The following is a 144179-nucleotide window of genomic DNA, read 5'->3' on the forward strand; positions in this document are numbered from 1 at the left end:
GCTTAGAGGGAACATTGGTGTGGGGGATATTTTCTTGGCACACTTTGGGCCCCTTAGTACCAACTGAGCATCGTTTAAACGCCACAGGGTAAAAGTAAAAAGTGCAAAAGTTAAAAGTGCAATGTGGTTAAGATTTAGCAGAAAGCTAAAGTGAACATGAATGTCTTTAGCCTTGATTTAAAAGTTGGGGCAAGTCTTAAGTCTTCAGGAAGTTTATTCCAGCTATTTGTTGCATAGTAACTAAATCCTGCTTTCCCATGTTTTGTATTTACTCTGGGAACCATTAACAGATTGGTCTCAGGTGATCTTAGTGGTCTAGAAGGCTTGTGTAGCGGAAGCATTTCAGTGATATACTTTGGCCCTAAGCCATGTAGTGATTTATAGGTGAGCAGCAGTGTTTTGAAATCAATTCTCTGACATACGGGGAGCCAATGTAAGGATTTAAGAATTGGTGTAATGTGTGCACATTTTTTGGTCTTGGTAAGAACTCTAGCAGCAGCATTCTGAACAAGCTGTAGCTGCCTAAGAGGTTTTTTTCGGAAGACCTGCAAGGAGACCATTACAATAATTTAGCCTATTCGTAAAAAAGGCATGTACAAGTTTTACACAAGTCTTGTGTGGACATGAGTCCTCTTTGTCTTGCTATGTTTTTAAGGTGATAGTAGGCCGATTTTGTTACTGATTTGATGTGGCTGTCGAAATGTAGATCCGAATCCATAATAACCCAGAGATTTCTGGCTTGGTTTTGGTTTTCAAGGACAGAGAGTGAAGGTGTTGGGGAACTTTCAGCCTTTCTTTTTTCGCGCCGAAAACAATTATCTCGGTTTTGTCCTTATTTAATTGAAGGAAATGTTGGCACATCCAGTCTTTGACTTGCTCAATGCACTGGCACAGCAGATGTATGGGGCGATAGTCGTTCGGTGATAGCGCTATATAGATTTGAGTGTCGTCGGCATAGCAATGGTAGTCAATATTATTATTTTGCATGATTAGCCCTAGTGGGAGCATGTCGAGGTTGAATAAAGACAGCCCTAGGATTGAACCTTGGGGGACGTTGGTTCCGATACATAGTTGCTGTGGGGGGACATGCAGCGTTCGGCCTGTAGAGGGAGCTACAGGACCGTGGCCAGGGTTATGTCGGCGAGGCTTCGTTGCACACCTGTTGCAAATAAGCCTCGTTGACTAGTGCTTAAGTAGTGTGTGCCTCTGCTTTTTCAGAAGAAGGGCTGGAAAGCGGGGACTGGAAAGTCCCAACGAACATTGAAATAAACATTCTGAATAAACGGGAGATTTCCCTATTACCGACACCGACTCCACCTCTGTGTTTAGGACTTGTTTACATTGGCGCCCAACCTGGGACACAGAGGAAATGGAGACACTAAGTGCGGCCATTGCCGGGGTGACGAGGATCCTCGAACAGCAGGCCCACCTGCAGCAGGAGCACCAGGCCGCGGTGGAGGAGATGGCGACGGCGAGGGCTGAGGACCATACCCTCCTCCGGGAGCTCGTCGGGGCCATAGAGGCGGGGCCGGCGCCCGGGTCGGCACAAGGTCCCCCCAAGGTCCACCTCCAGAAAATGGGGGACCTGGCCGACCCGGAGGCGTTCCTCGCGGTGTTCGAAGGGACGACGAGGATCTCGGGGTGGCCGGACGGCGAGTGGGCGTACCATCTGCTGCCCCTCCTGTCACCGGGTTTTCCCCGTTTGAATTACTCTACGGGCGTAAGCCCCGGGGTGTCCTAGACCTTCTTAAAGAAAATTGGGAGGAAGTGAGATTCAATACGTCCTGGACTTGCGCACAAAGCTCCACGCCCTAGGGGTCATCTCACGCGAGCATTTGCTGCAAGCCCAGGAGCGTCAAAAGCGCCTATACGACAGGGGAACTACCCTACGAGAATTTGCACCGGGAGACAAGGTGCTCGTACTGTTACCCACCTCCAGCACGAAATTACTCGCGAAGTGGCAAGGGCCGTTTGTGGTCACACGTCGCATGGGGGACGTGGATTATGAGGTAGTACGCTCGGACCGGGGGGATAGCTTGCAGGTGTATCACGTCAATCTCCTAAAAAAATGGAACGACGTGGTCACTGTTGCTCTGGCTACAATAATTCCAGAGAGAGAGGAGTTCGGTCCGGAAGTCCCAAAATCGAAAGTTAGCACTCCGGTCGGTATTGATAACCATCTCTCTGCTAGCCAGGCCACGGACGTTGCAGATTTGCAAGCTAAGTTCGCCGACGTGTTCTCTCCCCTGCCCGGTCGGACTACGCTCATCGACCACCATATAGAAACGCAGCCGGGTTTAACGGTGCGCACGCGTCCCTATAGGTTGCCGGTGCACAAACGAGACATTGTGTGCAGGCAGTTGGAAGCCATGCTGGAGCTGGGTGTGGTCGAGGAGTCCCGCAGTGACTGGTGTAGCCCCATCGTGCTTGTCAACAAGCCGGATGGGGCTATACGGTTCTGTGTGGATTATAGACGGTGTGGCGCCCGCCCCGTGCCTAAGCCCATGCGCGAGTGTGGGACGGTGGTAAGTGGAGTGTATATCTCGCCTCGCTTTGTCTCTGCTGTTTCTGCTGTCCCTCTCTTGCCCCGTGTTGTCTTTGGCAGGACCATGTATGGAGTTCCTGCGCCCCAAGGGGCCACAGCTGCAACCCGTGGAGAGAATCACCGTATGCCCATACATGGAGTTCCTGCCCATCAAGGCACAGGTGAAGGGCATCAGCAGGAGCAGCAGAGACGGTACAAAAGGAGCCCACGGAGCACCCAGTGGGGAGGAGTTGCTAAGGCGAACCACGGAGTAGGGGATGAGAGCGAGAGCGAGAGCGAGAGTAAGCCAAGTCACCGTCGACCTGTGTACGATCCCTGACCCTAGGAGAGCCCCCTTTGAAGCCCGACCCCGAAACCGTCCGAGAGCCCGCTACGTTGCCAACCTTCGCTTGTCTGACTACCCCGCTGCCGCCCCGACCTGGAACGTAAGAGGACCACCCACCGTGTACCGAAACCCCCTGCTATCTTCCCGACGACGGATCTCCTGCGGGGCCCGTGCACGACACGATGCCTTCTCAACCCCACCCTCTCTCTATCATTTCCCTCTCCCCGCTAATCGAATAAATATTTTTGACTGTAATTCTGGTGTGGATCTCTCTGCTTACACTGTGTTTGGGTCCGTGACGCGCCCGCACACCCCGGCGGCCGTCACAGTTGGTGGAGAATGCGGGCATAGCGAGGGACCCAAACGCAGTGAACCGCAGAGACACCAGGGGGCCAAGCACTGGGAAACCAGTCCAGACCCCGCCATGGCCACTGGTACGGATTTCCAGGCGCTGATAGCGCAGCTCGTGGACCTCAATGTCAAGCAGCAAGCCCGCCATGAGGAGCTCGTCGCCGGCCTGCTGGCCCAGGGCCAGCACAAGTCCGCCACTCCGGCCCAATCCCTGGTCAAACAAACGGGGGACGACGACGTGGAGGCGTACCTCCAGATGTTCGAGAGGACAGCACAGAGGGAAGGCTGGGCCCCCGATCAATGGACAGGCCTGGTGGCGCCATTTCTGTCGGGCATGGCCCAAAGTTGCTATCAGGACCTCTGCGCGGGCGGGCTTGTGCCATACCCAACCTTGAAGACGGAGATCGTCAAGCGGCTCGGCCACACCCTTTTGACCCGGGCCCAACAGCTCCACGAGTGGACCTTCGACCCGGCCGCTTCCCCCCGGGCCCAGATGCACGAACTGACTCGGGTGGCCAACAAGTGGTTGGTATCTGACCCCCCTTCCCTGGGGCCGGTGGAGAGGGTGGTCATGGACCGATATATGAGGGCGCTGCCCCACGAGGCCCGGAGGTATGCGTGCCAGAACAACCCCCAGAGCGCCGAGCAGCTGGTATCCCTGGTGGAAGACTACCAGGCCGCCCAGGGCGTGATGAGGGTGGCCCGGACACCGAAAAGAATCCCGCCCCTGTTACCGACGAGTCGCCCGGAGGCGACGGCCGACCGGAGACGCTGTTTCTCCTGTGGTGAGGGGGGTCATCTGTCCTGGGCCTGCCCCCACGCCCAGGAGGCGTCCATGCCCTCTGCGAGCGACCCCGGAAGTCCCTGCGGGCTCCTGACGGCCTGTTGGGCTCAGCCGACGGGAACACCCCCGATCACCCCGGTGCGCATCAATGGGCAGGACGCCACGGCGCTCCTGGACTCGGGTAGCGCGGTGACGCTCGCCCGGCCCCAGTACACCCAACGGCCCTACCTACCCGAAACCCTCGCCGTAACCTGCATCCATGGGGAGACCAGGCATTACCCCACTGCACACGTCCGGCTCCAAACCACCCGGGGCGTCTTCCAGGGGACGGTCGGAGTCGTCCCGGAGCTGCCCGTGGAGGTGCTGATCGGGAGGGACACTCCCCTATTCCAGGAACTGTGGAGCCACATGACCCGAGAAGACCCGGCCCGGGGGGCCCACCGAGGGAAAAGAACCCCACGACCGCCCAAACTGTGCGCCGTGAACGAGGAGGGAGCGGACCCCATCTCCGAGGGCGCCGGCAGCGCCGCCGCAGAACGGGCCTTCGCTGAGACCCAAGCCGTCGTCACGGACAGCGACTCACCCTCCCCTGACGATGGCGCCGACTTAATGGGGATGTTCCTGGAGGATTCCGACGCCGCCCCACTGCCCGCCCGCCTGAAGGGGAGGTTCGGGACAGCTCAGATGGAGGACCGCAACCTAGCCAGCGTGCTGCAGCAGGTGAGCGTGGTTGATGGGCAGCGGATGGACGGGGTAAGGGACTTGCCAAACCCACATTTTGCCATTAAGAACAGTCTAATGTATCGGATGAACATGACTAACGGGGCCAGACAGGAACAGCTAGTGGTGCCCAAAGCCTATATTCCCTCAGTTCTCCAGATGGCCCACACCCACCTCCTGGGAGCGCACCTGGGGGTAGCGAAAACCCTGGATCGGATTCAGGCACGGTTCTACTGGCCCGGAGTAAAGAAAGCGGTGGAGACTCACTGTCGGCAGTGCCCCGAGTGCCAAATGGTGGCGCCCCGTCCCCATGTACGAAGCCCCTTAATCCCCCTCCCGATTATCTCTGTTCCTTTCAGCCGCATTGCGATGGACCTGGTCGGGCCCCTCCCCAAGAGCAGCAGTGGGTACCAGTACATCTTGGTGATAGTGGACTACGCAACCAGGTACCCCGAGGCCATTCCCCTCCGCACCATGGCCACCAAGGGTATCGCCAAGGAGCTGGTGGTAATGTTCACGCGGGTCGGCATCCCCGACGAGATCTTAACTGACCAGGGCACCCCCTTTATGTCAAAGATTATGAAGGATGTGTGTCGACTCCTGCGCATAAAGCAAATTCGCACGTCAGTATACCACCCCCAAACAGACGGCTTAGTGGAAAGGTTCAATCAGACACTAAAACAGATGTTAAAAAAGGTGATGGAGTTGGATGGGAGGAATTGGGACCAGCTCCTCCCCTTACTGATGTTTTCCATACGGGAGGTGCCCCAGGCTTCCACCGGGTTTTCACCCTTCGAGCTGCTGTACGGGAGACGGCCCCGAGGACTGCTAGACCTGGCTAAGGAGGCCTGGGAGCGCCAGCCATCCCCCCACCGCACGATGGTCGAGCACGTGGAAGAGCTCCGGGAACGGATGGCCACCCTGTGGCCCCTGGTAAGGGAACACATGGAGGCGGCCCAGACCGCACAGGCCCGAACCTACAACAGGGGGACGCAGCCGAGGGAGTTTGTGACGGGAGACAAGGTCCTTGTCCTGGTACCTACCTCCGAGTGCAAGTTCCTGGCAAAGTGGAACGGGCCGTACGAGGTGATGGAGAAGGTAGGACCAGTCAACTACCGGGTAAGACAGCCGGGAAGGCGGCAGCCCACCAAGATTTATCATGTGAATTTATTAAAGAAATGGGTGGCCCCCGCCGCCATGCTGTCTGTGTCAAACCCCCTCTCCACACAGAAACCCAAGTCGGAGGACGTGCCATTCGGGGAGCAGCTGACCGAACGACAACGACACGACCTGACCGAGGTGGTCGCCAGGCACCGCGACGTCTTCTCCTCCACCGTCGGGCGCACCACCCTGATCACCCACCCCATCATCACAACCCCAGGGAAAACGGTAAAACTGAGGCCCTACCGTATCCCCGAGGCCCGAAGGACGGCCATAAACCAGGAGGTGCAGGCGATGCTGGAGGCTGGCATCATAGAGCGGTCGCGGAGCGCCTGGAGCAGCCCCATCGTGCTGGTGCCCAAGCCCGACGGGAGCATTCGCTTCTGTAATGACTTTCGCCAGCTCAACGCGGTCTCGCAGTTTGATGCCTACCCAATGCCACGGGTCGACGAGCTGATCGAGAGGCTGGGCAGGGCCCGGTACATCACCACCCTGGACCTCACTAAAGGGTATTGGCAGGTGCCCCTCGCACCTGAGGCAAGAGAGAAAACGGCGTTTTCCACCCCGGACGGACTATTTCAGTTCGTACAGCTCCCGTTCGGGCTTCACGGGGCGCCGGCCACATTCCAGAGGCTCATGGATCACGTGCTCCGTCCCCACCGCGAATATGCGGCCGCCTACATAGACGACATCATCATCCACGGAGAGGAGTGGGGGGCCCACCTGAAACAGATGGAGGCTGTGCTGCAAGCCCTACGAGAGGCGGGGCTCACCGCAAACCCAGCCAAGTGTCGGCTCGGCCTCCAAGAAGCAAACTACCTGGGGTTCACGATCGGGAGAGGGTGTGTCAAGCCCCAGGTAGGGAAAGTCGAGGCGATCCGCGGGTGGCCCCGCCCCCAGACAAAGAAACAGGTACGGGTTTTCGTAGGGCTTGCCAGCTATTATCGGCGCTTTGTTCCCCACTTCTCTTCCCTGGCAGGACCCCTCACCGACCTCACCCGCGCGCGCATGCCGGATCGGGTCAAATGGACGCTGGAGGCGGAACAGGCGTTCGCAGGGTTGAAGGAGGCACTCTGCACGGACCCAGTGTTGGTGACCCCGGACTTCCAACAACCGCTAGTGGTACAGACGGACGCATCGGAGACCGGGGTGGGTGCCGTCCTTTCCCAGCTACGAGAAGGCGAGGAACATCCCATCATGTATATCAGCCGTAAATTGTTCCCAAGAGAGAAAAACTACTCAACTATAGAGAAAGAATGCCTGGCCATTAAATGGGCTCTGGAGTCCCTCCGGTATTACCTACTGGGGCGGCAGTTCACCCTGGTCACCGATCACGCACCACTGGTCTGGATGGCGAGGAACAAAGACAGCAACGCCCGGGTCACCCGCTGGTTCCTCTCCCTTCAACCCTTCTCCTTCGACGTGGTCCACCGAGCCGGGGCCGCGCATGGGAACGCCGACGCTCTCTCACGGCGGGACGCACTAGGAGGCTGGGCCGCCCCTCCCGCGAGGTCGGAGCTCAGGAGGGGGATATGTGGCGCCCGGCCCGTGCCTAAGCCCATGCGCGAGTGTGGGACGGTGGTAAGTGGAGTGTTTATCTCGCCTCGCTTTGTCTCTGCTGTTTCTGCTGTCCCTCTCTTGCCCCGTGTTGTCTTTGGCAGGACCATGTATGGAGTTCCTGCGCCCCAAGGGGCCACAGCTGCAACCCGTGGAGAGAATCACCGTATGCCCATACATGGAGTTCCTGCCCATCAAGGCACAGGTGAAGGGCATCAGCAGGAGCAGCAGAGACGGTACAAAAGGAGCCCACGGAGCACCCAGTGGGGAGGAGTTGCTAAGGCGAACCACGGAGTAGGGGATGAGAGCGAGAGCGAGAGTAAGCCAAGTCACCGTCGACCTGTGTACGATCCCTGACCCTAGGAGAGCCCCCTTTGAAGCCCGACCCCGAAACCGTCCGAGAGCCCGCTACGTTGCCAACCTTCGCTTGTCTGACTACCCCGCTGCCGCCCCGACCTGGAACGTAAGAGGACCACCCACCGTGTACCGAAACCCCCTGCTATCTTCCCGACGACGGATCTCCTGCGGGGCCCGTGCACGACACGATGCCTTCTCAACCCCACCCTCTCTCTATCATTTCCCTCTCCCCGCTAATCGAATAAATATTTTTGACTGTAATTCTGGTGTGGATCTCTCTGCTTACACTGTGTTTGGGTCCGTGACGCGCCCGCACACCCCGGCGGCCGTCACAACGGGTTAATGCGGTCTCCAAGTTCGATGCTTATCCGATGCCCCGGGTTGACGAGCTCTTGGACCGGCTTGGTACGGCCAAGTATTTCACGACATTGGATTGCACGAAGGGATACTGGCAGATTCCACTCTCGCCAGTTCACAGTGCTCCCTTTCGGGTTGTTCGGAGCCCCAGCCACTTTTCAGTGCCTCATGGACCGTATTCTGCGGCCGCACTCTGGCTATGCTGCGGCCTACCTGGATGACATTGTCATTCACAGTGACACCTGGGCGCAGCATGTGCAGAGTGTGGCTGCTGTTCTGCGGTCCCTGAGGCAGGCGGGGCTGACGGCCAACCCGAAAAAGTGCGTGATCGGGCGGAGGGAGATCCGGTATCTGGGGTACCACTTGGGTCGGGGGGAGGTGCGGCCGCAGATTGAAAAGACTGCGGCCATCGCCGCCTCTCCGCGGCCCAAGACGAAGAAGGAGGTGAGGGCCTTCCTGGGGCTGGCTGGCTATTACCGGCAGTTCGTGCCGGGGCTTTCAGAGCTGGCCAGTCCCTTGACAGACCTCACCCGGAAGGGTGCCCCGGATCCGGTCCAATGGTCGGGCCAGTGCCAGGGGTCGTTCGAGGCCCTTAAGGGAGCTCTTTGTGGAGAAACGGTCCTGTATGCGCCTGATTTTAACCTCCCTTTCTCCCTACAGACGGACGCGTCGGATAGAGGCCTGGGAGCAGTGCTGACCCAGCGGGTGGAGGGGGCTGACCGGCCGGTGCTGTACCTGAGCCGCAAGCTTTCGGAGAGGGAGGGCCGGTACAGCACGGTGGAGAAGGAGTGTCTGGCCATCAAGTGGGCGGTCGGCGCCCTCCGCTACTACCTGCTGGGTCGCGCTTTCACCCTCTACTCCGACCATGCTCCCCTCCAGTGGCTCCACTCGTGCACAGACCGGGGGCGCAGATGGTCGTGGCAGACCTCCTCTCCCGTGCAGGGGGGGGGGAGTAGGTTGTCGGCCGTCGTGTCCCCGGCCTGTGTCGGGCGGTGGGGGTATGTGGGGGGACATGCAGCGTTCGGCCTGTAGAGGGAGCTACAGGACCGTGGCCAGGGTTATGTCGGCGAGGCTTCGTTGCACACCTGTTGCAAATAAGCCTCGTTGACTAGTGCTTAAGTAGTGTGTGCCTCTGCTTTTTCAGAGGAAGGGCTGGAAAGCGGGGACTGAAAAGTCCCAACGAACATTTGAAAACAAACATTCTGAATAAACGGGAGATTACCCTATTTACCGACACCGCCTCTGTGTTTAGGACTTGTTTACAGGCATCGTGGCACGGAAAATAGCCCTTCCGCTCTCTCCGTCCCATAGACTAACTGTGGCCTCGCCTCGTGACCTGTATACACCTGCTAATATTAGAAGACCTATGTAGGCCTGCAGGTCAGTCGCATTCATCCCCTTCCATCCGTCTCCGTATTTTCTAACCCCCTCCAAATTTGTCATCTCAAGAATTATTTTTTCAATTGCTGGTGTGATGAACAGGTGGAATGTCGAGGCGATATCGTGTACATGGGAAACAGCATATGCTGTAGGCCCTGGGGTGATCTCTATGACATTATCTTCTGCTATTCTACCACGTTTGTCATATGACACTGAGGACCATTTGACTTTTTTACATCAAAGTCTTTCTTTGGACTTGAGGCATCTCTTCTTCTTGCTCATCTTCCTCTTCTTCACAGGATGTATCATGCTCTGGGTTGTATTCTTCTAGATCTTGTTCTTCTGACACATCCTCAGCTTCCTCTTCTGAATCAGAGTAGTCGTGCTGGGCATTTGAGAGGCTCTGTGCAGCAGTGAAATGCTGCGCACTCATACTCATGGCTTCGCTTCCTCTGACAAGACCAATGTGAGGTGGCATGTCAAGAAGACACTATTACTGCCAACATGTCCGGAGATGTACAGAATAAGATATTACTTTTCTTACAGCTTAGATGGGTTATTGAATAAAGGCAATGTTTCAATTCTGTAATATTCGACTCCGGGGGAAATCTCGTCAACTTTCAAGTAGAGTAATATGATAGAGGCAATTATTAGAGGGGATTATTTTCACTGCTGTCAAAGGAAACTCACCCTCGCCATCAATGTAGGAAAATCTCATCAACCTTCAAACATTCCGTAATACCATAGGGGTGTGAAATTGCCCCACTTTCGGTTTGGCCCAGAATACTGTGAGTGCCTCTAAAAAATAGAAACTCCATTTCACCACAGTGTGGGTAATTCTGACACGTTGACAGGCCGTGAGATCTACCAATAAAACCCAGCCAACACTATGATGGACATCATGACTGGAAGACAGTGGGAGGGGTAAAAGCCCATCCAACACGGTGGGGGTCAGAATGACCCGAAGACAGCTGGAGGGTTAAGACAGATGTCATTTACAACTTTAATAAGAGCAGTCTCGGTGCTGTGAAGAGGTCGAAATCCTGACTGGAAGTTGTCATAGCAGCCAGTTGAGGTCAGGAAATGATTAAGTTGCTGGAGGACAACTTTCTCAATGATTTTATGTATGAAGGGTAGATTTGATATCGGTCTGTAGTTGTTAATGATAGAGTTATCTAGGCTCCGCTTTTTTAAAAGGGGTTTAATAACTGCAGTTTTCAAGGCTTTTGGAAACTTGCCTGATTGGAGAGAGCTGTTAACTATTTGCAGTATGTCTATTGCTAGGCAGTCAAAAACATTCTAGGATAACATGGATGTGCAGCCGACAAATCTGCAGCAACGATGCTATCATGTCAATATGTAAATCTCTGAGGAATGTTTCCAGCACCTTGTTGAATCTATGCCACAAAGAATTAAGGCAGTTCTGAATGCAAAAGGGGGTCCAACCCGGTACTAGCAAGGTGTACCTAATAAAGTGGCCGGTGAGTGTATTTGATAATCCAAATTCCTGCCTTTGTCAAAGGAATCTTTATTCCTACCTTTTGTAAATAATAATTTAAAGGTAAAATCACATAGCAAGCCTTGGTGTAAAAGGGTGTTGGTTAGGTAACTGTATTTGCACACATTCACATTGGCGTTATCTTGTAAAAGGATGCATTTGTTTCCCCATTGACCTTCACTACAAATAGCTTACCAAAATGCATGTCCCCAGTACCCAGGATATGGTTCGAAATAGGAACGTTTTTGGTAGCTTTTGATCCTATTAGCTGATTATGTCCTTGTGGGGGGACATGCAGCGTTCGGCCTGTAGAGGGAGCTACAGGACCGTGGCCAGGGTTACGGAAGCGAGGCTTTGTTGCGCACCTGTTGCGAATGAAGCCTCGTTAACTAAATGGTTTAAGATGTGTGTGCTTCTGCTTTCAGTAGGTGGGCTTGGAACGATGAGGAGGAAGAAGAGAAGGCTGAAAAGCTAAGGAATACGACTGAAAAGTCGACCAGGACGAATGAACATTATAAATAAACGGGATATTCCCTATCATAACACTGCGTCCGCCTCTGTGTGCAATGGATCCCGTTACAGTCCTCTAAGCCATCCAGTTGTTTACTTGACCCTATTCCTACTAGGCTAGTTAAATAACTTTTACCGGTCCTAGGGGCTTGTATGCTAGATATTGTTAATCGTTCTCTCTCCTCAGGCTGTATGCCTAGTTCTCTTAAGGTGATATAATTAAGCCTCTATTGAAGAAGCCAAACCTAGATCCACAAACTATTAAAAACTATAGGCCTACATCTTACTTGCCGTTTCTCTCGAAAATACTTGAGAAAGCAGTAGCCCAGCAGCTCACTATGTTTCTTAAACAGAATAACATATATGAGACCCTGCAGTCAGGTTTTAGGCCCCAACATAGCACTGAGATAGCTTTAGTCAAAGTAGTTAATTACCTATTGCTGGCTTTAGACCAGAGCTCTGTGTCTGTCCTTGTATTTCTTGATTTAAGTGCAGCTTTTGATACTGTTGATCATATTGTCCTTTTAGAACGATTAGAAAATCTTGTTGGTTTGCGTGGTTTAGCGTAAGAATGGCTTAGGTCCTACCTAACTGATAGATACCAGTTTGTTCGACTAGATGAGAAGATCCAAGGTCCAGTTTGGTGTCCCACAAGGCTCAGTACTAGGCCCTTTACTCTGTATATGTTACCCATAGGCAATATTATTCGTAAGCATGGTGTACATTTTCACTGTTATGCAGATGACACTCAACTCTGGACGCTTTAGAAATTTGCGTTTCGGACATAAAAAAGTGGATGGTGGGCAACTTCCTACTCCTCAACTCTGAGATGCTCATCCTTGGCCCGAAGAAACAGAGAAACCTACTATCCGATCTGACGCTCAGTCTCAACGGCTGCACGATCACTCCTAAGCAGGCAGTAAAAAACATTGGTGTTACTATTAACCCTGATCTTTCATTTGATACACGTCAAAAATGTCGTTCTTTCATCTCCGTAACATATCTAAGATTAGACATTTTCTATCATTTAGTGATGCAGGAAAGTTGATTCACGTGTTTGTATCCTCGTAACTTGATTACTGCAATGCGTATTATCTGGCTGCCCAAATTCCTCGCTGAAAAATCTCCAACTAGAACAAAATACAGCTGCTAGAATCCTTACTAGAACCAGAAAGTATGATCACATCACTCCAGTACTTGTGTCTTTGCACTGGCTTCCGATTAAAGCATGAGCAGACTTAAAAATTATATTATTAGCCTATAAAGCGTGACATGGACTCGCTCCCTCGTATCTCGCCAACCTCCTTCAGCCGTATAAACCTTTACATGCGCTTCGTTCACAAGACACAGGGAGATTAGCCGTTCCCAGAATATCTAACACTACGGCAGGAGGCAGAGCATTTTGCTACAGAGTACCCCATCTCTGGAATAATTTTCCGATTCATGTTAGGGAGTCAGATTCAGTCTCAATTTTCAAATCTAGGCTCAAGACTCATCTCTTTAGTCAGTGTTACAACCAGTCTTAGCCGGCGATAAACCATCCTTGCTGTCTCTGCCTGGCTTGCTCAATCCCACTCTCTCCCTCACCCTAACCTGGGTTTGTATCCTGTTTCCCATCCTAACCCTTCTCTTGACCCTCTGACCTGGCGGGCTGCCCGTGACAGAGTGGATGCGGTGTAAGCAGGTGCTGGCCTTGGCATCACTAAATGATAGAAAATGTCTAATCTTATCGGGCCAAGGATGAGCATCTCAGAGTTGAGGAGTAGGAAGTTGCCCACCATCCACTTTTTTATGTCCGAAACGCAAGTTTCTAAAGCGTCCAGAGTTGAGTGTCATCTGCATAACAGTGAAAATGTACACCATGCTTACGAATAATATTGCCTGTGGGTAACATATACAGAGTAAAGGGCCTAGTACTGAGCCTTGTGGGAAAAAAAGGCAACAGTTCTGAAAATTTATAAAAAATGAAAAACAAGAATAACAGGGTTGGAAAAGTCATCAGTCCCCTGATTTAATACTTTGTAGAGCCACCTTTTGCTGCAATTACAGCCATCAATCTGTTTGGATATGTCTCTACTAGCTTTGCACACCTAGATTGGAGAATATTTGCCCATTCTTCCTTGCAGAATTGTTCGAGTTCAGTCAAATTCCGTAGTGAGCGGTGATGGACTACTCTCTTCAAGTCCATCCACAGATTTTCTATCGGATTTAAGTCAGGGCTCTGACTTGGCCACTCAAGGACATTCACCTTTCTATCCTTAAGCCACTGCGTTGTTCTTTTGGCGGTATGTTTAGGATCGTTGTCATGTTGGAAGGTGAATGACCTGCCCATCTTCAGCTGTCTAGCAGAGGGACGCAGGTTGTCCTCAAGAATTTGGGTGTACTTGGCAGCATCCATTTTCCCTTCAATCCTGACCAATTGCCCAGTCCCCGCTGAAGAGAAACATCCCCACAACATAATGTTGCCACCACCATGCTTCACAGTAGGTATGGTGTGTTTTGGGTGGTGTGCTGTGTTTGGTTTTCGCCAAACATAGCGCTTGGAGTTCAGTCCAAAAAGTTCAATCTTAGTCTCGTCTGACCATAAAAGCTTTTTCCACATGGCAACAAAATCTTCCAGGTGTGTTTTTGCATAGCACAAACGAGACTGAGCGTGGCACTTTTTCAGAAAAGGCTTCTTTCTTGCTACCCTGCCATACAGGCCAGCTTTGTGTAAAGCTTGTGAGATTGTTGTCACATGCACAGACAGACCAGTCCCAGCCATAAAGACTTGTAAGTCCTTCAAAGTTGCCTTTGGCCTCTTGGTAGCTTCTCTGATCAATGTCCTCCTGGCTCGGTCATCCAGTTTGGACGGACGGCCTGATCTAGGCAAGGTGTTGGTGGTGCCATACGTCTTCCACTTCTTAATGATGCTCTGAACGGTACTCAGAGGGATAGCTAAAGCCTTCGAAATCTTTTTGGAGCCTTCACCTAACTTGTGCCTTCCTACAACTTTATCCCGGAGGCCTTTTGAAAGTACTTTTCCAACCATGGTGAATTCTTTGCAGAACCATGCACTTCTAGTAGTGGAATCCTCAAGAAACAGCTGGTTTTATTCTGAAGTAATCAAAACCACTACAATTGATGTCATCATTTTTTCGGCACCCCTGGAGCAATTCGGGGTTAAGTGCCTTGCTCAAGGGCACAACGGCAGGGACCTGGATATGATGCCAGTAACCCTCCAGTCACCAGCTCACATCCAGATCCCTTCTGGAGCGGGGATCGAACCAGCAACCTTCCGATTGCTGGCTTCCTCTCTAACCTCCAGGCTACCTACCGCCCTCCTCCAGGCTACCTACCGCCCTTAGGGGCTGATCACTTAACCAAACCAGGTATTTCACAAATTAATTTTTAATAATTGTCCAGAATTTTTAAAATGTGTATTTTCACTTTGATGATGAGGGTTATAATGTGTACATACAGCTCAAAAAAGTTAGATTTGATTTATTTTAATTTCCAGGGTGTAATGTGAAGATTTCACAAGGTATGATGACTTTCTATAGGCACTGTATGTATATACTGTATATTGCAACACAGAAGGGAGACGATTGGGGCACTCACAATAAACAAGACTATGTTATGCTATATCTGATGGGAGGCTGCTCGATTACAGTCAAACAGAGCCGTTTGCTCCCTTGAGCTCAACTCTGAATTGCGTGACGTGAAAAATGGGGGCGGAGTTCCATTACCTAAATCCCAACATTTTGATAAGCCGTGCCCAGTTCGATTGCAATTGTCACAGCGGGTTACTTTACATTGACGATATACCCCATGTCTGAAATTGTCACGCCTGAGGTTGCTGTCTGGTGACCCTGGCGCCCCCCTCTGGCTATTCGGGTCAGTGCCTCCCAATCTACCCTGAATCGTCACACCTGTGTGTTCTGGAACTGGCCCGACCATTGGACCGGATCCGGGGCACCTTTCCGTGTGAGGTCCGTCAAGGGACTGGCCAGCTCGGAAAAACCCGGCACGAACTGCCGGTAATAGCCAGCCAGCCCCAGGAACGCCCTCACCTCCTTCTTAGTCCTGGGCCGCGGAGAGACGGCGATGGCCGCAGTCTTTTCAATCTGCGGCCGCACCTCCCCTCGACCCAAGTGGTACCCCAGATACCGGATCTCCCTCCGCCCGATCACACACTTTTTCGGGTTGGCCGTCAGCCCCGCCTGCCTCAGGGACCGCAGAACAGCAGCCACACTCTGCACATGCTGCGCCCAGGTGTCACTGTGAACGACAATGTCATCCAGGTAGGCAGCAGCATAGGCAGAGTGCGGCCGCAGAATGCGGTCCATGAGGCGCTGAAAAGTGGCTGGGGCTCCGAACAACCCGAAAGGGAGCACCGTGAACTGGTATAACCCGAGCGGAATGGAGAATGCAGTCTTTTCCCGGGATACCGGCGAGAGTGGAATCTGCCAGTATCCCTTCGTGCAATCCAATGTCGTGAAAAATTTGGCCGTGCCAAGCCGGTTCAAGAGCTCGTCAACCCGGGGCATCGGGTAGGCATCGAATTTGGAGACCGCATTAACCCTCCTATAATCCACACAGAACCGTAAAGACCCATCCGGCTTGTTGACAAGCACGATGGGGCTACACCAGTCACTGCGGGACTCCTCGACCACACCCAGCTCCAGCATGACTCGTTTGTGTACCGGTAACCTATAGGGACGCATGCGCACCGTTAAACCCAGCTGCGTTTCTATATGGTGGTCGATAAGCGTAGTCCAACCGGGCAGGGGAGAGAACACGTCGGCGAACCTAGCTTGCAAATCTGCAACGTCCGTGGCCTGGCTAGCAGAGAGATGGTTATCAATACCGACCGGAGTGCTAACTTTTGATTTTGGGACTTCCGGTCCGAACTCATCTCTCTCTGGAATTATTGTAGCCAGAGCAACAGTGACCACGTCGTTCCATTTATTAAGGAGATTTACGTGATACACCTGCAAGCTATCCCCCCGGTCCGAGCGTACTACCTCATAATCCACGTCCCCCGTGCGACGTGTGACCACAAACGGCCCTTGCCACTTCACGAGTAATTTTGTGCTGGAGGTGGGTAACAGTACGAGCACCCTGTCTCCCGGTGTAAATTCTCGCAGGTTAGTTCCCCTGTCGTATAGGCGCTTTTGACGCTCCTGGGCTTGCTGCAAATGCTCGCGTGAGATAACCCCTAGGGCGTGGAGCTTTGTGCGCAAGTCCAGGACGTATTTAATCTCACTTTTACTGTCGCTAGACTCTGCCTCCCAATTTTCTTTAAGAAGGTCTAGGACACCCCGGGGCTTACACCCGTAGAGTAATTCAAACGGGGAAAACCCGGTGGAAGTTTGGGAGACTTCCCGTACCGCAAACAAAAGGGGATTTAGCCATTTTGCCAATTCCGACTATCCTCGTGTACAAACTTCTGGATCATTCATTTCAAGGTCCGATTGAACCGCTCACAAAGGCCATTCGTGGCCGGGTGGTACACACTGGTTCGAATCGCCTTGATGTTCAACAACCCGTATAGTTCCCTGAGAGTGCGTGACATAAAATTGGTGCCCTGGTCGGTGAGAATCTCTTTCAGGATTCCCACGCGGGAGATCACTTGAAACAATGCCTGCGCTACACTCCTGGCAAAAATATTGCGCAGCGGAAATCGATACCCCTGTGTACACCGATCAAATGGCCCGATAATGTCCATGGCAATGCGGTCGAATGGGTTCTCGACCAATGGTAAGGGCCGCAACGGGGCCCTGGGAATGGCTGGGGGATTTACCAATTGACATTCGCGACAGGAAGCGCACCACCTACGCACCTCTGCCCGAATTCCCGGCCAATAAAATCGAGCCATTATACGGTTTAGTGTTTTATCATAACCTAAATGGCCCGCCATGGGGTTGAAATTAGCCGCCTGGAAGACCATTTCCCGGCGGCTACGGGGAACCAACAACTGGGTTACTTCCTCCTGACTATGTGAGTCATGACTTACTCTGTATAACCTGTTGCTGATAATCGCAAAATAGGGGGGGGCGCGCACTGTGTCTGGCCGTACCAAAGTACCATCAATTGCTATCACTTGGTCATAGGCCGATCGTAGGGTCTCGTCATGAGACTGCTCGAGGGGGAAGTCACCTAGCAGCGGATAGTTCGGCGGGGAAATCTCAGGTTGAGACCCCCCCGCCGGCTCTGGCTCCTCGGCAGTGTCGCGAGGCGCCGCCTCAGCACAGAGCACATTACACGCCTCACACCTCCCTCTCTGTTGTGCACGCACCCCGGTAGCCCGCTTTACTGCTTCAGGAAACCCCTCCCAATCTACACCTAGAATCAGGGGGTGCGTGAGGCGCGGGCTAACCGCCGCCTGTACACTCAGTTTTTTTCCCTCATAATGAATTTGGATGGCGACCACAGGGTATTCGTGGATGTCCCCATGCACACACTTCACCAACACCCTCGATGCCTTTAACAATGCCCCCGGTCGAACCAGGCGCTCCTGGATCATGGACTGCATGCAGCCCGAATCCAAAAACGCCTGGTGGGTATCATGTTGTATTTTTACCGGAACACGATACGCCGCTCCTGGTCCGGGGGGAGGGCCCGTTATGTTGCCGATGCGGACGACCTGCCCCACCTCCATCACTGGGCAATCCGCCTGGACGTGGCCCGGCCGCCCGCAGCGCCAACACACCCCCCCTGCCGCTCAGGGTGCTTCTTGTGGGGCCAGGGCTGGTTCTTGACGTGTCTGCCCCTGCCATCTCGTCCTCGGGGCGGGCGTCGGCCCCTCCTCGTCCGGCGCCACGGCACCTTCCGGGCGCCCGCCCCCTGGCGCGGGGCCGGGGTTGGTCGCCGGGGCTCCCGCGGCGGGAGGGAGAGATGGTCCTCCGCGGCCGCGAGATCCTGGGGCCGGTGGTACTGGACCCAGGCGGCGGTTCGGGCCGGGATCCCCGTGAGGAACTGTTCCATCATGACCCGGTCCCCGACCTCCTCCGCCGAGCTGTTCCTCGGGTCCAGCCACCGCCACGCTCTGTCCCGCAGCCGCTGGGCGTAAGCAAAGGGCCGGCTCCCCTCCTCCATCGTCAGGGCCTGCCGTTCTTCCGGCGTGAGGCCCAGGCGGTCTCGAATTGCCCAGGCTAGTGAGGGATAATCCCGTTGGGCGGCCGCTGGCAGGCTATGGGCAGCGAGCTGCGCCTCCCCTGACAGGAGGGGCAGCAGATGGTATGCCCACTCGCCGTCCGGCCACCCCGAGATCCTCGCCGTTCCCTCGAACACCGCCAGGAACGCCTCCGGGTCGTCCAGGTCCCCCATTTTCTGGATGTGGACCTTGGGGGGACCTTGTGCCGACCCGGGCGCCGGCCCCGCCTTGATGGCCCCGACGAGCTCCCTGAGGAGGGCACGGTCCTCCGCCCCCGCCGTCGCCATCTCTCCCATCGCGGACTGCTGCTCCTGCTGGAGGTGGGCCTGCTGCTCCAATATGAGGGCCATCCTTCCGATGGCCGTGCTTAACGCCTCCATCTCTGTGTCCCAGGTTGGGCGCCAATGTAACAATGTTCCTTGATACACAGAGGCAGACGCAGTGTTGGGATGAGGGAATCGTCGTTTTATTGTGCATTTGTCATCAACTTTTCAGTCTTGGCTTTCCAGCCTTCCTCCCTCGAAAGCAGAGGCACACACATCTTAAACCATTTTCGTTAACGAGGCTTCATTCGCACCAGGTGCGCAACAAAGCCTCGCTTCCGTAACCCTGGCCACGGTCCTGTAGCTCCCTCTACAGGCCGAACGCTGCATGTCCCCCCACACCAATATTGGACAGAGAGTGAGAGGGGTGAGAACTAGAGGAGGACGAGGAGGAGAAGGAAGAGGTGAAGTAGGAGAGGAAGGGGAGTCAGGAACACAATAACTGATGAAATCAGAGCGACTGTGGTTGACCATGTTGTCAACCATGGGATGAGCATGAGGGAGGCTGGGCAACGGGTTCAACCAAATCTGAGCCGCTACACTGTTGCAGGTATCATCCAGATATTTCGAAATGAGAACCGGTAAGTAACTGTAGTCTTACTGGTACAGTAATATGTACTGTACTTTCATAATGAGAAGGATCTATCACTAAAACCATTCAAATGTTTTTACAGAACTGCAAGAAAACCAGTATCTGGTGGAAGAGGTCGACTGTTCACCCCAGAGCAGGAGACCCACATTGTAAATATGGTCATTGCAAATAACTGCATTAGACTCAGAGAACTGCAGGACCACATAATGGCAGATAACACCATATTCCAAAACATCAACAGAGTGAGTCTCTCTGCATTGTCTCGTCTACTGAAACGCAATAGAATTAGAATGATGAAGCAAGCTGTACAGAGTCCCTTTCGAAAAAAACTCAGACCATGTAACAAATGAGATATGAATATGTGCAAGTCAGCAATACTATCTTATCATTGGTACTGGATCTGGAAGTGTATGGTGCTACATCATTGTGGGGGGACATGCAGCGTTCGGCCTGTAGAGGGAGCTACAGGACCGTGGCCAGGATGACGTCAGCGAGGCTCCATTGCACACCTATTGCAAATGAAGCCTCGTTGACTAGATGGTTTAAGATGTGTGTGCCTCTGCGTTCGGGAGGAAGGAGTGTTTTACTGAAATATTACTGACTTTATGAATAAACGGGACCTTTCCCTCATCGACACGCTGCGTCTGCCTCTCTGTGTACACGGACATTGTTACATTGGCGCCCAACCTGGAACACAGAGATGGAGGCGTTAAGCACGGCCATCGGAAAGATGGCCCTCATACTGGAACAGCAGTCCCACCTCCAGCATGAGCAGCAGTCCGCGATGGGAGAGATGGCGACGGCGAGGGCTGAGGACCATGCCCTCCTCAGGGAGCTCGTCGGGGCCATCAAAGCGGGACCGACGCCCGGGTCGCCACAAGGTCCCCCCAAGGTACACCTCCAGAAGATGGGGGACCTGGACGATCCGGAGGCGTTCCTGGCGGTGTTCGAGGGGACGGCGAGGATCTCGGGGTGGCCGGACGGCGAGTGGGCGTACCATCTGCTGCCCCTCCTGTCGGGCGAGGCGCAGCTCGCTGCCCACAGCCTGCCAGCGGCCGCCCAGCGGGACTACCCGTCCCTGGCCCGGGCAATTCGAGACCGCCTGGGCCTCACGCCGGAGGAACACCGTCGCCGGTTCCGGGCCCTGACGATGGAGGAGGGGAGCCGGCCCTTTGCCTACGCCCAGCGGCTGCGGGACAGCGCGCGGTGGTGGCTGGACCCAGAGAACAGCTCGGCGGAAAAGGTCGGGGACCGGGTGGTGTTGGAGCACTTCCTCACGGGGCTCCCGGCCCGGACCGCCGCCTGGGTCCAGTACCACCGTCCCCAGGATCTTGCGGCCGCCGTTACCTTGGCGGAGGACCATCTCTCCCTCCCACCGCAGGAGCCCCGGCGACCAACCCCGGAAGGTGCCGTGCTGCCGGAGGAGGAGAGGCCGGCGCCCGCCCCGAGGACGAGATGGCAGGGGCAGGCATGTCGAGAACCAGCCCTGGCCCCACAGGAAGCACCCCGAGCGACAGGGGGGGTGTGTTGGCGATGCGGACGGCCGGGCCATGTAAGGTCGGAGTGCCCAGTGAAGGAGGTGGGGCAGGTCGTCCGCATCGGCGACATACCGGGCCCTCCCCCCGGACCAGGAGCGGCGTATCGTGTTCCGGTAAGGATACAACATGATACGCACCAGGCGTTCTTGGATTCGGGCTGCACGCAGTCCATGATCCAGGAGCGCCTGGTTCGACCGGGGGCATTGTTAAAGGCATCGAGGGTGTTGGTGAAGTGTGTGCATGGGGACATTCACGAATATCCTGTGGTCGCGATCGAAATTCATTTTGAAGGGAAAAAGCATAGTGTACAGGCGGCGGTTAGCCGGCGCCTCACGCATCCCCTTATTCTAGGTGTAGATTGGGAGGGGTTTCCTCAAGCGGTAAAGCGGGCTACCGGGGTGCGTGCACGACAGAGAGGGAGGTGTGAGGCGTGTAATGTGCTCTGTGCTGAGGCGGCGCCGGCGGGGGGGTCTCAACCCGAGATTCCCCCGCCGAACTATCCGTTGCTAGGTGACTTCCCCCTCGAGCAGTCTCGTGACGAGACCCTACGATCGGCCTATGACCAAGTGATAGCGATTGATGGTACTTTGGTACGGCCACACGCAGTACGCGCCCACCCCTATTTCGCGATTATCAGCGACAGGTTGTACCGAGTAAGTCGTGACTCACATAGCCAGGAGGAAGTAACCCAGTTGTTGGTTCCCCGTAGCCGCCGGGAAATGGTCTTCCAGGCGGCTCATTTCAACCCCATGGCGGGCCATTTAGGGTATGATAAGACACTAAACCGTATAATGGCTCGATTTTATTGGCCGGGAATTCGGGCAGAGGTGCGTAGGTGGTGCGCTTCTTGTCGCGAATGTCAGTTGGTAAATCCCCCGGCCATTCCACGGGCCCCCTTGCGGCCCTTACCATTGGTCGAGAACCCATTCGACCGCATTGCGATGGATATTAACGGGCCATTTGATCGGTGTACACAGGGATATCGATTTGTGTTGGTCTTGATAGATTACGCAACCCGATACCCCGAGGCAATACCGCTGCGCAATATCTCTGCCAGGAGTGTAGCGCAGGCATTGTTTCAAGTAATCTCCCGCGTGGGAATCCCGAAAGAGATTCTCACCGATCAGGGCACTAATTTTATGTCACGCACCCTCAAGGAACTGTATGGCTTGTTGAACATCAAGGCGATTCGAACCAGTGTTTACCACCCGGCCACTGATGGCCTTTGTGAGCAGTTCAATCGGACCTTGAAGTCAATGATCCGGAAGTTTGTACACGAGGATAGTCGGAATTGGCATAAATGGCTAGATCCCCTGTTGTTTGCGGTACGGGAAGTCCCCCAAGCTTCCACCGGGGTTTTCCCCGTTTGAATTACTCTACGGGCGTAAGCCCCGGGGTGTCCTAGACCTTCTTAAAGAAAATTGGGGGGAAGGGTAATCTGGGGTAAAAATAAGATTCAATACGTCCTGGACTTGCGCACAAAGCTCCACACCCTAGGGGTTATCTCACGCGAGCATTTGCTGCAAGCCCAGGAGCGTCAAAAGCGACTGTACGACAGGGGAACTAACCTGCGAGAATTTACACCGGGAGATAAGGTGCTCGTACTGTTACCCACCTCCAGCACGAAATTACTAGCGAAGTGGCAAGGGCCGTTTGTGGTCACACGTCGCATGGGGGACGTGGATTACGAGGTAGTACGCTCGGACCGGGGGGATAGCTTGCAGGTGTATCACGTAAATCTCCTAAAAAAATGGAACGACGTGGTCACTGTTGCTCTGGCTACAATAATTCCAGAGAGAGATGAGTTCGGTCCGGAAGTCCCAAAATCAAAAGTTAGCACTTCGGTCGGTATTGATAACCATCTCTCTGCTAGCCAGGCCACGGACGTTGCAGATTTGCAAGCTAAGTTCGCGGACGTGTTCTCTCCACTGCCCGGTCGGACTACGCTTATCGACCACCACATAGAAACGCAGCCGGGTTTAACGGTGCGCACGCGTCCCTATAGGTTGCCGGTACACAAACGAGACATTGTGTGCAGGGAATTGGAAGCCATGCTGGAGCTGGGTGTGGTCGAGGAGTCCCGCAGTGACTGGTGTAGCCCCATCGTGCTTCTCAACAAGCTGGATGGGGCTATACGGTTCTGTGTGGATTATAGACGGGTTAATGCGGTCTCCAAGTTCGATGCCTACCCGATGCCCCGGGTTGACGAGCTCTTGGACCGGCTTGGCACGGCCAAGTTTTTCACGACGTTGGATTGCACGAAGGGATACTGGCAGATTCCACTCTCGCCGGTATCCCGGGAGAAAACTGCATTCTCCACTCCGCTCGGGCTATTCCAGTTCACGGTGCTCCCTTTCAGGTTGTTCGGAGCCCCAGCCACTTTTCAGCGCCTCATGGACCGCATTCTGCGGCCGCACTCTGCCTATGCTGCGGCCTACCTGGATGACATTGTCATTCACAGTGACACCTGGGCGCAGCATGTGCAGAGTGTGGCTGCTGTTCTGCGGTCCCTGAGGCAGGCGGGGCTGACGGCCAACCCGAAGAAGTGCGTGATCGGGCGGAGGGAGATCCGGTATCTGGGGTACCACTTGGGTCGGGGGGAGGTGCGGCCGCAGATTGAAAAGACTGCGGCCATCGCCGCCTCTCCGCGGCCCAAGACGAAGAAGGAGGTGAGGGCCTTCCTGGGGCTGGCTGGCTATTACCGGCAGTTCGTGCCGGGGTTTTCAGAGCTGGCCAGTCCCTTGACGGACCTCACCCGGAAGGGTGCCCCGGATCCGGTCCAATGGTCGGGCCAGTGCCAGGGGTCGTTCGAGGCCCTTAAGGGAGCTCTTTGTGGAGAAACGGTCCTGTATGCGCCTGATTTTAACCTCCCTTTCTCCCTACAGACGGACGCGTTGGATAGAGGCCTGGGAGCAGTGCTGACCCAGCGGGTGGAGGGGGCTGACCGGCCGGTGCTGTACCTGAGCCGCAAACTATCGGAGAGGGAGGGCCGGTACAGCACGGTGGAGAAGGAGTGCCTGGCCATCAAGTGGGCGGTCGGCGCCCTCCGCTACTATCTGCTGGGTCGCGCTTTCACCCTCTACTCCGACCATGCTCCCCTCCAGTGGCTCCACCGCATGAAGGATGTGAACGCGAGGATCACCCGGTGGTATCTCGCGTTGCAGCCCTTCAACTTTTCGGTCGTGCACAGACCGGGGGCGCAGATGGTCGTGGCAGACTTCCTCTCCCGTGCAGGGGGGGGGAGTAGGTTGTCGGCCGTCGTGTCCCCGGCCTGTGTCGGGCGGTGGGGGTATGTGGGGGGACATGCAGCGTTCGGCCTGTAGAGGGAGCTACAGGACCGTGGCCAGGGTGACGTCAGCGAGGCTCCGTTGCACATCTGTTGCAAATAAATCCTCGTTGACTAGATGGTTTAAGATGTGTGTGCCTCGGCGTTCGAAGGAGGAAGAGGGCGACTGGAAAGTCGCCGAGTGTTTACTGAACGATTACTGACTTTATGAATAAACGGGACCTTTCCCTCACCAACACGCTGCGTCTGCCTCTCTGTGTACACGGACATTGTTACAATCATATTGACTGATCCCTGTCTTTTCGTACTGTGCATTGTTTTGTCTTGTACTGTGCATTGTTTTGTCTTGTCTCATTCAGAGAGTCATGGAGTTAGAAGCAGATGCACTGCATCATGAGCTAATATATGTGGACGACGCAGGTTTCAACCTTGCAAAAACAAGGGGCCGCGGCAGAAATATAATCGGACACCATGCCATCATCAACATCCCGGGACAACGTGGTGGCAACATAACAATGTGTGCGGCAATTCGTCAAAACGGCGTCCTTCACCATCATGCAATCCTAGGCCCATACAACACTGCATTTCCATTTCTGGACACCCTCCACAACAGACTAATTCCTAATGACCAGGGGCCAGAGCAGCCCAGGTACGTTATAATCTGGGACAATTTTAGTTTCCACCGGGTTGCTTTGGACCGCAATTGGTTCACAGGTCACCGACTTTTCATCGCACTCAATCTCCTCCCGTACTCTCCGTTCTTGAATCCTATTGAAGAATTCTTCTCTGCATGGCGTTGGAAGGTGTATGATCGCCAGCCCCACCAACGCATAGCCCTTCTACAGGCAATGGAGGCTTGTGGAGACATCGATCAGGGGTCATGCCAGGCCTGGATACGGCACTCCAGGCGATACTTTCCATGCTGCCTAGCTCAAGACAACATCACGTGATGTGGATGAAGTCTTTTGGCCAGACCCACAAAGAAGGCGAGATTTAACCAAATTTTTTCTGTTCTTTTTTTTTTCTAGCACTAATGTTTTTGTTTTCTTCTACTGTGCTTTTGTTGTTTGAGTGTTAGAATATTTTACGAAAAAAAACGTTTTCCCCTGTTATGGAAAATACATTGATAGAACTGTTTAAAGAACATACACTTTCATATGACTGATACAACTTGTGTGAATACTGTGATTACATTTTCTCCCTGTATTACCACATCTCTAAAGTTCTATAGCCATTGTTCTGAGAAACGCTGTATGAATACCATATGGATAGCAGTGGTTTCGGAGGGAGTGGTGGGGGAGAGCGAGAATAAGACACATCTTGCCGACAGGAAGGTGGATAGGTGTGAAATGTTGAACGCTGGTTGATCAATAAGAAAGTCTCACCATTGTAGGTATTGAACCATAAGGCATTTGCGTCATCTCTTGCCAGATCTAAGAAAATCAAATACATTTGTACATTGTAAAAAAAGATCTGAAGAGCATCTCTGAGGAGTCAGACTAAACACACTTCAGTTCAGACATCAAACATTACACCTTGTGGTGTGTGTGTTTGTGATTCTCCCATAAGCCCCGGGGCACTCCGTAGAAACAGCTGCCTGGCTCACACTCCCCTCCTTTTAGTGTAAACATTCACCGCCCTCACACACTTGAGGCACTTATGTCAGCGGTTGGGAAAATAAACCACTAATCAGCCATTGCGAGGCAGGCACACACCATACACACATGCGCGCGCACACAGGCGTGACAGGGTGCCCTGTGAGCCCAGCTACGACACCAAGACAAAGGAAACCAGGCTCTGGGAGGGTGTGGTAGAGTAACATAAATCAAGACAGACATCTATCCTCATTTCTCACAGTGATCTGCAGGGATGTTGTGTGGTTTGACACTAACGGTCGAAACGCCTAAGCTCACTAGAACTTTTATTCAGTTGTCAGTCTGCTGAGTCACTTAAGCCTGTCATAAGGAGAGGGAGGGAGAGTGCTTTGTAGGTAGAGGAGGCTTCAAGCTCATGCTGGAAGCCAGCGAGGCAGCCAGTTTGTCCTAAATGAGAGAAGGACCCGATTTGTCTGTTTGCTCATTGGAACAGAAAAGATTAGAGAGATGAGATAAGGCAGGGGTGTCAAACTCATTTTCACCCCGGGCCACATCAGCATCATGGTTGCCCTCAAAGGGCCGGTTGTAACTGTAAGACTGTATACATGTTACTTCTCCTTAACATATTGTAACAAATAACTGTCTGCATTTGATTATTATTTATTCAAGTGTAGAAATATTGTACATGCATTTTCAAGATTCAAGATTCAAGATTCTTTATTTGTCACGTGCATACAAGTATACAGTGAAATGCAAAAGTGACAGTGCCACAGAGTAGTGCACAATACAATAAGTTTTAAAATACAATAAAATAAAAATAGAAGTACTAAAAAATATACAGTATGGACAGTATAAACAATATGAACAGTATAACCAGTAAGCATATAAGTAAGCAATATAAATAGCAGATGGATGATTATGTGTGTGCATATGTGTTAAGATGACAGTGCATGTGTGAGTGACTTGAGGGGGGCACTGGTGGGGTCATCGTTGACGATTCTGATGGCGTGGGGGAAGAAACTCAGCCTTAGCCTCTCTGTTCTTGCTGCATGACAGCGGAGGCGTTTTCCTGACCGCAGCGGCTGGAACAGTCCATGTTTCGGGTGGTGAGGGTCCTTCATAATCCTGTAGGCTCTGGTCCTACACCTCCTGGTGTACAGGACAAGGAGAGGGGGGGTTGGAGCTCCCATGGTTTTTTCTGCGAGGCGTACCACCCTTTGCAGAGCTCGCCTGTCCTGGGCCGTGCTGTTACCGTACCAGACGGTGATGTTGCCAGCCAGGATGCTCTCCACAGCTCCAGAGTAGAAGGACTGAAGGATCCTCCGGGAGACTCTGAATTTCCTCAGTTGCCTGAGATGGAACAGGCGCTGCCTTGCCTTTCCCACCAGTGTGCTGATGTGGGTAGTCCAGGTCAGGTCTTCTGAGATGTGGACTCCCAGGTATTTAAAACTGCTCACCCTGTCCACAGCAGTCCCTCCGATGTCCAGCGGTGTGTAGGCCCTTAGTTTTTGTGCTCTCCCGAAGTCCACAATCAGCTCTTTTGTCTTGGAGACATTCAGGATGAGACTGTTCTCCTGACACCAGAGTGACAGGTCCGCCACCTCGTCCAGGTAGCCTTTCTCATTGTTATCTGAGATCAGCCCCACCACGACCGTGTCGTCCGCAAACTTGATGATGGAGTTTTCGCTGGACTTAGCCACACAGTCGTGGGTGTACAGGGAGTAGAGGAGGGGACTAAGGACACAGCCCTGGGGGGACCCTGTGCTCAGTGTGAGTGAGCTGGAGGTGTGTCTACCCACCCTGACCACCTGTGGCCTGGCCGTCAGAAAGTCCAGGATCCAGGCACACAGGGGAATGTGTGTCCTAGACCAATCATCTTATCAGCCAGTCTGGTGGGGACTATGGTATTGAACGTTGAGCTATAGTCTATAAACAGCATTCTCACATAGCCCCCCTTCTGCCTGTCAAGGTGAGAGAGAGTGGTGTGGAGGACCTGGGAAACTGCATCGTCTGTAGATCTGTTTGGTCTATATGCGAACTGCAGTGGGTCCAGGGTCGGAGGGAGGGAGGAGCAGATGTAATCCTTAATCAGCCTCTCGAAGCACTTCATGACCACTGAGGTTAGAGCCACGGGTCTGTAGTCATTCAAGCAGGCTGGGGAGGTGATCTTGGGCACAGGGACGATAGACGATCTTTTAAAACAGGTGGGAACTACTGAATTAGCCAGTGATAGGTTGAATATAGTGGTGAACACAGGAGCTAGCTGGTTAGCACAGGTCTTAAGTACTCTCCCAGGTATGCCATCTGGGCCAGCAGCTTTCCTTGTATTCACCTTCAGCAGAGCCCTCCTCACATCGTGTTCCGTCACGGAGAGTGCTTGCTCTGCCCCAGCGTGTGAACTCCCATCAGCCGCGCTAGCCAGCACTCTGACGTTGTTGTTGTTAGCCGGCGCGCTAGCGGTGGTGTTGCTAGCCTCAAACCGTGCATAAAAAGAGTTCAGGTCTTCGGCTAGGGAGGCATCTGCACTTCCGGTTGAGGAGGGTGTGTGCCGGTAATCCGTAATAGATCGTAGTCCTCGCCATAGTCCCCTGGTGTCGTTGCTCTCCATCTGCGCCTGCATTCTGTCTGCGTATCTCCTCTTGGCGGCTTTCACCGCCCTCCGCAGTTTGTAGGACTCCGCTTTATACTCATCCATGCTGCCGGATGCCAGCCCGGAGTTGTAAGCGGCGGTGCGAGCCCTCAGAGCGGCACGGATGGAGCTGTTGACCCAGGGTTTCTGGTTGGGGTAGATCTTTACCGTTGTCGTTGGTACGATGTTATCGGCTAATGTAGAGATGAAGTCCAAGACGGTCTCTGTAAACTCGCTGACATCGCTGGAACTTGATTGAAACATATCCCAGTCGACGTCACTCAGCGCATCTTGTAGCGCGGCCTCTGATTGGTCGGACCACCGCTTTCCCTCCCTTTTCACGACCGCTACCTGTTGGATCCTCTGTTTGTAAACAGGCATCAACAGAATGGCGCAGTGATCTGATTTCCCAAAGGGAGGGTGGGAAACAGCTTTGTCCCCATTCTTAAACTGAGTATAACACTGGTCCAAAGTTCTATCTCCCCTGGTGGCACACTTGATGTGTTGACGGAAGTTAGGCATAACTTTTTTAAGGTTAGCCCGATTGAAATCACCTGTTACTATCATCGCCGCCTCAGGGTGGTTACTCTGATGCCGGCACAGCGTATCATGTAGGGTCGATAGCGCTGCCTCGGTGTTGGCCTGTGGTGGAATGTAGACGGCTTTAATGATGATTGAGCTGAACTCCCGGGGAAGGTAGAATGGGCGGCATGAGATGGTCAGATGCTCCAGGTCAGCCGAGCAGGACTGAGAAAGCGTCGTTACGTTGTTAGGGTTACACCAGTTGCTGTTGGTCATGAAACAAACTCCACCACCCTTGGATTTGCCGGACTCCTCCGTTCTATCCGCCCGGAAAACAGAGAAGGACTCGGAAGGGCAGATGACTCGGTCCGGTACCAACGAGGTAAGCCATGTCTCTGTTAGACAAAGGATGTTACAGTCTCTTACGTCTCGCTGGAAAGTAATCCTCGCCCTTAGATCATCCATCTTGTTCTCCAGAGACTGGACATTAGCAAGAAGTATGCTAGGCAGAGGTGGACGGTGGGCCTGAGCTCTCAGCCGGTTCCGAATGCCTGCCCGCTTTCCCCGGTGTTTCCTCCTCTTTTTTGGCGCACTCCCATTGTTGTTATCGTGGGGGGTCCTTCTGATCTCCGCCGGCCACGCCGTGTCGATAGAATAATTATCCAAAATACTTGGTCTTAAGTTGTAGTTTAACTGTAGAAGTGTGTCCTTGTCGTAGGATATCAGTGCCAGTGAGTTTCTCACAATGAGAAAATTTAGAAAACACATAAAAGCTAAAAAAACGCACATCCTCTGCGGAGCTCTCACAACGGCGACCGGCATCGGCGGCGCCATTTTCATTTACATAAATGTAAAAATATATGTAAGCACATCGCACTGTTATTATAACATAAATCCCTTTAATTTATCAGGTTAAGAAACCCACATTACTCCATCAATCAAAGATCAAACTTTTCAAGTGAATAACAAAGACAAATATGATTAAACAAGTTATTACAAATCAACTTTTTTTGTCACAGTTGAGAAGGGCAGAAGTATGGTAGAACAAATAATTGTGAGCTGCTAAAACATGTGGGACATGTGTGGCATTTAACAAAAACAAATAGCTGCAGACAGCCTTACAGAGGGCATACATCCAACTAATGAGAGATGGTTTTGATTACAGCAAACATTTGACTGCATGAACACATACACCTGTAAACACACTGAATACATTGCTACACATACAACGTAGTATATGTAATTAACTTAAAATAACAATAAGGGTTGTCTCAGTTCACAACTATATTGGTGAAGGGTGAAGTTGATGAGGTGATGCTCCTTGGCCTTGAACACAGCAAGTAGATCCTTCCTCACCTTGGGCACCATATCACACACCATCCTCATCCATTGATCATGTTCTGAAAATAACAACAAACACAAAATAAATGCAAGCACAACCATTCAATTGCACACATATTACACTTAAGTTATTTTTGGTTGAAATACATTTTATTACATTTTTAATTCAGGTTTTTAAAAATGCTTACGTATTTGTTTTCTGGCTGGATGTCTGACACCGTTTTCCCATGGTCAGTCTGTCAATGTCTGGCTTTAGGTCTTGTGCTGTAGCACTCCGCAAAACAGCGTGGAGGTTGTCATCGGTGATCTGTGCTTGGTCTTGTTTAGATTCATTATTGAAAACATCTGTTCGCACAGGTAGGTGCTCCCAAACATGGATAGAACACGGGCAGCATGAAGTCGGAGCTGTGGCATCGAAGCAGGGGGCAGTTGACGGTAAAAGTCCTCAATTGCAGCATCCTGGAACTTTGCTCTCAGGCCACTATCGCTTTGAAGTCCTATTAACTCCATCTGAAGGAGATGGGGCGCACTTTCGACGTCGGTGGTGAAAGGATGGGCAAAGATGGCAAAGCCTGAGTGCTGTGTTCTAAAGTCAGAGAAGCGCCGATCAAATTCATTAATTAACCGGTTCACTTTGGTAGCCAACCGAGCGCATGAAAAAGCACCAGGGAATGAGGCTGAGATGCTCTGACAGACAGGAAAGTGGGCAAGATTGTCCTGTTCCAGTTGGGACTTCCACAGGTGCAGTTTACGCTGGAAAGCTGTGATCATGTCGGACATCTGCGTGATGACTTGTTTGCGTCCCTGCAGCCTCTGATTCAGGTGGGAGAGATGCTCCGTTATGTCACACAACATGGCAAAATCACACATCCAGTTTGGATCTGACAGTTCAGGCAAGGGTTTTCCTTTGCTTTGCAAGAAAAAAGCAATTTCTTCCCTAAGCTCAAAAAATCGTTTGAGGACCGCGCTCCTACTCAGCCACCTTACTTCTGTATGGTACGGCACATCTCCATGCTCTGAGCCCACCTCCTTCAAAAACAGCTGGAACTGGCGGTGATTCAGGCCACGCGCCCGAATGAAGTTCACTGTTTTCATGACCGTGATCATTATATCATCCAGTCCCAGAACCTTTCCACACAGAGCTTCTTGGTGGATAATGCAATGATAAGTTATCAGAGGTGTGTGGCAGTTACTTTTTTGCATTTTCTCCTTCACTAGTCCAACAAAGCCTGCTTTTTCTCCACACATTGCAGGTGCGCCATCGGTAGTTAGCCCCACCAACTTTTCCCAGGGTAATTTCGTTTTACTTACGGACCTCTCCACCGCGTCAAAAATGTTCCTACACGTCGTCGTACCATGAATGGCAGCTCCATCCAAGAGCTCCTCACTGACAGTGAAGTCTGCCTTCACGCCTCTTATAAAAACGGACAGTTGCGCTGTGTCTGTATTGTCCGTGCTTTCATCAACAGCTAATGAAAAAGCCAGGTAACTGCGTGTCTCTTCGGCCAGCTGTGTTGTCAGATTTCCTGCTAGTTCCTTAACTCGGTCTGCGATGGTGTTTCTTGACAAACTGACATTTCTAAAAGTCTGTATCTGGTCGGGGCACACCTGCTCACATACCTTTAGCATGCACCGCTTCAAAAATGCTCCCTCCGAAAAACACTTGGAAGCTCGGGCGATTTCTTCAGCCACAATAAAGCCAGCTTTCACTGCTGCATCACTCTTGGCTGTAGCTTTTGTGAACAAATTCTGCTGCGATTGCAGTCTGCCTTTTAATTCTTGGATCATTTTATGTTTTTCTTGGAGGCTTAATTTTGCATACTTAGCTCCGTGTTTCGTGTCAAAATGCCGACGTAAATTGTACTCCTTCATCACCGACACTGCCTCGTAACACAGAAGACATATCGGTTTTTCTCCTTGAAGCAAAAACATGTATTCGCCTTCCCTCTGCATAGACTTTTCTCTTCTTGGACATTTTGGGATTATTTGTAGATCTTTTTCATATCCATCACCGGTTTAGTCAAACGCCGATATGCGATCTAGCGGCAGGATCCCGTCATTTCGCGGGTCACAAATTTGACATGCATTGTGGGAGATGTAGTTTATGGTCACTGTACGCTGTAAAGCAGACAGAAGATCTTGCGTTACTATAATGTTTTTCCTCATGGTCAAAGGTTGTCCTATCAGAATTGCTTCTGCTCACTCAATAACCTTTACACCTTTTACTGTTTCAATGTTTTGGTTGGTATTACCTTTTTCAAGCTATTTCATGTGTGTGTGTGTTATTCTGTCTGTAATGTCTGTGACCCATTGACCCCACCAGATGCAAAAAAAACCATTGAATTAAAGCTGAGAATCTCTACTTTGACCCCATAGTAATTTTTTGATTTCAAATCCAAACTGTTGGAATATAGAGCTAAAAGAAGACAAAATGCTTCCTCTATCAAATACTGTATGATTACATTACAGACAGAATAACACACACACACACAATATCTTGAAAAAGGTAATTCTGACCAAAACATTGACACAGTAAAAGGTGTAAAGGGTTATATGGCTCATATGATTCATTCTAACAAGACAATTCTTGCACTAATCAGCACAAACTCAACAATTCGTTCTTTCAAGCGTGAGTCGCGTGGCACAACTCGTATATTATCGAAATCAGAGGGCGCGAATTTCGTCCTACATGCTTCCGCGCTGGCCAGGCTTCTTTTTGGCCCAAATGTCAACATTCAGAATGCGTCTTTGAAAAAACCCGAAAGGGCTCTACTTACAAAAAAAATAGAATTTTAACAATATGAACAATATGGGATGCTGTTTTGCTACTGTGTCTTGCAGCTGTATTGTTTTTTTTAAGTGTCCCCCTGAAAAAAGTATAAATAATCTAAAAGCTTTGTTTATCTGGTTACATTCCTGAATTTCCCCTAGGGATAAATAAAGTTTCTATCTATCTATCAATGAATATTCCTCTACTGCAGCGAACAAGGTGGCATTTCGGCTTTAGAAAGATGGAGAGAGAGAGATGGGGAGAGAGCAATTAGAGGTTGTCGGCGGAGGTTTATAAACAGGCTTTGGTAAATACAGACCACCAGACAATGTTTGGTCAAGCCAATAGCCTACTATTGTGTGAAATGTGACCATGAGATGTTTCCCTTATGTCCAAAGTGCTTAAAAAATCGATTCTTTATCAAGCATCTCAAGAAAAACAAAAAGCATCTGTCTCCCGGCAAAAGTTGAGTTTCAGTTTAAAAATATAAAATTCACAAACAGAACTCAAAGCCCTTTACAGGGCTCCGGTACCAACCCTCTAGTAACAGGTTTGGACCTCGGGGTCCGGTGTAGGTCGGTGGTGGTTAGATTCACTCCGCTGTTAACAGCCTAAAAATCCCATAGTTCCTCCATAGAAGCTTCCTTCATTCAAATGCACTGAAAAGTCACCCCTATAAAACCGTGCACAGAAGCGGGCGACCTCTATGGTTGTACGGCTGCTCTAACCTCAATGAGTGCCAGTTGGTGTGGTTGCGGATACAAGATTTATCGGTATGGAAAATATACCCAATGGAGGTAAAAATAATGGGCCAGATATAACCTTTCAGATCCTATGATATCACATGCACAGTAGCCTATAACCTTTTACATTACCAGGAGAAGAAATGTGACTTATACTGAGTTCTACAATTTAAAGTAAAAATAATAAACCATTAAATTTCATGACACTGTTGCTTTGAATGCAGGATATGATATTTAATTAATGTTCAAAGCATTACAGCATAGCTAAAATATCATAAAATGGGGTTACAGACAGAGTGGCTAAAATGTTAACATGATAACATTTAAAACGATAAAAATTTGAAAATAACAAAACCTATCAGTATGCCTTACTATTGGTCAGTGAAGATTTGGAGAGGCTCCGGTTCCAAACCCCGTCGAGTTAGGTCCGTTTCCTCTATCCGCCGTGTTTGTGGTAAGCTCGAGTTTCCTCTACCCAGCCAAGAGGCTCTGACTCCCCACGGGGGGCCTCTGCCTTGCCCCTGACGAGTAAAATCTAGAAAAACTACTAAAATTATTTTTCTTTGGAATTGATTGAAGAATCCTGAATTCTGGACGAACCTGAAATCTGGATGATCCGGAACTCTGGATGATCCTGAAATCTAGATGATCCTGAAATCCTGTGTCCAAGTATTATCCGTGAATCTGATGAAAACTCCTATAATAATACTATATCTAAAGGTGCTCCTCTGAAAACGCTAAAAATTAGAAAAGAACAAAACTTATAATAATTGCTCCTCGGTGTGAAAACCTATAATAAATGCTCCTTGGTGTGAAAACCTATAATAAATGCTCCTCGGTGTTACTCGCTGCCACAGCCCCAACAGCTAAGGGTCCGGCCCCGTGCTGAGAGAGGAACTGTGGAGTTTTCAGTGTGTGGTCTAGTCACTAAAATGATCTCCAAATACTCCAAAACTTGTCTCCAAAAGTTGTTCAGCGGTTGCAATTCGTAAGCCAGAATATGATCAGAGTATGAGCTCCGGGCTTGGTCTCCAACACACTCAATCCTGCGCCGATGCCTCAGGTACATACGCTCCGCAGCGGGGTGCGACCAGCGAAATGCCCCAAAAAGCATGTTTTATACCCTGGCTAAGGTACCTCCCTATCTTGTGTGTTTTGTCTATGTCTGAACATTGTGTGTCTATGTCTGAACATTGTGTCTAAGTTTCCATTGTGTGTGTCTATGTTCTGCAGAGCAGGCCTGCAAAGTATTTTTTTCAGAGAATATAAAAATAAAAAAGAGGAAGAGGGTATTGCAATAACACCAGATTTCGCAACACTAAGACTAGGACATTTTCTCTGTCCCTCACTGGCATGGCTTTCAGGCCCTATCACTAACACACTCTCCTACCGTATAACAATATAGTAATCAATCATTTTAAAAGCCTTAAAACCAGCAAATCACTCTATTCTCTATATCATTAGCATCACACATCTCTTAACATGTTCACACTTGATTTCGGACGCCATGGTACTTTTCCTGTTGGGGACTTTCCACCACCTGACCTACCCCTTCGACGGGCCTCACTTCATATTTCCTTTCCTACAGTGGTCACACTTTGCACCCATGACTTCAACTTTTCAATGATATATTGCCTTACTTCAGCGATTAATTCTGAGCAAGACCACACAGTAAAACATGGTTATTTCTAGTACTTTCTTTGTTAGCGGGCCTACTCTTACAACGAGGCCTAAGCAGATATAGTGACACGGGGTCATACACTCACGTTCTAGTTATATCTAAGCAGTTTAAGCAGTTTACATACATTTGAATCAACTCATCACTTCTAGGTAATTTATGCAGTTACACTACTTATAAATCATTTTATCATCTATAAGCAGTTATGCAGTTGCACCTATTTGAGGGATAAATCAAAGATAAAATGTGTTTCAGGAACATCCGCAGCCGCGGTGTCCCTCGTCAGGTTGGGCCCCCAGCTGCTAAGCTTTTTCTCTTTCTCGCAGTGTCGTGGTGATTCACCAAGGTTGCTCTCAAACCTCGGGCCAATCCTGCTGTGCTTAACTGGGTAACGTTGGGAATGGTGTTTAGGCCGGGGAAAGGCCATACTAGACTCGCCCTCGGCGACACATGTCATTGATATTATTTGGGTGGTGTTGTTTAAACACCTTTAGAACACTTTCTCTGTGCTAAGTGCTGTGTAGTAAACAAATTATTTCCCAGTGTCTCCAAAATGTCCAGACTCATATGGGGACTCAAGTAAACATTTCAGTCGTATATTTTAATGTTTATCATTTATAGCTGGCATTTTAATTATACATTTTCAGTTATGACACAAAAATAAAAAGGCACCTGCACACATTCACATAGTGATGATAATCATTTGGAAACATACCCAATGCTTTGATGACAAATCCTTTGGGTGATCTTAGCACTCTGCGCATCCACGCCTCCCTCAACACCTCCAAATTGTTCGCGTTCCCTTGGACGAACAGGAACACATCAGGGCTCTCAAGTTTTGAACTGAGTTCAGAGTGAGATTTTGTCGTCGGCGGGGGTGGGGGTTTGGTTGGGGTGGGGACGGGGGTCTGATCTGAAAAATGACACATAAATTCATACAAATAAAAATATTTATTTAATTCAGCATTTCTTAGTGCAGGTGTTGTTCATTGTAGGTGTTGGTGGCATGTTTTGAGGCCTTCAGCACGGGGGTTGGTGGCTCCCATTTGAAACACTGTGGTTCCAGGCCAGCCATTTTAACTGTCATGATGGATGACAGAGTTCCATCGAGTGCCAAGCTGTTCCTGGTTTTGGTCTTGTTCAGTCCGACCATGGAGAAAACCCTCTCAGCGTCTGCATTCGAATGAGGGAGCACTAACACTAATGCAACTATCTTAGAAAGCCTCCCAAACTGGCTCAAACCGGTCACCTTTGAAAAAAGGAACCAAGGGCATCTATTACTCAAATGCTTTGCTTTTATTATTTCAATTAATTATGTGTATGTCATGTGGTGCCAAATATTTCTTACCTTGCTCTTTGTTGAGGACATACTCCCCCAAAACTCCTCAACATTAAAGGTGGTGGGATCTTGGGGCATGGGGATATCCATGAGCTGATACTCCAGGAACTCCTCACTCACCATGTCCTGTTCCTGTGGCCCATGGAAAGGAAGTAGTTCCTGAAATCTAAAAAGAGCACCATGTGTAAAGAACTGATTAAGGATTTGTTTTGTGACCATGGTCAAAATTAAACTTACCAAAGTATTCAATATGTTGAAATCCTGGAAAATGTGGAAACCCTTGCCTGTCTACGAAGTATAGGGCATCTTCCACCCCACACTCAGCCCTCTGCTGCACGTCAACAAATTTTGCATGCTTCAGAAGGGCCTCCTTCAGGGGGAGTTTGTTGATGCCATACTCCACAGCCCTGACCAGAAACGCCACTGCTGCCTGCTGGAATAGCTGCACCTCCTGAGGTGTGATGTCTCCAGCCTCAAGGAGCCTGTTGAGGGTAGCTCTGGTGGTGAAGCCAACATTTAGCTTTTCTCCTACCAGACAGAGAACAGAAAGAGATAAAGCAAATTAAGTACAGGTAGTTTAAACAATATCTCAGAATCAAAATCACTTTTTATTCGCCAAATGCATCAGGTAGACACACAGGAATTTGACATGGCAGTCAGCACTTTAACTCAAAACTAGACAGACAAACAGTAAGTGCACATAGATTCAGCAAGATATGCACAATAAGTGCAAGTGGTTGAAGGTATTCCTCTATGTAAGCATGCTATTTTACCCATAGACTACATATACATTGTATGCCTACATACATTTTATGCCTTTTCCATCACATCAGAGATATCACCCAACTCATAACAACAATCTTCCCAAAAAGTATATTTGAGGTCAATGAGCATACAGGTTTATCTCCTATGTGAGACTTGAAAGTATTACCTGGCAGTTGGTTTAGTGGGTCCTTGTAGAGGATGTCATGGACTTGTCGGCCCTGTAGTGCTAACGGCTTCATGAACCTCGCACACAGTTTCATGATGAACTTCGTCATCTGCAAATTTGTAGTTCATAAAAAATGTCCATGTATTACTTGAAAAAGGACTTATCAGCCAATGAAAAATAAGCAGACATACTTGGCAGCAGGATAGCCCAACCCTTGCATTTTACCTCTCCATGGAGCTGGAAGATGGAAGACCTTTCTCTCTGGAGGAGGAGGTTCAGTGTGGTGAACATTGGCAGCGTTGCTTGAAAGAAGAGGAGGTAGACTTCAGTCAGGGGGTTGGAAAATGCATCCACCAGCCTTCTAAACCTTAGTTGTTTCTCATCTGGAAATAAAAACAGGTTACGCTTAAAAGTACATATTTAGTCTGGTGTAATGCACCTGTACTACTGTCAATGAAATAAGCAACATACTTAAAGACTTGAAATAGCTGGTAAGTGGCCCATACTGTCGCAGAATTCGTGTAATGCACCTCTCCAGGCTTAACCATCGCACTGAAATGTGCAGCAGCATTGCCATGTACTCGCTCCCATGGAAGTCACAAAATTCTGGAATATATATATATATATATTGTGACGCCCGCCGTGTGAATGAGGGCGCACAGGAAGGTGGAGTGGTGATAAATGGGGTGTATATCTCGCCCCGCTATGTCTCTGCTGTCGCCTCTCTCTCTCTATCCCTCTCTCCTCGCAAGATCGGTGGCATGCCCATACATGGAGTTCCGCCGGCCAGGGTGAGTTCAGCAGGAGAACGCAATCAGCGGAGCGCAGCTGAACCAGATCAGCGCGAGTGGAGGCCGCAGAAAAGGAGGACTCAGACCAACAATGGGAGGAAGTACTTTGGTGGAAGAAGGTGGTAGTAGGTGATGAGAAGAGTGAGAAAGAGAGATTTAAAAGCGCTGTGTATGACCCATTTGTGTAGGAGAACCCCGTGGAAAGTCCGACCCCCCGCCTGTGTACCGAACTTCGCCTGCCCGACTACCCTCCCGACCGCCTCATCCTGGATCGTATGACTACCCGAGCCTGTGTACCGAACCCATCGCTTGACCACCGACGACGGATTGACAGCCCAGCGGACGCATTGACTCCCGATTCTCCCTTCCCCTATCACCTCCCTTCTCCCCTCCCCAACTCCCAAATAAAGTTAATTCATTTGGATCCTGGTGCGGAACTCACGTCTTTTACTGTGTTTGGTTCAGTGACACTCCCTCACGCCCCGGAGGGTGTCACAATATATAACATCAATAGCAAACAAATAAAAAATGTCTGCATTTTGTTGTATAACAGTAGAGCTGGTTGAATCACAAACCTGCCAGGTAACCTTTACGGTTGGTGCTTCCCTTAAACCAGTACCCAACATCCACAGTCAGATCCTCTGGATCAAATCCGGATATCTGCAATACATGAATTCAAAGATTTATTACAACACTATACAGCAAACTGTTTTACTTGGCATTGGGCTTAACAGATTGGTAATATAAAGTGTACATGTTTGAACTTACTTCCAAAAACTTCTGCCCTGCATGTTTGGCAGTGTTGTGGATAATATGACAGGGGCATCCATGTATGTAAATGCTGCCATTTTCCCTCAGCATTCTGGCTGCAATTGAATTTTTGGCACCTGTATTTACAGGAGCATTATCAATTGAGAGACCTACACAATTTCTCCAAGGGATGTTACTTTCCTGCAAGGTGTCATTGATTTTTTTATAAATCACTTCAGCAGTGCCACAGCTCCGTCCACTGGTGGTGCACATATCAAGGAATCTGTGCACAACTTTGTTGGTGTCAAATATTCTCACTGTGAAGGGATTCATCTTCTCTAGACCTGTAACAATAAGGCGCATAACTAAACCTACATGTTGTTCAAAAATGGTATGAGTGTGCATGTAGAAATGGATACAAACATACAAATTACTGGTAGTTGTTAAACTCATACCAGTATCATTTGAGCCATCTGTGACAAGTGTGAAGGGATTCTCTCATCTTCATCACCAGTTCCTTCTTGAAATGTGGTGCCACTGCTTCATTTATGATGCACGTTGTTTTGGTGCTTGCGCTCTTAAAGCTTTGAGCCGTGGGGGAGTCTCTAAACATTCTTTGTACAAGGGGCTGAAATGGTCAGCATCGGCAAATGGAACATTGTGCTGCACCATTGCAACTGCAACCTTCACCTCAGCTCTCCTGGTCTGCAATAGAAACAATTGATTAAATAATCATAAACATTCGATACGTTTTCATGGTAATATAACCAACAATTTGAAGGAAAATGCAATTCATCAAACATTGACACCAGCCTTTTGGTTTTCCTGTGCTATGTACCTTGGCCTCTTGTACACTCATGCCTCCAACAGAAGTTGCTGGCGTGTAGAACTGTGCTACACTGCTGGCTGAGTTTAGAGCCTGTTCTTTGGCTCGATGTCCCTTGCCTTCCACATGCCTGCTTATGTCCCTCACGCCTTGATGGGCACAGGAGTTCTCTTGTCTGCAGACTGAGCACCAGTAGAAGGAGCTGGTGGTTCCCATTGTGATGAATGGCCATCGGGTTGATCATTCCTTCTTAAAGAAACACCTATAGGTGGCTGCTCCACTTACTCCTCTCTTTTTCCCTGTTTCCAGTGGCTTCTCCACTGTCTCATCTATGGTGTCCTCCACAGTCTCTTCCACTGACTCATCCTCTACTGACACCCTAGCTGTCTCCTCCACTGCCTCCTCCAGTGTCCTCCACTGCCTCATCTACTGCCTCCACTACTGCCTTCTCCACAGTCTCCTCCTCTGACCTGGCCACCTTTTTAGGGAGCTGATCCTTCAGAGCGAAGCATGAAAGAATGCTCATTTGCCTCTTCCCTGACATCTTTGGCCTAAGAGAAAAGCTTTGTGAATAATGGGTCCTGAACTAAGACTAAAAAACAAGTGTCAGTATAGCTGCTGAAATTAGCAGGGATTCAACTGGCTAGCTAGGCTAGTTCACACACTCTGGTCAAACTGTTAGCTAACATTACTGATTACCAGCTGCCTGGACACAATATTCCCCAGCAACGGAAATCAAATGATGAGATGACTTACTGTACTCATAGGATATGGTCTTCTCCCACGTCGATCAGTCTGTAGCTACTTCGGCGAGATGTGAATCAATGCGTGCTGTCCTCTTCTGTAGCTACTTCAGCGAGCGCGTGAATCAATGTCATTGTCCTCGTTGGAATCAGAATGTAACCTTGTTTTAGCGGGAATATCTAAATCTTACCCGGATACAGCAATGCTATTTTTTGATTGGCTGTTCGGTAGCTATATTCTTTTTATTTGATTAGCTGGTGCGTGGCAGGCGCCTCCTGAACTGTACGGGGAACCCACTTGATTCCACTGTTATAAAAAATAGCGGCGCAACTTGGTGGGCGTTATCCTGGTAATTTCTCTGCGTGAGAAATACAAGGTGTGGCGTGTGAACGGGTTGAAATGCGTGTGTCTCACGCCCAATGCGTGAGACTTGAGAGCTTTGACACATTCTCCATCCATCCTGAAAGTAAACTTTGGCAACAGCTTTAACAAGTCTCTTATTCCAGAAGCTGCGCAAATTTTACGCTTTGAAATCCGCAAAAATCTCCTGCCCGCTCGCAATGTTGGCGTTGTCTTTTCCGCCACCGGCTTTCGAGCTCTCCTCGTCCTTACCGAAGGCCAGCGCGAGCAAGGGGGTGGAGAGTTGGACAAACCGCTGTTGCTGAGACATTATTTTCTCCAGGCTAGAAATATCATAGGCCTACTAGAGACACCATCCCATGAGGAGAGACTTCAACCTTCAACACATTCATAAGATGATTGAATCCTAAAATCTCCCTCGAAATCTAGGATCTGTCACACATTCCTACACTGGCACTGTCAGTCGAGCCGCCTGTAGAGCAAATGCGCCAGATAAGGGCAACTCTTCTTCTTACTATACTGAGTTCCTTGGGCTTACTTGCTTTCCACAGCCAAATCATGAATGAACTGGACTATTTACTCACCATTCGCTTCACCATTTTGACTTTGGAGGAAAAAATCGAGCTCTGTTCACTGAGCCCCAACTAGCTCCATTAAGACTTCCGGTTTCGCTTTTCGCCGTATTCGCGGCTTCAAAATAAAAGCGCGAGTGAAAACATGAATGGAAAGTGATGGGATCACAATATCTTTTATCTTTAAAATGTCGATATTGGTGCAATTACATATAATTTTACACATGCTTATTATATTTGTACAAACTGGACTGTATATATTTTATTTTATGTTTATTTGTATGTTTTATATGTTATATTTACAGTTATGTGCAACTGGATTCTGGACTTCCTAACCAACAGGCCGCAGTCTGTTAGGCTTCACAACCACACCTCCTCAACCCTCACCCTGAACACCGGCGTTCCACAAGGCTGTGTGCTGAGCCCCCTCCTTTACTCCCTCTTCACCTACGACTGCACACCTGTACATGGCTCAAACACCATTGTTAAGTTTGCAGACGACACAACGGTGATTGGTCTCATCAGCAACAACGATGAGTCGGCCTACAGGGAGGAGGTCCAGCACCTAACAGTGTGGTGCAACGAAAATAACCTGGCTCTCAACACCAGGAAGACCAAAGAGCTCATTGTGGACTTCAGGAAGTCTAAAGCTGGCGCACACACCCCCATCCTCATCAACGGGACTGAGGTGGAGCGAGTCACCAGCTTCAAGTTTCTGGGTGTCCACATCTCTGAGGACCTCTCCTGGACCCTCAACACCTCCACCCTGATAAAGAAGGCTCACCAGCGTCTCTTCTTCCTGAGGAGACTAAAGAAGGTACATCTGTCTCCTCAGATCCTGGTGAACTTCTACCGCTGCACCATCGAGAGTATCCTTACCAACTGTGTCACAGTATGGTATGGCAACTGCTCGGCATCTGACCGGAAAGCACTGCAGAGGGTGGTGAAAACTGCCCAACGCATCACCGGTTCCTCACTCCCCTCCCCTGCTCTTACTCAATACCACTGCTCTTCTGTACATATCTGTCCATACTGTTCATAATGCACATAATGCACATATCTTTATATTTTTCTTAATACTACTGTTAATACTCTGCACATACTGTACATACCTGTTTATACTGTTCATACGGCATTCCATATTTATATTTATTCTGCTATCTACCTCATGTTACTGTTAATACATATATATACTGCTAGACTGCATTACTATACAGTTCATATGCTGCTACACTGTTCATACTGTAACTTATTTACTCTGCTATAATGCTAATGCTTACTCATATACTGCTTACACTGCACTACTTATATTATACTGCACTACTTACTGCTCATATATTGCACTACCTGTAAATACTGTTCATTGCACTTTCTGCTATTTTGCACTTCTGGTTAGACGCTAACTGCATTTCGTTGTCTCTGTACTTGTACTCTGCACAATGACAATAAAGTTTAATCTAATCTAATCTATATATATATATATATATATAAATATTTTCAAAGGCTAAACATGATTTTCACTACCACTGTACTCCACAACACTTCTGGTAGACATATCAGGTGAGTTTCAACCATGAGCGATGTCATACAAACAATTATTGACCCTTTACTGTGTCGCAACAGTTAAAAGTGCCTAGTCTAGATTGCATAGGGAATACATTATGGACTGTACACGAAAAAATAAATCTAAGGCTAAATATGATTTTCATTACCACTGTACGCCACGACACTTCTAGTATACATATCAGGTGAGTTTCAACCATGAGCGATATCATTCGAACAATTATTGACCCTTTACTGTGGCCCAACAGTTTAAAGCGTCACCAAAAATACTCTGTTATATGTAATATATGTAATTTCACTTACACTTCTATGTAATAGTTATTGGCCATTATTGGGAATTATCACTACTCTTTACTAATGAGTCAAATTTAACACCCCACCATAGTCATTCAATTGGACAAATCTGAATGATATGAATAGGCCTGTGTGAATAGTTGGCATCATTGCCAAGGCTAACCATACATATTTAAAGTGCCTCGATTAGCAGTGTTGGGGAAGCTACTCTGAAAATATATTTAACTACATTACCAATTACTTTACAAGTAAAGAAGTTGAACTACACTAAAACTATCCTTTAGCGAAATATAGTTTGTCAAACTAGAGCTACCATCCATGTGGCAGAAAGCGTGTGACTGAAATCACTGCGAGAGAAAAGAAATGGTGAAGTGGATCAAAGTGGGGAGACCGGAGGCAGTAAGAGTAAGTAAGAAATACTCGGGAAATTGAAGTTCAAGGACTGGAATAACAGTTAAATTCCACAGTTTCATTCAACAGTACACACAGTTGCGTTTGTGTGTACTGTTGAATGAATTTCCTTCCCTAAAGTGAAGAATATCTGTAATGACATATGGGTAACAATCTTTGCAGATTTCTGCCCATTTCCATGATGACTCTCTTAACAGTCAGTTTTGTTTATTTGAAATAAGATTTTTCAAAAGTAGTATGCGCACCTCCGACTTCTTTATAGCAGGGCTAAAATGTCTTTATGAAGAGAAACACACAATTAATTTCTTCCATGTTTAATTTCCAACGTTAGGACCAAGTGGCCTCGATCTTCGTCATGCAAATGGTAACAATACCATTTGTATTACGAATGAACACATTCGATTGGGATACAGGTGGGCCATGTCTGTGATTGGTTACCCTGCAATGAGGTGTGGCAGTCATCTTCACCTGTATAAATAGGTGTTGGGCCTCTGTCAACAGTCTTCTCTTGAATATTGAGTAGGCGTACGTCTTCTTGGATACTGATTCTCTGAAGAGAATTCTTCTGCTTCAATCTCAGGTGAGTTGAACTTTAACTTTGTTTGACTTATTTTTTCCATGATACATTATGTCAACAGTTTATTGTTGGAAATTAAACCGAGTGTTTTTTCTGTTGAATTGTAAACTGATCAGTGTTTGTCCGAAATATTTTCCAATCTAAGATTTGTTTTAAATTATAAATCTGGCACTTATTTAGTGCACAATTATTTAGAGCATCTGATAATTGTGATCACCATCTGTGATCCTCTGGGCCCAGTATTGCAAGACTCTTAATCTAGATCAGAATGATCCTCTCTTTTTTGCTATCCAGGATCAGATCTATCTTTTGAGTAGCATAGGGGACATCATCCAGCTCGGTATGATCCTGGATAGCAAAAAATAATTCTGATGCAGATGAAATGTTTTGAAATACTGAGCTGAAAATAGGCACATACTTCTAGGCTATACATTGAGGATCCCTGGCTCAGGACCATGGACAGGTAACGTGTAGGTCAGAGCCTGCTGAAGGTAATGAAGTTCTGGTCAAAATGTTATGATGCTAAATATTTTTTTCTCTATTTATTTAATATTACAGTCATGTCAACTTTTGGTCGCCGCCATAAAGCTCTGAAGTGGCCTTGTGTTCCGGGCCATTGCCACAAAATTGCCCTGCCAACCGAGACCCTGGATAAAAAGGTGAGAGTTACCCAGTAATGACTTTGGTATTGTTAGCACACTTCCTTAGTCATGTTTCTCTATAAACTGTTTTTTTTTTTACTGCAGCTTTCTGTATACGCTGTCTCCCCAGATCATTGTAAACTTGCCCTAACAGTAATACAACTTTTCTTCTCACAGTTTGTCCTGGTTTTAGGAGACTCCCATCTCTGTGCGTGCTCTTATTAATGGATTTGTGGATATGCCCACTGGATGCTTGGCCTTCGGGTTTATGTCCTCACTAGGAGCAACTGTGGAGGATCTGTGTTGGGCTTGAATGTCAAGGCAGCAGAGCCTGAACAAGTCAAATTTTACCGGGGTATAACGGTATCCAGCTGGAGGTGACTAACAGAACCCTGTGTAAGGAGCTGGAGGAAGTGAAGGGCACCCTGGGGCAGACTGAAGACAACCTGAAGGCCACAGAGGAGCAGAAGGCCTGCTACCACAACTAGCTCAGCAAAACAGTGAACAGCTGTCATGAAGGAACTGCAGGGAGTCCTCACTAAGGTCGGAATGATAATTGTGTTGATAATGATAATGCTCCTTATTTATATTGCACTTTCTCACAAACTCAAAACACTTGCAGTGGGGGATTACATTTACATTTATGGCATTTAGCAGATGCCTTTATCCAAAGCGACTTACAACAATACATTTGTTTAATATCAACATAAAGCCCTGCAAACACCAAAACATAATTTGTTTTTCATTTTAGGTCAATGAATGAGATAGTACAGTGATTTGCATATTTCGCAATAGTCATATACAATCAATACTTGATGTATAAGGGGAGGTTGGGGGCAGTCATGTATTATTTACTGGGCTATAAAGATGGTCAGTAGAAAGGCCTAAAGTAGCTGAGAGAGAAACTTGGTTAAGACTTTCAGTTAAAATCATTTTCTGCATGTTTACATTGCTCGGGTCAAATTGACCCGAAACATCAAAGTTGTAAGTTTATTTGAACATAATAGGAGGGTTAAGTAAGTGAATCATCTATCCAACAGCCATCATAAGACAAAGTAATCAATGCTCACACCAGGGGCCATTGGCAGTCGTAATGCCAGTAGGCTATTTTTTATTTTATTTTATTTTATTAGCAGGAGAGAACTTGTACAGGGGGGTAGCGGGGGTGAAGAGGTCTCTGGGGTTGGGGTTAGGGTTAGTATGGGGGGGGGTAGTGAGGGTGAAGCGGTCTTTAGGAGGGACTGTTAAGATGTTTCAAGTTTCAAGTTTATTTGTTACGTCTCATACACGAGTGCAGGGAGTAAAATTCTTGGGCTCAGTTCCTTGACAATGCAGCATACAAATAATACAATAATACAAATACGCAGTAGTGCAATGAGGTAAAGACAAGACAATAAGTGACATGGTGCAAGATAAGTGAGACGGTTGGACAGTGACGATTGTTGGGGACACAAGACAGTAGACATGACACAATTGCAGTATAAATAGTAGAGTAAAAAGTAAAGTGGTTCAGTGGAATGTCATTATTATTGCACTGTGCCGTTGGTGTAAGAGGTGTTGTTAAAGTGACTGTGTGCTAGTAGAGTCCATTCTGTGGGTGTGCTGAGGGTAAAGTCATGTAGCCTGAAGAGATGGGTTTTCAATCTACGGCGGAAGATCGGAAGTCACTCTGTAGTCCTGACAGTAGTGGGAAGCTCATTCCACCAGCGGGGCGCCAGGACAGTGAAAAGCCGTGACCGAATAGCGCGGCCACTGCATCCACGTAGAGGCGGTGGTGCCAGGCGGGCAGCCGAGGTGGACGAGCGGAGTGATCTTGCAGGGGTTTGGGGGCTAACCATTGCTTGCAAGTAGGGAGGGGCTGTTCCCTTTGCTGCCCGGTAGGCAAGCACCAGGGTCTTGAATTTGATGCGAGCTGCTACCGGGAGCCAGTGGAGGGTGTGGAGGAGGGGCGTGACATGGGAGAATTTGTGCTGCTTCTCTGGTGAGGAATGGACGTATCCTTCTGATGTTGTAGAGGACGAATCTACAGGAGCGTGCTGTCGCTGTGATGTTCGCCACACAGGATAAGTGGTTGTCAAGGATCACCCCAAGGTTCTTGGCTGTATGGGAGGAGGTCACAGTAGAGTTTTCTACTGTGATGGAGAAGTCTTGGAGAGGGCAGGCTTTCCCTGGGAGGAAGAGCAGCTCAGTCTTGTCAAGGTTGAGCTTGAGGTGGTGGGCTGACATCCAAGCAGAAATGTCTGCAAGACATGCCGAGACACGTGTTGCCATCTGTGAGTCAGAAGGGGGGAAAGAGAAAAAAAGTTGAGTGTCATCTGCGTAGGTGTGGTAGGAGAAACCATGTGAAGAAATTACAGAGCCGAGAGATTTGGTATAGAGAGAGAACAGTAAAGGCCCAAGAACAGAGCCCTGGGGGACACCAGTGGTGAGGGGTCGTGGAGAGGACAGCGATCCTCTCCACGTCACCTGGTAGGAGCGACCGGCCAGGTAGGATGCAAACCAGGAGAGTGCAGAGCCAGAGATGCCCAATTCTGAGAGGGTGGAGAGAAGGATTGGGTGGTTTACTGTGTCAAATGCAGCAGACAGGTCCAGAAGAATGAGAACAGAGGAGAGGGAGGAAGCTTGAGCGGAGTGGAGAGCCTCCGTGACAGCGAGGAGAGCAGTTTCAGTAGAGTGCCCAGCTTTAAAGCCGGATTGGTGAAGGTCAAGGAAGTTGTTTTGAAGGAGGTAGTTAGACAGTTGGTTAGAGACAGCACGTTCAAGGGTTTTAGATAAGAAGGAGAGAAGGGATACCGGTCTGTAGTTATGGACGGCAGACGGGTCAAGAGTTGGTTTCTTGAGAAGAGGCTTGACTCTGGCTGTCTTGAAGGCAGCTGGGACAGATCCTGTGGATAGAGAGGAATTGATTAAGGTGGTAAGGAACGGAAGGAGGTCTTTGGAGATGGATTTGAGAAAGGGGGAGGGGATAGGATCGAGGGGGCAGGTGGTTGCGTGTGACCAGCTTTAGAACATCATCAGGGGAGAGGGGGGAGAAATCTGACAAACCAGAGACTTGTTGCACAGTGGGTTTGGGAGGAGAGGTAGCATTGTTGGTGAGAGGTAGAGGGAAGGAGCTGCTAATGTCATCAACCTTCTTTTCAAAATAGGTGACAAAGTCATCGGCAGACAGAGAGGAGGGAGGAGGGGGAGGAGGAGGGTTGAGGAGTGAGGAACATGTGGAGAACAGTTTCCTTGGGTCAGAGACAGAGGATTGAATTTTGGAATGGTAGTATAAGGCTTTAGCAGCTGATGCAGATGAGGTGTAGTTGAGGAGGAGAGAGAGATGAGGGTCTAGATCAGTGGTTCTCAACTGGTCTGGCCTTGGGACCCACATTTTCCCATGGTCATTAAGTCGCGACCCACTTTTATAGAATTCAAACCAAGCAAATTTATTCCTCAAAAATTATCATTTGAACATCATAACTGTAAATGTATAACTGTCACATCATAACTGTAAATATAACATATAAAACATACAAATAAACATAAAATAAAATATAAATAAAATATAAATATAAATATAAATAAACATAAAATATAAATAAAATATAAAATATATTTATTTATTTAAGAGATCTGTAAACATATACACTCACCGGCCACTTTATTAGGTACACCTTGCTAGTACTTGGTTGGACCCCCTTTTGTAGCCCATCTGCTTCAAGGTTCTGTGTGTTCAGAGATGGTCTTCTGCATACCTTGGTTGTAACAAGTGGTTATTTGAGTTACTGTTGCCTTTCTATCATCTTGAACCAGTCTGGCCATTCTCCTCTGACCTCTGGCATCAACAAGGCATTTTCGCCCGGAGAACTGCCGCTCACTGGATATTTTCTCTCTCTTTTTTTGACCATTCTCTGTAAACCCTAGATCACCTTTCTTCCCCATTCTAATGCTCGTTTGAACTTCAGCAGGTCTTCTTGACCATGTCTACATGCCTAAATGCATTGAGTTGCTGCCATGTGATTGGCTGATTCGATATTTGCGTTACCGAACAGTTGAACAGGTGTACCTAATAAAGTGGCCGGTGATTGTATATATAATATAATCTCTCTGAGTAGGCCTACGAAACGGGCTGTTTTCACTCAACAGGCATTTGGGGAAGCTAATGAGAGACTTGGGGATGTGCTTTATTCCTGATAAGACTTTCAAAGTCTGGGGTGATGGTAGACAGAGCTACTCTCAGATCATGCTCAGTGTCCAACCTGTTCCTCTGCTTTGACTTGAGCTGGACCAAAGTTGAGAAGCCACTTACGCACAGATAGGTAGTGCTGAATGGTAGGAGGATTTTGACTGCATGAGTGGCGAGAGACGGATACTCTCCCATTACGTCGTTGCACCAGAACTGGGGGAGGCTTACCTCACTGAATTTCCTTTTCAGCGTCCGATCACATGACAGCTCCACCAGCTGATTCTCTTCATTGCTTGGTAACGTGACGCTTTCCATGTCGATTCCGAAGGGGTCAGGTATCCAGTGATCATCTCCATGTTTCTCCGGGAAGTAGTCGTGAAACCGAGCTTGGAGTTTAGTGAGATGCGCTGTAATAATTCGTTTCAGGGCATTTTTGTCTGCTGTGTCCAGCTGTTGTGCTTCATGACAAGCGTTGGGAAACATGTCAAGTCTGTCTTTGGATACATGATTTTCCCACAATGCGATCTTCTTTTTGAACGCAGCGATTTTGTCAGACTGTTCAAAAATATTGTGTCCCCTCCCTTGCATAGACACGTTTAATGTGTTGAGGTGCTTCGAACACATCAGAAAGATACGCAACTCGTGCGAGCCAGATTTCGTTGTCAAACAGCTCAGTATACAGAGAGTTATTCTCTGAAAGGAAGGCTGCGATTTCTGTTTTAAGTTCGTAAAAGCGTGACAACACCTTTCCCCTCGATAGCCAGCGAACGTCCGAGTGATACAACACCTGTACGTGCTCAGAGCCCAGGTCTTTGCACAGATTTGTAAAACACTGACTGTTCTTGGCACTCCGTTTAATGTGGTTCACCACTTTGACGACATCTTTCAATGTTTCATCAAGCACTGGCACCATATCCCTGGCTGCTAATGCCTCTCGATGCAAAAAGCAGTGGTTCCAGGTCGCATTCGGTGCCCTCTCAAGAATTCTCTTCACCACCCCTGAATGTTTCCCGGTCATGGAGGCAGCGCCATCAGTTGTGATTCCCACGCACTGTTCCCAGTTCAGGCCCACCGAACCCAAGTACAAATCCACAGTGCTGAAAATGTCCTCTGCCTTTGTAGTGGTAGGGAGATCTCTACTGCAGAGAAATTGCTCCTGTAACTCTCCCTCCCACACATCTCACATAAATAAGTAAAATCGCATGGCTAGCAATATCCGTGGATTCATCCATCTGTAAGGCATAGTAAGCGCTTGCCTGGATGCGTGCTGTGGTCTGTTGTTTTATGTCACCAGACATTTCTTCAATGCGCCTACCTATGGACATGATGAACATGATGCTGTTAGGCACTTCTGCGATGCCCTCAGCTCATGGAGTCGTCTTTCAAAGTACTCGACTGGTTTGTCTTTGCACGTAGGATGTTTCGTTTCTAAATGACGTTTTAATTTAGATGGCTTCATGCTCTCTTGTACGAGCACTTCCATACATACCACACACTTTGGTTTCAGTTCCTTTTTGTCCTCAATGTATGTAAATCCATATTTGACATAATCGGGGTCATACTTGCGATTCGCCATAGTTAGCTACTGCTCAAATGGTGCTAATGTGACCATCGCAACGGCTAGCCCGTCTTTTTCATGCACGTCTATCAAAATAAAACTTTTTTTTGGTTTGTTTTTTTGACCACACACTCCGCGACCCATTCAGAACGAGTGGGTCGCGACCCACCAGTTGAGAAACACTGGCCTATAGGCTATCATTTGTCTATAAAAGGTTGATTTAGTTACTGTGATGACACTATGCTCCGGGAGTCCTATTTCTGCTTGCTTCTTTTTGAGTTCTCTCTTTCGGCAGACTCCGAGGGCCCGCTCTGTCCGTTGCCTCTGGTCCTGCACTGCGTTTGTCACCACCAGATTGAGGTTGTGGCCAAAGCAGTTGAGCCATGGCCAATTCAGGGCCCTGATGGCGGCTGCAATGTTAGCAGCATTGTCAAAAGCTAGTCTGTAGGCATTTTGACTGTTGTTTCCAGTCGGGTGTGACAAAATGGATGGTTAACGACATGTATGGCGTCATGTTAAGTGGCGACCACGTAGATATCCCATCAGTGCAGCTGTTAATGGGTGTTTCAGTTTGAGGTGTAGATTAGTTCCCATTAATGTTCCCATCTCTGGCCGTCATCTTTTTTATGCAAATAACCTTGTCCAAAATTGCAGGCTGCAGGAGTAATGACAAGGAGGTCAACACCTTCAAAGTGAGAAGTCTCACATACATGTGCGTACACGCACACACACAAAGCATCGAGATCTACATCTTTTCTGCCCAGTCATTTGAATAGCATGACTGCAATCAATCTTTTAGCTTTTACTGACCATCTTAAACCATCAATGAGACCAGTGTTACATCACATCATTACCCCCCTTAAACCTCAGAAGTCTCCTTATTCACAAGAAAAACACACATCAAAGGAGAAAAAACTATCAGTAACTTACTCTGTACAAATGCAACCCGACTCCACACTCTTAAAAACTGTATTGGAATGGACTGATTATCCACAACCTAGCTTACGTGTGTGTGTGTGTGCAACTCTTATCCTAGCCCTTTGATACAGGGGGGTTAAAGAGGAGGGAATGGGGGAACCACAAAGGCCCTCTGTTGGAGTCAGAGTGGGGTTACCTTCTCTGCTCTCCGTGGCAGGGTATGATTTCAAAATACATAGGGGCGCGTGCACACACAAAGGAGGGTGTCCCTGGGGAAGAATGGGTTGTGTGCCATCTATCAGAACAGGACATAGGGACAAACGTATGTATGGCTGATTGAGGATAGTCATCGTTTGACTGAGTTACCTAGGAAATTACATAGATTAGCAGTTGAAAAACATGTTTCTTGCTGAGTCAGAAGTTCTCAGCTTTTTGTTTCTTTTTTCTTGTGACCCACCAAGTAAGCAAAATCAAGGCAGGATCACTCCTCAGTCAACAGGAGTCAGCTGCAACTCATGTTTTATGAAATACAGTGACGCCATTCCTCTGCTACCCTGCTCTGCTATCTATAAGCAAACTATCAATGTGACCATAAGCTACTAAAATGTTATCAGTATACATTGACAGTATACAGTTTGAAGTGTTTATGCTGTAACCTGCCTAAAGCTCTTGTCACGACCCCCCAAGTCAACCAGCCGAGCGGTTTCTAGCCAGGCGACTAGTGAGTATAGGTGTCTGCCCTTTGAGGAGCATGGGGCAGAAGAGTCACACGCTACGTTTAGTTCAGTCAGGACACTTGCGTTGGTTTAATCATCGTTTAATGAAAACGGTAATACATTTAAGTTTGGCGTAATTGGATGGCTCCGCTCTATATAGCTCCCTGCCTGAAGTTTAACAACATAAAATACAAAATAACATGGGCAGGGATCAGAATGTACAGAATCCATAAATAGAACTCAGTGTATTCTGTGACCCTAGACTAGAATTGTCTTCTACTTCCCTACTTACTTCCCTTTTCAATAATCAAATAAAAAACAGCATAAGACAAACAAACCTTCCCTGCTTAGACATAACATCGACCACATGACTCAGCAGCCATGATCACAACTCTACTGAGTTGAAGTCCATGCATAACCATGTGCCTCAAAACAGTGGCTTCAAGTCAGTCAAATACAGAGGAAAACTGAAAATTAACCATGTGTTTATTGTACAGCCATGTCAGTATTAGAGAGAGAGAGATTTTGTCAGAGCACATTAATCTATGCTCCTTAACCCCCCTACAAAATTACATTGGTTTTCTTTTAAATATACTTTTTATGAATCCATTTGAACATAAATAACGCCATTATTGCTAATTAGAACTCTGATAAGTACAACTTACACATACTGGCATGAAGCTGGTACTATTCGGGCAATAATAACTGGCCAAAGCAATGCAGAACAGCTTTGAAAGTATTAGCAACTGAAGCTACAAAAATGAAAAGTTAACTGAAACCATATACAAATTAAAAATTTTCAACAAAAATGCTTTAAATAATATCAAATTTCAATTACCATAGTTTTACAATTAGAATGCATCACAATAACTTGGGTAATAAAACTGTAAAACAAATGGAATCTATGTATTATTTTCAGGTGGAAATCATGTGGTCACAGTGAATGAGAATCTGTACTATGGCTGCGGGAAAAATAACAATGAGTCAAATTCTAACAGTTTAGTGCATTATTTACAGATTTGTAAAAAAATCAATATCACAGATCAGACTCATTCACTGTCGATGGCATTCATTTATTCCTTCATCTGAACCGTTCGTCTGGGATTTTTGGTCTCCGGCTTCAGAGGGCAACTCCTGCTAGGCAAAAAGTGAAACCAATTTAGTTAGTTTGCAACATCTGCAGAAAAATTAACAATTAACACATTAATAATTAATTAATTAATTAATTAATAGGCTGCTCACTTCATCTATGAAGGTTAAAAACACATCCCCCACTGCAAGAGTTTTGAGTTTGTGAGAAAGTGCAATATAAATAAGGAGCATTATCATGATCAACATAATTATCATTCCAACCTTTGTGAGGACTCCCTGCAGTTCCTTCATGGCAGCCTTGAGGATGTTGACTGTTTTGCTGAGCTGGTTGTGGTAGCAGGCCTTCTGCTCCTCTGTGGCCTTCAGGTTGTCTTCAGTCTGCCCCAGGGTGCCCTTCACCTCCTCCAGCTCCTTACACAGAGTTCTGTTAGCCACCTCCAGCTGGATTATCTGCTTAGCATCCTCATCTGGAAGATGACAGGAATATACAGTTTAGCGACATACATACATGAGCTGCTGCGGATACATTCTCAAGGTCCATTTCAATTCAATAAGAATTGAGTAGTATTGGAATCAGAACACGAAGGGGTGTTGGCATTTGGTAAATGTGGAGTGTGAGGGCGCAAATGGGAGGGTACTTCGGTGGATGTAGGGTGTTAGGTGTAGGGCTAAAGGCTTTGTATCAGTGCGTACACATACTACACCGTTGTGTGTACCAGTTGACTTTACTGTAGCAAAGCTCTAATTGAGCCAGATCACTGTCCTCTCATACTACCAACAGAGTGTAGCCTGCAATTCACTAGGACCATCTATCCAACTTTCCACTTTGGTGAACAAACAATGAAACCACAATGTTTGGAGTTTCATGATTCCACATTCCCGTACCCATTTTGGAGTCCTGCACCATGAGTTTCTGTTCAATCTCCTCCCTAGCCTTCTCACTCTTGTCCAGCTTCTGCATCATACTGCCCACATCCACCATGGCTCCGTTGTAAATTATCAGAGTTCCTGACTCACTGGCCACCGACTCACTGTGAGACTTGGGGACTGGCAGCAGGGCTTGGTTACCTGAGAGAGGGGGAGGGAAGAACTGGGTCAGACTCAAAACAAGACCCACAGTTCAATTAGGAGCAAATGTTTTTTGGGCATGTCAACTGATAGCTCACTCCAATTACATGAATCTGGTGCTACTCTGGCTCACTCACCGAGTAGGTTGTCTAGCTGGGCTTCGCTGAGAGAGGGAGCTGGCTCGTCCTTCCCTTTGTCTGTCAGTTTGCGATAGAAGCAGGACTCTCTCACCACTGGTTTGTTCAACAACTTCTTTACCTGGAAATAAATTGTGAATCAAGGTCATAAAAAAGGAAGTGTGATGTGTGTTAACCTAAACACTAGACAGGTGTAGGCCCTGTGTGTGTGTACCTGAGCACGGGACAGGTGTAGGCCCAGTGTGTACATGATCTCCTCCACGTCTTTCTCCAGCAAGTAGCCACAGTGGCTCTGGTCAAAGTAGACAAAGGCCATCAGCAGGTCTTTATTATACGTCACCATCAGCCTCTTCTCCTTTTCCTGGGAAAACACACACACCAAACAGTAAGTACACATACCAACATACTGCATTCAACTGACTGCACTGCAAGTGTGTGTGTGTGTGTGCGCGCCCACCTTGTCTTTAGAGGAAATCTCTTCGGACTTCCGGTCTCTCCTGTCCCTGCCGTTAGAGTCCTCATCATCTTTATTTGAGGGAGAGGGGGAGAGAGGGAGAGGAGGGATAAAGAGAGGATGGATAGAGGTAAGACAAATTTGCACGGGTGAAATCACACTGAAGATGACAAGTAATATATGCCATTTAGCTGACGCTTTTATCCAAAGCGACTTACATTGCAGTGAGTACATACATTTTTCAGTATATATGGTCCCAGCAGGAATCAAACCCACAACCACATTAAGTCAGTCATCATCAACCTTGATAATAGGACAAACACGTCTGTGCAGGTCTCAGATATTGTGGAAGGGTATACATCACATGTTCAGCGTGGTGCATGATTTCTCATCACAGACCTAGTCTTTTTATGACTGTGGGGGGACATGCAGCGTTCGGCCTGTAGAGGGAGCTACAGGACCGTGGCCAGGGTTATGAAAGCGAGGTTGGTTGCGCACCTGTTGCGAATGAAGCCTCACTAATGAAAGGGTTTAAGATGTGTGTGCCTCTGCTTTTGAAGGAAGCACCCCGAGCGGCAGGGGGGGTGTGTTGGCAATACGGACGGCCGGGCCATGTTCAGGCGAATTGCCCAGTGATGGAGGTGGGGCAGGTCGTCCGCATCGGCAACATACCGGGCCCTCCCCCCGGACCAGGACAGGCGTATTGTGTTCCGGTAAGGATACAACACGATACGCACCAGGCGTTCTTGGATTCGGGCTGCATGCAGTCCATGATCCAGGAGCGCCTGGTTCGACCGGGGGCATTGTTAAAGGCATCGAGGGTGTTGGTGAAGTGTGTGCATGGGGACATTCACGAATATCCTGTGGTCGCGATCGAGATTCATTTTGAGGGGAAAAAGCATAGTGTACAGGCGGCGGTTAGCCCGCGCCTCACGCATCCCCTTATTCTGGGTGTAGATTGGGAGGGGTTTCCTCAAGCGGTAAAGCGGGCTACCGGGGTGCGTGCACGACAGAGAGGGAGGTGTGAGGCGTGTAATGTGCTCTGTGCTGAGGCGGCGCCTCGCGACACTGCCGAGGAGCCGGAGCCGGCGGGGGGGTATCAACCCGAGATTTCCCCGCCAAACTATCTGCTGCTAGGTGACTTCCCCCTCGAGCAGTCTCGTGACGAGACCCTACGATCGGCCTATGACCAAGTGATAGCGATTGATGGTACTTTGGTACGGCCAGACCACACACCCCTATTTCGCGATTATCAGCGACAGGTTGTACCGAGTAAGTCGTGACTCACATAGCCAGGAGGAAAGTAACCCAGTTGTTGGTTCCCCGTAGCCGCCGGGAAATGGTCTTCCAGGCGGCTCATTTCAACCCCATGGCGGGCCATTTAGGTAAGACACTAAACCGTATAATGGCTCGATTTTATTGGCCGGGAATTCGGGCAGAGGTGCGTAGGTGGTGCGCTTCTTGTCGCGAATGTCAGTTGGTAAATCCCCCAGCCATTCCATGGGCCCCCTTGCGGCCCTTACCATTGGTCGAGAACCCATTCGACCGCATTGCCATGGATATTATCGGGCCATTTGATCGGTGTACACAGGGATATCGATTTGTGTTGGTCTTGATAGATTAGGCAACCCGATACCCCGAGGCAATACCGCTGCGCAATATTTCTGCCAGGAGTGTAGCGCAGGCATTGTTTCAAGTTGTCTCCCGTGTGGGAATCCCGAAAGAGATTCTCACCGACCAGGGCACTAATTTTATGTCACGCACCCTTAAGGAACTGTACGGGTTGTTGAACATCAAGGCGGTTCGAACCAGTGTTTACCACCCAGCCACTGATGGCCTTTGTGAGAGGTTCAATCGGACCTTGAAATCAATGATCCGGAAGTTTGTACACGAGGATAGTCGGAATTGGCATAAATGGCTAGATCCCCTGCTGTTTGTGGTACGGGAAGTCCCCCAAGCTTCCACCGGGTTTTCCCCGTTTGAATTACTCTACGGGCGTAAGCCCCGGGGTGTCCTAGACCTTCTTAAAGAAAATTGGGAGGAAGAGATTCAATACGTTCTGGACTTGCGCACAAAGCTCCACGCCCTAGGGGTTATCTCACGCGAGCATTTGCTGCAAGCCCAGGAGCGCCAAAAGCGCCTATACGACAGGGGAACTAACCTGCGAGAATTTACACCGGGAGACAAGGTGCTCGTACTGTTACCCACCTCCAGCACGAAATTACGTCGCATGGGGGACGTGGATTATGAGGTAGTACGCTCGGACCGGGGGGATAGCTTGCAGGTGTATCACGTAAATCTCCTAAAAACGACGTGGTCACTGTTGCTCTGGCTACAATAATTCCAGAGAGAGATGAGTTCGGTCCGGAAGTCCCAAAATCAAAAGTTAGCACTCCGGTCGGTATTGATAACCATCTCTCTGCTAGCCAGGCCACGAACGTTGCAGATTTGCAAGCTAAGTTCGCCGACGTGTTCTCTCCCCTGCCCGGTCGGACTTGTCGCCGAGCGCGAGTCTAGTATGGCCTTTCCCCGGCCTGAACACCATTCCCAACGTTACCCAGTTAAGCACAGCAGGATTGGCCCGAGGTTTGAGAGCAACCTTGGTGAATCACCACGACACTGCGAGAAAGAGGAAAAGCTTAGCAGCTGGGGGCCCAACCAGACGAGGGACACCGTGGCTGCGGATGTTCCTGAAACAAATTTATCTTTGATCTATCCCTCAAATAGGTGCAACTGCATAACTGCTTATAACTGAATATGTGTAACTGCATAACTAAATAAGAGGAATTAGAATGCAAGTGCTTGACCCCGTGTCACTATATCTGCTTAGGCCTCGTTGTAAGAGTAGGCCCGCTAACAAAGGAAGTGCTAGAATTAATCATATTTAACTGTGTATTCTTGCTCAGAGTTGATTGCTGAGACAAGGCAATATATCTTTGGAAAGTTGACGTCATGTGTACAAAGGGCAACGGCTGTAGGAGAGAAAATGGGAAGTGAGACCCGTCTAAAGTTCAGGTCAGGTGATGGAAAGTCCCCAGCTGGACAGTGCCATGGCGTCCAAAATCAAGTAGAAATATGCTGTGTGAAGTGTGATATTATTAATATAAGGAATATAGCGATTTGCTGGTTTTAAGGCTTTTAACATGATTAATTACTATATGTTATACGATAGAAAAGTGCGTTGATAATGGAGCCTGGAAGCCATACTGGTTGGGGGAAGGGATAACGGCCTCACCACAGGGTTGCTACATTTGGAGCTACAGCAGCCCCCACCTTCTTATCTTTTGACTTCTGGAAAGAAAAACATTGCAGGCCTGCTGTGTACCAACCAGAGAATCACCAGAATGTGAAGTGTGTAATAAGATGTGTAATAGTGTAATAGATGCACTGTAACCAAGGCATAGATGTACAACAGATAGAGAAGTTCTGCATGCAAAACATAGGTATGTACTGTGCAAGCAGACCTAGACCCGCAATATCCAGATATAGACAATGTCCAGACATAGACCCAATGATTCAGGCTTAGGCCCAGTGATTCAGGCATCGACGCAATGTCCCAGACAGGGAGGTACCTTAGCCAGGGTATAAAACATGCTTCTTGGGGCATTTCGCTGGGCGCACCCCGCTGCAGAGCGTAATACTTGAGGCATTGGAGCAGGATTGAGTGTGTTGGAGACCAAGCCCGGAGCTCATACTCTGATTATATTCTGACTTACGGATTGCCACCGCTGAACAACTTTTTGGAGACGAGTTTTCTTGATAAGTATTTGGAATTCAGTTTAGGGAATAGACCAAAATTTGAGAACTCCACAGCTTCTCTTTCAGCACGGGGCTTAACCCTTAGCTGTTGGGGCTGTGGCTTTAGGTAATACCAAGGAACTTTTATCATAGGTTTTCACTCTGAGGAGCATTTATCATAGGTTTTCACTCTGAGGAGCATTTATCATAGGTTTTCACACGAAGGAACAATTATTATAGTTTTGTTGTTTTCTAAGTATTATTGTTTTAAGAGGAACCCCCTTGGATATAGTATTGTTACAGGAGTTCTCATCAGTTTCACAGATAATATTGGACACAGGATTTCAGAATCATTTGGATTTCAGGATAAATTGGAGTTCCGGATCATTGGGAGTTCAGGATCGTCTAGAATTCAGGATTCTTCAATCAATACCAAAAGAAAATAATTTTAGTAGTTTTTCTGGATTTTGCCTGTCAGGGGCAAGGCTGAAGCCCTGCGGGGAATCAGAGCCTCTTGGCTGGGTAGAGGAAACTCGAGCTTACCACAAACACGGCGGATAGAGGAAGCGGTCTAACTCGACGGGGTTTGGAATCGAAGCCTCTCTAATCTTCACGGACCAGTAGTAAGACAGGCTGATAGGTTTTTATTATTTTCAATTTATATCATTTTTCTATTATCATGTTAACAATTAATCAAGCTGTCTGTAACCCCATTTATTGATATTTTAGCTATGCTGTAATGCTTTGAATTATTAATTAAACATCATATCCTGCATTTAAAGCAACAGTTTCAAGAAATGTAATGATGTATTATCATTTTACTCTAAATTGTAGAACTTAGTATAAGTCATATTACTCTTCCTGGTAATGTAAAAAGTTATAGGCTACTGTGCATGTGATATCATAGGATCTGAAAGGTTATATCTGGCCCCTTATTGTTACCTCCATTGGGTATATTGTCCATACCGATAAATCTTTTATCCGCAACCACACCAACTGGCACTCATTAAGGTTAGAGCAGCCGTCAACCATAGAGGTCATTTGCTTCGATGCACGGTTTTATAGGGGTGACTTTTCAGTGCATTGGAAGGGAGTGAAGGAAGATTTGGGGGAACTATGGGATTTTTAGGCTGTTAACAGCGGAGTGAATCTAACCACCACCAACCTACACCGGACCCCTATGGTCCAAACCTGTTACTAGAGGGTTGGTACCGGAGCCCTGTACTGGGCTATGAGTTCTGGTTGTGAATTTTATATTTTAAACTGGAACTCAACTTTTGCCGGGAGACATTTTTGGCGCCCAACGTGGGGCTCTCAGGAGGAGCTATAAGCCCGCATCCTTCAAGCGGCACAGCTTAATCTTGGCAGCTCTTGACCTAGGACTGGAAACCTCAGGACTCATTCGGGATTCAGGATTACTCTCAGGAAGGGAGGATACATTGGATACTCATTGGGGACCCTGGAGGAACAGTCTTGAGGAACGTCGACCCGGGAAAGTAAGGAGGAAGGAGAGAGAAAAAGACTGGGAGCACCCTGGTAAGGGGGCTCAGTCGAGACCAAGTGTGCAAGACCGCTGGGAACACTCCGGAAACAGAGCCCTGTCTGTATGCTAACCACAGGTAGGAACACCCTTGAAAGGGCTACCTAATCTAGCAGAATAGCCTACAAACCCTCCACGGCCGGCTTAGTGGTAACTAGGAAGGGGGAAGAGCCAGCCTGAGAACGCCCTGGTAAGGGATAGCTCGGCCTGAGTTAGTGCGACATTAAAGGGAATTTTAAGGGGAGGTAACGGTGACCAAGGCTTCCCTGTCCCGAAGAAAACAACCCCAACAGCAGTATTGGATCCGGCAACAGCCCGAGGAGATACTTTGAGTAAACCTGGGGAGCTAAGGCCACGACAGCTGGCTAAGGACTCCAGGTATTTCTGCTACCGACCATACCTAGACCTACACGGTCCAAATATTCCTGGTAAGGAAACTACTGAGGAGGAGGAAATATTGAATACAGTAAATCCAGCAACAGCCTGGACATGTATGTAAGTAAGAGACGGGTCTAAACAAAGAATTCTTTAGTCTAAAAAAATCAGTCACCGGCCATACGACAAGAAGAGTGGGACAGAAACTGGACTAGCAACCCAGTGAGGCTGGACTAGCGACCCAGTCACCTACCATTGTCAACACGAGTTGCAGGGGGGGCGAAACAGTAATGGCTAACAGCTTGCAGGTCACATTGAAGTATGCCTACTGGGTGGGGAGAGACATACAGTCATGAGAAAAAATTAGGACACCCTATGAAAACCTTTGTCTTCTTCAACATATTCAAACATATGGACATTTGATATTCATTTGAACAATATTGAAAAATTGAGGTAATATAACTAAACAAATACAACTGAAACAAATTATTTAAAAAATGATTGGTAAAATGTAATTAATAGAAATGCAATCTTCTTGTGAGGAAAAAGTTAGGACACCCCCACATTTAGTTCCACTTAAAATGCCTAAAATTATAATAAAGAGCACCACATCAGGTGCAAATGATTAGAACATCGTTACAGAGGATTTTGGAGGAGCCTGTCCTATTTAAGCCTCAGATATTTAGTTTGGTTTGCTCTTGATTGTTGAAGTGAGTTGCATCACCATGGCGAGATCAAAAGAGCTCTCTGAGGCCTTCAGAAGAAAAATTGTAGATGCATATGAGTCTGGGAAGGGAACTATTCGAAATTGGCCATTCCACTGTCCGGAAAATAATTTACAAGTGGAGAACATTTAAAACCACCACCAACATGGCCAGGTCAGGCCGCCCAAGCAAGTTCAGCATAAGAGCTGACCGAAAGATGCTTAAAGAAGTCTCCAACAATCCCAGAATGTCATCACGAGACCTACAGGTATCTCTTGCCACAATTGATGTCAAAGTACATGCATCCACCATAAGAAAGAGACTGAACAAGTTTGCATTACATGGGAGGTGTGCAAGGAGGAAACCCCTGCTGTCAAAAAAAAACATCAGGGCAAGACTAAAGTTTGCCAGAGAACACCTAGAGAAAGACCAGAACTTCTGGAACAATGTGCTTTGGACAGATGAATCCAAAGTTGAACTATTTGGGCACAGTAAGAGTAGACATGTTTGGCGCAAAACCAAGACAGCATTTGAGAACAAGAACCTCATACCAACTGTGAAGCATGGGGGTGGAAATGTCATGGTTTGGGGCTGCTTTTCTGCAGCAGGGCCTGGTCAGCTCACCATCATAGAATCCACTATGAATTTTGTATTGTATCAGAGGGTGCTTGAGGAAAATGTGAGACCATCTGTTCGAAAGTTGAAGCTGAAGCAGATGTGGACCATGCAACATGACAATGACCCAAAACATTTCAGTAAATCTACCAAGGAATGGCTCAAGAAAAATAAATTGAGAGTTCTGGAATGGTCAAGTCAAAGCCCGGATCTTAATCTTATTGAGATGCTGTGGATTGATTTGAAACTGGCTGTGCATGCAAGACACCCCTCGAACATCACACAGCTGAAAGAATTCTGCAAGGAGGAGTGGGAAAAACTTTCTCCCAATTGATGTCAGAGACCTGTAGACAGTTATAAGAAACGTCTAATTGAGGTTATTTCAGCCAAGGGGGGCAATACTAGCTATTAGGGCATAGGGTGTCCTAACTTTTTCCTCAGTAGGAATTGGCATTATTGTTAATTTTTCGTTAAATAAATGATTACAAAGTTACATTTTCATAGTTTTTTGTTCAATTACATCCCCTTTATCTATAGACATTGTTAGAAAGAAGATAACATATTGATATGTCCATATTTTTAAGAGAATAACTTAATATTTTGGGGGGTGTCCTAACTTTTTCTCATGACTGTATACACTAACATCTTAGGTGTCCCCTACCTGGTGGATACTGGGGCAGAGGTGTCCATGACCTGCAGGAAGCTAAAAACTAAGGGACATCTCAAAGTAATGTTGGCGGATGGTACTATAAGGAGAGTGCCGTATGGATTTTGTAATGGAATAGTATGGACGTTAGGCCCTCAGAATCTAATCACAATACAGGACATGGAGGAAATACATGGAGGAAGTAGGCAACGGACCCCATTAGGAAAGAGGTTACAGCAGTTACATGCCAGGATGGTAAAAGCAGGCTCAACAATGCCTAACTGGTATAAATCAGTAAACGTGCTGGAGGTCATGAAAGAGAAAATCAAGGAAAGTGATCTCTCTGCCCAAGGGAAAGAGCAGCTGGGTCAGATGTTGAATGAGACGGAGGTAGCATGGTTTAAAAATGACTGTGGGAAATTGGGAGCAGAATATACACACACAATTGAAGGAGGAGTACACCCTGAAGTGAGACAGTATCCATTAAATCCAGGAGCAATACAGGAAATGGATGTAATAGTAGAGGAGCTCTTGAAATTAGGAATCCTTCGGTTTGAACCTAATCCCATCACTAACAGTCCTATCCAGGCAGTGAAAAAGCCTGAAGCAGCTGGAGGAGGCTGGAGGCCTGTTATCAACTTTAAGGCGTTGAATCGACGTACAATAGCTAACAAAGCCAGCCTAATTAATCCACAAGGTACATTGAAGACTCTAGCGGTCAAGAAATACAAATCCTGTATCGACTTGGCTAATGGATTTTTCAGTTTGCCTCTATCCCGAGTTTCACAGGCCAAAACAGCCTTCACACACAGAGGACAGTCATATGTATGGCAGGTCTTACCACAGGGGTATAAAAACTCCCCTAATGTCTTCCAATCAGCTGTGATGAATGTTTTAAAGGGCATCGAGGCAGCAGTGTACATAGATGATATATTCATAGCAGATGACAGAGGAGGAACACCTGGAGCGGCTGCAACAGGTGATGAAAAGACTGACAGAAGCAGGCCTAAAGCTAAACTTGAAAAAGTGTCAGCTGGGGAAATTCAAAGTTAACTACTTGGGATTTGAGGTGTCAACTACTCTGGGATTGTCTGAAGGATATAAGGAGAAACTGGCACTGATACAACCCCCCACCACAAAAAAGGAGCTTCAACGCATACTAGGACTCTGTAATTATGTGAGAGACCATGTAGAGGGCTATCAAAAATATGCACGGCCTCTATATAACAAACTAAGGGATGAAAAGGACTCTGAAGGGAAAGTAAAGCCTAGCAAATGGGTCTGGGAAGCAAATGACCAGGAAAACCTGGAAAATCTATGTAAGGTCATACTCACAGCAGTTAGACTCGAGCCCAGAAGCCTCGAGGGCCGCCTGGAAGTGGAGGTGCACTGTGAGGATGAGAATGCAGTAGTAAGAGTTAAAAATGAAGGAGGAGGATTAGTAGCATTGTGGAGCTACGTGCTACCACCGGTAGAGCGTAAATACCCATATGAGGAAAAGGAGTTGGCAGTGCTGGCTAAGTATTGGAAGCACATAAAAGAGCTGGCTCAGGGTCAAGGTATAAAAATAGGCACACAGAGCCAGGTACACAGTTTTTTAAGGAAAGGAACCGTGGAAAGCACTAAGGCTACCAACACCAGATGGGCACGGTGGGAAGATATCCTACTAGACCCAGACCTAGAAATTGGGCCTATAGATGCTGTGAAACATAAACCAAAACAACCAAAAACACCCGAGTCGGTGAGTGAGTCATATGAGTGGGAATTGTACACGGACGGCTCTAAGAAAGGAGGAGATGAGTGGGCATACTGGGGATACATTCTCAGCAATAATGGCAAGGAGATGTTTCGAAAAAAAGGTCGAGTAGCCGGCACGGCTCAAACCGGTGAAGTAGCTGCAGTATTGGAAGGACTACTGGAGCTAGAACAAAGGAGAATAAAAAGGGTGAGATTAATCACTGACAGTTATTATTGTGCACAAGCTCTAAAGGAGGATTTGGACATATGGCAGGAGAATGGTTTCGAGGGAGCTAAAGGCAAGGAGGTAGCTCACAGGGATCTATGGATGAAAATAGCTGAAGTAAAGCTAAAAATAACAATGGAGGTGGTGCACCAGCGAGCACACACCACACAGGGGGAGCATTGGCGGGGAAACGCGGAAGTGGACCGCTACGTGCAACTGAGAAGAGTTATAATGGTCGGTAGTAGAGCGTGGGAGGACTCACCAAAAGGAAAGGTGGTCCCACAGGAGAGCGTGACAGAGGTAGTGCAGGCTATGCATGAAAATGTAGGCCATGCTGGTCTGCTGCCCACACGCAAAGAATTGGAGAAACTGCGACTGTGGATCCCCGAGCGCCAAATCCGTAAAGTCCTAAAAAGCTGCGATGTATGTGGTCAGTATAACGCAGGCAGACGAGGGCAACGGGTGGCCGGGCAAAGTATCAAAAGCACCGTCCCGTGGGGATCTGTCTGCATGGACGTAGCAGGACCCATGGGGGTGAATGGAAAGAAGGGAGAAAAATATCTCCTCGTATTAGTGGACTCAATGTCAGGATATGTGATAGTAAAGGCCGTCAGAAGGGCCAATGGGAGCAGCGTGGTGGGAATGCTTGATCAGACCTGTGGGAGTTTGGGAGTGCCGAAGGAATTGAGAACAGACAATGGGTCCCATTTTCGTAATAGCCAGGTGGACACCTGGTGTCAGCAAAAGGAGGTAATAAGGATTTATTCACCCCCATACACACCCCAAGCAAACGGAGTGGTGGAGAGGACAATAGGTCTGGTAAAAGGATGGATTGCTAAAAATGCTAACTCAAAGGAATGGAGCATGAAGGCGTCAGAGCTGGGGGAGGCTCTGAATGACAGATGTCGCGAGGGCCGACCCACTCCTGCTGAAGAGTTAAACCGACGCCCCTTCCGATCAGAGGAGGTCGGGAGGGGCACTCTAACGGATAAACCACTACCCAAACCAAAAGTGATATTCAAAGTAGGACAAAGAGTCTGGATCAGAGCCAAATACCACCCCACTAACGCAGCAGTGAAAACAAAATATGAGAAGTCAGACATAGTTGCACAGATACTTGACAGTAACACCGTGTTATTACAGAACGAGGGGATCCAAGGAGTGGAGCAGTTGAAACCAATTTTTTAGTCAGATAAGAACTAGGATTCTAAAATGGCCACGAATGCACAGAACCTACCACCCTGGGTCCGTGTGGCCACGGTTAAGGGGGTGGTTGTTACCAGGAGAGACGCGTATGGGCTCAAGGCAGGTAGAGCCCGCCACCTATTACAACTAGCAAAGGATGGCTTCTTAACACATGAAAAGGAGGCGCTGGAGTGGAGACGGATTGGAAATGTATGTGCAATCTGTTGGGAACCAACCACTCTGGAGGAGATATGGTCTTGGCCTGGTAAGGACAAACCAGTAAGAGTGGAAATTAAAGATGCTGCTATGATCGAATTATTGATGAAACCAGTAAAGGTCATCGAAGCCTATGTGTGTGGAGAATGCCGGTGCAGGGACCTGGGCCGGATGAAATTCTTTGCACAATAGGGAAAAGAACGGACCATGAATCAATCTTTTCACCGGCACGACAACGGAAAGGATAACGACAATGACCTGCTACATAATAGGAACATGTTTAATAACCACGACAGGACTGATAGCAGTCCTGGCTATTCTGTATTCCTATGGGACTGGACCATGGGAAGAAACCAATGAGCGAGTATATTACACCAGTACAAAGAGATTCAGCCAAACATGCTGGCTGGCGGAGCAGAGAATGGTAACCCTTCCCGGCTGGGAGACAAACCGTCAAAAAAGGGGTAAGAACAGTACCATCCCTGCGTTAAGAGAGCTATTGGCATTATGGAATGAGATGGAAGATGGGGGAAACCATGTACAGGGGTAGGCAGAGGATAATTCCACTACCCTGGATAATGAAACAATGGAGGTTCTGACCCACTGGCTGCAGATACTGGAGAATGAGACGGCAAGGCAGGATGCCTTGGAGGGGGTAGAGCCGGTGGGAGTCGAGGACAGGAACAGGAGGATTCTTTGGTCCAGAAAGAGGATGTTCAGAGCCGGGATTCAGGCCATGGAGGGGGTGTCGCCGAGCGCGAGTCTAGTATGGCCTTTCCCCGGCCTGAACACCATTCCCAACGTTACCCAGTTAAGCACAGCAGGATTGGCCCGAGGTTTGAGAGCAACCTTGGTGAATCACCACGACACTGCGAGAAAGAGGAAAAGCTTAGCAGCTGGGGGCCCAACCAGACGAGGGACACCGTGGCTGCGGATGTTCCTGAAACAAATTTATCTTTGATCTATCCCTCAAATAGGTGCAACTGCATAACTGCTTATAACTGAATATGTGTAACTGCATAACTAAATAAGAGGAATTAGAATGCAAGTGCTTGACCCCGTGTCACTATATCTGCTTAGGCCTCGTTGTAAGAGTAGGCCCGCTAACAAAGGAAGTGCTAGAATTAATCATATTTAACTGTGTATTCTTGCTCAGAGTTGATTGCTGAGACAAGGCAATATATCTTTGGAAAGTTGACGTCATGTGTACAAAGGGCAACGGCTGTAGGAGAGAAAATGGGAAGTGAGACCCGTCTAAAGTTCAGGTCAGGTGATGGAAAGTCCCCAGCTGGACAGTGCCATGGCGTCCAAAATCAAGTAGAAATATGCTGTGTGAAGTGTGATATTATTAATATAAGGAATATAGCGATTTGCTGGTTTTAAGGCTTTTAACATGATTAATTACTATATGTTATACGATAGAAAAGTGCGTTGATAATGGAGCCTGGAAGCCATACTGGTTGGGGGTAGGGATAACGGCCTCACCACAGGGTTGCTACATTTGGAGCTACAGCAGCCCCCACCTTCTTATCTTTTGACTTCTGGAAAGAAAAACATTGTAGGCCTGCTGTGTACCAACCAGAGAATCACCAGAATGTGAAGTGTGTAATAAGATGTGTAATAGTGTAATAGATGCACTGTAACCAAGGCATAGATGTACAACAGATAGAGAAGTTCTGCATGCAAAACATAGATATGTACTGTGCAAGCAGACCTAGACCCGCAATATCCAGATATAGACAATGTCCAGACATAGACCCAATGATTCAGGCTTAGGCCCAGTGATTCAGGCATCGACGCAATGTCCCAGACAGGGAGGTACCTTAGCCAGGGTATAAAACATGCTTCTTGGGGCATTTCGCTGGGCGCACCCCGCTGCAGAGCGTAATACTTGAGGCATTGGAGCAGGATTGAGTGTGTTGGAGACCAAGCCCGGAGCTCATACTCTGATTATATTCTGACTTACGGATTGCCACCGCTGAACAACCTTTTGGAGACGAGTTTTCTTGATAAGTATTTGGAATTCAGTTTAGGGAATAGACCAAAATTTGAGAACTCCACAGCTTCTCTTTCAGCACGGGGCTTAACCCTTAGCTGTTGGGGCTGTGGCTTTAGGTAATACCAAGGAACTTTTATCATAGGTTTTCACTCTGAGGAGCATTTATCATAGGTTTTCACTCTGAGGAGCACTTATCATAGGTTTTCACTCTGAGGAGCATTTATCATAGGTTTTCACACGAAGGAACAATTATTATAGTTTTGTTGTTTTCTAAGTATTATTGTTTTAAGAGGAACCCCCTTGGATATAGTATTGTTACAGGAGTTCTCATCAGTTTCACAGATAATATTGGACACAGGATTTCAGAATCATTTGGATTTCAGGATAAATTGGAGTTCCGGATCATTGGGAGTTCAGGATCGTCTAGAATTCAGGATTCTTCAATCAATACCAAAAGAAAATAATTTTAGTAGTTTTTCTGGATTTTGCCTGTCAGGGGCAAGGCTGAAGCCCTGCGGGGAATCAGAGCCTCTTGGCTGGGTAGAGGAAACTCGAGCTTACCACAAACACGGCGGATAGAGGAAGCGGTCTAACTCGACGGGGTTTGGAATCGAAGCCTCTCTAATCTTCACGGACCAGTAGTAAGACAGGCTGATAGGTTTTTATTATTTTCAATTTATATCATTTTTCTATTATCATGTTAACAATTAATCAAGCTGTCTGTAACCCCATTTATTGATATTTTAGCTATGCTGTAATGCTTTGAATTATTAATTAAACATCATATCCTGCATTTAAAGCAACAGTTTCAAGAAATTTAATGATGTATTATCATTTTACTCTAAATTGTAGAACTCAGTATAAGTCATATTACTCTTCCTGGTAATGTAAAAAGTTATAGGCTACTGTGCATGTGATATCATAGGATCTGAAAGGTTATATCTGGCCCCTTATTGTTACCTCCATTGGGTATATTGTCCATACCGATAAATCTTTTATCCGCAACCACACCAACTGGCACTCATTAAGGTTAGAGCAGCCGTCAACCATAGAGGTCATTTGCTTCGATGCACGGTTTTATAGGGGTGACTTTTCAGTGCATTGGAAGGGAGTGAAGGAAGATTTGGGGGAACTATGGGATTTTTAGGCTGTTAACAGCGGAGTGAATCTAACCACCACCAACCAACACCGGACCCCTATGGTCCAAACCTGTTACTAGAGGGTTGGTACCGGAGCCCTGTACTGGGCTATGAGTTCTGGTTGTGAATTTTATATTTTAAACTGGAACTCAACTTTTGCCGGGAGACAGACTACACTTATCGACCACCATATAGAAACGCAGCCGGGTTTAACAGTGAGCACGCGTCCCTATAGGTTACCGGTACACAAACGAGACATTGTGTGCAGGGAATTGGAAGCCATGCTGGAGCTGGGTGTGGTCGAGGAGTCCCGCAGTGACTGGTGTAGCCCCATCATGCTTGTCAACAAGCCGGATGGGGCTATACGGTTCTGTGTGGATTATAGACGGGTTAATGCGATCTCCAAGTTCGATGCCTACCCGATGCCCCGGGTTGACGAGCTCTTGGACCGGCTTGGCACGGCCAAGTATTTCACGACGTTGGATTGCACGAAGGGATACTGGCAGATTCCACTCTCGCCGGTATCCCGGGAGAAAACTGCATTCTCCACTCCGCTCGGGCTATTCCAGTTCACGGTGCTCCCTTTCGGGTTGTTCGGAGCCCCAGCCACTTTTCAGCGCCTCATGGACCGCATTCTGCGGCCGCACTCTGCCTATGCTGCGGCCTACCTGGATGACATTGTCATTCACAGTGACACCTGGGCGCAGCATGTGCAGAGTGTGGCTGCTGTTCTGCGGTCCCTGAGGCAGGCGGGGCTGACGGCCAACCCGAAGAAGTGCGTGATCGGGCGGAGGGAGATCCGGTATCTGGGGTACCACTTGGGTCGGGGGGAGGTGCGGCCGCAGATTGAAAAGACTGCGGCCATCGCCGCCTCTCCGCGGCCCAAGACGAAGAAGGAGGTGAGGGCCTTCCTGCGGCTGGCTGGCTATTACCGGCAGTTCGTGCCGGGATTTTCAGAGCTGGCCAGTCCCTTGACGGACCTCACCCGGAAGGGTGCCCTGGATCCGGTCCAATGGTCGGGCCAGTGCCAGGGGTCGTTCGAGGCCCTTAAGGGCGCTTTAAGGGTTTAAGATGTGTGTGCCTCTGCTTTTGAAGGAAGGACGGCAACTGGAAAGTTGCCGAGTGCATGGAGGGCTGAAAAGCAATCATCATGAATAAACGGGACCTTTCCCTCACCACACAACTGCGTCTGCCTCTGTGTACAATGGAACTCGTTACAATGACAATAGGACAATAATTCCTGGTTTTCTGAGGTCGGAATCCCTGATCAAAAGAAACATGGTATCTCTGGTTATGGCTACATGTACCATCATCATCATCAGCATCTTCAGCCTCTAGGGGGTCATACTCCTCAACATTGGTGTTGCTGCTCTCGTCTTCGTTCTCCTCTTCATCTCGAGACTCATCTTTCTTCAGCACCCTCTTCTTCTCATCCTCCTGTTTTTCAACAAGCAATGGTATGTCCATTTAGATACAGTGAGGCACAATTTATGAACACATCCTCATTTGAGAGCAGTTCCTTTGATTCAGGTGTATGAACTGATTTGTGTAAAATCAACAAACAAAGCATTTGGGCATTACTCAATAAAAAAATAAAAACGGATGAAGGGATTCTATGATTTGCGAAGCCAATACGTGTCAAGAACTTTCACACTCACCCTCTTCTTCTCATCATCCTCTTTGACCTTCTTCACCGCCGGCTCTCCATTCTCCTCATCTTTCTCCTTCTTTTCTGCCTCCCTCCGTTCTGCCTCTTTCTTCGCCTTCTCCTTCTTTTCCTTCTTCTCGTCCTTGGAGGGCACCGAGGCCAGGGCTTTGTAGATCCTGTAACCAAAGTCCCTCTGCAGCATCTCATTGAACAGCTCCGCAAACAGGGACACCTGGAGAGGCAGAGAGAGACCACCCTCCATGTTGGAACCAAACATTCCATCCCACTAACTTGAATTCTTACGAGAATGTTATATGAAAGGGACTGGTTAATTCATTTAATGTACATAGCGTAAATATTTTTTTTCCTCCCAGATTGACATTAAATAAGTCTTTGGTGTAGTTTCACCTCAAAGGAGTGCTCCTTGTTGTCCTCCAGTCTGTAGTCCAGCAGCACGCTCAGAGACATGATGCTGCAGTCAAACTTGCCGTTCTTGGCAGCCCAGTTAGGGTACACAATGATGGTGGGCTCGTCAGGAAGGACGTAGCGTCTCTCTCTGCGCTGACGCTCCAGCTCCTCCTGCCTCTTTCTTTCCTCCTCCTGCCAGAGAGAGAGACACCTTAGAGCCTAATTTGGCAGTTTGATAGATAATGGAGCAGAAATCTTATGACGGTATTGAAAAGCATAACGTGGGCATTTTCAAATCCCGAGGGATAACGTTAATACGGTATACCGGCCAACCCTAATGCGCATGTGTGTGTTGTGTGTGCTCTACTCCTTCCAACTCCTAAGATGAGGGGGTGGGTTAAGATGGGGGAGGTTTTGATGCTAGACAGGGATGGTTTGATGCAGACAGACAAGGAGAGAATGGTCTCACTGTCAGTGGACATCAGCCACCCATCCACAGCTGAAGGAACCCAGACAGAGCTCAACTGAGAGGACAAAGGGGAGAGTAATGACAAGGAGGTCAACACCTTCAAAATGAGAAGTCTCACATACAAAGAACAGAGATCGACATCTTTTCTGCCCAGTCATTTGAATGGCATGACTGCAATCAATCTTTTAGCTTTTACTGACCATCTTAAACCATCAATGAGACCAGTGTTACATCAGACCACAATCACACGTTTCTTAACCTGTATACCCCCCTTAAACCTCAGAAGCCTCCTTATTCACAAGAAAAACAAACATCAAAGGAGAAAAAACTGCAATGTGATCAGTAACTTCACCAAACGTACTCTGTACAAACGCAACCCGACTCCACACCCTTAAAAACTGTATTGGAATGGACTGATTATCCACAACCGAGCCTGTGTGTGTGTGCATCTCTTATCCCAGTCCTTTGATATAGGGGGGTTAAAGAGGAGGGAATGGGGGAACCACAAAGGCCCTCTGTTGGAGTCGGAGTGGGGTTACCTTCTCTGCTCTCCGTGGCAGCGTATGATTTCAAAACACAGGGGTGCGTGCGTGTACACACACACACACACACACACACACACACACACACAAGGGGGGTGTCCCTGGGGAAGAATGGGTTGTGTGCCATCTATCAGAACAGGACACAGGGACAAACGTATGTATGGCTGATTGAGGATAGTCATCGTTACAGGAGATAGCTCCTGCCAGAGAGAGACGTTAACTCATCAGAAATCAATTGACTCGTGAACCTGGTCATGCTGTTTATACAGTGCCTTCGGAAAGTATTCAGACCCCTTCACTTTTTCCACATGTTGTTGTGTCATAGACTCAATTTAAAATGGATTAAATTAAAAGAATTTGCCATCAATCAACACACAATACTCCAAAATGACAAAGCACAAACACATTGTTTGAAATTTCAGTAAATGTATTAAAATTGAAATACAGAAATACCTCATGTACATAAGTATTCAGTCCCTTTGCTATGACACACTTAAAATGAGCTAAAATGCAAAGAAGTCATCAACAAATCACTCAATAAGTTGAATTGAGTCCATCTTAATGCAAGGATAATAGTTCATGTAATTTTGGAATGAATATCTTTGTTTTTATAGGGTCTCTGATTTGCATAGGAATCAATTACACACTGTGTAGATGTCACTACCAACTCAGCAAATTTCATAATTTTCTCTTGATCCTGACAAACTCCCCAGTCCCTGCCAGTGACAGACATACCCATAACTTGATGCAGCTACCACAATTCTTCACACGAGAGATGGTGCGGAAACTGCATTTCATGTGCTGCATTTGCAATCAAACTCAATGCTTTGTGGTTAAACCAAATAAACACAAAGCCACTTTCTTTGCTGTATCACTTATTGCAAACACAATTATGGATATGAGATAGATTTTTTTCCATTAAGGGATTCTTTTTCGCCACTTGGTTATAGACCAATTTTGTAGAGTGACTGAGATTATGTTGTCCCATCGACTGTGCTTTTTCCTCTCCACCATTCAACTTTGTAGATTTTTGTAAGTCTCCCCAGGCCTCAGGGTCGCATTCCTGAGCAGTTTTGTTCCTCTCCATTTGCTCAGTTTGTAATGACAACCTGATCCAAAATGGATTAAAAAAAAAAATCCTCATCAATCTACACACAATACCCCATAATGACAAAGCGAAATTTCAGTCAATTTATTAAAATTGAAATACAGAAATACCTCATGTACATAAGTATTCAGACCCTTTGCTATGACACTCTTAAAATTAGCTAAAATGCAAAAATGTCATAAACAATTTGCTCAATAAGTTGAATTGCGTCCATCTTAATGCAGTCTGATTTGCATAGGAATCAATTACACACTGTGTGGATCAGGTTGTCATTACAAACTGAATACTTACAGTGCCTATAGAAAGTCATCATACCCCTTTGAAATAGTTACTATATTTGTCGTACAGCCTGAAATCAAAACCCATTAAAAAAAAAACAGCTTTATGTACAAATTTAGCCATACAACATCTAGTGAAAAAAAGGCGACAGTTCTGAAAATTTATAAAAAATGAAAAACAAGAATAACAAGGTTGGAAAAGTCATCGGTCCCCTGATTTAATACTTTGTCGAGCCACCTTTTGCTGCAATTACAGCCATCAATCTGTTTGGATATGTCTCTACTAGCTTTGCACACCTAGATTGGAGAATATTTGCCAATTCTTCCTTGCAGAATTGTTCCGAGTTCAGTCAAATTCCGTGGTGAGCGGCGGTGGACTGCTCTCTTCAAGTCCATCCACAGATAAATCCATCGGATTTAAGTCAGAGCTCTGACTTGGCCACTCAAGGACATTCACCTTTCTATCCTTAAGCCTCTGCGTTGTTCTTTTGGCGGTATGTTTAGGATCGTTGTCGTGTTGGAAGGTGAATGACCTGCCCATCTTCAGCTGTCTAGCAGAGGGACGCAGGTTGTCCTCAAGAATTTGGGTGTACTTGGCAGCATCCATTTTCCCTTCAATCCTGACCAATTGCCCAGTCCCCGCTGAAGAGAAACATCCCTACAACATAATGTTGCCACCACCATGCTTCACAGTAGGTATGGTGTGTTTTGGGTGGTGTGCTGTGTTTGGTTTTCGCCAAACATAGCGCTTGGAGTTCAATCCAAAAAGTTCAATCTTAGTCTCGTCTGACCATAAAACCTTTTTCCACATGGCAACAGAATCTTCCAGGTGTGTTTTTGCATAGCACAAACGAGACTGAGCGTGGCACTTTTTCAGAAAAGTGTCACGCCTGAGGTTGCTGTCTGGTGTCTCTGGCGCCCTCCTCTGGCGATATGGGGCCAGTGGCCTCCCAATCTACCCTGAATTGTTTCACCTGTGTGTTCTGTCCCCTGTTCGTTATATCTAGCCTGTGTGTTCCCCATGTCTTTGTCAGAGATTCTCCCTGTCTGTCTGTAAGTACCCTGTCTGCCCGTCTGTTCCGCTATTTCCAGTTGTTACCCCATTGTTCTAGTTATTCCACTTATTAAGTGTGTACTTTGGTTTATGGAGCTTGTTTTCTCCACCCTCGTTTTACCCTTTGGTCCCAGTGTTTGTTTGTATGCCGTTCCCCAGTTATATGATTAAAACCCCCTTTGAAATATACTTTACGCTGTCGTCTGAGTATCTCTCCGCACTTGGGTCCACCGCATTACCACCCGATAACAGAAAAGGCTTCTTTCTTGCTACCCTGCCATACAGGCCAGCTTTGTGTAAAGCTTGTGAGATTGTTGTCACATGCACAGACAGACCAGTCCCAGCCATAAAGTCCTTCAAAGTTGCCTTTGGCCTCTTGGTAGCTTCTCTGATCAATGTCCTCCTGGCTCGGTCATCCAGTTTGGACGGACGGCCTGATCTAGGCAAGGTGTTGGTGGTGCCATACGCCTTCCACTTCTTAATGATGCTCTGAACGGTACTCAGAGGGATAGCTAAAGCCTTCGAAATCTTTTTGTAGCCTTCACCTAACTTGTGCCTTCCTACAACTTTATCCCGGAGGCCTTTTGAAAGTACTTTTCCAACCATGGTGAATTCTTTGCAGAACCATGCACTTCTAGTAGTGGAATCCTCAAGAAACAGCTGGTTTTATTCTGAAATAATCAAAACCACTACAATTGATGTCAGGTGGGGGGACAATTAGACTGGTGTTTGATCTGGAAGTTGATTGGTTGCACCTGAGCAAGTTTATAATGGTATACTCTAAGGGGCTGATCACTTAACCAAACCAGGTATTTCACTAATTAATTTTTACTAATTGTCCAGAATTTTTTAAATGTTTATTTTCACTTTGATGATGAGGGTTATAATGTGTACATACAGCTCAAGTTAGATTTCATTTATTTTAATTTCCAGGGTGTAATGTGACAAAAGGTAAAGATTTCACAGGGTATGATGACTTTCTATAGGCACTGTATGTACATGAGGTATTTCTGTATTTAAATTTGAATAAATTTACTGAAATTTCTAAAAACCTGTTTTCGCTTTGTGATTCTGGGGTATTGTGTGTGGATTGATGGCAAATTATTTTACTTTAATCCATTTTAAATTGAGTCTACAACACAACAAAATGTGGAAAAAGTGTCTGAATACTTTCCGAAGGCACTGTAAGTGCATTAGCTGTCTACGTCTCCATCAGTGAACTATCCCCCTACCTCTGTCAGTGCACTAGTTCCCTGGAGATCCCTGGCTAAGGGACTAGAGGACTAATTTGGATTATTGATTATTTTAGACTGGTTTTACCTCTCTGTCCTCCTCCACGCGTTGGGGCTCCTCCTCCTCTGGGGCCAGCCTCTCCGGTTTCTCTGGCTCCTTGGCGTCCTCCACCTGCTCCTCCACCTTCAGCTGCTTGGTGAGGCGGGCGATCAGTTGTGACTTTAACCCCTTAGAGCTCAGAGAGCGAGACTCCAGCTCCTTACGCAGGTCATTCACCTGGGGAAGGGAAGGGGGAGGAAGTCACACTGAATCAACCACAACTTTACTTTGACTACACTAAAAATCTAAAAACTCCGAAAAAAAATTCATGTGGGGAGATGCTACATCAATCCTTCCTTCCTGGATATAATCACTGAACTCTATTTGATTGGCTAAGTGAAGGCAATGTTTTAACCCTAACTGCTCCCTCCAGGTTAGTTTAGATGGGAAGGATCAACAGTTCAAACTCGGCAGAGAAATCAACCTCAATATTCTCGCCCTCAGGTGCTTGCAGAAAAGAATGCATTGACTTGATTACAATGACTTCGCTATTGGCCTTGATAACACACATACTTCCTGTTATTGTTAGTAGCATAAACAATTGAACATTAGATTTAGACAAAATATTGATTTTGCTAGCTATGTCACTAATTTCCTCTGCCTAATTTCCTCTGCCCCTGCCTGAAGATTAACAACAAAACACAAAATACCATATGGCAGGGAGCCCATGACTTATCAAACCCCCAACAAAACACAACCATTCAAACACCACTGCAACGATGTGACCTGTGTGTAATCAGGAAATACCCTCCCGGTGTCCCCCCTGGACCTTCTTCAGTGCAAGGATGAATGCTTTACATCCTGGATCAGACGGGGGTCATTCTAGCATAATGTGAACCTAAAACTACACTAAATGGCCAAAAGTATGTGGACACCCGAACATCACACCCATATGTGCTTGTTGAACATCTCATTCCAAAACCATGGGCATTAATATAGAGTTGGTCCCCCCTTTGCTGCTATAACAGCCTCCACTCTTCTGGGAAGACTGTTGAAGCATGGCTGCGGGGATCCACTCCCATTCAAGAGGATTAGGGCACTGATGTTGGGCGAGAAAGCCTGACAGTCGCAGTCACCGTTCCAATTCATCCCAAAGGTGTTCAATGGGATTGAGGTCAGGGCTCTGTGCAGGCCAGTCAAGTTCTTCCACACCAAGCTCGGCAAACTGTCATTATGGACCTCGCTTTGTACCTTCACTGGAACTAAGGGGCCTTGCCCAAACCATGATAAACAGCCCCAGACCATTATTCCTCCTCCACCAAACTCTACAGTTGGCACTATGCATTCGGGTAGTGTTCTCCTGGCATCCGCCAAACCCAGATTCGTCCGTCAGACTGCCAGATAGTGAAGTGTGATTCATCAGTCCAGAGAACACGTTTCCACTGCTCCAGAGTCCAATGGCGATGTGCTTTACATCACTCCAGCCGACGCTTGGCATTGCGCATGGTGATGTTAGGCTTGTGTGCGGCTGCTCGGCCATGGAAACCCATTTCATGAAGTTCCCGACGAACAGTTCTTGTGCTGACATTGCTTTCAGAGGTAGTTTGGAACTCAGTAGTGAGTGTTGCAACCGAGGACAGCAGATTTTTACGCGCTACGTGCTTCAGCACTCAGCGGCCCCATTCTGTGAGCTTGTGTGGCCTACCGCTTCGCGGCTGAGCTGTTTCCACTTCTTCCACTTGCTCCTAGATGTTTCCACTTCACAATAACAGCACTTACAGTTGACCGGGGAAGCTCTAGCAGGGCAGAAATTTGACAAACTGACTGGAAAGGTGGCATCCTATGACAGTGCCACGTTGAAAGTCACTGAGCTCTTCAGTACGTCTACTGCCAATGTTTGTCTATGGAGATTGCATGGCTGTATGCTTGCTTTTATGCACCTGTTAGCAATGGGGGTGGCTGAGGTTGCAGCGCCGATGCAGAAGGAGTGAAGTGTGTATATTCCTGGAAATAGCCCATAACATTGGCACAGGAGTTGGAGACGTGCATGAACCAGCATCTGGTCATAGGTTTGCCCTCCTCGCTGATGAACATCGGTTTAGTAGGCATCGTCCGTGGTCGAGAAATTACAATAGCATTCCTCTGCTAGCTCTATCAGACTTGAGTGTTTGAGAGTGATATAAACAAATGCTTATCCATTTTCAAATCAGAAGTGTGAGATCATAGGGATTCAAGATTACGAGGCGTGTATTCACCACACCTTAGAAACCCATGCAAGCCATGAGAACACCAAGTAAAGGTACTCAGCGACTAAAACACCCACTTCTTAAGAGGACACCAACTGTGCACTAGAGGAAGAGTCTGGAACTTTATCGTGTTAAATGCATTTTCTTTAATCTGTTGAGACTTATGAAGGAATTCACAAACAATCTATACTGCAGAAATCACGCCCCGCAGCTGAACAGAATGCTTGACATTTGAGCCTTAGAGGAGGCTGTAGTTTCTGTAATGCAAACACAGAGACTAAAGCACATACCACAGGAATAATAACAGACATGACACCAACTATGCAGCCGAAATTCAGCTGAGAGAAACCAAGCAGAATCGTCAACTTTTACTGTCGACTTTGCCGCCCCATTCACATGTATAGAGCACCCTTGGACACACAGGACGCACCGCGTTTAGGCTAGAATCATTAGCTGAAAGGAGGGCAAGGCATGTTGGCAGGATAATAATTTGCACCATGCTCTGAACCAAGTTTGTTAAGACCCACAAAACTAAGAGGAGCTGCATCACAACTCGGCGGTGCACGTCTAGACGAAGACCGCGAAGAGAACCCAAGTATACACAGCCAGGAATACGTGCATGTCGGACGACACCCTGCATACAACATAACAGCGCAAAGTTTAACAGACACAGAATAGAAAAGCCAAAGGTTCACTGGTATCCAGTCTCGTCACATTCTGTGGAAGTATAAACTGGGCCGGATTTCCAATGCAGGAAACAGTAGCACTGTGAACATGGGGTACTTATCTATATTAAACCACTGGAGAGGAAGGGTAACATAGGTCTGCTGTGGTGAACAACGCACCCAAAAACTCAAAATATACACTCACCGGGCCACTTTATTAGGTACACCTTGCTAGGACCCCCTTTTGCCTTCAGAACTGCGTTAATTCTTTGTGGCATAGATTCAACAAGGTGCTGGAAACATTCCTCAGAGATTTTGGTCCATATTGACATGATAGCATCACGCAGTTGCTGCAGATTTGTCGGCTGCACATCCATGATGCAAATTTCCCGTTCCACCACATCCCAAAGGTGCTCTATTGGATTGAGATCTGGTGACTGTGGAGGCCATTGAAGTACAGTGAATTTGTCATGTTCAAGAAACCAGTTTGAGATGATGTGAGCTTTGTGACATGGCACGTTATCCTGCTGGAAGTAGCCATCAGAAGATGGGTACACTGTGGTCATAAAGGGATGGACATGGTCAGCAACAATACTCAGGTAAGGCTGTGGCGTTTAAACAATGCTCAATTGATACTAAGGGGCCCAAAGTGTGCCAAGAAAATATCCCCCACACCATTACACGACCACCACCAGCCTGAACCGTTGATACAAGGCAGGATGGATCCATGCTTTCATGTTTTTTTACGCCAAATTCTGACCCTACCATCTGAATGTCGCAGCAGAAATCGAGACTCATCAGACCAGGCAACATTTTTCCAATCTTCTATTGTCCAATTTTGGTGAGCCTGTGCAAATTGTAGCCTCAGTTTCCTGTTCTTAGCTGACAGGAGTGGCACCCGGTGTGGTCTTCTGCTGCTGTAGCCCATCTGCTTCAAGGTTCGACGTGTTGTGCGTTCAGAGATGGTCTTTTGCATACCTTGGTTGTAATATGGTAAATTTAAAGACGTATAAGGGTTGTAATCCCACACCTAGGGGAAAAGGTCACAAGGACACCAGATGGTCCTGGAACATCTCAGAAGGGGTGAGATCAGTGGGGGTTGACTAGAGTAGTTCTTGAATATTATTGGTGTATGTAGACAGGAAGTAGACGTTTGTTGAATGAAGGGTGTTGACCTATGTGATGTCTATAAAAAGACAGGTAACGGAAGTGGAAAGTGTGATCAACTTTGCAAACCTGACACGGCTTCTTTCTCTGTGAATAAAGTCTCTGAATGAATCAACAGCTCTGGTTAACGGTATGTTATTTCAAAATACCATTACTTAAATTCTACTACAGTAACAAGTGGTTATTTGAGTTACTGTTGCCTTTCTATCATCTCGAACCAGTCTGGCCATTCCCCTCTGACCTCTGGCATCAACAAGGCATTTTCGCCCAGAGAACTGCCGCTCACTGGATATTTTCTCTTTTTCGGACCATTCTCTGTAAACCCTACAGATGGTTGTGCGTGAAAATCCCAGTAGATCAGCAGTTTCTGAAATACTCAGACCAGCCCGTCTGGCACCAACAACCATGCCACGTTCAAAGTCACTTAAATCACCTTTCTTCCCCATTCTGATGCTCGGTTTGAACTTCAGCAGGTCGTCTTGACCATGTCTCCATGCCTAAATGCATTGAGTCGCTGCCATGTGATTGGCTGATTAGATATTTGCTTTAATGAGCAGTTGAACAGGTGTACCTATTGAAGTGGCCGGTGAGTGTACAACTTGAATTCTGATACCTACTACTATGTACTTGTAGCTCAAGCATCCCATTGTCGAACACCCCCCACCCCCCCCAAGGTCACTTGCTGAGTCAGACATGCTTCCTATAGTACAGGATAATTAAGCCATTCCTAGCCTAGTAGCGTTACAACGCAGTAAAATTATGGCGCAATGTCGCTGAATACAGAATCATATGATGCCTCAATCCTACAAGTATGACGCGGTAACCATGAAGAAGCTGAAAACACTAGTGCTAGCATAATAGAATGCGCTGCTATCTGCTGGTTAGCACTGTCTCATTTAATACAGCTAACACTGTCGTTTACCACTGAACTACGCCCAGCATAAGCAAACCCAGAAACCCCTGGTTACATTGTTGAAGCAACCACTCGCAAGTCAGAACTCTAAATAAAGAGCGCCAAAACCTTTGATACTGAACTGATACCGCACACCCACATGAGCTATTGATCATACTGAAGATATCTTAACTATTCACTACGTAAACTCCTCAACTGGTACACTTGCTGTAGCCTACCGACATGTGTAACAACGCAGAAATCAACCTGCAAGAGAAGATAATGAGACAATATAAAGAGAGGGAGTGGCAGGGCACATCGCTGGACAGGAGAGGGGCAACCGCTGGCGGTCAATTGTTGTCGGGCCTTGCCCGCCGAACACGGCAGGAATATCTGTATCCGAGTCATCATGTTCGACACCCATGGAGGAAGCGATCCCCTGGCGAAAACAAAATATCTATTCGAAACCTGTTCGATTTCCTCGTCGAAAACATCCAACGTTGGGTTCAGAAGATTGGGCCTAACAAACCCCAACCAGATGATGGTAAGAGGACGACCAACAAGTAATACTCTCATAGCCAGTGGTGTCGCACTGTTTAACCATTGCATAAGACGGCTGCTTTAAGCCTTGTCCCTGAACATGTGATTGATGTTTTGCATACGTGTGAATCAGCTGTCCCGTCACCTGAGGGTCCGTCATCTGACGGACAGCTGCGCTGTTCGACTTAGTGTCCTGCCTGAACTAAGGCAAGCTTTATTGATTAAGCGATTCACAGTTATATTCACTGATGGACTCAGATCTCTTTATGTTTATGTAAAAGTACAAGACATGGAATCCTACCTTCATAGACTTCGGATCAAGCTTGGTCCAGTGTGTAGGGGTGGTCACCTCCTTTGTATCAACTTCATCCTTCTCCTCTTCCTCCTTCAAAAATAATTATTCAGACAGAGAGAAAGAAAGAGAGAGAAAGGGGGACAGCAAACCATCAGCACACCACTTCTCCCCTGGTTGAAACCGTGCAAGAAGCAAGGTCACATCTGTCTCTCATAGTCTGGTCCTAGTGAACTCTCGACCAGTAAAAGTCCACTGCTACTGTAGGGTACACAGGGAAGCTCTCTAGCTCTTTATAACCAATGGAAATGCCTGTCTGTCTGTCTGTCTGTCTCCAAACTGAGCGTGTATGGGGTTTCCCATTAGTTCTGTTCCTCTGTCCAACAAACTGTCCCAGAAAAACCAAGCTCTACAGACAGTCCAATCAGATTCCAAAGGGACAGACGAGAGACAGAACTTTAGGGAAGTTTTCATTTTGAGTTCAGCAAATATTGAACTTAAGTAAAAACATTTGTATAAAGGGAAACATTAGAACATCCACATTCAAACCCAACTGGCTATGCAGATTCCAGCTTATCTGTTGAGAATTCTCATTGGTTCCAAGTCAAATCAAATCATATAATGCATCCCACATGCAATTAACTACATTCAAAGGAGGCTATTTTTGGGCTCAAAGTGAAACACAACCAAATTCATTACTTAACCAATACCACATTCAAATCTTATGCCCAGATTTACACCCATTTGAGAGTTAGTTTGAGGAGCTGGAAGCTGTTTTACCAGTTGTGACAGTGTTGTTACAATACAACCTAATCTCCTTCCACTGTATGCATCTGCTGAATGTGGGGGAGGGTGGGGGTGCGGACGGAGGGAGGGGGGCAGGTAAGAGGATACAGGAGAGGAAGAGTGAAAGGAAAATTATTTTGTCTATGATGATATCTTTGTGTGTATGAGTGGTGTGTATTCTGTGTGTGATGTGTAATCTGGGTTTGTTTGTTTTTGTAATTCCTGTGCCTTCCTGTGAGAATTGGAAATAAGAAGAGAGGTATTAGCGGTTCAGTGCCTGTTCTCCATCGGCCTCCTTTCGCTCGGCCGACAGCTTCTCAGCCAACTGCTCCCGGAGTCCGCGCGACAGCCCCTCCCACTCTGAGCGGGTAGGAAGACAATGCCAAACATCCGGGAGAAACAAAACCACTGTCTCCACATGTGCAGGGACTGTCCGCCCCTTGTGTGTCTCCTCAGGGCGGTGATAGCGAATCTCTGCAAAACGATACCTGTCGCAAAGGAAGAAGGCGCATTGGAAAGTAACATTCTGGTCAGGACACATCTTATAAAGGCCAGCCTTGCTAGGGCTAGCCACAAATTGTATGCTACAGCCTCCACCCCCCCCCCCCCCATTCTAAATGATATTGGCGTAATTACAGTGACCCTTCCCCCAACAGCACACATGATTAGCATGGAAACCCCATCTGGAGCTTTCCAATGGTTGTCAGGGGTACCAGCAGCCATTTTGGGAAAGCTTCCCATCAACCAATCATAGATTAATGCGTGGGATAGCTTACATGCACCACAGAATGGGGGTTGTCAGAAGAGAGACAGAATCAATAGGACACAGTGAAAGCAAGTTAAATATGTAAGATATTTAACAGAGTCTAAATAAATAAATGAATGGAAAGTAAAGTGGTTTCTTCTGGTCTGGGCGACTGCTCATCAAGCCACAGAATCAATGCATTTGTTTATTCATAACCACATATGAGGCGGGACAGTGTCACAGAATAGTTAACATTAAAAAATATATATATAATAAATGGGCAAATTAAATCATATAAAAGAAAGGAAGAAAAAAAAGGCATCCATTCCCATGTCAGCTTTGAGATTTAGCTTCTGGGTAATCAAACCACAAGCCTAATCACATGGTCTAGGAGAGAAAGGGAATATTAGGTGAGGAGAGGAGCTGCACTTACCACTGAGTGCATAAACTCAGGTCAATGCCTGTGAGAGCCTTACAACAACGTATGGCTGTCTTTATGAGGACGGAGACGTCCTTCTCTGGGTCCGCTCCGTCCAGAGACGGGGACCAGTGGCCCCCGATGGCCATGGCCTCATCTTTACCTCTCATCCCCACCAGGAACTGAGAGAGAGAGAGAGAGAGAATAGAGAAAAAAAAGGCATTTGCTCCCATCCTTCTATGGCCAAGACATATTGAAGGTGAAACTTTAGGGAAAAAAAACTGGAGTTGTGTTTGTTCCCCATTTAGTGTTCAGTTATACAATGGGAATGGGACATCACAGTCAGCTCTCCGCTGACTAAGCCTGCGTCACTTCATTGAGCTTCTTCAGCTGCATATTAGTGTGCGCGTGTGTGAGAGAGAGTGTACACTGTATGTGCATGATGTACCTTGATGAGGCGAGCAGGATGCTGGAAGGCGTCTCTGAGTTCCTGGGGGTCCTCAGCTAGTGCACAGGACTTATGGTAGAGATCCTCTAGACTGGGGTTGGCCAGCAGCATCACCTACACAACATGACAGAAAAATAATTTATGTCCATCAGAGTGCTTCATAGAATGGAAAATGTCCTTCAGCTATAATCACATTCAGATATAATAAAGATGTGAACAACAACAGTCCAATACAAATCACACAGATTGGAGCCTATGTAGCTAGAAAGAGCAGCATGACACTAGCAGTGCCCTCCTATGGCATACTGTGGTTACCTTAGCGCTGTAGGTGTGGTTGGCATCAGGTGGGTCCAGCATGGCAGTGTTCATGACCAGAGAGTCCACCTCCTTGTGCATGATGTGGAAGTTACAGTAGTTGCCGAACTGGAAGGGTCGTGACAGGGGGAAGGCGTCCACCCAGGTGAAGACAGCATCAAAGAAGTCACTGGGGATGTAGAGGCTCTGGTAGCGCCTCCTCAGCTCCATCATGTCACAGTTAGAACTGGAGAGGAGTGAGAGCACACAGTCTCAGAGCCCAACAAAGCACCTTATTATCTCATCCTGCATTTCACCTGGGAATTCACATTCTGGTGGCCATCTCTTCATTTGGAGATTCTATCACCACCACATCAATCATTAACTCAAATTGATCTGATATAACCATTAGTTGACCCACCCGTCCAGGCTGAACTTGGAGAACTGTACGGTGTAGCGGGAGACCACCCTGCGAGGGCGTCTGGGGGATCGCTCACGTCTCGGGGGGCGTTTGCGTGTTGGTGAGCGTTCTCTTGACCGCCTGCGCTCACGGCTACAGAGAGGGAGGAAGGGAAAGGACATTAGTTTAAATTAGTAAAATACTATATCAATTTATTTTCTTTCTTCAAGACAAAGAGGTGGACATTAGGGTTGGGGGTATAACAGTAATACAGTATCCCGCGGGATTTGATTTTGCACGGATGGGATATCTGTCTGTGTCAAATGCTGCTGTCGGGTTCAAACAGCTATTCGCTGACATGATGCCATACATGTCGTTAACTGTCCACTTTGTCACACCTGACACAAGCTACAGTCAAAATGCCTACAGACGGGGCGCTTAGTGGCGTAGCACACTGATGCGCATACCACATAATCGCAAGGTTCCTGGTTCGATTCCGACCCTCGACACGTCTTGCATGTCATCTCTCCTCTCTCTCCCATCCTTCCTGTCAATCTCTACTGTCTCTATCCCAATAAAGCAGAAATGCCCTAAAAACAAAAAACAAACAAAAAAAAGACTGGCTTTTTCCAGAAAACCACACAGCGGACAACATTGTTGATGCACTCCGCACGGCACTTGGATGTGAATAAACTCTTGGCTATAATGACTGACAATGCTGCTAACATTGCAGCCGCCATCAGGGCCCTGAATTGGCCATGGCTCAACTGTTTTGGCCACAACCTCAATCAGGCGGTCACAAACGCAGTGCAGGACCAGAAGCAATGGACAGACCGGGCCCTTGGAGTCAACCGTGCAATTAGGACTCCCAGAGCATAGTCTCATAACAGTAACTAAATCAATATTTTATAGACAAATGATAGCCTACAGGCTATATGACAGGACATGAGACAAGTTATTACAAATGCAGTGTGTGACGCTTCTTATTAAAGTATCATATTATGCTATCCAACTGTTTAGTTTAGTTTGTAAATAATTCAGTTTTTCAACGTAGATTAAATATATGGAGCAAAGATGGCTCCCGCCAGCCCCACGCAATGTTATATATATTTTTTTTTACCCCGGTAATCTTTGAGGACGGTATAAAGGTATGAAAAAATGTATACCGCCCAACCCTAGTGCACATATGCGATTGTTGTAATCACAAACGCATTCAACCACAGAATCTAACTTTAACCCTAAATCAAAATGAAATAACTCTTGCTCAACAGTTTGAGACCATATTGTCATGTTGGGTGTTCAGCCCTGACCTGCGTTCTTCCTTTGTCCTGAGGATGAGTTCTGGCCGGTCATTGCGATTGGAAAAGCGAGGGGAGGGGTCCATGCGTCGGACGGGCTGAGGTTGCGGCATCATCCTCACTGGTGGCTGGAGAAGACCCCCTGAGAAGACATCTGAGAACACAGTGAGACAGACAGAGATGGTGGCACAGAAGCAGAGACACACAGACAAACAATGTGACGAACAAAAACATATACAGTGCCTTCCAAAAGTATTGGAAAGAGGAAGCATTTTGTCTTTTAGCTCTATACTCCAACAGTTTGGATTTGGAATCAAAGTAGAGATTCTCAGCTTTAATTCAATGGGTTTTTTTTTCAGATTGGGTTCACCATTTAAAATGTACAACATTTTTTAAACATACTCCCTCCCCCTATTTCAGGGCTCCAAAAGCATTGGAAAAAATCATATAATAATGCCCAAATAAAGTACTCATGTTCAGTTGGTCGACAATCCTTTGCCTGAAGTCTGACCCTTTTGACGCCACCAGACATTGGGTATATTCTTGTCCCATTGTCTGTCTGTGTGTCTCTGCTTCCCGCTGGGACCATACAGTGCCTATAGAAAGTCATCATACCCTGTGAAATCTTTACCTTTTGTCACATTACACCCTGGAAATTAAAATAAATCAAATCTAACTTTTTTGAGCTGTATGTACACATTATAACCCTCATCATCAAAGTGAAAATAAAAAGTTTAAAAATTCTGGACAAATTAATTAGTGAAATACCTGGTTTGGTTAAGTGATCAGCCCCTTAGAGTATACCATTATAAACTTGCTCAGGTGCAACCAATCAACTTCCAGATCAAACACCAGGCTAATTGCCCCCCACCTGACATCAATTGTAGTGGTTTTGATTACTTCAGAATAAAACCAGCTGTTTCTTGAGGATTCCACTACTAGAAGTGCATGGTTCTGCAAAGAATTCACCATGGTTGGAAAAGTACTTTCAAAAGGCCTCCGGGATAAAGTTGTAGGAAGGCACAAGTTAGGTGAAGGCTACAAAAAGATTTTGAAGGCTTTAGCTATCCCTCTGAGTACCGTTCAGAGCATCATTAAGAAGTGGAAGGCGTATGGCACCACCAAAACCTTGCCTAGATCAGGCCGTCCGTCCAAACTGGATGACCGAGCCAGGAGGACATTGATCAGAGAAGCTACCAAAAGGCCAAAGGCAACTTTGAAGGACTTACAAGTCTTTATGGCTGGGACTGGTCTGTCTGTGCATGTGACAACAATCTCACAAGCTTTACACAAAGCTGGCCTGTATGGCAGGGTAGCAAGAAAGAAGCCTTTTCTGAAAAAGTGCCATACTCAGTCTCGTTTGTGCTAACAATCCTAAACATACCGCCAAAAGAACAACGCAGTGGCTTAAGAATAGAAAGGTGAATGTCCTTGAGTGGCCAAGTCAGAGCCCTGCCTTAAATCCGATAGAAAATCTGTGGATGGACTTGAAGAGAGCAGTCCATAGCCGCTCACCACGGAATTTGACTGAACTCGAACAATTCTGCAAGGAAGAATGGGCAAATATTCTCCAATCTAGGTGTGCAAAGCTAGTAGAGACATATCCAAACAGATTGATGGCTGTAATTGCAGCAAAAGGTGGCTCTAAAAAGTGTTAAATCAGGGGACTGATGACTTTTCCAACCCTGTTATTCTTGTTTTTCATAAATTGTTGTTTTTTATAAATTTTCAGAACTGTTGCCTTTTTTTTTGTTTTTTTCAGTTTGAAAAGTTTTTTTTTTCATGGGTTTTGATTTCAGGCTGTACGACAAATATATTAACTATTTCAAAGGGGTATGATGACTTTCTATAGGCACTGTATATACTGAAAAATGTATCCACTCACTGCAATGTAAGTCGCTTTGGATAAAAGCATCAGCTAAATGGCATATATTATGCTCTGCCAGGCCTGTACTGCAGCCATCTTCAGTTGTTGTTTGTTCAGGTCTTTTTGCCTAAAGTCTTATCATCCGGAAATTAAATGCATGTTCAATTGGATTTAAATCTGAAGATTGACTTGGCCAGTCAAGAACTTTCCGCTTTTTGGCCCTGAAAAACTCTCTAGTTGCTATGGCAGTATGTTTTGGGTCATCGTTTTACTGTATGATGAAGCGCCATCCAGTGAATTTGGAGGCATTTGCTTGTACTCGCAGTGAAGCCTTTGTAGTTTGGCTGGTGACGTATTCTGCGGATGGCAGTCTCTAACACATTCATGCTTACTTCCTGGATTCTTCAGTCATCCACTGTAGAAGTCTTCCTTGGCCTACCAGCCCGTTTGCGATTGCGATTGCTGAGCTTACCAGTGCTTGCTTTCTTTTTTAATGATGTTACAAACTGTTGATTTGAGTCTAAGGTTTTGGCTCTTTCTGATTGATTTTTCTGATATTTCAGCCTCATAATGGCTTCCTTGACTTTCATTGACGTCTCTGTGGTCCTCATGTTGACAGACACCAATACCAGACTCCAAAGGAAACTGTAATGCCTAGAATCAATACTAGACATTGACAGCTCTTATGCCTGCACAAATTATGTGACGCAACACACCTGACTAACCAGAAACACCTGTCAAGCCAATTTTCCAATACTTTTGGTGCCCTGAAATAGGGGGACCATGTATAAAAAGGGTTGTAATTTCATCATCTCAATTTCTTTCCAAGCTGTTTCTTTCTCCTCCACGTGTGTACTCTATTCAGCTAAACATCAAAGTCTTACAACTAAGTCTCACTGCGAGTTCACATTTGTTCATAGTCTGAACATGCTAAAGTGGAATTGTCGAAGACTGCCATCCTTACTTTGGTGGGTTAGAATTGCCTCCTTATGTGTAAAAACAGCCATTTGAACAGGGGAGGACCACCTACCTTTGGGCGGTGGCTGTGGCAGCAGGGGCTGGGGTGGGTTCTGGAGCAGGGGGACCAGGGAGGTTGCAGAGAGCTGGGCCTGGAGCAGGGAGGGGGGGGGGCCCTGGGCTTGAACACTGAAGGTGTTGGGGGTAGGCAGAGACTGCATTATTTTAGGCCCTGGAGGCTGGTTCTGGAGGGGAAGAGAAAGAGAGGGAGGGAGCAAGAGAAATGTAACAGTATGCACCAGTCAACCAGTACAAAGAAGTACAAAAGTAAGTAGCTAAAGTTTGTATAAGAGTGCTCAAGTAAAATAGAACTAGAAAATGTGGACAAGATTTTTAAATCAGTGGTGCCCAACTATGTTGTCCTGATGACATATTCCCCTCCCCCTCCCATGTCTGTAAAGAAAGGACAGCTAGTGGTACTGTGAGGTAACACCATATCAGTGGAGGAAGAAATTAGAGGACGGGCTCATTGTAAATCAGGGTTCCCACACCTTCTTAAACATCAAATTCAAGGACTTTTCAAGGACTTTCCAGGCCCAATTCCCTCAAATTCAAGGACCCAACACGGCATAGTTTGGCCTGATCAGACGGGGATGAGACGGCCTACAGGAGAGAGGTCGACCGCCTGGCCCAATACAGCCAGGAGAACAACCTCTCTCTCAACACCGACAAGACCATGGAGCTGGTGGTGGACTTCAGGAAGAAAGGCTGGGAACAGGACCCTATCACCATCAACGGGTCTGCAGTAGAGAGGGTCAACAGCTTCAAGTTCCTTGGCGTCCATATCTCCGACGACCTCACCTGGGATGAGCACACCAATCAGGTGGTGAAAAAGGCACAGCAGCGCCTCTTCCACCTCAGGCGGCTGAGGAAGGTTGGCATGGGGCCCAAGATCCTGCGGACCTTCTACAGGGACACTACCGAGAGCATCCTGACGAGATGCATCACTGCCTGGCACGGCAACCGCACCGCCCTCAACCGCAAGGCACTGCAGAAGGTGGTGCGGACAGCTGAGCGCATCAGTGGATGTGAGTTTCCCTCCATCTAGGACATATACAACAAGCGATGTGTCAGCAAAGCCCGGAGGATCATCAGAGACCCCAGCCACCCCAATCACAGCCTGTTTGAACTGTTGCCGTCCAAAAGACAGAGCCTCCTCCGGAGCCTCAGGGCCAAAACTCAGAGTCTCTCCAACAGCTACTTCCCCCAGGCCATCAGGCTCATGAACAAGCCTACCCCAAACCCATGAATTTTTATAATGAGAACTAGTAGGCTTTACAGAAGCTCACAGACAACAATTAAAAAGAGAGAGAGGCTTGAATGTGTGAACACTTCTCAATTGTGCTGTGTTATAATGGTTCATGTAATTTTGGAATGAATATCTTTGTTTTTATAGGGTCTCTGATTTGCATAGGAATCAATTACACACTGTGTAAGAACAGAGACAGAGAAGAATGGATGAGCAAAAAAACAGAAAGAGAAAATTACTATTATCCTTGCATTAAGATGGACTCAATTCAACTCTGAGTGATTTGTTGATGACATTTTAGCATTTTAGCTCATTTTAAGAGTATCATAGCAAAGGGTCTGAATACTTCTGTACATGAGGTATTTCTGTATTTCTGTAACAAGTCCGTGACACAGAGGCGGAGTCGAGGTACTGTTTTCTGGGAGTATCCCGTTTATTTTCATAAAATGTTCGTAATAATTCCACTGTTCGTAATAATTTCAATGTTCGTAACACCACGCCACTCGGCGACTTTCCAGTCGCCCTCCTTCTCTCTCGAACGCCGAGGCACACACATCTTAAACCATCTAGTCAACAAGGCTTCATTTGCAACAGGTGTGCAACGGAGCCTCGCCGACGTCACCCTGGCCACGGCCCTGTAGCTCCCTCTACAGGCCGAACGCTGCATGTCCCCCCACATACCCCCACCGCCCGACACAGGCCGAGGACACGACGGCCGACAACCTACTCCCCCCCCCTGCACGGGAGAGGAAGTCTGCCACGACCATCTGCGCCCCCGGTCTGTGCACGACCGAAAAGTTGAAGGGCTGCAACGCGAGATACCACCGGGTGATCCTCGCGTTCACATCCTTCATGCGGTGGAGGCACTGGAGGGGAGCATGGTCGGAGTAGAGGGTGAAAGCGCGACCCAGCAGATAGTAGGCGCAGATAGTGGGCGCCGACCGCCCACTTGATGTCCAGGCACTCCTTCTCCACCGTGCTGTACCGGCCCTCCCTCTCCGATAGTTTGCGGCTCAGGTACAGCACCGGCCGGTCAGCCCCCTCCACCCGCTGGGTCAGCACTGCTCCCAGGCCTCTATCCAACGCGTCCGTCTGTAGGGAGAAAGGGAGGTTAAAATCAGGCGCATACAGGACCGTTTCTCCACAAAGAGCTCCCTTAAGGGCCTCGAACGACCCCTGGCACTGGCCCGACCATTGGACCGGATCCGGGGCACCCTTCCGGGTGAGGTCCGTCAAGGGACTGGCCAGCTCTGAAAACCCCGGCACGAACTGCCGGTAATAGCCAGCCAGCCCCAGGAAGGCCCTCACCTCCTTCTTCGTCTTGGGCCGCGGAGAGGCGGCGATGGCCGCAGTCTTTTCAATCTGCGGCCGCACCTCCCCCCGACCCAAGTGGTACCCCAGATACCGGATCTCCCTCCGCCCGATCACGCACTTCTTCGGGTTGGCCGTCAGCCCCGCCTGCCTCAGGGACCGCAGAACAGCAGCCACACTCTGCACATGCTGCGCCCAGGTGTCACTGTGAATGACAATGTCATCCAGGTAGGCCGCAGCATAGGCAGAGTGCGGCCGCAGAATGCGGTCCATGAGGCGCTGAAAAGTGGCTGGGGCTCCGAACAACCTGAAAGGGAGCACCGTGAACTGGAATAGCCCGAGCGGAGTGGAGAATGCAGTTTTCTCCCGGGATACCGGCGAGAGTGGAATCTGCCAGTATCCCTTCGTGCAATCCAACGTCGTGAAAAACTTGGCCGTGCCAAGCCGGTCCAAGAGCTCGTCAACCCGGGGCATCGGGTAGGCATCGAACTTGGAGACCGCATTAACCCGTCTATAATCCACACAGAACCGTATAGCCCCATCCAGCTTGTTGAGAAGCACGATGGGGCTACACCAGTCACTGCGGGACTCCTCGACCACACCCAGCTCCAGCATGGCTTCCAATTCCCTGCACACAATGTCTCGTTTGTGTACCGGCAACCTATAGGGACGCGTGCGCACCGTTAAACCCGGCTGCGTTTCTATGTGGTGGTCGATAAGCGTAGTCCGACCGGGCAGTGGAGAGAACACGTCCGCGAACTTAGCTTGCAAATCTGCAACGTCCGTGGCCTGGCTAGCAGAGAGATGGTTATCAATACCGACCGAAGTGCTAACTTTTGATTTTGGGACTTCCGGACCGAACTCATCTCTCTCTGGAATTATTGTAGCCAGAGCAACAGTGACCACGTCGTTCCATTTTTTTAGGAGATTTACGTGATACACCTGCAAGCTATCCCCCCGGTCCGAGCGTACTACCTCGTAATCCACGTCCCCCATGCGACGTGTGACCACAAACGGCCCTTGCCACTTCGCTAGTAATTTCGTGCTGGAGGTGGGTAACAGTACGAGCACCTTATCTCCCGGTGTAAATTCTCGCAGGTTAGTTCCCCTGTCGTACAGTCGCTTTTGACGCTCCTGGGCTTGCAGCAAATGCTCGCGTGAGATAACCCCTAGGGTGTGGAGCTTTGTGCGCAAGTCCAGGACGTATTGAATCTTATTTTTACCCCAGATTACCCTTCCCCCCAATTTTCTTTAAGAAGGTCTAGGACACCCCGGGGCTTACGCCGGTAGAGTAATTCAAACGGGGAAAACCCTGGTGGAAGCTTGGGGGACTTCCCGTACCGCAAACAACAGGGGATCTAGCCATTTATGCCAATTCCGACTATCCTCGTGTACAAACTTCCGGATCATTGACTTCAAGGTCCGATTGAACTGCTCACAAAGGCCATCAGTGGCCGGGTGGTAAACACTGGTTCGAATCGCCTTGATGTTCAACAAGCCATACAGTTCCTTGAGGGTGCGTGACATAAAATTAGTGCCCTGATCGGTGAGAATCTCTTTCGGGATTCCCACGCGGGAGATTACTTGAAACAATGCCTGCGCTACACTCCTGGCAGAGATATTGCGCAGCGGTATTGCCTCGGGGTATCGGGTTGCGTAATCTATCAAGACCAACACAAATCGATATCCCTGTGTACACCGATCAAATGGCCCGTTAATATCCATCGCAATGCGGTCGAATGGGTTCTCGACCAATGGTAAGGGCCGCAAGGGGGCCCGTGGAATGGCCGGGGGATTTACCAACTGACATTCGCGACAAGAAGCGCACCACCTACGCACCTCTGCCCGAATTCCCGGCCAATAAAATCGAGCCATTATACGGTTTAGTGTCTTATCATACCCTAAATGGCCCGCCATGGGGTTGAAATGAGCCGCCTGGAAGACCATTTCCCGGCGGCTACGGGGAACCAACAACTGGGTTACTTCCTCCTGGCTATGTGAGTCACGACTTACTCGGTACAACCTGTCGCTGATAATCGCGAAATAGGGGTGGGCGCGTACTGCGTCTGGCCGTACCAAAGTACCATTGTAGCAATGTCCGTTTGTACACAGAGGCAGACGCAGTATAGAGGTAAGGGATTTTCTCCCGTTTATTTTAACAAAGGGGTCCGCTGGCACGGCTCGGCTTTCCAGCCTCGTTCAAAGTCTTTTTGCCCTTTGGTCCTGTGCTCGGCTCGGCTCTCCTCTGCTCTCGCCGTCAGCTTCTCCAGCTTAGCTCCCTTACTGAAATGGCAGAAGCACACCCATCTTAAACATTCGCCGGCGAGACTTAATTCGCAGCAGGTGTGCAACAAAAGTCTCGCCGACACAACCCCGGCCACGGTCCTGTAGCTCCCTCTACAGGCCGAACGCTGCATGTCCCCCCACAACCATCAATCGCTATCACTTGGTCATAGGCCGATCGTAGGGTCTCGTCACGAGACTGCTCGAGGGGGAAGTCACCTAGCAACGGATAGTTCGGCGGGGGAATCTCGGGTTGAGACCCCCCCGCCGGCTCCGGCTCCTCGGCAGTGTCGCGAGGCACCGCCTCAGCACAGAACACATTACCCGCTTCACACCTCCCTCTCTGTCGTGCACGCACCCCGGTAGCCCTCCTTACCGCTTGAGGAAACCCCTCCCAATCTACACCCAGAATAAGGGGATGCGTGAGGCGCGGGCTAACCGCCGCCTGTACACTATGCTTTTTCCCTTCAAAATGAATCTCGATCGCGACCACAGGATATTCGTGAATGTCCCCATGCACACACTTCACCAACACCCTCGATGCCTTTAACAATGCCCCCGGTCGAACCAGGCGCTCCTGGATCATGGACTGCATGCAGCCCGAATCCAAGAAGGCCTGGTGCGTATCATGCTGTATCCTTACCGGAACACGATACGCCGCTCCTGGTCCGGGGGGAGGGCCCGGTATGTCGCCGATGCGGACGACCTGCCCCACCTCCCTCACTGGGCACTCCGCCTGTACATGGCCCGGCCGTCCGCATCGCCAACACACCCCCCGTCGCTCGGGGTGCTTCCTGTGGGGCCAGGGCTGGTTCTCGACATGCCTGCCCCTGCCATCTCGTCCTCGGGGCGGGCGCCTGTCTCTCCTCCTCTGTCACCATGGCTCCTTCCGGGCGCCGGACCCCCGCCCTCTGGCGCGGGGCCGGGGTTGGTCGTCGGGGCTCCTGCAGCGGGAGGGAGAGATGGTCCTCTGCCAAGGTAACGGCGGCCACGAGATCCTGGGGCCGGTGGTACTGGACCCAGGCGGCGGTCCGGGCCGGGAGCCCCGTGGGGAATTGCTCCAACACCACCCGGTACCCGACCTCTGCGCTGTCCCGCAGCCGCTGGGCGTAGGCAAAGGGCCGGCTCCCCTCCTCCATTGTCAGGGCCCCGACGAGCTCCAGGAGGAGGGTACGGTCCTCAGCCCTTGCCGTCACCATCTCCCTCACCGCGGTCTGGTGCTCCTGCCGGAGGTGGGCCTGCTGCTCCAGTATAAGGGCCATCCTTCCGATAGCCGCGCTTAACGCCTCCATTCCCTTTTTTTCTCCGCCTTCGCTGTGTCCCAGGTTGGGCGCCACTGTAACACGTCCGTGACACAGAGGCGGAGTCGAGGTACTGTTTTCTGGGAGTATCCCGTTTATTTTCATAAAATGTTCGTAATAATTCCACTGTTCCTAATAATTTCAATGTTCGTAACACCACGCCACTCGGCGACTTTCCAGTTGCCCTCCTTCTCTCTCGAACGCCGAGGCACACACATCTTAAACCATCTAGTCAACGAGGCTTCATTTGCAACAGGTGTGCAACGGAGCCTCGCCGACGTCACCCTGGCCACGGTCCTGTAGCTCCCTCTACAGGCCGAACGCTGCATGTCCCCCCACAATTTCAATTTTAATAAATGTATTGAAATTTCTAAAAACCTGTTTTCGCTTTGTCATTATGGGGTATTGTGTGTGGATTGATGGCAAATTATTTTTTATTTAATCCATTTTAAATTGAGTCAAAAACACATCAAAATAGTGAAGGGGTCTGAATACTTTCCGAAGGCACTGTACCTTTGCCTTGCAGATGCCACTGACATCAGCAGCGGTCTGTCAATGCACACATTATGTATGCCACCCACAGCTCTTATATGGTCAACTATACATCTCTGTGCTACGTATGAATCTTTCTTCAAGTTCTCCACTTCAATCTGCCGATTGATGGAGAATCCACGCTCCACTGAGGCTTGCACGTGTGACAGTAAGAGGAGTTGGCGGTAAAGGCTCCATAGATTTCTGAGCTCTTTGTCCTTTGACATATACTCATGTAAAAATGTGTCCACGCTGTCTTGGACAGGATCAAAGTTTACAAACTCTGAGTGTTGGGCCTGGACAATGTCATCAATAAAATGTGAGCATTGTTGAATGATCTTCTTTCTTCACCCAATGACTATTACAAGGTAGGTCAGGGTCTTCTTCAATTTTGCTGTACACAGCGTCTTTTCATTTGTGCCTGCCATTTCCCTTGGGTCCAAGAAAGAAAGATGCGAGACCAGAGTGTACTTCAAGGGAGATTTCTCAATGAGTTTGTTAACAGTTGTGAGCATACACTTCTTGCAAGCGATTTTGAAGTCCATCAATGTTTTCTGTCCAATTTTCTTCCCTGCGGACAAGTCTCTTACAATTCTTCGAGTAACAAAGCTCAAGCCGACCTGTGAGGAGTTGATGTGATTGGATGACTGGCTCACCTCGACATCAAGACGTTTTTGAGGGGTCTTCGCTTCTTTCATGAGGTCTGGCTTAATGAATCTGCTCATCAAGCTCTTAAGCAGCTTGAACAAGTCTGTCGAGAGAAATGGCACCATGGGCTTATCGGTCTGGCAGCGTGTGAGGAATGGTGTCATTTCTTTGCTCACTGACAAGATGAGATTCAGTTTTGCTGTCATGAGAGGGTCCTTAACGGCCTCCTGAACCTCAAAGGACAGGATTTGGACATCTCTTCTCCTCTACAGCCTTCACATATGTTGCCATATGGGGTAAAACCTCTAAAGCTCTTTCCAGCACAGGCGCATTTTCAATCCACCATGTTTTGCAAAACTTAAGTGGCATTGGGGAATCTGATGATCCAATGATGTTAAAGTAGTCCTCCCTGCGGGCTGGAGTATAAGTTGGTACATAGTATGCAGTACACTGTCGACTTTCCACTCTGAAATGCTCCATGTACAATATGGAGACCGCAACTGCCAATGTTTATAAGGTGTACATCAAAATCTAGGAGGGACTTCTCAACCTGTGAGTAAAATGACAAATTTACATTTGGCCCATCCATGGAGATCTGAACCATGTTTTTCTTTGGTAGATCTTCCGTGCTCTTCTCATAGACTGCTTTAAGGTCCAACGCAGTTGCATGTCTCATACATTTAGAATCATAAAATCTCGTCACAACTTTGTCCCCATCCCATAAACGGACATGAAAGTCACACTGCTTTGACTGTGTTTTTCTGTTAAGGCTCTCATCAAAGAGAAGAACAACACTCCCCAGCAGACAGTTTTTTAAACAACAAGTACTTGAAATGAGGAGCCAAGCCATGTGTGCACACATAGCTGGACTTTGTTGCCCCGCATGCAAAGGTCTTGGCTATTGCACTCTGGGAACATCGCTGAGAACAGCACACCTAAGAGTAAAAAAAAAAGAAAAAAAAAAAAAAGATTGAAATCAAACACTTATTTCTGTTTCTAGCCTGTGTGTGCGTGTGTCACAGAGAGAGAATATGAAATATGAAAACAAACATAACATGCTCCTAAAAATAATTTCATGTTACAGGTGACAGTTTATAAACCATGCCACTCACCCGTGTGTTCACAAGAGTGGAAAGAGAAGTGAGACTCCATCATGTTCAGACACCACAATGTCTCAGCCCTCTTTGGGGACGCCAGTTATGACGGACTGTCTTGAGGAGGTGGTGAATGTGGTAGTAGTTGTAAGATTGTCTAGGTGGTGATGTAGATGACGATGACTTTTCCACATAGTTCAATAGAGTGGGAGCTGTAAGAAAACAAGTGTCATAATTAAGCAATAAGGTAAGAGAGGCTAACTGTAACACAGTAATTTGACCAAATAGTTCTGTAACGTTAAAGTTAATTTACACAACCACGAAGAGATAGAATAATCTAGCTAACTAATTAACGTCAGTAACTAACTAAGTATGGTTGTTGTATTCCCTTCTACATGTTACCAGGGGTAGGACCTACCTGCTTTTAACTTGCGGAGTGCCGTCCTGTGGGATGCTCCAGCAGGATGGCTTATCACAGCTGCTTCGCCCATGGCGTGAACCTTTATTGATTTGCTGCAGGCTCTGCATCGGGCCATATGGATGTCCCACGGATCTTTAACAAGCCAGTCTTTGTAAATGTCTTTGGTGAGCCACAAGTCCTGGAATTTACATTATCCAGGCATAGCTGAAGGTTCGCTTAACGTTAGCTTTCTCGCTTGCTTGCCGCTGTTTAACCTGCATCATTCAACTTCAATCATTCATGCACGCACGTGACCGTCGCATTTTCTTGAGGGCAGATGGCGCGTGAAACAAGGATGCACAGATGGCGGGAGACACACATGCAGACAGCGGAACGTAGCCTATTTACTCACATTAAGTAAAGAAAAAATTCAAAAGAACTTCAAATTCTATTCTTGCACAAAATATATAAATTCAAGCACTTAATGACTCATGTCTATTTATGTCTATTTTCAAAAACTTTCAAGGCCTTGACTTTTTTTTTTCTCAAATTCACAAACTTTCAAGGATTTCAAGGACCCGTGGGAACCGTGTGTAATGCAAGAAATGGAATAAGCAATGGCATTCCATGCATTACAATGAGCCCGTCCTCCAATTTCTATCTCCACCAGCCGCGGCATACAGTCATGAGAAAAAATTAGGACACCCTATGAAAACCTTTGTCTTCTTCAACATATTCAAACATATGGACATTTGATATTCATTTGAACAATATTGAAAAATTGAGGTAATATAACTAAACAAATACAACTGAAACAAATTATTTAAAAAATTATTGGTAAAATGTAATTAATAGAAATGCAATCTTCTTGTGAGGAAAAAGTTAGGACACCCCTACATTTAGTTCCACTTAAAATGCCTAAAATTATAATAAAGAGCACCACATCAGGTGCAAATGATTAGAACATCGTTACAGAGGATTTTGGAGGAGCCTGTCCTATTTAAGCCTCAGATATTTAGTTTGGTTTGCTCTTGATTGTTGAAGTGAGTTGCATCACCATGGCGAGATCAAAAGAGCTCTCTGAGGCCTTCAGAAGAAAAATTGTAGATGCATATGAGTCTGGGAAGGGATATAAAAAGATCTCCAAACTATTCGAAATTGGCCATTCCACTGTCCGGAAAATAATTTACAAGTGGAGAACATTTAAAACCACCACCAACATGGCCAGGTCAGGCCGCCCAAGCAAGTTCAGCCTAAGAGCTGACCGAAAGATGCTTAAAGAAGTCTCCAACAATCCCAGAATGTCATCACGAGACCTACAGGTATCTCTTGCCACAATTGATGTCAAAGTACATGCATCCACCATAAGAAAGAGACTGAACAAGTTTGCATTACATGGGAGGTGTGCAAGGAGGAAACCCCTGCTGTCAAAAAAAAACATCAGGGCAAGACTAAAGTTTGCCAGAGAACACCTAGAGAAAGACCAGAACTTCTGGAACAATGTGCTTTGGACAGATGAATCCAAAGTTGAACTATTTGGGCACAGTAAGAGTAGACATGTTTGGCGCAAAACCAAGACAGCATTTGAGAACAAGAACCTCATACCAACTGTGAAGCATGGGGGTGGAAATGTCATGGTTTGGGGCTGCTTTTCTGCAGCAGGGCCTGGTCAGCTCACCATCATAGAATCCACTATGAATTTTGTATTGTATCAGAGGGTGCTTGAGGAAAATGTGAGACCATCTGTTCGAAAGTTGAAGCTGAAGCAGATGTGGACCATGCAACATGACAATGACCCAAAACATTCCAGTAAATCTACCAAGGAATGGCTCAAGAAAAATAAATTGAGAGTTCTGGAATGGTCAAGTCAAAGCCCGGATCTTAATCTTATTGAGATGCTGTGGATTGATTTGAAACTGGCTGTGCATGCAAGACACCCCTCGAACATCACACAGCTGAAAGAATTCTGCAAGGAGGAGTGGGAAAAACTTTCTCCCAATTGATGTCAGAGACCTGTAGACAGTTATAAGAAACGTCTAATTGAGGTTATTTCAGCCAAGGGGGGCAATACTAGCTATTAGGGCATAGGGTGTCCTAACTTTTTCCTCAGTAGGAATTGGCATTATTGTTAATTTTTAAATAAATGATTACAAAGTTACATTTTCATAGTTTTTTGTTCAATTACATCCCCTTTATCTATAGACATTGTTAGAAAGAAGATAACATATTGATATGTCCATATTTTTAAGAGAATAACTTAATATTTTGGGGGGTGTCCTAACTTTTTCTCATGACTGTATATGAAGTTATAAAATCCTGGAAAATTCAGGAAAAGTCGGCTTATAGATTTCTGTGAAAAACAACTTTCCACTTTCCATTTCCTGACCTGTTTGTAAGGTGAAAAAAGTGCTCCAGTGAAAACCACAGAATTGTACACATCTATGAAGAAGAGAGGGTTAGAAGTGTGAAGAGAAAGTGTGTTTCAATGTGCATTTCATGATATCCTACTGCTGATTTGTCACTGATAAGACCCAACAAATACAATAACTAACTGCCCCTGTGCCAAAATCTGAATGAGCATAAATTATACTATATCTATGATTTCATAGAGAGAAGTGTAGAGCAGATACACTGCTCTATGCTGTGGAGACTCTTTACAATATACAGTGCCCTGCGTAAGTAATGGGACAGTGAAGCATTTTCTCTTTTTTCGGCACGACACTCCAAAAGTTTGGATTTGAGATCAAACAATTACTATGCGATTCTCAGCTTTTATTTGATGGTATTTTTGTACATATTGGTTTCACCATTCAGAAATTACAGACATTTTTATGCCTAGTCCCCTAGCTTCAGGATACCCAAAAGTAATCGGATAGATTCATTAAATGTCCAAAATAAGCACTTCTGTTTAGTATTTGGTCAACAATCCTTTGCATGCAATAACTGCCTGAAGTCTGCGACCCATTGACCCCACCAGACGCTGGGCATCTTCTCTGGTGATGCTCTGCCAGGCCTGTACTGCAGGTTAGTAAGTTCTAGTGGCAGCTATACATGCCCAAACCTAACACCCCCTGCACCATGTTTCTCAGATGATGTAAATCTTGGGCAGATCCTTTTTACTACAAAGTTTCCTCTTGCAAACACTCTGGTACATGATAATATTCATCTTATTTGTCCACAATACCCGTTTCCAGACCTCTGCAGGCTTTTTAGCAAACTGTAACCTGACCATCTTTTTTGAGGCTAACTAGTGGTTTGCACCTTGCAGTGAAGTGTCTGTAGTTTGGCTAGTGACGTATTCTGCGGATGGTACTCTCTGACACATTGACACCTACCTCCTGGAGAGTGTTCCTGATCTGTGAGACAGTTGTTTTGGGGGTTTTCTTAATTACGGTAAGCATTCTTCGGTAATCCACTGTGGATGTCTTCCTTGGCCTAACAGCCCGTTTGCTGAGCTCACCAGTGCTTTTTTTGTTTTTTATGACGTTCCAAACTGTTGTTTTTGGCAAGCCTAAAGTTTATGTTTATATTTGGCTATGTTTCTGATAGTTTTCTCCAAACTCCAAAGGCAAATGTAAAGCCTAGAGTCAATACTAGACATTGACAGTTCTCTTATGCGCAAAGAGAAATCTAGAAGGCATTATTTTGTGTTTCAGCAAGATGTTCTACATAAATCAAAGACTAGCCAACTACATTTCTAAAATGCTATACTGCTGTGAGTATCCACTGCATTTTCGAAATCCCACTTATAAACTAATCGACTTTATATAAACTGTAAGCTATCTTGGCCTGAAACACAATTAACTGCTCAAAGACTGGACAAAAAATCTCCAATTGTGGGGAGCTGTCTCCATCATTAGAGAGTGAAGAGAACATAAGAGGATAGGAGAGAACAGGAGGAGGGAGCACCCCAGAAAGGTGTGTGAGGGCCAGGGCAGGGTTACATTTTGTCTGATGTCCACACCGGAGTGCATGTCTGAGTAGCGCTGCTGCATCCCTGGGTCAGGGTAAAAGCTGCCCAGCTGTGGGGAAACTTGAGGTAAGGGCTGAGGCTGCTGCTGAAGCTAGGAGGGGGATTGAGAAGAGCGCAGTCAATTAAACACACTAGACACAATTCAAATCTGATCATTCACACCATTCACTGATGCCCTTGTGGACTCGCCCTCCTCTGGGAACTGGGATGAATAAACTATCCAGTCAAAAGTCATCAAGGGCAGAAGGGAGTGAACCATCAGATTGGAACCAAACCGAGGAAGCACTTTTTTAGATTTATTAGATTGGCTGTCAGTGGTTGCGTTCAGTAGGATCAAATGGCAGAAACATATCAAAATGGAAAACGAGATTGAGTGGGAAGAGTATCCCCTCTTCCTTTCAAGCTTACTAAACGCAACACAGGTGTTTTAAAGTCTGTTTTCTCACCGATTGGTTGGTCAGTTGAGGTAAGGTCTGGATGCGCTGAGCGTTCCATTTGAAGGGCATGTTGGGGTTGTACATTGCTTCCACTAGGACCCTGTCGCCCACCTGAGGAGTCTTCCCCTTCACCGCGCTGTAGACATCAGCAAACCTCACTCAGGTTGGGTTTGTCCGTTTGACAAGGAAAAGTAATCATCCATTCAGTAATTACAATTCTTGAAATAGTGAAATGGTAGCAACACATTGGTGGCAGATGGGATGTGTTGTCCGCATGTATAGAATCCAGACCACTAATTCATCCATTTGAAATTAACAAACCAATAAACAGTCAAAACCACAGGGGTATGGGATAGATAAAACATATGACGGTTAAGCTTGTGACACACCAACACCTCTCACTCACCTAAGCTGAAAGAAGACGTCCTCGTCAACAAAGCCGAAGGTATCGTGCAGCTTGTTGACCACGCCGGTAAAGACACGCTGTTTCTGAGGCTGGCTCTGCTGCTGGTGGCTGGAGCGCAGCGTGGGGTAGGACACTGTGATCTGGGCTGTCTGCTGGGGGTTGGCCATGCTCATACTGGTGGGCAAGGCCACTGGGGGCTAGGGAGGGGGAGAGCAGAGGAGAGCAATAAGAGTGGGCATCAATCAATTAAGACAAGTGTTTTGATCAAAATGTCTAAAAGTCCCTCTCAATGTGTGGATTGTACCAGACCAGAGGCTAGGGGTAAAGACAATGTGGTAAGAGGATAGGACAGGAGATTCAGTGGTGATGTGTTTCTCTTGGAAAGGTAGCAAGACACAAGGTGCATCTCAGTAGGCTGGAGTGGCATTCTTTAATTTATCTGCACTGATCGAAAAAAAAAAAAAAAAAGGATGGGTGCAGATGATACAGTGGAGATGCCAACCGGAAATTTGTTTTCAGCAGTCCAGTTCTGTGCAGATGACGGAGGAGAAAAAAGAAAGTCACTTTAGAATACTGAGATACATTCATAGTTTATTCTTATGTCTCTCAAAATGTAAATCTATATAAACAGACAGGGAATGTTGTTTCAATCTCAGAAGCAAAATTGTGTCTTTTCAGACCTACAGTGCCTATAAAAAGTCATCATACCCCTTTGAAATAGTTACTATATTTGTCGTACAGCCTGAAATCAAAACCCACTAAAAAAAAACTTTTCCAGCTTTATGTACAAATTTAGCCATACAACATCAAACGAATGAAAAAAAAGGCGACAGTTCTGAAAATTTATAAAAAATGAAAAACAAGAATAACAGGGTTGGAAAAGTCATCAGTCCCCTTGATTTAATACTTTGTAGAGCCACCTTTTGCTGCAATTACAGCCATCAATCTGTTTGGATATGTCTCTACTAGCTTTGCATACCTAGATTGGAGAATATTTGCCCATTCTTCCTTGCAGAATTGTTGGAGTTCAGTCAAATTCCGTGGTGAGCGGCGATGGACTGCTCTCTTCAAGTCCATCCACAGATTTTCAATCGGATTTAAGTCAGGGCTCTGACTTGGCCACTCAAGGACATTCACCTTTCTATCCTTAAGCCACTGCGTTGTTCTTTTGGCGGTATGTTTAGGATCGTTGTCATGTTGGAAGGTGAATGACCTGCCCATCTTCAGCTGTCTAGCAGAGGGACGCATGTTGTCCTCAAGAATTTGGGTGTACTTGGCAGCATCCATTTTCCCTTCAATCCTGACCAATTGCCCAGTCCCCGCTGAAAAGAAACATCCCCACAACATAATGTTGCCACCACCATGCTTCACAGTAGGTATGGTGTGTTTTGGGTGGTGTGCTGTGTTTGGTTTTCGCCAAACATAGCGCTTGGAGTTCAGTCCAAAAGGTTCAATCTTAGTCTCGTCTGACCATAAAACCTTTTTCCACATGGCAACAGAATCTTCCAGGTGTGTTTTTGCATAGCACAAACAAGACTGAGCGTGGCACTTTTTCAGAAAAGGCTTCTTTCTTGCTACCCTGCCATACAGGCCAGCTTTGTGTAAAGCTTGTGAGATTGTTGTCACATGCACAGACAGACCAGTCCCAGCCATAAAGACTTGTAAGTCCTTCAAAGTTGCCTTTGGCCTCTTGGTAGCTTCTCTGATCAATGTCCTCCTGGCTCGGTCATCCAGTTTGGACGGACGGCCTGATCTAGGCAAGGTTTTGGTGGTGCCATACGCCTTCCACTTCTTAATGATGCTCTGAACGGTACTCAGAGGGATAGCTAAAGCCTTCAAAATATTTTTGTAGCCTTCACCTAACTTCCTTCCTACAACTTTATCCTGGAGGCCTTTTGAAAGTAATTTTCCAACCATGGTGAATTCTTTGCAGAACCATGCACTTCTAGTAGTGGAATCCTCAAGAAACAGCTGGTTTTATTCTGAAGTAATCAAAACCACTACAATTGATGTCAGGTGGGGGGCAATTGGTGTTTGATTGGGAAGTTGATTGGTTGCACCTGGGCAAGTTTATAATGGTACACTCTAAGGGGCTTATCACTTAACCAAACCAGGTATTTCACTAATTAATTTTTAATAATTGTCCAGACTTTTTTATTTTTTTATTTTCACTTTGATGATGAGGGTTATAATGTGTACATACAGCTCAAAAAGTTAGATTTGATTTATTTTAATTTCCAGGGTGTAATGTGACAAAAGGTAAAGATTTCACAGGGTATGATGACTTTCTATAGGCACTGTATATAAATAAGCTAAATAATTTAAATCAATTGAAAGAAAATATCACAACACAATTCAGGTTATTGCTGAGAGTACAGTAAAAGTGGAAAGAATTACCTGTGAAAGCAGCGCTTGCTGGGGCTGTGGGAGCTGCGAACAGAGGAGAGAGAGAGAGAGATAAGGTCACTATTTATTTGACAGTGCCGTCTGCCTATGGAGTTGAGAACAGTCCACCCACCACACCAACCATAAAGTGCCTTGACAGGAGCGGTGCTGCTTACCCTAAAAGAGTTTTCTGAGTAACTGCAATGTTGCTGGAGAAAAAGAGGGCAAAAAGCGTGTTGAGTTCACAATATATTTGCACGATTTATAGCCTTTACATCATATGACCAGTTTAGCTTGCACACATTAAGCATATTCTTATTTTAATAGAGAATGTTGGAGCCTACATACATGACAACATCCCATTGGAGAGGGACGTTAAAGACAACAAAAAATGAAAAGAAACAGATCGAATCATTTCTAAATGAAAGCTTGTGAGTGGTCTAGCCTACAGACGTGAAGTGAACTGACTTATTTCGGTAAGTACACTGTGTTCTTTAGTGGGTTAAAATTCTGTAACCCTGCCCAGTCATCCATTATGCTGACACAGCGTTATTTGTTTAAAGCCAAGGAGCACAAACATGTGCTGTAACTGTGATGACCAAACTCTGCGGCAGAGCACTACTCATGAAAAGGGCTAGCTTTCTCAAAACCTCTCACTGACTCACTATACCAAAAGACCACCATGACGCGTAACAACACTGACTCACTGACTGGCATACAGAATATCCTTTATTATTGAAAGTTCAAAGCAGTACAACATGAAATGTGATGACAGGCAACCACAGGACTTAATTTCAGTGATAAGATAGAGATGCAAGTAAAACCAAAAGTCCCTGAATAGCATTAAGGCATTCAACTATGTGGAACCATCCACGTAGTAATACCATAGCAAAACAAGGATCAAAGTAAAATCCTTTCTGGAAAACATGTCTTACTTGATGGGGGACATTGTAGAGCTGCTGCGGAGGGGGAGGAGGTTGTTGTTGTTGATACTGCTGCAGGGCCGAGTTGATCTGAGACTGAGATATAACAGGCAAGATATAAAACAGGTGAGATAAGAGTATTTAGGTGACTTGGTGATGAGATAGGATGATTTGCAAGGACACACTGTAAAAAAACAACTAAAACTTTACTCTGACTTCCAACCAGCATCTAAAGAATGTGTAAATTACACCTGTCTATCTGATGGTATTTTCGTCATTGGGAACAGTCAATTCACTGACAAACACCAGAAGAGGTTTGCCCAAACCAGTTTACATGTGACCCATCAGACGATTAACCTACTTTACTCCTTGTTCACCCACAACTGCGTGGCCACGCACAGCTCCAACTCCATCATAAAGGTTGCTGATGACACCACTGTGGTTGGCTTGATCACCAAAAAACGACGAGTCAGCCTACAGGGATGAGGTAAGAGTCCTGGCGGACTGGTGCCAGGACGACAACCTCTCCCTGAACATCAGCAAAACCAAGGAGCTGATCGTGGATTTCAGGAGGAAGAGGGGGGGGACCACACCCCCATCCACATCGGCGGGCTGCAGTGGAGAGAGTCAGCAGCTTCAAGTTCCTTGGTGTCCACATCATTGAGGACTTCAGGCGGCTGAAATTCGATATGGACCCCCAGATCCTTACAAACTTTTACAGATGCACCACAGAGAATATCCTGATGGGCTGTATCACCACCTGGTACGGCAGCTGCACCGCCCTCGACCATAAGGCTCTTCTGAGGGTGGTGAAAATGGCCCAGTACATCACGGGCCGCAAGCTCCCAGCCATTCAGGACCACTACTCTGACAAGTGCAAGAGGAAGGCTGGGAAGATAATCAGGGACCCCAGCCATGCCCTGTTCTCTCTGCTGCCTTCTGGCAAAAGGTATTGGAGCATCCAGTCCCGGACCAACAGGCTCCGGAACAGTTTCTACCCCCAGGCCATAAGACTGCTCAACTAACCCCCCTGAACTCGAGCCCTATAATAACCCCCCACCCCCTATTATTACTTAATATTGAATTGTTGTTGCTGCTTTGTTGAGTGTAGAGCAAGATCCAAAAACATTTCACTTTTCTATTACAACTGTATGCGATAAGTGACAAATAAAATTTGATTTGAACAAAAGCCAACAGTTGTAGCCAGGACCTCAGCAGCAACCCCTGTGAAATAAGCTGTGACCCATCACCAGTCACACACACACACACACACACACACACACACACACACAGTACCCCCCCCCATAGCTCACCTGTTGCAGTGCTGCTGCCGCGGCAGCAGCTGCTTGTTGTTGCAGGGCTGCAGTCTGCTGCTGAGAGAGTTGGTAGTTGGCGGATGACTGGGAGTTGAGGGAGGCTGCAGCCAGGGCCGACTGCTGGGAGTACATGGAGGGGGACGCACCCAGGAGAGAGGGCTGCTGCACCCCTAGAGCTGCATGGAGGAAAGGAGAGAAGGAAGATGAAAGAGGGGTAGGTTCAGGAGGTAGAGACAGGGAAAGAGAGTAGAGAAAATGTGAAAAAAAGAGAGGGAGTTATAGAATAAGAAAATAAAACACTGAAGAATAGATGATGGGTCAAACATAAGACATACATTTATTCCCAATGATTACTTCTAACAGTTATAGACATGATCGATCGAACGAACTCAACACAAGTGGTCACATGACCAACTAACACAAGTTAACATTACGTTATATCTGACTCTAAAAGATATTTCATGATTAATAATGATTGATAACGCTTTGCTCATCCCTGTGTGACAGACAATTGATAATATCAGATCCTCGATTCCATTAAGAATACCCAAAATGCTATTTTTACGCTCTGGCCAATATCTGAAGCTGATGACTCACTCTACGTGTCGTTAACGATGCACGTGAACATTAGACATTAAATGGGAGAACCTGGTCACGATTATGTCGTGCTGTATTAACAGAACCTTTATCTAGGGCACAACATCACATTAATGCACATAGGAAGAATTAGAATACAGTATTAACAAAATAACTAATTTAACAGTTTCAAAGCAACATATGACTAAGTTTTAACCATACGTTAACGTGAGTCAAGGACAACGCGGGAGAATGGTGCCCGTGACGGGCCTACCCCAAAACTCCAAGAATATCTCTCCTTAAATATCATTCCCAACAAAGGACAAGGTGTGAGATACATTACAATCGCAAACGAATGGCGAGGGTGCGATTTTTTCAGACACAATCGCTAAGGATTTGACAAGTGGTGAAGGTGCGAGTTCTTCAGGATATCCGCCAGGCTCATTCAGCTGTAAATAGTTATACACATTGAAATCAAGCCTGGCGCCACCAAAATCTGTCTACAGATTGAGAAAGTGAAAGGGAATGGGATAAAGAGGTATAGATATTAAGTAAATAACTTCTTAAGATGAAACTCCATAACAAAGGGATATTATACTTTCAGTCATACTCACAGTGTAGGCTGTTGAGGTCGAGGGACTGTCCTGAGTGGCCGGGCTGGGACACCGCCGTGGCGGCGAACTGAGCCGCCCACGGGGGGTTCTTCTGTCCCCCGAACTGGGCCATAGGTCGGGGTCAGTTGTCGTGACACAGAAGTGGAGCAGTTTCTCTCCTGTCAAAACAACGCGCGCACTTGAGTCAACAGCTGCATCCCGTTGTTGGGTCAGTCTAAGTGCTGGAATATTGCCAATATATTATCATGTTTCCCCTCCATAAACTGTACACACCTGGAACTACGTTATATGTACGATAAGGAACGGCCCATGGATAATCAAGGGATTTGTCAAACCCCGCTGTGTTAATCTGTGTTCTCTGAGCTCCAACAAGATCCATCAACTCCATTAAGAGTTCCGGTTTCGCGGCTTCAAAATAAAAGCGCAAATTAAAACATGAATGGACAGTGATGGTTTCACAATATTTTCTGTTATTTTTGCTGAAATAAGCACAACTTACGCAACAAGTAATTATATATATATATATAACATTTTATATTTTTAAAGTATGCCTATTTGATTTGATTTGATCCGGCGCCAGTAGAGCTGGGTGCCTGTTTCAGCAGCTCCGTCTTTTTAAGTTATTTATAGTAGTTGTTATACTGTTTGTTAAATCCAACATTGAAATGTAACCAAAATAACCATGGACACAAAACTTTTTATTTACTACTCATGGGGACTGTTTTGATTCCTGGTGGATTTGCGTGATGCGAGACCGCTATTGTTTACTTTCGAGAACAGCTGATCGCGTTGGCTCAGCCGGCCATGGTTGTCAGCGAGCGGCCCACTGTAATAAGGAGACAGCATCGAGAAACAGAGCGGGGGTGAAGCGGCTGATGAAAAAAAGGAGATATAAACCGTATCTTCCTTCTATCATCATGTGCAACGTGAGATCTCTGGGCAATAAGATGGAGGAGCTTACAGCACTGGCGAGAGGACAGATGGAATGTGGCTCAGTTGGTAGAGTATGGCACTAACAACACTTAGGTCGTGGGTTCGATTCCCGCTGGGGTCCTATATACTGAAAAATGTGTGCACTCACTGCAATGTAAGTCGCTTTGGATAAAACTGTCAGCTAAACGGCATATATTATTATATATATATATATTAGGGAATACCATGAATGCAGTCTAATGTGTTTTACGGAGACATGGCTGCAGAAGGTTATTCCAGACACAAACATCACCAATGAGGGCTTTCAGACAGTGTGGGCGGACAGGATTCACCGTCAGTGCGGCAAAGGAGTTGCTGTATTTGTCAACAACAGATGGTGCAATCCTGGCCATATTCACGTGAAGGAAAGTGTCTGTAGCCCGAACATCGAACTTTTGGCCGTAGGACTTCGCCCATATTATTTGCCACGTGAGTTCTCACGTTATTGTTGTGGTCATATATATCCCCCCCTCTGCCGACGCGGAGGCAGCATGAGAGACTATGCACACTGTGATGGCGAGACTACAGACCCAGCACCCCAGTGCATTCATTACAATCTCCGGGGATTTTAACCATGTCACCCTGACAAAAACACTGGCAACGTTCTCTCAGTTTGTGAAGTGCCCCACTAGGGACAACAAAACACTGGACCTGTTATATGCTAATATAAGGACGCCTATATCTCTACAGCACTCCCCCCCCCCCCCCCCCCCCCGGGCAGATCGGACCACAAACTAGTCCACCTCAAGCCCAGTCCAGCAGCACTCTATGACCACTAGGACTTTGAGATGGACACAGGAGGCTGATGAGGCTCTGCAGGACTGTTTAAGACTGGGGAGTTCTCTGAGAGTCACTTGAGGAGGACATTGATGGTCTTTCACATTGCATCTCGGACTACATTAACTTCTGTGTTGAGAACACCGTACCTACTAGGAGGGTGCAGTGTTTTCCCAACAACAACCCTTTAATTACAAGTGACATAAAGGCCCTCCTCAACGACAAGAAGAGAGCCTTCAGGTCTGGTGACAAGGAAGTACTGAAAGCGGGTGCAGAGGAGAAGTTGTAGGAGAGCAGGGACACCTACAGGCAGAAGATGGAGAACAGCCTGCAGGACAACAACACACGAGAGGTGTGGAGCAGTGTGAAGAAGATCACCAGCTACAAGCAGGCTAACGACCCGCAAGTGGCTGGAGATCTGGACAGGGCCAACGAGTTGAACCAGTTCTTCAACAGGTTTGACTCGGGGGCTCATTGTCTCTCTCCCCCTAGCTCCACCAAAGACTCTCCACTCAGTCCTCCTTCTCCTCCCCCCAGCTCTTCCAGCCCTGCTCAGCTACCGGACCAGCCCCCCTCCCCTCCCCTCCCCTCCCTGGACCCATTCACACCTCTCACCTACCCCTTTGCCCCATCCAGTACCCTCTCCCTTCCCTCTCCCTCTCCAGCCCCTCTGACTCCATTCACACCTCCCCTCCAGCCCCACCATTTCCTCACTTCACAACTCTTCAGCGCCCCCCATTATTCTGCCCCTCCGACACCACTGCCACAGCCAACGACCCCCCCACCACTCCCTGCTCCAGTGTCTTCATCAGTACGGGTCAGGTGAAGAGAGCTGGGGAAACTCTGCGCCACAAAGGCTGTGGGCCCTGACGGTGAGCCCGAGGGTGCTCAAAGTCTGCGCAGACCAGCTGTGTGGAGTACTCCAGTACCTCTTTAACCTGAGCCTCAGTCTGGAAAAGGTCCCATCAATGTGGAAAACATCTTGCCTGGTACCGGTACCAAAGAAAAGGAACCCCAGTGTTCTGAATGACTATAGACCGGTAGCCTTGACATACCACATCATGAAGACCATGGAAAGACTGGTGCTAGCACACGAGGCCCCTGGTGAAGACATCCTTGGAGCCCCTGCAGAATCAGATTCAGAATCAGAATTATTTTATTTGGCCACGTATACTTGCACATACAGGAAATTGACTTGGTGAGGTTGGTGCATGGGACATAAAAAACAACTATATTATATATACACTGCTCAAAAAAATTAAGGGAACACTTAATCATCACAGTGTAACACCAAGTCAGTTAAACTTCAGGAATATCAATCGACCCATTTAGGAAGCACAAGTGATTGTGAATCAATTTCACCTGCTTTGGTGCAAATGAAAGTGACAACAGGTGCACTGAAGAGGCAAAAGCAAGACAACCCCCAAAAAGGTAATGGTTTTGCATGTGGTGGCCACAGACAATTGCTCTCTCCTTATCCTTCCTGACTGATTCTTCTCTAGTTTTGTGTTCTGCCAGTGTCCTTATCACTACTGGTAGCATGAGGCGGTACCTGCAGCCCACTCAGGTTGCACAGGTAGTCCAGCTCCTCCAGGACGGCACATCCATACGTGCGGTCGCAAGAAGGTTTGCTGTGTCTCCCAGCACAGTCTCAAGAGCACGGAGGAGATACCAGGAGATACCGGAGAGCTGGACAGGGTCGTAGAAGGGCATCAACACAACAGCAGGACCGGTATCTGCTCCTTTGTGCGAGAAGGAACAGGAGGAGCACTGCCAGAGCCCTACAAAATGACCTCCAGCAAGCTACTGGTGTGCATGTGTCTGACCAAACTGTCAGAAACAGACTCCATGAGGGTGGCATGAGGGCCCGACGTCCTCTAGTGGGACCTGTGCTCACTGCCCAGCTCCGTGCAGCTCGATTGGCATTCACAAGAGAACACCAGAATTGGCAGGTCTGCCATTGGCGTCCTGTTCTCTTCACAGATGAGAGCAGGTTCACACTGAGCACATGTGACAGGCGTGAAAGAGTCTGGAGACGCCGTGGTGAACGTAATGCTGCTTGTAACATCATCCAGCATGACCGGTTTGGCGGTGGGTCAGTGATGGTCTGGGGAGGCATATCCTTGGAGGGTCGCACAGACCTCCATGTCATAGCCAACTGCTGTTAGGTACCGGGATGAGATCCTCAGACCCATTGTCAGACCTTACGCTTGGTGCAGTGGGCCCTGGGTTCCTTCTAGTGCAGGACAATGCCCGGCCTCATGTGGCCAGAGTGTGTAGGCAGTTCCTGGATGAAGAAGGCATTGATACCATTGAATGGCCCTCTCGTTCCCCTGACCTAAATCCAATTGAGCACCTATGGGACGTTATGTATCGGTGCATCCAAGCCACCAAGTACCGCCACAGACTGTCCAGGAGCTCACTGATGCCCTGATCCAGGTCTGGGAGGAGATCCCCCAGGACATCATCCGCAGACTCATCAGGAGCATGCCCAGAGGTTGTCGGGAGTGCGTACAGGCACGCGGGGGCCATACACACTACTGAATCACATCATGAGTTGCTGTGATAGAATTCACACAAGTTGGATCAGCCTGTGATTTGAATTTTTTACTTTGATTTTCGGTGTGATTTTGAATCCAGTGGGTTCCAATGATTTTGAATCCAATGGGTTGATGATTTTGGTTTCCATTGACCGTTGTTACGTCATTTTGTTCTCAGCAAATTATACAATGTACATCAGTAAAGATTTTCAACTGTATGTCATGGCAGTCTTGAGTTTCCAATCATTTCTACAACTCTTATTTTTCTGTGATGGATTGATAGGAGCACATACTTCTTTGTCACAAAAAACATTCATGAAGTTTGGTTCTTTTATGAATTTATTATGGGTCTTCTGAAAATGTGACAAAATCTGCTGGGTCAAAAATATACATACAGCACCTTGAATTATCAATTTTGGTGATAGAGAAAGTTGTGTCAATCAAATTTGCTTTGTGGCATGGCCTCTTAACTTCTTATGAGTGATTATGATTGACTACAGCTGGTGACTTATTTCAGCCCATTTAAATAGGGCTCGTTTGATACACTCATTACACTCAGCCAAAAACGCTACAATGGGAAAGTCTAAGGAGCTCAGGACGGATCTGAAAAAGCGCATCATTGACTTGAACAAGTCAGGAAAGTCACTTGGAGCCATTTCAAAGCAGCTACAGGTCCCAAGATCAACTGTGCAAACAATTGTTTATATAACAATAAAACAATAAATTATGTAGGCTGTGCGAGGCTATGAGGCAATGAGGCTGTGAAAAGGGTATGGGGCATGTACACTATAAATTAGAATAAATGTAAATAAATATAAATTACACTGTCAATGCATTGTGTGTGTGTGTGTGTGTGTGTGTGTGTGTGTGTGTGAGACAGGGTGGGGTGGGGGGGGAGTGGAAGTCCCAGAGTCAGTGAGAGGCAGGGGAGCTTGTTTGTGAGCCCCACTGCCATGGGGAAGAAACTGTTCAGGTGGCGCAAGGTTTTGGTCTTGACAGACCGGAACCTTTTGCCGGATGGAAGTCGATGGAAGAGGTGGTGACCAGGATGGGAAGGATCAGCGATGATCTTTCCTGCTCTCTTACTGGTCCTGGAGCAGAACAGGTCCAGGAGAGATGGCAGGTTACAGCCGATGACCTTCTCGGCTGACCGAATGGTCCGCTGCAGTCTGCCTTTGTTCTTGGCAGTAGAGGCAGTGAACCAGATGGTGATCGATGAGCTGAGGGATAGACTCAATGATGACCCGGTAGAACTCGAGCATCACTTTCTGCGGCATGTTGAATTTCTTCAGCTGCCGCAGGAAGAACATCCTCTGCTGGGAATTCTTGATGGTGGAGGTGATGTTCTCCGCCCACCTGAGGTGCTGTGAAATTATTGTCCCCAGGAATCTGAATGACTCCACAGTGTTAACTGGGGAGTCACACATGATGAGGGGGGCGGTTGGGGCTGGGCTTCTCCTGAAGTCTACTACCATCTCTACAGTTTTTAGAGCGTTCAGCTCCAAGTTGTTCTGGCTGCACCAGGAAGCTAGGCTGTCAACTTCCTTTCTAGAGGCGGACTCATCCCCATTGGAGATTAATCCAATGAGGGGTTGTGTCGTCTGCAAACTTCAGGAGTTTGACAGAAGGGTGGCTAAGTGGCTGCAGTTTGCCTACCAGGCAGACATTGGTGTGGATGATGCCATCATCTACCTACTACACAGAGCTCACTCCCATTTAGATAAGGCTGGCAGCACTGTGAGGGTCATGTTCTTTGACTTCTCCAGTGCATTTAACACCATACAGCCCTTTCTACTTGCGGATAAGCTGCTGAGGGTGCAGGTGGACTCCCCCATTGTTTCCTGGATTACGAACAACCTGACCAACAGGCCACAGTTTGTACGGCTGCAGGGATGTGTGTCGGACTGTGAGCAGCACTGGCACCCCCCAGGGGACAGTTCTGGCTTCCTTCCTCTTCACCCTCTATACCTCGGACTTCAGGCACAACACAGATACTTGCCATCTGCAGAACTTCTCGGACGATTCTGCTATTGTGGGATGTGTCAGTGGAGGCCAGGAGACCGAGTACAGAGGACTGGTGGACAGTTTTGTTGAGTGGTGTGAACAGAACCACCTGCTACTCAACATCAGCAAGATAAAGGAGATGGTGGTGGACTTTAGGAGGACTAGGGTCCCCCTGTCTCCTGAAAAGAGGGGCCAGAGCTGGCTTTATTTCCTGAGGAGGCTCAGGTCCTTTGGCGTGTGCAGGACTCTGCTGAACATGTTCTACCAGTCAGTGGAGACCAGCACAGTGCTGTACGCAGTGGTATGCTGGGGGGGCAGCATCTCTCCAGAGTTTGCAAATTAGTGGTTATTTGCTTGTTTATTTCAAGTATTCTCACTAAAAACAGTTTAGTGTACATATCGTACAGAGAACTTTTGGACATCGGTTCCGGCATTCCAGACATCTTTATCAACGTAATACCTGAGATTGCCAAAACAGCGGGACCAGCTAACTCCGCTCCACCGTCCGGAAGCAACCCCAGACCGGCTAGGAAACATAAACACAGGCATGGTAGCCGAGGTGGGCTGAGAGCTAGGCTCAAGCTAACTCCACATCGACTCTCACTACCAAGCCTTTTCCTCGCCAATGTTCGTTCCTTGGCGAACAAGATGGATGAACTGCGGCTGCGGATCACCACACACAAATGGATTATGGACTGTAACATCATGGTTTTCACCCAACAACGCTATCGAGCTAGCAGGGCGCTACGTCCTCCGAGCAGACAGAACAGCGGGTGACTCCGGTAAGACCAAAAGTGGAGGTTTGTGCATTTATGTGAACAAGACGTGGTGCACGGACACTACCATCACCGAGAGTCACTGCTCAGCTAACCTAGAGTTTCTCATGGTTAAGTGTAGACCTTTCTATCTGCCCAGAGAGTTCACATCCACTGTTATCACGGCAGCCTATATTCCCCCGGATGCTAATGCTAAGATTGCCATGAAAGAACTGCATCCTGCCATTAGCAAACAACAGACTCTGCATCCTGAGGCAGCCTTCATTGTCGCGGGTGGCTTCAACCACTCCAATTTAAAGACTGTACTGCCCAAATTCCACAAAAATGTCTCATGCCCCACCAGAGGAGACAAGACATTGGACCATGTATATACCAGCATGGCTGATGCTTACAAAGCCGTTCCCCTCCCCCACCTAGGACAATCTGATCACCTCTCATTGTTCCTACTGCCCAAGTACTCAGCACTCATCAAACGGGTGAAACCTACAGTGAAGACAGTCAAGGTCTGGCCAGAGGGAGCTGACTCGGCGCTCCAGCAGCGTTTTGAAAACACTGACTGGGGTGTGTTTGCCACACAGGCTACCCATGACTCCCACATGGACATTGACTCATATGCCTCCTCTGTTCTGGACTACATCAATTCCAACATCAACAGTGTCATACTCGGGCCTATAGCTCATCCAGGGCAAACCTGCAGAGGGGCATCAAAAAGGCCAAGCACAACCACAAGCTAAGGATCGAGGATCACTTCAAGAACAACTCTGACCCCCGACGCATGTGGCAAGGCATCCAGGCCATCACAGACTACAAACCCACTAACACCTCCCCCCCCTCCATCGACGCCTCCTTGCCTGATGAGCTGAACCACTTCTATGGCCGCTTTGACAGGGACAACAAGGAGGTGGCCATCAAGGCTGTGCTCCCTGCAGATCACCAGCCCCTCACACTCTCTCCCACCGACGTGTGTGCGGCACTGAGCAGGACTAATGCACGCAAGGCTGCTGGTCCTGATGGTATCCCCGGACATGTCCTCAGGGCCTGTGGTGTGCAGCTGACTGAGGTTTGGACTGACATATTCAACCTGTCCCTAGCCCAAGCAGCTGTCCCCGCGTGCTTCAAAACCACCTCCATCGTGCCGGTGCCAAAACACTCCACTGCAACGAGCCTTAATGACTTCCGCCCAGTTGCACTCATGCCCATCATCATGAAGTGCTTCGAGAGGCTGGTCCTAGCTCAACTCAAGACCTGTTTACCACCCACACTGGACCCCTTCCAATTTGCCTACCGTCAGAACAGGAGTACAGAGGATGCCATCTCAACGGCACTTCACTCCGCCCTGTCCCACCTTGACAATAGCAACACCTATGTGAGAATGCTGTTCATTGACTTCAGCTCAGCTTTCAACACCATCATCCCCTCCAAACTGATCACCAAACTCAGTGAACTGGGCATCAATACCTCCCTCTGCAACTGGATTCTGGACTTCCTAACCAACAGGCCGCAGTCTGTTAGGCTACATAACCACACCTCCTAAACCCTCACCCTGAACACCGGCGTTCCACAAGGCTGTGTGCTGAGCCCCCTCCTCTACTCCCTCTTCACCTACGACTGCACACCTGTACATGGCTCAAACACCATTGTTAAGTTTGCAGACGACACAACGGTGATTGGTCTCATCAGCAACAACGATTTAGGGTCTACAGGGAGGAGGTCCAGCACCTAACAGTGTGGTGCACCGACAACAACCTGGCTCTCAACACCAGGAAGACCAAAGAGCTCATTGTGGACTTCAGAAAGTCAAAAGCTGGCACACACACCCCCATCCTCATCAACAGGACTGAGGTGGAGCGAGTCACCAGCTTCAAGTTTCTGGGTGTCCACATCTCTGAGGATCTCTCCTGGACCCTCAACACCTCTACCCTGATCAAGAAGGCTCACCAGCGTCTCTTCTTCCTGAGGAGACTAAAGAAGGTCCATCTGTCTCCTCAGATCCTGGTGAACTTCTACCGCTGCACCATCGAGAGCATTCTCACCAACTGTGTCACAGTATGGTATGGCAACTGCTCTGCCTCTGACCGGAAAGCACTGCAGAGGGTGGTGAAAACTGCCCAACGCATCACCGGTTCCTCACTCCCCTCCATTGAGGCTGTCCAGGGCAAGCGATGCTTGCGTAAGGCATGCAGCATCGTCAAGGACATTTCTCACCCCAACCACAGACTGTTCACCCCACTCCCCTCCGGGAGGCGCTACAGGTCTCTCCGCACCCGAACCAGCAGGTTCAGAGGAAGCTTCTTCCCTGCGGCTGTCACCCTACTGAACTCCAACTCTGCACCTAGGTGACAACCTACCAACCCCTACACCCCCCCCCCCCCCCCCGGACAATTGTACTACTCTTACCCTATAGTATTCCTATAAACTGTACATACTGTATCCTCACTTGTACACACTGCTCTTATACTACATAGTACTGCTCTTCTGTACATATCTGCCTATACTGTTCATAATGCACATAGCCTTATTTTTTTAATGCTACTGTTAATACACTGCACATATCTGTACATACTGTACATATCTATTTATACTGTTCATACTGCATTCCATATTTATTCTGCTTATTTACTCTGCACAATGACAATAAAGTTAAATCTAATCTAATCTAATCAAGGAAGGTGACACCAAGAGACTGAACAAGCTTATTTAGAAAGCTGGTTCTGTCCTCTGTGCCACCCTGGAGACTGTGGAGGAGGTGGCGAATAGGAGGATGAGGACCAAACTCCTGGCCATCATGGACAATCCCTCCCATCCCCTACACATTACTGTGGCAGAGCAGAGAAGCTCCTTTAGCAACAGTTACACTTGCACTTTCCACGTTGCACTAAGGAGCGCTATAGGAGATCTTTTCTGCCTGTCGTAATAAGACTGTACAACTCCTCCTCCTCGACTGTCCTTCCTGTATATAATGTTTCAGATGTCTATTTTATTCTTCTATTGTCACTTTATTTTGTTGTTGTTGTTTGTGATGTGAGCTGCTGTAACGCCTTAATTTCCCCTCAGGGATCAATAAAGTACCTACCTATCTATCTTGTATAAACTGGACTGCACAGAATTATTTTTCAAAGATTTCAATACATCTCTGGTACCACTCTACTCAACACTTCCAGAATACATATCAGGTGAGTTTGAATCTAGAGTGATGTCATTGCAAATCCATTCTGTGTGTCCTACACAGGTCAGATTGGTTACTTTGAGTTGTATGGCTGGAGCAAATAGGTAGCAACATTTGTAATGACATTGCTTTAGATTCAAAGTCACCTGATATGCATTCTAGAAGTGTTCCAGAGTGGTACTGAAGTGGTACTACCAAAGATGTATTGAAATCTTTGAAAAATAGTTCTGTCCAGCCTTTGTAAAGTTTAACTTGGGTGCTCTTATTTTGAAGAAATGCAAATTTACATACATTTACATTGACCGGAAGTAGACGGGCGGAGTTCCACTTTTGGAGTTCAGAGAACACAGATGCTGTGTTTGCTATCGTAGCTAGTCCATTGCAAATGTTTTGCAAATGCAAGGGAGCCAAGTTAGCAAAGACGCTATTAGCTAGTTTGCCATGACCTACCTGAGAATAATCAGGGTATGCCAGATTGCCCATGAACGAGTTAGCAAAATAATTATCTTGATTGCTAGCTAGCCAACTGTAATGCTGACTCGTGTGGGTTTCGTTTTCAAAGCAATGAGCGACGCCCTCTTGAATAGCTAACGTCGTTCGCAGGCAAGGCAACAGCACACGATGCTGGGGCTGCTAGTAAGACTGATAAACATTCAACATTTAGACCAAGATTTAAACTTCTCAGCGAGATAAAAAAATAAATAAACAATTAAGTAAAGCACAATGTGCATTATGTAAATGGATTGTCCTCATCTTACCACTGTCCACCGTTCATGCCCTGCTAAATTCGACTCGGGGACGCAGATGGGGGCGGGGGGGGGGGGTCGGTCTCAGATGCTGCGCGTCTTGTCATTTCCGGGATATTGCGCAGTAATCAGAATTATCAATTTAATGGATTTTTTCGGGTGCAATTTAGCTAATATGCGTTTGTATTTAGGGATCTTAAATTGATTAGGGTAAGTTGTAATTTAGCTAATATGCGTTTGTTTTCATGGATTGTAAATTAGGTGTAATGTAGCTGATATGCGTTTGTATCGAGCTAGCTTTATGTGATGTAGAGAGTCACTACAGTATTTATCCAATTAAACATTAGGCAGCCATAAGCGCTGTTTAACTTGATCATTAAAATCAAATCACTTGAGTACATTTTCACACTGAGTCGGATTTGCACACCATGACAGATCATCAAATACACTTGTTGCCTCCCTCTCTCATGTAGTCTGTGTGGCATGACAGATGTTCCTGCTCCTGCATGTGTGAGGTGCAGGATTTGATCCCTGCCTGGAGTGTGTTATTTGGGGGATTTAAGTGATTTGATTTTAATGATCGAGTTGAACAGATGCTTATGGCTCGTGCCCACTTACGTAGGGTGTGCGTCCTCGGTACTCGGTCTCCTGGCCTCCACTGACACATCCCACAATAGCATTATCGTCCGAGAACTTCTGTATAGTTCTGGACCACCTCCACGTCCTCTCCCTGGATGGAAACAGGAGACAGGGGGACCCTCGTCCTCCTAAAGTCCATCACCATCTCCTTTATCTTGCTGATGTTGAGTAGCAGGTGGTTCTGCTCACACCACTCAACAAAACTGTCCACCAGTCCTCTGTACTCGGTCTCCTGGCCTCCACTGACACATCCCACAATAGCAGAATCGTCCGAGAACTTCTGCAGATGGCAAGTATCTGTGTTGTGCCTGAAGTCCGAGGTATAGAGGGTGAAGAGGAAGGAAGCCAGAACTGTCCCCTGAGGGGTGCCAGTGCTGCTCACCACCCAGTCCAACACATCCCTGCAGCCGCACAAACTGTGGCCTGTTGGTCAGGTAGTTCGTAATCCAGGAAACAATGGGGGAGTCCACCTGCATCCTCAGCAGCTTATCCGCAAGTAGAAAGGGCTGTATGGTGTTAAATGCACTGGAGAAGTCAAAGAACATGACCCTCACAGTGCTGCCAGCCTTATCTAAATGGGAGTGAGCTCTGTGTAGCAGTCTTGGCGTCCATATATACAGTAGGACTACCGATGCTTTGATCATAAGTGAAATTGTAATCTGTAAGTGACTGCAATGCATTTGTTGGTGTGTCTAACGACCTCCTGAATCAATAATGGTTATGGTTCTACAGGAACATGGTCAGCCTGAAAATATAAAATAACAATACTGTGTCATATACAGTGCGTAAGTAATGGAACAGTGAAACATTTTTTCTTCTTTTGGCTCTACGCTCCAAATTACTATGAGATTGAAGTACAGATTCTCACCTTTTATTTGATGGTGTGTGTGTACATATTGGTTTCACCATTCAGAAATTACAACACTTTTTATGCATCATCCCCCTATTTCAGGGTACCCAAAAGTGATCAGATAGATTCATCAAAAGTCCAAATTAAGCACTAAAATTTTGTATTTGGTCGACAATCCTTTGCATGCAATAACTGCCTGAAGTCTGTGACCCATTGACCCCACCAGACGTTGGGCATCTTCTCTGGTGATGCTCTGCCAGGCCTGTACTGCAGCCATCTTCAGTTGTTGTCTTTTTGCCTAAAACCCTATCAGGAAATGAAATGCATGTTCAATTGGATTTAAATCAGAAGATTTACTTGGCAAGTCAAGACCTTTCCACTTTTTGGCCGTGAAAAACTCCCTAGTTGATATGGCAGTATGTTTTGGGGCATTGTCTTATTGTATGATGAAGCACCTTCCAATGAATTTGGAGGCATTTGCTTGCACTCAAACAGACAAGATGTTTTCTGTACAACTGCTGCCATCAGCAGTTACAATCATCAAGTAAGACAAGTTGGCAAATTCTAGCGGCAGTTATACAGTGGGGGAAATAATTATTTGATCCCCTGCTGATTTTGTTAGTTTGCCCGATTACAAAGAAATGAGCGGTCTATAATTTTTATGGTACTTTTAGTTAAACAAATAGAGACAGAATATCAACAAAGAAGTCCAGAAAAAACACATTATATAAAGTTATAAATTAATTTGCATTTGATCGAAGGAAATAAGTATTTGATCCCCTACAAACCAGCAAGAATTCTGGCTCATACAGACCGGTTATATGCCCATGAGGCACACAGATTAGTCCTGTCACTTTAGGAAAAGTACTCCTAATCTCTGCTTGTTATGGGTATAAAAGACACCTGTCAATAGAATCAATCTCTTCCATTCCAACCTCTCCACCACCATGGGCAAGACCAAAGAACATTCAAAGGACATCAGGGTAAGAGTTGTAGACCTGCACAAGGCTGGAATGGGCTACAAGACCATCAGCAAGAAGCTTGGTGAGAAGGAGACAACTGTTGGTGCAATTATTAGAAAATGGAAGAAATACAAAATAACCATCAATCGCCCTCGGCCTGGAGCTCCATGCAAGATCTTGCCTCGTGGGGTAAGGATGATCATGAGAAGGGTGAGGGATCAGCCCAGAACTACACGGGAGGAGCTTGGTAATGATCTCAAGGCAGCTGGGACCACAGTCACCAAGAAAACCATTGGTAACACACTACACCGTAACGGATTGAAATCCTGCAGTGCCCGCAAGGTCCCCCTGCTCAAGAAGGCACATGTACAGGCCCATCTGAAGTTTGCCAATGAACACCTAAATGATTCAGAGAAGGCTTGGGAGAAGGTGATGTGGTCAGATGAGACCAAAATTGAACTCTTTGGCATAAATTCGACTCTTCGTGTTTGGAGGGAGAGAAATGCTGAATGCTACAATCCCAAGAACACCATCCCCAACGTCAAACACGGAGGTGGAAACATTATGCTTTGGGGTTGTTTCTCTGTACAGGACGACTTCACTGCATTGAGGGGCCAATGGATGGGGCCATGTACCATAAGATCTTGGATGAGAACCTCCTTCCCTCAGCCAGAGCACTGAGGATGGGTCGTGGATGGGTCTTCCAGCATGACAATGACCCAAAACATACAGCCAAGGCAACAAAGGAGTGGCTCAAGAAGAAGCACACTAAGGTCATGGAGTGGCCTAGCTAGTCTCCAGACCTTAATCCTATAGAAAATTTGTGGAGGGAGCTGAAGCTTCGAGTTGCCAAGCAAAAGCCTTGAAACCTTCAGGATTTGGAGAGGATCTGTAAAGAGGAGTGGACCAAAATCCCTCCTGAGATGTGTGCAAACCTGGTGACCAACTATAAGAAACGTCTGACTTCTGTGCTTGCCAGCAAGGGTTTCTCCACCAAGTACTAAGTCATGTTTTGCTTGGGGATCAAATACTTATTTCCTTCGATCAAATGCAAATGAATTTATAACTTTATATAATGTGTTTTTTCTGGACTTCTTTGTTGATATTCTGTCTCTATTTGTTAAAATAAAAGTACCATAAAAATTATAGACCGCTCATTTCTTTGTAATCGGGCAAACTAACAAAATCAGCAGGGGATCAAATAATTATTTCCCCCACTGTACATGCCCAAACCTAACACCCCCAAGATTATGTTTCACAGATGAAGTGGTATTGCTGTAAATCTTGGGCAGATCCTTTTTTTTCTCCAAACTTTCCTCTTGCAATCACTCTGGTCCATGATAATATTTCTTATCTGTCCACAATACCTTTTTCCAGACCTCTGCAGGCTTTTTAGGTACTTAGCAAACTGTAACCTGTAACCTTGAGGATAACTAGTGGTTTGCACCTTGCAGTGAAGCATCTGTAGTTTGGCTGGTGACGTATTCTACGGATGGTAGTCTCTGACACATTCACACCAACTTCCTAACCCTAACCCAAAATCCGTCTACAGAGAGAGTGTATGAGTGCTCATGTTTGGGTGCGTGCCTGGAAAAGTATGTGTGTGTGATTGGGTATGTGTATACATGCACCATCGCATCAGGGTAGCTGTCGACGCCTCGAAAGTTGATGCCGCTGAAGTGGCAGCGCTGATGCAGAAGGAGTGAAATGCGTCTGTTCCTGGATTTAGCCCACTTGGCGCAGGAACCGGAGACATGCTCTACCGGCATCTGGTCATAGATTTTCCCTCCTTGAAGAACATCGGTTTGTAGGCATCGTCCCAAATTGTTGCGAATAGCAGGACATGGAAGAGATGAGAATGGGATAAAAGCAACTATTACTTGAGAATTACGATGGAGTTCCTCTGCTTCCTTTATCCAACTAGTATGAGTATGAGAATCCTAAGAATAGAAGGATGATCAAGTACAGTGTATTCACCACGCCTAAGAAGCCCAAGCAACCGTGAGACCCTAGAAGCTACTCAGCAACTGAATCTACATGTGATTTAAACGCCCCCTCTTAGAGGACAACCAGCTGTTCACTAGAAGAAGAGTCAAGAACATTATCATTGCTAAAGCGTTCCTCCGATCCCCAAAAGACTAAATGAGGACTCCCGAACAATCTATACTGCAGCGATCATGCCCGCAGCTGACAGAGCCTGCCATCTGAGCCTCAGGAGGCTGTGTTCTGTAGTCTTAACCGCCCCATTCACACGTAAAGAGCAACCTTGGAGACACAAGACGCAATGCCTTAGTCTAGACCTAACCAGTCTAACCATATCTAAAAGGGGGGAGTAATGACATACTCCAGAGGCAGGATACAAGTGCAGGCAATGGTGTTTATTACAATCCAGGCAAATCCAGTACAAAAACACAATGCGCAAAATCCGTCAAGGTTAGCCAATGGAAGAGGTTGTGACCAGGATGGGAAGGATCAGTGATGATTTTTCCTGCTCTCTTACTGGTCCTGGAGTGGAACAGGTCCAGGAGAGATGGCAGGTTGCAGCCGATGACCTGGCCGATGACCTGGCTTTGAGGAACATCATCTAGAAAGCATAAGACTGAAATGTATGGCTTGCGCACATGGGTTTCTAAATATTACCTGTGGAGAGAAATATGTTATCTGTTAGCTTGTTGCACAATCATTTAAGTGATTGACTGGGAATATCCCACAATTTAGGGGAAACAACGTTGAAGATGTCACAGATTTCATGGATTGATCAGGGAATCAATGATAGTCAGTCTATTCAAGTTCCATCTTACTCCAATGAATAAACAAAATATAGATTGGCTTCCTACTTGCATAACTAGTTGAATATAATGTGCCTGAGGTGTATAGGTCTGATTACCCTTAAACATTATGGCCTTAACAAGAGCATCACACAAGACTCTTTTGAATATCTATTTTAGTCAGGAATCAATATGCAAATAACAAGTTTAAGTAAGAGTAATTTCGGAAATGTCTCTGCATAGATTCAAGCAGATTATCCAAGCACACAGATTAGTCTGAGGCATTCTAATCTTTAAGATCTTTAAGGTCATCTGGAGAAGAGGAAAAGCAGCACAGCAGTGGCGGTTCGCTGAGGGAGTGTGGATTCCTAAAGAGGAGGACTCCAAGGAGATCAGCCAGTTCAGAATCATCTCGTTACTCAGTGTTGAGGGGAAGATCTTCTTCAGCATCACACTAGACAAGAGCATCACACTAGACTCTTTTGAATATCTATTTTAGTCAGGAATCAATATGCAAATAACAAGTTTAAGTAAGAGTAATTTCGGAAATGTCTCTGCATAGATTCAAGCAGATTATCCAAGCACACAGATTAGTCTGAGGCATTCTAATCTTTAAGATCTTTAAGGTCATCTGGAGAAGAGGAAAAGCAGCACAGCAGTGGCGGTTCGCTGAGGGAGTGTGGATTCCTAAAGTGGAGGACTCCAAGGAGATCAGCCAGTTCAGAATCATCTCGTTACTCAGTGTTGAGGGGAAGATCTTCTTCAGCATTGTAGCTAAGCGGTTGGCTGACTTCTTCCTCAAGAATGGATACATCGACACCTTGTCGTAGAATTTAAGCTATAATACTTTGAAATAAAATACCGTTAACCAGAGCTGTTGATTCATTCAAAGACTTTATTCACGCAGAATATGTAGCCATTCAGGTTTGCAAAGCTGACCCCGTTATCTCCTCAGTCACCTGTCTTTATAGATTTCACACAGGTTAACGCCTTCTATTCAACGTATTTCTGATTCCTGTCTACATACACCAATAACATTCAAGAACTACATTTCGTCATCAAGGTGTGCGCCGCCCACCTGGCTGGCGTCAGTTTGTCTGATCAGGCCTTTTGTTCTGACTGTTTATGACTTTGTTTATGACTTAATTACCCTAACTTTAATTATTCTATCCTGTTTCCTCTGTCGCCGAGGGCGAGATTAGTATGGCCTTTTCCCGGCCTAAACACCATTCCCAACGTTACCCAGTTAAGCACAGCAGGAATGGCCTATGGAGGAGAAGTGTCCTTCCTTGATTTGATCTATGAAATGACCCAGTTTGATGTGTAACTGATTGATGACAAGTTGAATCAAAAGTGTATAACCACTAATTGATGACAAGTTGATTCAAAATGTGTGTAACTGATTAATGATAAGTTGATTCAAAAGTGTGTAACTGATAAGTTGATTCAAATGTGTGTAACTGATAAGTTGATTCAAATGTGTGTAACTGATTAATGATAAGTTGATTCAAAAGTGTGTAACTGATAAGTTGATTCAAATGTGTGTAACTGATAAGTTGATTCAAATGTGTGTAACTGATTTATGATAAGTTGAGTCAAATATACAATTGGTTAATGATAAATGAGTTCAAATATGTGCAAAAGGCAAAACTTAACAAAAGAAATTATAAAGGTAGTGTATGACTCCGGGTCAACATATCTGGTTGGACCTCGTAGTGATAACGGTTTAACTGATACTGGAGTAGTCAACCAAATGCATTAATGTTTGACTGTATAATTCTTACTCAGAAATGATTGCTGAAGTAGGCCATCATACTAATGTTTTACTGTATAATTAATGTGGGCTAATGATAATTGTATACCATATGTACTAGATCTTAACTTTGAGAAAGGCCTAGATTATTATGTTACGAAAATAGAATAGAATTGCAGAAGTTCACAATAAGAAGTGGCCTTGAGTCCAGTTTGAGCAGGAGAGTGATAAGTATGTCTAGTAGACATAACAACAGGTGCCCTTAGGCCCATGACTAAGCATGAATGCGAATTCAGGGTGATGTAATGAATTAGATAGAATTCTATGCTTGACTGAGAACTAGATCGAATTCAGTGCCTGACGTAATGAATTAGATAGAATTCTATGCTTGACTGAGAACTAGATTGAATTCAATGCCTGACGTAATGAATTAGATAAGAAAGGGTGGGGGTAAAGGAAAGCCCCATTGCAAACTATAAAAAGAGCTCCCTGGAGCAGTACAACAGACTTTCCCCGCTGCGGAGCGTAACACCTGAAGGACCGGAGCAGGACTGAGTGTGTTGAAAACCGAATACTCTAGCAGATTCTCCTTGTCCGGAGCTCACACTCTGATTGAATTCTGACTGTCGGCCTCGCCACACTAGTACAACGGAGGACCTTGGCGGACCTTTGTTTGTATAACAACAGCTCTGGCGGATAGAGGAACCGGCTATGCTCGACGGGGTGAAACTGGGACTTCTCTAAATTTCACAGGCAGAGTAGGGACAGACTGATAGGTTTTATTATTTTCTAATTTTTATCATTTTTGAATACTAGCATTTTACCATTTAATCACTCTGCCTGTAATGCTGCAATGTTTTAAGCCATCATTAAAGAATTTAACCTGCATTTAAAGGAACAGTTTTCACAATTTTAATTCTTAATTTTTATTTTTTAATTTTTATTATAATTTTTTTATTATTTCTTATTTTTATATTTTAGTCATTCCATCCCTCATAAGCCTTTTACCTCCTCCTGGTAACATAAAATATTATAGATTGCTGTGCATAATACATCTTAGGATCTGAAGGGTTATATCTGACCTCTTATTACCTCCTTTGGGTAAATTATCCTTACCGATAAACCCTTTATCCGCAACCACACCAACTGGCACTCATATCAGATTAGAGCGGTCGTTAACCATAGAGACTACCCACTTCGGTGTACAGTTTTTAGGTTTGGGGAGATTTTTCAGTTCAGCTGAGGTGGGTAGAGGAAGATATGGGAGGAACTATGGGATGTAGACCGTTAACAGCGGAGTGAATCTAATCGACACCAACCTACATAGGACCAGTCAGCATCTGACAGGGTAAGACCCCTCAGGCTGAGGATCCATAACCAGTTATCTGATGGTTGGTCGGGGGTTCTGTATAGAGCCTAAATTCCCGGGAGACATTTTTGGCGCCCAACGTGGGGCTGGGGAACTCAGGAGCCAGTGAGGAAGAACTCATTGGGGACCTCGGGGGACCAGTCCTGAGGAACGTCGACCCGGGGGAGGAAGAGAGAAGTAGCCGCTGGTGTTGGAAGGACGACATTGCGAGCGAAGACAGCTGGGGTCTGAGAAACAGGCTCTGCAGCAAACCCGGGGGAGGAAGAGAGAAAAAGGCGCCGCTGGTGTTGGAAAGACGACATTGCGAGCGAAGACAGCCCACAAACCTCCACGGCCGGCCCAGGAGCACTGGGAAGGGGGAGCAGCAGACTAGGACAAAGGGTGTTGGGAGGAAAGCATTCGTGACCAAGGCTCCTCTTGCCCCGAAGAAAATAACCCCAAAGAAGTATCAGAACCAGAGACAACCTGGGGAGATAAGTCGAGGTTGAAGAAAAGACCAAGACTGATCGGACCTGGAGGGGACCTGAAGGATTGAAGATCGACCGAGGACTCCAGGTCTACCCGCTGCCGACTATCAATCGTCCCAGAGGGGCAAAAGATTCCAAATCAGGAAGGACCTGAGGAGGAAGAAACGAATACAGAAGTGAGAGACGAGCTTGAAAAGAAGTCCATCTACCAGCACCAGCCTGGACGAATACAGAAGTGAGAGACGGATCTGACAAGAATTTTGGCCTGAAGACCTGTCACCTGCCATAGTCAAGGAGAGCTGCACAAAGACACAAGCTATCATAATGGAGGGGGAAGACCCACCACCAACTGCCCCAGTAGTAGCGCACTGAGGGTACTGGGAGGGTACTAGTACTCGTGGATTCGATGTCAGGATATGTGATAGTGAAAGCAGTTAGAAAGGCTAACGGCAGCAGTGTGGTGGGAATGTTGAAGCACGAAAACACTGGAGCTGGGAGAGGCGCTGAATGACAGATGTCAAGAAGGCCGACCCTCACCAGCAGAAGAATTAAACCGACGCCCGGATAAAAGAATGAAGCACGAAAACACTGGAGCTGGGATAGGCGTTGAATGACAGATGTCGAGAAGGCCGACCCTCACCAGCAGAAGAATTAAACCGACGCCCATTCCGGTCAGAGGATATAGGAAGAGGCACCCCAGCAGATAAACCAGAGCCCAAGCCGAAAGTACCATTCAAGGTGGGACAGAGGGTCTGGATAAAAGCAAGATACCATCCAACCGATGCTGCAGTAAAAGCAAAATACGAGAAGTCAGACATAGTAGTACAGATACTCGACCATAACTCAGTGTTATTACAGAGTACGGGGGTCCCGGGAGTGGCACAGTGGAAACCAATTCTTTAGTTGGATAAAACCAGGATCCCAAAATATGGCCACGAATGTACAGAGTCTACCACCCTGGGTCCGTGTGGCCACGGTGAAGGGGGTGGTTGTTACCAGGAGAGATGCAAGAGGGCTCAGAGCAGGCCGAGCCCTTAACCTATTGAAATTAGCTAAGAACGGATTCATGTCAAATGAAAAGGAGGTGTTGGAATGGAAGCGCATTGGGAATGCATGTGTGATATGCCTGGAACCGTCCCCCCTGGAGGAGAGATGGACTGGCCCAGGAAAATACAAACCAATAAGAGTGGATGCAAGAGATACAGCACTGACAGACTTATTGCTGAAACCAGTAAAAGTCCTCGATGCATATGTGTGTGGGATATGCCGGTACAGGGATCTGGCCCAGCTGAAGTTCTTTGCACAATGGGATCTAGGGACATGGACAGGACATGAAAAGTGCAGGTGCCAATGGGATGGAGCCACACTGAGCAGGTGTGCGTGTTGTCAACTTGGGATTCAAACAGGGCAGATGACTGACGTGGCTGAAGCCGAGGGGTGGCAGGTGAGAAAATTCGTGGACCCCCTGCTGTCTCTAACCCCTCCAGACTTGACAGCCTACGAGCTCCCCAGCCCGACACCAGAGAGAGTGGGAGCACTGTGGTCAGGGGGCCAAGAGGAGCCAACAGCCCCGGAGCTTGATCCTGGCCTCTGCAACCTACTCGACCCGGAGGGGGGTCTAACTAACAGATGGAAAATAGGATTAAAAGGATGCTGGCCATACACAGAAGGGAGCGTGAGGGTTCACACTCCTCCGATGTCCACCAGCCAGACCCCGCTAACATTCAGGGTTTATCGTGATCCAGCTGACCCCAAGGCTTCGCGAGAGGAGACCTTGCCCGACCATCTGGGAGAAAAAGCCCGTGAAGGAGGATGGGAGGGTCCCTGGGAGCTAATCACATGGGGTAAACTAATCGAGGAGGTATTCCTAGACACAGAGGTGCCAGCCATACAGATAATGAGAGAAATCCCCTGTGAGAGGGGACGAAGAAACACTGATCTGCCCTACAGTGTCACCAGCCTGGATGGCTGCGGCCGCTCAGAGGGCTATCAGACGAGTCACGCCCGAGGACTGGCGCAGAGAAGGACAGATGCAATTTCCCGGGACACACGTGTCAAGAGCGGCCAACCCAACCTACCCTGAAGAAACCATCGATGTGGAAATCAGGGTGGGGTTTGCAACAGTGCCCTTCGTGGGCGTATACACCCTGGGGGTGGAGATAACACAAGTGAAGATAGAAATGCCAGAGCCCATGGACAGAAGCTCAGAGGGAGAGAACTCAGTGAAGGACTCCATTTCCCTTAATAGTAACAAAGCACCATTGAAAGGACGTCTGAAGAGAATATTCAGCAGAAAAAAGAAGAATGATGAGTAAAACGGCGCAGAGCATGGGGGGAGGTCTGTGGAATCAGAAGCAGTGTGAAGCTATGCAGAAATATAACGAATTCAGGAAGGAGGAGATTGCCGAATTTAAGAAGTGCCAGGATGAGAGAGTAACCATATTTCAGGACCCCCGGAGAGAATATGATGCAACCAGACCATACGTTACGAGGCAAAGAAGGGAGAAAGGATGGGGAGTAATGAAATGGAATTACGACCATCAACAGAATACCCCAAGTTACTTCTGTAGCCGCTGGACGGAGGAAAGGAGCCCAGTAACTGAGGAAGCGAATAGCATTGAAAGGAGCCCACGACAGGGCCCACCGTACTATCTCTGCAGACATATTGGGACCCATCATTGCAAGGAAATGGCGGACGTGGATACCGAAAATGGCCAGGGAGAAGAGCGTATGGGACCAACCCCGGTCGTGTTGAACATGCTCGAGCGAGTAGTGAAGATGGGAGAAAACTGTTGGACGCCGATAAGGGTGCGTTGGGGACCAAACTACGCTGACGTATTACAAGGTGAATACATAGAAATCACAATCGGAGGAAGTCTAATCTGGACTAATAGCCCTTATATGTGGAGATGGCTAACTGAAGGAAACGAAAGGAATGTGATTGAGGCAAAAGAGAAGAGTTGTAGCCAACCCTGGGTACGGGTCCTCACCTGCCGGATGAGTACTCAGCAAAGCTGGCGTGGGCTGGTAAACTGGAGAACAACTGCTACGTCTAGTCATGACGGCGGAGAGTATGGCCATCACTGGGAAATGAGGAAGAACGATGATAAGGATTTCTTCCGGCCATGGGCCATTTGCGAAGTGAGAGGGATAGGATTTGGAGATCTGTGCTATGTGGCGGAAGTTTCACATCAGGACAGGCCACTAGTGACGCTGAAGGCACATACGGTGGATCGGCATCCCCTGGAGACGGACTGGCAGCTTCAGCGCTTCATCCTCTCAGCCTCCGAAAAACACCTCCTAGCGGATTCGGTGAGATACATGCCCAGAAACCGCCCAGTCAAGACCTCGGTGATGACGTGGATGTGGGTGTGGCAAAGGTTTGATGTACCTGAAGGCACATATAAAGAAGACCTCCGGCTGGAGGGCAGACCACTCGGAGGAGCCAACTGGGGAAGACAATTAGAAGAGGATCTAAGGAGAGGAGCCTCTCTCAAGAAGCAACACCAGGAGTATCTAACACTAAAAACGGAAGGAATGCTTAGGAAAAACCCGGGGGATTGTAGGCTGCAGTAAGTGAACCAAGAAACCACTAACTGACCTCCCTACCAACACGACCACGGACTGAATAACGACAATGAGATGCTACATGATAGGAAATTGTGTGATAGGGATGGCGGGCCTGATGGCGGTCTTGGCCATTCTTTATTTTTGTGGGAATGAACCATGGGAGGACACGCATGAGCGGGTATACTATACCAGTACGAAGAGGTTCAACCAGTCATGCTGGCTGACGGAGCAGAAAATGGTAACCCTTCCCGGCTGGGAAGCGGATCTCCAAACAAAGGGAAGAAATAGTACCATCCCAGCATTGAGAGTACTGCTGGAATTATGGAATGAAACTGAGGATGGAGGAAACCACATCCCTGGGTGGACAGAGAATAATTCCACAGCCCTGGATAATGGAAACGCAGAGGTACTGGCCTACTGGCTACGAATATTGAGAAATGAGACCACACCGAAGGATGCCTTGGAGGGGGTAGAACCAGTGGGACAGAATTTAATGATGATTTTTCTAAGTCTGAATACCAAAACAAGGAAAAGGGTGCAATGTAATTGGATACACACGATGACATCCACTCCCAAATGGTACTGCACGGAGGGATGCGTCCCGGCACCTGGAAACAACCATAAAACACAAGGACACTGGATAAAAGACAAAGTATTTAGTGCTCCCTATAAAAATGAGTCATGTGTAATGATACTCCCTAAACAAGGACCGTTTTGGGGTACCTACAACCTGTCATGTAAACAAACCCTCCGGCCTATAAAATGGCCTAACGATACAAGAAGGCAACCAGGCCAGAATTCAATTGATACAATTGAGCAGACGACTGAGGAAAATGTGGAACCCCTCTCCCTGGCTCTATTGGGAGTCAACACCGCTGATACCACGGAGAGAAGGTGGGCAAGTATCAGCGAGAGTAAGGACCTGGCCCTGCAATGTTTCAGAGAAAAGATGATGCCCCTGACCGAACCACCATGCTATTGGAACCTAGGACTGTTGGCACAGAATTGTTCAAAGGGACAACATCGGTTGGTGCTAAGTCAAGTAAATAAACCAGTCTTTTATCTAAACAGAGCAACTTATATAAATACTCCATGGGTGTTTTATGATCATTGGCTGAACGACACTCTCCCTTGGATATGGATAACTAAAGTTAAGCATTTGGAGACGAACTACCGACCCGGGACTCGGATAACCGGCAGTAGCCTAGCAGGCCCAGTGGAACAGGAAATGTTCGTGCAAACCATGCCAACACCAGATGAGTTAATGGAGGCGCCCACAGGAGATTTCAACAGTATTGACGAATGCACAGCAGAGAAACTATTCGAAGCAATGAACGGGACCGAATTTGTCAGCAATGAAGCCTCACCGAGGTGTGAGTTATGGCAGGTCTGGGATGGCCTGTGGGGAACCTGGAAGAATGACTGCTCCTATGTCAAAGGCAACAAAACAGTGAAGGGTGTGATGCAAGCATGGTATGAGGGGTACAACCGAGACGCTGCTAGTACCTGGTGGGGCTTCCAAGAAGAGGAAGTTAAGGCATGGGTGAAATCGTGTTTAGATAAATCCAGTAACTACTGGGTGAAATACCAATACTTAGCCACTGTATACTCTAGGTCAAGGGCTATTCTACCAGGACAGTTGTCCAGTTATCAACCAGAGCTCTGTGTGACGCCTAGACCATGGAAAATGACCTGTGACAACGCTAACACCACATGCCTGATCGAGCTGGCCAGAGGAGACTGTTCAAAGGTGCCAGGTTGGGAGAGGACATGTGACATTCATTACCACCAACAGTATGAGACCTATCGCCAGGAAGCAGTGTGGAGAAAAGAAAAAGGACAGTGGATTCGCTCTATCCCTAGGAATGAAGGATGTGCTAGAAGCTTGTTGGACCTCATGATTACAAGAACAACGTTCAAAAACGGAGAGATCGTTCCGTATGTAGGGAACCCACTCTATGTACTGGCCGAGGGACACGCATTCCGGAAAAACCTATGTGAAGGCAAGGAAATCAGAGGATATGAGTGGCTGGGGCCCAATCGTATCTACAACAACGGGACGTGTTATTCACAGTCTGAGCACTGGCTACATTGTAGCACCTTCCTCTCTAAAGACCATGAGTGCAGCTGGATGGAATTAGCGGGAGCCTCAGTGAGGGGATTGGGAGTTGAGGCCATGAACGAAGTAGTGGAGAAAATCGGAGAAGGGGTTGAGGTGGTGACAGGATGGGTAGGAAAGACACTTGCCCAATTTATGGCCATACCTCCTGTTGATGTTGGGCATACTGATCATGGGGGTGGTTATACTGGTGATGGTGAAAGGAGGGGCAACAGCTCTGTGCGAGTCAATGAAAAAACGACGACAAGATAGGGAAGGGCTTCTTCAAGGGGAGGAGCTCACCCACGAATAAACGCAGCAGGCAACAACAACTTGGGCTCATAACTGGCTCTGTAGTCTGAGATTACGCTGAAGGAAAAGAAGAGCATGATATTTAGTCTCACTGTTGCTGCCTTATCAGAACGACCATGACTTCTAACACCAGCTGCTGGAAGCGCTCTGTACCTAATAGAACTGAAAAAAGCCTGTTACCATATTACAAGAACAGGAGGATTCTTCGGTCCGGAAAGAGGATGTTCAGAGCCGGGATTCAGGCCATGGAGGGGGTGTCGCCGAGGGCGAGATTAGTATGGCCTTTTCCCGGCCTAAACACCATTCCCAACGTTACCCAGTTAAGCACAGCAGGAATGGCCTATGGAGGAGAAGTGTCCTTCCTTGATTTGATCTATGAAATGACCCAGTTTGATGTGTAACTGATTGATGACAAGTTGAATCAAAAGTGTATAACCACTAATTGATGACAAGTTGATTCAAAAGTGTGTAACTGATAAGTTGATTCAAATGTGTGTAACTGATAAATTGATTCAAATGTGTGTAACTGATTTATGATAAGTTGAGTCAAATATACAATTGGTTAATGATAAATGAGTTCAAATATGTGCAAAAGGCAAAACTTAACAAAATAAATTATAAAGGTAGTGTATGACTCCGGGTCAACATATCTGGTTGGACCTCGTAGTGATAACGGTTTAACTGATACTGGAGTAGGCAACCAAATGCATTAATGTTTGACTGTATAATTCTTACTCAGAAATGATTTCTGAGGTAGGCCACCATATGAATGTTTGACTGTATAATTCCTACTCAGAGATGATTGCTGAAGTAGGCCATCATACTAATGTTTTACTGTATAATTCATGTGGGCTAATGATAATTGTATACCATATGTACTAGATCTTAACTTTAAGAAAGGCCTAGATTATTATGTTACGAAAATAGAATAGAATTGCAGAAGTTCACAATAAGAAGTGGCCTTGAGTCCAGTTTGAGCAGGAGAGTGATAAGTATGTCTAGTAGACATAACAACAGGTGCCCTTAGGCCCATGACTAAGCATGAATGCGAATTCAGGGTGATGTAATGAATTAGATAGAATTCTATGCTTGACTGAGAACTAGATCGAATTCAGTGCCTGACGTAATGAATTAGATAGAATTCTATGCTTGACTGAGAACTAGATTGAATTCAATGCCTGACGTAATGAATTAGATAAGAAAGGGTGGGGGTAAAGGAAAGCCCCATTGCAAACTATAAAAAGAGCTCCCTGGAGCAGTACAACAGACTTTCCCCGCTGCGGAGCGTAACACCTGAAGGACCGGAGCAGGACTGAGTGTGTTGAAAACCGAATACTCTAGCAGATTCTCCTTGTCCGGAGCTCACACTCTGATTGAATTCTGACTGTCGGCCTCGCCACACTAGTACAACGGAGGACCTTGGCGGACCTTTGTTTGTATAACAACAGCTCTGGCGGATAGAGGAACCGGCTATGCTCGACGGGGTGAAACTGGGACTTCTCTAAATTTCACAGGCAGAGTAGGGACAGACTGATAGGTTTTATTATTTTCTAATTTTTATCATTTTTGAATACTAGCATTTTACCATTTAATCACTCTGCCTGTAATGCTGCAATGTTTTAAGCCATCATTAAAGAATTTAACCTGCATTTAAAGGAACAGTTTTCACAATTTTAATTCTTAATTTTAATTTTCTATTATTATTTTTTTATTATTTCTTATTTTTATATTTTAGTCATTCCATCCCTCATAAGCCTTTTACCTCCTCCTGGTAACATAAAATATTATAGATTGCTGTGCATAATACATCTTAGGATCTGAAGGGTTATATCTGACCTCTTATTACCTCCTTTGGGTAAATTATCCTTACCGATAAACCCTTTATCCGCAACCACACCAACTGGCACTCATATCAGATTAGAGCGGTCGTTAACCATAGAGACTACCCACTTCGGTGTACAGTTTTTAGGTTTGGGGAGATTTTTCAGTTCAGCTGAGGTGGGTAGAGGAAGATATGGGAGGAACTATGGGATGTAGACCGTTAACAGCGGAGTGAATCTAATCGACACCAACCTACATAGGACCAGTCAGCATCTGACAGGGTAAGACCCCTCAGGCTGAGGATCCATAACCAGTTATCTGATGGTTGGTCGGGGGTTCTGTATAGAGCCTAAATTCCCGGGAGACACCTCCCGCTTTGATCCTTTGTTTTCTTCACCTATAGCAAACCCCTCAATCTGACCTCACCCCTCTTTACTGCATCCTCCAATTGTTCTAGGACCATCTGTTTTCCTGTGACCTCTTCCCTAGGTGTGGGATTACAAACCCTTATATTGTCTTTAAATTTACCATATATTCCCCCCTTTGGGACTTAATAGTCCCACATCCTATATTGGTGATTGAAAACGGTATACTAATAAAACATGCAAGTGATTCACGACAACATACATATGCGAATCGTATAACTAAAAAATAACACTAAAAAATAATCAGCAGGATGACATTCTATTAGCTCCTGGGGACACGTCTCCTTTACAGGTGGGGGCGAAAAACCCAGCCTCGTACCAGGAAAATTCCCCCACGGTTCTCACACTATCCAGTCATCATTGAGCAACCACTTTACAGATCTGCAAATGAGCACCCGTCCCCATGAGCAACAACTTCCTACACATTTATATGGCTACACAATTTGTTATCAAAAAGTAAAACATCACACAACACACCAACCAGTAAAGGGACCCATGCTTCCATTACAGGGGAACATTCCCTGTCCCTGAACCATGGCCATCCCATTGCACCTCTATGCATACATTCAACACGGTCACTCTATCAGTTCTACACACAATAATTGTTCTACATGACACCATAAAACACATCATTGTTCATTCGAGTTGTCAATATTTCCAAGGGGAATATAGTCCTTGTATGGCCAGGGTTTCGTCCTTCTTCATGGCTAGATCAATGTTCCTCTCAAATAAGTGTAGCTGTTAGAGCTTGATAGTCCTGGCTGGGAGTCTAGACGATCTCGTCGTCATCGGATGAGGGGGCAGAAGACTCACTGCTGCCTCCCCAGTTGAGAACAGGATATAGGTCTAGTTGGCCTCCCATTTTGTTGAATGCCATCGGAGCTATCCCTCTAGTTACACTCATTTGCTTAATTGTGCCCTGTATAAAGAAAGATCTCAAAACAGGCATTATACAACAAAATATCAGTCCTAACACTACAATCACTATCACAACCATTATTCCCATTTTCGCCAACATTCCTCCCCATGATCCTAGGATGTTGTCAAACCAGTCTAATTTCCCAAAGTCTGTGCCCGCATTGTGTCTCACTTCCTGTCTCAAGGTCTTTAGTTTAGTCATTGCTCTAACAAAACTTCCTGAAGGATCAGTGTTATCAGGAATGAATGTACAGCATTGGTCCCCAAACATTTTACACACTCCACCTTGAGCGGCCATCAGAAAATGTAATGCTTGTCTGTTCTGCCATGTCATTCTACTTGTCTCTCTGACCTGCTCTCCTAGGGCTGATAAGGCATCATCTGTATAATTGATGAACCTTTGCTGATTGTAATAAATGGCATTTATCCAATCTACATTTTTATTTATTGTGGGCCAAAGGAAAATTGATTCCAGTCCTGCTAGTATCTGGCTTCTAGCCTTATGCTCTTCAGGTACCCCTCTTGGTACTCCTATGGCATCTATATAAACAGCAGGGTCTGCCTGATATGCCCTTTTTCTCCTATTTCCTGGTTTAACTGCCCTCTGATCTGGTTCTCGCTTGTCTGCCCATAATTCAGTGTCATTTCCCATCATAATAGTTACCGACTTGGCTAACGTAGCCCTAGCACATATTCCTGACCAATCAGCGGGTAATGCCGCCATTAGCCTTCCTTCTCCACATACCCAATAGTAATCTGCCACTAGCTCATTCTGGCTAAGATATATGTCGATTAGGGGTATGCCTCCTGGTGACCCAGGAGCCCCTAATCTTAGTACCAGTGGTCCAGAACAGTTTCTTTGCCTATCTTGTTTTGTCCTACGCCTCTCATTGGATACTGTCTCAAACATGTTAGGGGGAAGTACTACCTTCCGGGTAGCATTCGTATATGTCCCTATTGCTTGGTTATAAGGTACTTTTGGCCGAAGTTGTTCCATATTCCATGGTACAATACGCCACGTGACGTGACAGTCCCCTTTAAATTTCCCCAGGTTTGCGGTGCCATATGTTGTGTTAAGTGGTTTGTCGAAGCATTCAAACTTTTGCTTCCAATCAATTGAATAGGGTCCGGGGATCTCCCTCTTTTTCTCATCTATTCTCACATCTATTTTTCTGCATTGGTCTCTAAAAGTTTGATCATAAAATTGATGGTATCTGGTGTTGCTTAAGATACCCAAACATTCGGCTGGACAATATGGTCGTTTTGATTCTTCTATGGGACAGGACTTTTTATTAAACTGTGCACATGCCTGGTATGTGTGTGGGTTAGGTACAACTCGTAGTTTTTTAAGTGGTGATGGACTACACATGAGGCAATCTCCTTCTGTTACTGACTGGGCTGTAAACTCTACCCATTTATACCAATCATTTTGCTTTTCCTGTTCCCATAATGTATTTACCTTATATTCTCTGTCCCTATCTATTTTGGTTTCAACCTGTGTTTGCTTCACTTCCTGACTCAATTCTCTAGACAGGGCCTGTTCTATTTGGGACAGCATATAGATTAGTATTATTACTTTATATATCACTAGTCCCTTCCCCAGGATCCCCCAGGCTCTACTGTCCTTCACGTTTGGCTGGGGGCTGGATTTCCGGCCCCTGTTCAGCCTCTGTACCTGTTCCTTCATTTCCTCTGAGCTCCTGTACGATCTCACCCGTTCCTTCGTCTTCTTCTCTGGTTTGCCTGAGTTCTTGCCTCGGGACCCTGGTGCAATGGTTCAAGTGGTACCAGGTTAGACTCCCTCGGACGTGTATTGCAGTGGGGGTGGCTCACACTATCTCGTGGCCCTCTCTCCTTGGCTCGTTCCACTTCCTTCTGAAGACTTTGATGTACACCTGGTCTCCTGGAGTTATCGGATTGGGCAGGGGTGGTTCCGGCTCCGGCTGCTTGTCTTTTTCCTGTGAACATATAACTTTGTGTTTCTCAGTTAATTGTTTCATATATTGCTTTAATTCCATCTGGAGTTGTTCCAGCGGGGGTCACCATTCCTTGTGATTGTGGATGGTAGACACAACCCAATCTTTGCTTTATTCTTAACTGCTGTATAACTTGTTTCACAGTTTTCTGAATAAATGCTGCACCATTATCTGAGCTAACCTCATTAGGTATTCCAAATCTGGGTATTACTTCTCTTGTTAGAATTTTAACTCCTGTTCCTGCCCCTAAGTCTGCCAATGGCGTTGCTTCTACCCATCTGCTAAATCTATCTATGACAACAAGCATGTATCTTTTCCCATTTACCTTTTTTATCATGTCTACATAGTCCATTACCAAATGTTTAAATGGTCCGTCTGGAACCGGTATGTGCCCTAAGGGTGTTTTGATTCCCTTTCTCACATTGTTTTGTACGCATACTGTGCATTCTGCCAATGCATTTTCTACCATTGCCTGTAAATAGGGTGACCAATGCCCTTGGAGTTTTATCTTTCTCACAACTTCCCCCCTTGCGCAGTGGTCAAAACCATGCGCATCCGTGATCAAAATCCCCAGTAGCACAATCCTGTAGAGTCTACCTTTGCCCCCCTTTGGAGCCACATGGATTGCTCATACGGCCCTGCAATCTGTTGCATGCGTATTATATCTAGCTGCGTTATTGGTTCTATTAATACCATTCGGGCCAACACGGCCACCTCAAACTTCGAGGCTCGCTTTGCCACTTCATCAGCAGGATTATTGCCCTGAATAATATAATCATTGCCTTTCTGGTGCGCCTGACATTTGATGATCGCTAACCGTTTTGGTTTCATCATAGTCGACATCAATTCCATAATTTGCTCACAATGCTGTATGGGTGACCCATCACTTTTCAAAAAGCCTCTCTGTTTCGATACTGCCCCAAACAGATGACAGACTCCATGCGCATACGCTGAGTCAGTAAAAATGTTCACTGATTTGCCTTCTCCCATTTTACAGGCTTCTGTCAGTGCCCTTAGTTCTGCCAACTGGGCAGAACATGGTTGTGGACAGCTGTCTATCTTCTCTTCTCGGAATGTCTGCCCTATTTGTTTGACTATGCCGTACCCTGCATGATTTCCTAAATGATCTCTATAACATGAACCATCTACAAAATATGTCTCTTCTGCATATTGTAAGGGTGTTGATTCTAAATCTGGTCTTAACCTGATGAATGTTAGAGAGTGTGCTATACAATCATGTTCTTCCCCTTCATCTGCCAGTGGTATTAATTCAGCTGGATTTACTGTGCTACATCTCTTGATAGTGATGTCTGGGTATGTTAATAACGACAAATATGACAGGTTCCTAGCTTGTGTTAGAACAAACCTTCCCTGTTCTAACAGTTCCAGTAATGATGTGTGTATATTGTTATTGGGTAGCCCTAGTAACTGTAATTTGGTCCCCTATAGGGATTGACTAATCCCTGTGGAGGCTCCTGCTGTGGCTGGCCAAAGCCCTGTTGTCTATTCTCCCTAGGTTGCCATGTATTAGTACAATTCCTTCGGAAATGTCCTGGTGTTTGACATCTCCAGCACACGTCAGGTGGGCCTTGTGGGTTTGTCCTTTGGAACCTTCCTTGGGGTCTCTGTCTGCCCTTCCATGGCTGAAACTGCTGGGGCTGCTGGGTATACACCTGGACTACAGGTACGGTGGGTTGCTCTTGTCCCTGAGGTCTCAGCACTGGAGGTGGCTCTGTATGGAACTGGTTTCCTGGTTTCGGTGCCCATTACGCCTTGTATCTTCTTTTTGTTTCGTTCTGTGAGTTCCCCCAGCTGGAGCTGTGTTAACTTCCTTTGGTTCTCCTTTTCTTGCTCCTTTAGCCTTAATTCGTCTTTCCGGTACTTTTCCACCGCATGGACTAGATGATCACAGAACTCCTTGTGTGTTTTTGACGTGAGTCCCACCACACCCTCTAACCTGCTTTTCACCGGAGGGGACATGGCCTCTATCACTGCGGTTCTGAATAGAGTTGTCATCAGTGGGTCTCCCTCTGGGTCTACCTCAGTCTCTAGTTTCCACTTCTTCAATTGCTGGTGCAGGCATGTGGCAGGATTCTCTGTATAAGATGTGTGTGTGTGTGTCTGTGTGAGTGTGTGATGTGTGTATGGAACCCTAGAATGAGAAATAAATCAGTCTGAGCCTAAACATGAAACTCTTCAATTAAGAATCACTTTCACTCAGCATATACTTATACAATAAAATGTTTTTTTTTTTAAATATATATATATATATATATATTTTTTTTTTAATTGTTTTAATTAATTTATTTATTCATTCATTCATTCATTCATTCATCCATCCTAAACCTGACTGCTGTAAAGTCTATTGTATAAAACGCAGCTCAGCCCACTCGGTTGGTTCCCTCCCCTTTTACAACAATACCGCCCAACCCAAATGACGTTTCAAGATGGCGGTCTTCACGTTTTTTTTGTGTTTTTTTTTGTTTTTTTTTCTATTCCGAGTCTCTCTTCACTTATTTCAACTCTCTCTCACAATTCTTACTCCGACTCCCCAAAGGGTTGTCTCTATTTCTACTTTTGATTATTTGGTTTTTACAAAAAGTATTGTAACGAACGGCGGGGTAGAGTAGCTTGCCTTAAGCGGGTATCGAACTCGCAACCTTCCGCTTACAAACCGGCCGCGCTAGCCACAACACCAAGAGAGTTAACTCACTTGGCGGAGCTGCTAACGGGCCTTACACAGGGTCGTTACACTATCCCCTCCGTTCGGGAGAGCGTGCCCTCACGCTTCACTATACAAGTCTCTCACGTGGACACGCCTCTCCGATGGCCTCACGGGCGCCATCCCACTTCTGACACCAATGTAGCGAACGGCGGGGCAGAGCAGCTTGCCTTAAGCGGGTATCGAACTCGCAACCTTCCGCTTACAAACCGGCCGCGCTAGCCACAAGGGAGCTGCTAACGGGCCTTACACAGGGTCGTTACAGTATCTTACGTTTCCTTTAAGAGGAAACAATGGCTTTCTTCCAAATCCGTATACACAGATATACTATATATCATATTATATTCTCATTATTCTGTACTCTGGGAGGCCTAAAAAGTTCACACATTGACCCGTTCTCTAAAAATGTATACTCTTTATTCTTCTGTACCTAATGTCTACAATATATCTATTAGATTAGATGTTTGTCTTCTCACTTATTTTATATACTAACTGTCATCCTCAATTCCCGACCAACAGTGTTATACACAATATCTCTCTCCGTTTCAAGCCTTTTGTCGCTCTACTTCCACACAGCACAACAATATATCACTCTCTCAACACAACGACTTTTACAAACACTCACAACACAGCGACTTTTACAAGGGTTTTACAACACAACTTTTCCTCGTTATCTTTCGCACTCAAGAATCCCTCATCGACTTTCCAGTCGCAGCTTTCCAGCTTTTCTACAAAAGCAGAGGCACACACATCTGAAACCATTTCGTTAACAAGGCTTCATTCGCAACAGGTGCTCAACCAAGCCTCGCTTCCGTAACCCTGGCCACGGTCCTGTAGCTCCCTCTACAGGCCGAACGCTGCATGTCCCCCCACATACCCCCACCGCCCGACACGACGGCCGACAACCTACTCCCCCCCCCTGCACGGGAGAGGAAGTCTGCCACGACCATCTGCGCCCCCGGTCTGTGCACGACCGAAAAGTTGAAGGGCTGCAACGCGAGATACCACCGGGTGATCCTCGCGTTCACATCCTTCATGCGGTGGAGCCATTGGAGGGGAGCATGGTCAGAATAGAGGGTGAAAGCGCGACCCAGCAGGTAGTAGCGGAGGGCGCCGACCGCCCACTTGATGGCCAGGCACTCTCCACCGTGCTGTACCGGCCCTCCCTCTCCGATAGTTTGCGGCTCAGGTACAGCACCGGCCGGTCAGCCCCCTCCACCCGCTGGGTCAGCACTGCTCCCAGGCCTCTATCCGACGCGTCTGTCTGTAGGGAGAAAGGGAGGTTAAAATCAGGCGCATACAGGCCCGTCTCTCCACAAAGAGCGCCCTTAAGGGCCTCGAACGACCCCTGGCACTGGCCCGACCATTGGACCGGATCCGGGGCACCCTTCCGGGTGAGGTCCGTCAAGGCACTGGCCAGCTCTGAGAAACCCGGCACGAACTGCCGGTAATAGCCAGCCAGCCCCAGGAACGCCCTCACCTCCTTCTTAGTCCTGGGCCGCAGTCTTTTCAACCTG

The 144179-nt window shown here is 47.0% G+C and overlaps 2 protein-coding genes across 7 annotated transcripts; both read right to left on the reverse strand.

The window, feature by feature from the left end:
- Nucleotides 1-30096: 30096 nt before the first annotated feature.
- Nucleotides 30097-41428, reverse strand: LOC310824300 (uncharacterized protein). Of its 4 annotated transcripts, none has more exons than XM_083697181.1 (10): nt 41094-41428; nt 39967-40216; nt 39530-39855; nt 39337-39421; nt 38196-38353; nt 37971-38079; nt 37324-37567; nt 37049-37205; nt 36416-36949; nt 30097-32627 (listed from the first exon to the last, which is right to left on the reverse strand). In XM_083697181.1, the coding sequence occupies exons 3-9, from the start codon at nt 39842-39844 to the stop codon at nt 36671-36673; spliced, it is 1347 nt and encodes a 448-aa protein (XP_083553307.1). In that variant the 5' UTR covers nt 39845-39855; nt 39967-40216; nt 41094-41428; the 3' UTR covers nt 30097-32627; nt 36416-36670. The 4 variants fall into 4 exon arrangements, with proteins under 4 accessions (XP_083553307.1, XP_083553308.1, XP_083553310.1 ...); XM_083697182.1 differs by lacking the exon at nt 41094-41428 and adding an exon at nt 40350-40476; XM_083697184.1 differs by lacking the exon at nt 39967-40216 and having other exon boundaries at nt 39530-39648.
- An 11566-nt stretch (nt 41429-52994) lies between these two features.
- Nucleotides 52995-120073, reverse strand: LOC310824207 (cell division cycle and apoptosis regulator protein 1-like). Of its 3 annotated transcripts, XM_083697019.1 has the most exons (30): nt 120025-120073; nt 111836-111905; nt 109032-109189; nt 107839-108017; nt 106538-106621; nt 105779-105811; nt 105615-105647; nt 103720-103746; nt 103218-103414; nt 102821-102947; nt 102346-102465; nt 89598-89769; nt 86713-86854; nt 85424-85555; nt 85024-85249; nt 84709-84822; nt 84276-84442; nt 83375-83585; nt 82321-82404; nt 76558-76746; nt 71787-71978; nt 71389-71610; nt 71038-71167; nt 64564-64617; nt 55614-55681; nt 55371-55517; nt 55157-55277; nt 54837-55019; nt 54213-54418; nt 52995-53993 (listed from the first exon to the last, which is right to left on the reverse strand). In XM_083697019.1, the coding sequence occupies exons 3-30, from the start codon at nt 109141-109143 to the stop codon at nt 53913-53915; spliced, it is 3753 nt and encodes a 1250-aa protein (XP_083553145.1). In that variant the 5' UTR covers nt 109144-109189; nt 111836-111905; nt 120025-120073; the 3' UTR covers nt 52995-53912. The 3 variants fall into 3 exon arrangements, with proteins under 3 accessions (XP_083553145.1, XP_083553147.1, XP_083553146.1); XM_083697021.1 differs by lacking the exon at nt 64564-64617; XM_083697020.1 differs by lacking the exon at nt 111836-111905 and having other exon boundaries at nt 120025-120057.
- Between the last annotated feature and the right edge of the window lie 24106 nt (nt 120074-144179).

This window comes from Argentina silus, assembly GCF_951799395.1.
Source record: "Argentina silus genome assembly, chromosome: Y".
Taxonomy (NCBI): Eukaryota; Metazoa; Chordata; class Actinopteri; order Argentiniformes; family Argentinidae; genus Argentina; species Argentina silus.

Excerpts from the sequence above, each read along its gene's own strand:
- LOC310824300 (XM_083697181.1), bottom strand. The coding sequence starts at position 39,844 with ATGAATCCCTTCACAGTGAGAATATTTGACACCAACAAAGTTGTGCAC. Across the intron at positions 39,422-39,529 it reads CAGGGCAGAAGTTTTTGGAA|ATATCCGGATTTGATCCAGA; the intron begins GTAAGTTCAAAC and ends CATGTATTGCAG. Across the intron at positions 37,206-37,323 it reads GCCCTATACTTCGTAGACAG|ATTTCAGGAACTACTTCCTT; the intron begins GCAAGGGTTTCC and ends TGCTCTTTTTAG.
- LOC310824207 (XM_083697019.1), bottom strand. The coding sequence starts at position 109,143 with ATGGCCCAGTTCGGGGGACAGAAGAACCCCCCGTGGGCGGCTCAGTTC. Across the intron at positions 55,518-55,613 it reads AGATTTCCTCTAAAGACAAG|GAAAAGGAGAAGAGGCTGAT; the intron begins GTGGGCGCGCAC and ends GTGTTTTCCCAG. Across the intron at positions 55,278-55,370 it reads TACACCTGTCCCGTGCTCAG|GTAAAGAAGTTGTTGAACAA; the intron begins GTACACACACAC and ends ATTTATTTCCAG.